Here is a 105,639-nt window from a genome sequence, read left to right on the forward strand (position 1 = left end):
ACACCAAGGTGAGATTAAATGTGCTCAAGGCAGAAATAAGTTGCTGCGTTATTAAGGTGCGGGGCTGTAGCTGGCGCCATAGAAGGACGCTGCGTGAAATGTGCGCTTCATATTTATTATTATTTATAGCACTGTCCGAAATACAGTTACCCGATATGTTAGAAAGAACGCCAAACCAATAAATTGTTATTATTACTACTATTTTTATTATTATTATTAATAGCGAGTCGTTGTATTCGTCACTATTAATAGCAGTCGTGGGAGGATATTATGCATCACCACTTCTGTCCTTTCTTGTAATACATTATTCATCTAATTTATCTAAACAGCATCATTTCTGGCATCTCTCTTCTGCAGAGTTTGCTACTCAACTCCTCAGACAACTCGGAGCTTGATCTAATAGCCTCCAGTATTGGCCTCCCCCGTGCTCCCGTACTCAAAGCTGGGTCAGAAAACTTTTTCGTAAGTGTCATCTGCCATTCCTCCTCGTTTGCTCATGCTGCGAATGAGAAACCGGAGTGATTTGCGTGATTTTCCTCTCCAGGAGGACTGTTTGCCACAGATGTCTGAGGGTCTTCAGCTGCACCGGGCCCTGATGAACGCCGTGTCCCCTTGGCTACAAAACAAAGACAAAGTGGCTCCTCTAACGGATGACATCCGAGATCTCACAGTCCAAATCACTAAGGTAAGACCATATGAAACATGTGACTCATTTCCCCTCCTGTCTGACCCTTGTCTACATTTATACAACCTTCACCTTTTCTTGCGTCTCGCAGATGCTGAAGATATTTCGGACAGAGTTGGTGCCGCCCAGCCCCACCCCTGTAGCGTTACACCTGAAAGGGGAGTACGAGGTTCAGGTGGCAGCACACCTGATTCTGGTGAACCTCCAGGACTTTGGGCAGGACATGATGCGCTGCTTCAGGAGTCTGGAGGCAGCCGATGATGAGGAGCTCGACAGCTGACGAATGCATGTCGTTCCTCGCTTATGACTTTTCCTAATGTCATGTTTTTTATATATAGCATAAATTATTACAATTTTTTGTTCTATTTATATAAATATCTATTTATATATTTATTTGTGATTTAGAATATTTATTTTTTTAAACATGCTTTGGTTTACAGCCATTTTGTTTGTCGTGGTCAGTATTACACTATTACAGTATCCACTGTAATTCTCCAGAATATTAAGTTAATTTTTTTTGGTATATTAAATTCTATATTTAAACTAAATATTTTTGTAAAAAAAATTCCTATTCATGTTTATATTTTCTAACATTCTAATAAAATACATTTACTAAAAAAAGTAATAGTCCTTTTGGTAAATGTCCATGCATCAGGCACTGAGGCAGCTCATCAAATGAGATTTAAAATACCAGTAAGGCCAATACTGTAACAGAGAAGTGGAACTAAAAGTGAAATAAGAGGCATTTGCGCCTTTCCTTCTGCTACCCTGCCAGACAGACTTCCTTAGGAAGTGTTGCAAGTGCTGGGTGAGTACTGCATGATCACAAGCTTCACGCAGAGGTTGGAGTCATGTGGTGGCCCTCCAGCATGTGATCATTGAGGTGCAGGGTTTAAGATGGTGACAGCTCATGCTTTTGCTCAGAAAAATGTGATACAGTCATCTGGTGAGTAACCACATTATGTGAGAAAATGCTAATCCTCTTACCGGCAAGGAGAAGCAGAGAATCACCTACCTCTGTTTTTATTTAAAAAAATCAGTTACACAATTCTTAAAGTGTGGAAAAAAAACATAGAAAACAATAGCAAAAGAGTGTTTAGAGAGACACATTTTCTAACAAAGACGATTCCTTTTAAATGCAGCCAGCATCACACTACTAAATGTGAGGTTGGCCAACAGGCTGTGAAGTTAATTTAACCCAGTTTATAATGCAGAGATGGCTTTGGCTGCTACTCTCCTCCCCAGAGGAAGAGACAGGTCAGTGATGGCCAGGATGACTTTAGGTTTGGCCAGTGCAGGCAGCTTCACCAGCTCAGAGACCTAATAATAAATAAAAACACAACCATTATTTATAAGCTCTAGTTACTGTAAACGCTAACTGGGCTCAAGACAATTAAATAAACAACATACATTTTGGGTTTTGAAAACCCAACAGACAACCCCAAAGGGGGATTTTTGAAAGTTGCATAAGGCCTTATCGCCAGCTGTCCAACCGCTCCATTCATAACTCACCATTGTAAAGGGTATGAACTGCAGAATGCTCCTGCGGCTTCCCTGTTCCAGACACTCAACGCACTCCTCCATAAAACTCTGTACAAATTGTGTGTGAGGTCCAGCCATTTTGGAGCCCAGGATGGAAGAAATGAGGAGGAACAGGTTGGCTGGGGAACAGACAACATGTAGTTTGCATTGTCAGTAAGGTATGGTGCGGAGCTAAGTCAAGGCACCAGGACATATGCTGTTACATAGATCGTACAGGCCAGCACAAGTTTACTAGGTGATTTATGATTAAAAGGGGAGAGCAAGCTACGCTCAGATTAGTTTAGCTTCCAGCATGTAACATCAAAACCAACGGGACCACGTGGTTCTTACCTAGGACTCTGTTGAGTGGGTCTCTCATGTTGACAGTGTGGAGCTGGGAGGCAGAGAGGGAGGTGCTCATAGATCGGTCTCCTAAGAGAGAACACGAGACACAAGGCACAGCGGAAGAATGAGCTTTTTCCTCTTATGTACAGTAAATTGTCATTTGGGGTGACAAAATCCACACAAAAAGTACTGAATGACCAACTGTCACTAAAACTGTATTGAAACTAACAGGGTTTCCTCCGCTGCCACCTTACATAATCCTGAACTGTTCTTAAAATAACCTTGTTAGAAACATTCTTTAAAAGATAAAAAACAGCAGACAGCTTCTAAAGAGCTGCAAATTAAAACATACAAACACCCTGCAACGTCAACAGCTCTTCATTTGTTTATTCTTAGTTTTAAGGATGTGTGGGTTTGAGTTTTCAGCAGAAAGGCACTGATCTTATTAGTCAGAGGGCTCACTGATTTTGGATAAGAAGTCACACATTTTCATTAAAATTGCAACAAACAGTAGACTCTCCATTTGCTCCCACGCCACCCTCTGGAAAGTCTAACGAAAGGTCACACTTCCACAACACTTGAATGACGTAAATGGGCATTTTGACGTAATTGATCAGAAGAGTCTCTTTAAATCACAACAATACCTTTAACACATAAAAACTTTTATATTGAATTGTCAAAAGTACACGTAAAAGTGGGAAACTGCTCAGTATTAAGACATGAAACTAAATTTTTTGAAGCTTTTTCATTTTAGATCGAATGCTTAAGAGATATAACTTTAAGGCAAAAGTCAGCTTGCCAAGTTCAGTCAGTCTGGTAATAATTTACTTTACAGCTCACACTAACGGACAAACAACTGAAACCACTCAAAGACCAACCTGGACTGGAAAGAGCTACAGGTTCATCCTCATTGGAGCTTAGCAGGCGCATGAGTTTAGATGGCTGAGTGTCATCCAAGGGAAAAAGGTTGTTGTAGTCCTGTGGCCCATAGGAAATAAATTGAATCAGAGGCTTCAAGTTCACACACAATATATGTAACACAATATAAAATGAAGTTGTGCATTTACCTCTATATCTTCTCGCTGCCGTTTGCGTTGCCGAGCTGAGAACGATCCTTTTGGATGAGCAGAGTAACAGCTGAGTGCACACCACACAGACAACCTGTGGAGACAGAAGACGCGACTTAACCCCTGACTCTGAGATACAATACGTCAGTATACAGAGCTTTTCTTACTTCGCCAGTGCTTTTCCAGGCGGGTCTGCCAAGCTGTGCCAGTGGGCTGAGTCTGTCAGCAGGTTTGGTAAGATGGTGCCCAGCAGGGTGAGGGTGATCTGCTGAGTGTCCAGACAGAAAATGCTGTAGAGTAGCTCCACCACCCGATTGGCCCACTCCTGACGAGTCTCCTTCAGCAGCTCCTGAGAAAAGCCAAATAATAATAATATTCCCCAGTGCTGGAAGCTGTAGCTGCTCTCCCAACGTCCACACATATGTGCTATGAGAGTAGTCGATTATGTAGCTCAGACCAACCTTGACTAAATTCTTAGTGAACCAGAAGACCCCTCCCATATTGAGAAGACTCTCAAAGAGATGCAAGGCCCGGCTGTCCACCCAGCCTTTGCGCAGCACCACCTGGAACTGCTTACTGAGGGCTGTTTGAATGGGTTCCTTGGCTGGCAGCAGATTACGATACGGTATTGGTTCCTGGACCTCACTTTTTTCCCGTAGAGCTGTGCCAGTCTGTTGAAAGACATCTGCACACATGTGCTCCATGATGGAACTCATGATGATTACACTGGGAATCAAGCAGTGAAAAGGAATGCACTTATTCATTCACTGATAAAAAACTCAAGACACTTAAATACTTCTAAGCTATTTCATTCATCTGTACCGTTCATTGTAGAACTGCAGAGTGTTCTCCCCATACAGTGGTGTCACAAGCTGTTTTATCATAGTCTGAGGCTTCTCCCTCTCATCTCTCCCCAGCATTTTGACATGAGCCACCAGCCAGGCCACCGCACATATGGCCATACTGCACACCTTGCCCTTGATGTTGTCTGTGATTTTCTACATTCATCAAAAGATGACAGCAGCAATAAAAAAAAGGAAGGAAGGATGCGGTTAGAAGGATGCAGGATTCTGACTAAAACTCTATCCTTCCTAACACTGCAAAAAGGGAAGTACTGCGTGTGTATGCATCAATAGAAGAGTAAAACGTCATTGCAGTTACAAGTACACTTACATTTTTACTCATCTGTTCTACAGAACACCTCACTTTCATCTGCGGTATGACTCAGGCTAAAATATGCAATGAGTGTAGGCCAGTTACTGGCAAGGCTCGAGCATATGGGCTGCTGATACACCAGAAAGCTCGCAAAAATATTTTCTTGTTAATGACAGATAAATTGAACAAACCTGGACCGCCTCCACAGATAGAACTCCGTGCTCCCACGCATTAAGAATCTCCAAAATAGCCGCAGGAATGCTGAGGCAGATTTCATGCCATTTCACCTGACTGTCACAACAGACAAGCGTCGCAGGAAATTCCAATTTTAGAAGTTTCCTTTACACAAAATCCTTTCAATTCTATTTTTGTCTGTTAAGCCAGAAAATAGTTTAAATATGATCAGTAAAATACAACTCACACTAGTTTCATCTCTGAGGAGTTGTTCAGCAAGGTGACCAGACTCTCCACTTTGCCAGGCTCAGGTCTGAAGCAGGGGTGGTCTGGGTTCAGAGTCTTGCCCTCCTCTGGCATGCACGTCTGCAGCCATGTTTCAAAGAAAGGTGTCTCCCCAGTGCTAGGGTCCGACAGGATTACCTACAGATGGGGGACAGACATGCACCCAGTTAAGGCCTGAACAAAAAAGAGGGAACATCTTTGTTGTTGTATTTTGGACAGGTTTAGTTTACCACAAACTAACCTCAGAACCATAGGTTTGCACAACATGACAGAGCATTAAGAAAGAGATGTCAAAGAGCAGGGCCCGCACTGATGCAGACTTGGCTGATAGAAAGAAATGAAAAAAATCCTCAGTATCAATAAGTCATTAATAAAATTCAGGTTTTTCAAGTTCAGTGAAGGGAGACATTTCCACATCGGGACATGTCAGTCTTTTTCAGTTGTTTGAACTTACATCCTTCTCCACTGATGTGTTTAGGAAATTCATTTAGCCTGAAACAAAAAAAAGATGAACCATCTTAGGAACCTGCTTCCTGATGAGTCATGATAGTATCACACTTATCTGACATTTACACACTTAATAAACTTTCGAGCAAAAGACTTGAGTTTCCCAGTGGCTGCCGCCGCAGCTAGAAGAAGATCCAGGCTCTTTCCAGACAACATGTGTCCCAGAACCCCTAGAAGACCCTCTGGGGATTTGGAGTGGTCTGCGTCCACTGTCTAAAGACACAAAGGAAGTTTATTTTAGAGGACTACCTCTATTCACCAGCACCCCACCAGAATTACAAACCTTATTGTAAGTGTACCTACTGTAGTAGTGGTGCAAATTTTTTTTACAATGATTTCATCAACACCGTTTTACACAAAATATATTTCTGGTTATTTTTTTCTACCTTCAGAATGTTTGTGACAGTGGGCTCAGCTCTCAGGATAAGACCTGGGTTAGGCTGGATGTTTGCATTTTCTGCTGTTTTAAGCCTTGGGGCGAACTCCCTGTCCTCAGTCCTGAATCAAATGTGCAAGGGGAAAGGGAAAGGGAAGAAGGGATAGGAGAAAAATACAGGGTAGAGGTGTTGGAGAGGTGGGGAAAATGTGTTAATATAGTGATCAAAATTTTATGTTAACCAAAAGAGCTAGATGTGAGCCCGTACCGTCTTGACGTGAGGCTAGCTGTATTCGGATCAGACAGCAGCCCAAGCTTGTTACATTCCTGCAGTAACATGCCGAGGCAGTCACAACTATGTGCAAAACCACAGAAAACACTTTTTTTAAAAAACCACGATGACACACATTTTTATGCCATTTGCTGTTTTATCTGATATTGCTATATGATTGCAACGAGATTATAAAGCACTTACTTGCATCTCTGATCGGCTTTGTCGAGAAGTGGTGTGAGCTTGAGTAAGTATTGAAATGCAATATTTACATCCTCCATGAAGTCCTGAAAATTACATTTCACATATTTAAGTGTCAGTGAAGGTTATCTATTACCGTTAAACCACAGCCCAATACAAGTTATATAACTATATTAGACTACAGCTGTTTAGCAAGACTAAATGTCCAAGACTGAATAAGTGCCCAGTGGTAAAAAAACACATCAGTGATTCAACTGTTTTACCTGTCCTTTTTCACCTTGAGGATACTTCTTTAGTTGCAATAGAACCTGTGGGATCTAAAATAAAAAACATGCAATTGCAAACATGCCGTAATGTACTCAAAATGCTCCACAGTTTAGAAAGGTTTTTCAGTAATAAATTTAAAAGTGAATAAAGTCAGAATTGTATGAATACGATCCTACTTTGAGGAATGTGAAGGCAGTCCATTTGAGCTCCTCTGTGCCCTCTGGTGACTCAATGAGTCCAGTAAAACAGGCTTTCCAAATTTCCATAACAAAAAGAGGAGCAGGGATTCGCTGTGAAGAAAAAGCTATTTGAGAAGTCTGCTGCTAATAAAATATTACAAATAAATACAGACTAAAGCTTGGATCCCTCAGGCCAGTCCAGCAAGAAGACATTGGCTGCTATAATGTTAAAAAACCTGGGATCTATTGTATTAAAATTAGACTAGGTCAAGAATGATTTTGTTGTATATTTCCTTAACGTTCCACTATTATTTTTTTACTTCTATTTTAAGTTTTCCCTTTTTTTCTGCAATGCACCTGCATTCTTTTGATCAACATCAGTTGCTCCACCAGTGGCTGTGTCTCTCCTGTTAGATTCATGGTCCCTTCCAGCATGATAAGAGCGTGAATTGATGGGAAGGAGGCATGGACTGGAGGATCACACTGTACAGACAGCATCAGAGGAATGCTGGGGAGAGAATTAAAAGTAAACCAAAAGATATTGATCACATAGTGATCTTTACTTAGAGTGGCATCATTAAGAATGAGGTGGGAATCTTTACCTTTTTACTAATGACAAAATCTCTTCCAATTTGGATCTCAGTGTTTGGTTAGATATGCAGTTTAAACCCTCTGTCAATTTCAGCACTGCTTGATCTACACTGCTCCAAGAACCTGTGAAGACAAAGCAGCAGAAACCAAACCTCTGGTTAAGTATTTGTGTACCTTGTGCAAGGCAGAACAACTGCTGCAGTACCAAAAGAAATATGGATTGAACAGGTCTACACAAAGAAACACAGTGCCAATACTGTACCTTGATCTTCCAGTCGAGCGATGTAGACCAGGGCTCTGTTCTTGGTACTGTCCATCAGAATATGCAGTTTCTCCTGACAGGCTTTCAAACTGGCCTCTGACAGGCCGCCTTCCCCAATTCTCTCACAGTACCAGGCACATGCCTGTAGCAGCCACACTACCACACCAAGCAGAGCCCGACAGAGCCCAATGCATTCCTCTGGTTTTCCATGACAGCTTTAAGGTCAGCAAATAAGAAATGGTCATACTTGTCAGATGGGTGTAATATAAAAACAAGAAATAACAATGAAAAACAGCTAAATGCTTTACAACTATAAAAACCTATATTTTGGAGTTCACAATTGGTTGCAGTCTTAGACCTGATAACATGATAAGGCTGGAGAAAATAAATGAACTCACCTGAGACGATGGCAGAACATGTCCATTATCTCCAGGAGGGATTTGACACACAGCTCACGAGAAAAATCTTCAAACTTAAAAAAAAAAAACATTCATTCATTAAATCATGTATACAAACAGAAGACCCATTCAAGAAATATGTCTTCAATTAATAGTAAACGTGCTGGTCTTTTTAAGGCTCTGGTCTTTTCACTTTTGCAAATAGGTCATGATGCTTAAAAAATGTAAACAAACAGAATATTACCTTGCTGACAGCTGCAAGGACACTGGAATAAGACACCATCTGACAAGAGAGAGCAAGAGAGTTGAGGTTGCACATACACCTCCTGTACTCTTTCTCATTTAAATATAGTTTATGTTGGTCTTACTTGGGAACTTATAGCATATTTGAGGTAAGACAAAATGAGTGGGTTAGGTGAGGGACCAATCAACGCCTGCTCCATCAGGGCTTCTGGAATATACAAGCAATGTGTGCAACCACAACATAAATACGATAGCACAATCGACGTGATCTCTGACAATGAGCACGTTGGAGACAGAACTTGGATGCGTTAAATCTAACCTGCCAGGTTCAGATAGTCCCATGTCGCTCCCTTTGGAAAGTTTTTCTTAATGTTGATGGCCCATTGGTAGTCGCTCCAGCGCTCCTTCCATGCCTGGAGAATGGCTTGCTTCAAATTGACCACCTTCATGCTGGTACTGATGACCGCACACACTGGACTAGTACAATTCACACATACAGTCATTAATAATTAAACCTATTTCGTTTGAAATAATATATCCTAATAGTGTTTTGTCTCGACATTAGCCGTTAGCTGCTTTAGTTCAATAATGAAGAGAAGACTTGTTTAATTAGATACAAAAATACATGAATGCACGTTAAATAAGACAAAATGTGTTCAGACATGTTTTATCTAATACTTGATGCTTACCTTATTTTTTTAATGTTTTAAAACAAGAAATATTGGTTTAGAGCTCCCTAGATTCACACTGCATGTACGCCATTTTTTTATTTCAAAGAGATCCGTGTTGATTGGTTGAGAATGTGACGTCACAGTACTCTCTCTGTAGATTGGCTGTGGCCTTGGCCCCATGATCGAACATTTAAACGACGTATTGACTTCACAATATCACAAGATGTCGCTCTTTGCTGAGTTATCAAACTGAATACAACAGTAAAGGCCAGAGATAATTGTAAGACTAAACATTTCCTACTTTAAACACTGTTGTTTAAATTATCAATGTAGTTGTAAGAGACATTCAGGTTTTTCAAGTTCAAGTGTAGAATCTGTCGAGTCAGACATTGGTCGAGTTAAAATGATGCCAGTTAAGCTAGGTGCAGCCTGCTAACTGCTAAAGTTAGATAGTAATAGCTGAGTAGCAGTGAGCTGCTTTGTTCACCCACTCTATTCCGTTTTATGATTCATTGCTTTACTTCTCGTATTATGTGTGTGCCAACAAGGTTTTTTGTTCATGTCACAATGAAGAAGTGGAAGCAACAGCAAAAACAATCACAATCAAACGGTAGATCTAATGGCCGATAAAAGGCTTGACCTTTTATTTAGTGGTTAACAGTGATCACAAACCACTTTAATATTGATAAAATTAACAGTGTTCATTTCTTTGTTTACTTTTGCAGTCTGCTCCATCATATTGAAAGTGACACACTTCTCAGTATCAAAATCACTCAACTCTTCCGTGGGTGAGGAGCAGCAACAAAGACCCACATTCATCTTGACACTGAAGACGTTGTCCTGGCCAGATCGATGTCTACATCCTGGGACAGAGTTATTCCAGCCAGTGGGAGATGATCCATCCACACGCTGGCACAGGTATGGATGGAAGCCTGGAGAGGCTTTGAGGGGTCTATGGGATGAGACGTATTGTTCTTGTTGCCTTCCACTGGCAATTACATGCATTAGAGGAAGGTGCTGACAGATATGTAGCCTGGAGATAATGGAGAGACTGTAATCACATCTCAGTTTCTTTTCTGATTACGCAACTTCTAGGATAGCTCTGTTTTGCTGACCAGGCACCATAAAATACGTCTGGGCACTATTGTACCTAAACAAATAAAATTGTAACATTGCAGGTTGTAGTTATTGCATTTTGGATGCACATTGTGCACATAGAAGCCAAAAAGGAATATCTTTACCTCTGTCAAATTAAAGAAGTAAATAGAAGTAATATTTTATGTCTTGCTCATTCAAGATGTTGTTAGATCTGTTAGATTACGATTCTGTTTTGTACTGGATGACTTCACAGTTTGCCTTTTTTTCTTAGCTATTCCTATAAAACACACTAAAGGCCTTTAGGCTTACAAAGGTAATTACCACAAGTTGTGAGCCAGGAAATGAGAGTGGCCCCTTCATGTCCCCTTAGGTTGTTCATTCATGTTACTTCATGAATCAAGATAGATTATGGTATTTTTGTCAGGGGAGAACAAGGTTATTGGTTAACCGATGAGTGCTAAAATTATACGGAATAACCAAAACTACAGGACATGGCAAATCCAATCCACAGTGACTAAATCGTTTTTACAAACAAATAAAGCCTGTAGGACTTGGTGGGGACTTGGTCAAAATGAAAACTGGTGCCTTAAGTCTATTTCATGTTGTTACTTGTGTTTGCATGAACACTGTATGAAATCAATGTTGTCTAAAACACCCACGTGGGTGCTTTAAGTGAGTTACCTGATTAGACTTCTTCCCGTGACTGTGTGGGTGTGAACAGACATGGCTGATTGACATCTGTCTCACACTTACCTGTGGTATTGAGTAGATTGTGTGCCCCGGTCTGATTAGTTCTGGGTTCTTAACAGGAATGCGTTATATATCTAGATAGCCATAAGCTCTATGGAGTTGATGTTTGCCTCAGTACTATGGAGCTAGTGCTTAGTTTTAGCTATTACAGTGTGATGTACTGAATCTTGTTAGCAGGTGCACTTACAGTTAAGATAAAGAGCTGTAGTCTTGTTCACAGCAGCCATCGTAATATGTGGTTCAAAAAATAGTAATGACATTGTCATTACTCATCATTTGGCGTCACCATTGATTTCCCTATTTTCTTCTATTTACTGTATATTATTATTGTTGCCTGTTAAGTCACATGCCAGCTTTTGTAAGTTATTCCGGTACAGCACATTAAACTGTCCGTCCTTTGAACTGGATAAAGAAAAAACTATTTAATTGATTAAGGAAAGTTGATGACATCAGCATCATCCACCATGTCCTTAAGAACCCAGTGTTGTTTGCAGTATTTTGATGTCTGCTTGGCCATCACTGACAGCTAATAGACAACACCAGTGGGCTCTTGGCTTATTAGACAAGACGTGGAGCGTGGGTAGCAGGACAGGACTGTGGTGTCTCCTCCATTTGCGCAACAGAATACAAAACATCTCAGTAATTGAAAAAAAATCCCATCACACTTGAAGACCACAGAAGGATCAGTTTGTACTTTCTGTTAACTCAGCAACACTTTTGTTTGTTTCCTTCGTTATCTAACTCATATCTGTTTACCGGCAGTACTTATTCAATTTATACCTCAGTGGGCATCCAGTACTATTTCGTAACACAATATTATGTGCCCCTGTGTGTGACTTTATGATCTTTCATGTCATATTGATTTATTACAAATATAGATTTTATAACACTCAACTTGCAGTGTTTAAGATACTATTTATTAATAGAGTAAAATATCATTGAATATAAATCTATGATTGACTGAGAGTATCACAGGGGACGTGGCAACATAGAGAACCTTTAGCAGTGTTGGCCACAGAGCCACATGCAGCTTGACACACAGGAGCTTTATATAGCTTCTTCAACACCTCATTTTAGTGTCATCAAGAGACCAGGCTACAGAGAGTTTGCTCCAGCATTAATTATAACTAGTCTATATGGGCCGCCTGGCACAGAGCCTGGCGAGGCCACTTCTTTGCGTTCTTGCAGATGTTTCAGCTGGCTCCAGAAGTCTTTAGTAGGTGCAATGCATTTTGTTTTATGTCATGTGAGCAAATATGTGAACCCAGGCCCCAGCTGGCTCAATCAACTGTTCTCTGGGAGTCACAGAAGGGACATTCCCAGGAGATCATAGTTGTCAACTTTGCAGTTGTGCAATTTAGACAAAATATCATCATGATGTAGTAAAATATTCTGAATCTTCCTTTTAATCTGTCTGTTTTTATATAAAGACTAAGTACAGTCTCTATTATTAGCATTGATGCTTCACTCTCTGATGAGGTTGTGTCTGGTTTGTTCTCCAGCTGCAGGCTCTTTTTTTTCCTCGACCAGCGGGTCTCGTGGCAACAGCCTCCATATGGTAATTAATAGGTTTAATTTGCAGGAGACGCGAGGGTTGAGGGAGAAGCAGGGCACCAGAGACACTCATAGCTTTGGGAGAAAGATGTCAGATAACACTTGTACCACTTTCCAGCCTTACTAAATGGTAGCAAATGCTCACGTGACTTATGTAAAAATGTCATATTTTTATGACATTTCTGTCTTACAGGTTGTGAGACAAAAAGTGTGTGTGTGTGTGTGTGTGTGTGTGTGTGTGTGTGTGTGTGTGTGTGTGTGTGTGCGTGCGTGCGTGCGTGCGTGCGTGCGTGCGTGCGTGCGTGCGTGCGTGCGTGCGTGCGTGTGTGTGTGTGTGGAGAAAGCCCTGTACACCCCATAATTAATTCTGCTACCTCTTTACTGGTCACATCATCAACGAGTCACACCAGTGCTGTTCAGCCTGGTGCACTGGCAGCCATACCTATGTCTATGCCACAACACCGCCTCCACCACGTTTAACACATGCTGTGCTTTAAATATGAGCTGTTCCTTTTTTGTCTCTATATTTTTTCTCCAATTATTCTGGTTTTGTTTATCTTCATTCCATCAGTCCCAAAAAGCCTTATTCCAGAAGTCGTCTGGCGTCACTGTCCTTCAGTGTTTCTGCAATGTAATGTTCCTCCTCTTTGATGCAGAGGTTCTCAGGCCACAGTCTGGTGAACTTGCTAAAAAGCTTTACAGACCATTTGTTTCTCTTGTGATTAAGGTTGGTTGTTCATATGACTGTTGAGGAACCAGCTTACTCATAAGCGCTGACAGTAAGTGGGCTGGAGTGACTGTTTGTGTGGATGTTGGTGTTACCAGCCTAGTATTGGGCTTATTTAGATTTGTGATTTTTGGTGAAGTGATGCAGGTACAGTACAATAGGTCTTTTCACAGCAAATAATTTGATTTGTTAAAAAACACATTTACAGTGACTTCATACACACCATTGTGACGGTGACCAATCATGAAACTAAAGCAGCTTAGTCTTTTACTTATGGTGATGTGTTAACTCAGCTGAGTCCACAGTACTTTTAACAAAAGAGATAAAACAGTTTGTTTTTCACAGTTAATTTTTAATTAAATATTTTAAATAACCTTGAATTCAAATCAGTGGCCCAGTAGACATTTTGCTGGACCAAGGAAGACATCTACAGAGGTCAAAGGTTTTCCATCATCCTTTGAAGAGAAATACCTTAGTATTGTTGAGCATATTTGCTAAAACAAAACACAACCTAAATACTTGAAAACTGAGACATACATTACTTTGTTGCCTCGTAGTAGTGATTTCATTGTAGTACAGATAAATATGGGTTGCTGTATTCTATCAAAAAGAACTTTGTATAAAAATAAGCAGGTTTGTTTAGCCTGACTGCAGCCTATTATAATTTTTATAATGTAACTGCTTTTTACATAAACCTTTCCGTTTCTTTTTTAAGGACTTAGGTGGGCAACATCAAAGCTAAAACAATCTCAGAAAATATATTCAGTATTTCAGTGATGCAACATAGAAGCTGTTGCTGCTTCATCTTTTTTTACCACTGACATTTCGTGTGTAGGTGCAGACGCTTCACACATCAGCGTATACAGCCTTCCCAGAAGGCAATGAGCATAATAAATGTTGGATGGGGTAAAGATTTCCTTAATTATTAGCCAAAAGGGCTCTCTATAGGTTACAATATCCTACAGTTTCTAAAAAAAGCAACATATAACTAAGACACATCATAGATTCAAACATACTGCTAAAGATAAATGAATATTAGTCATTGTGACCAACGTAATGACCATTTTATGGTTCTCTGCTTTGTTTTCATGTCAGCTGTTCACTCATCTTCTATACGTTGCCTTCTTAACACATTTAATAGTTTATGTGTGAAAGCTAATTAATGTTGTTTCACAGGGACATGACATCCACGCTTCAGTGAGGTAATAGATAAATTGTGAGTTATAGTATTTTGTAAGACAATGTAAACATGTTGAGGTTTAAATAATTACTTTATACAGCTAGGAATCAAAATTAGGAGAGACATTTTGAGGACTTCCAATCCTTTTAAAGAGACCCTTTTGATAATTGGAGATTCAAACACCTTTGTCAAATATTACCTTAGGAACAAGTACTGAGAGCACCCTATTGCTTTGGTATCAAATCAGAGTTTAACAAAGAAACCACATGCATACAACTACAACACAGGATCATTCTTTGCACATCATGCCTTTCCTGCCTCCTACACTCCTAATACACTGAACCTATGTAGGTTCAGTGTTGTAATACACTGAACCTATGTAGGTTCAGTGTTGTAATACACTGAACCTATGTAGGTTCTGTGCATTACAACATAAAGTTTGTCCGAAGGTGTGCTTTAGTGATTATTGCTACCATTCCATCACCGTGGTCTAGTGTCGTCTCTCTTTGTATTATTATATTGCTGAAGTTCATTTAGTTCTCTACAGTATGTGGTATGTGTTACTGTTGCTCATTTATGCTCCATCTCTGTCTTTTTGGTTTAGTGGCAAAATCAGATTTGCACTCATTGATTTTACTTGTTAAATGTTTTGCTGAATCACAAGTCTATGAAACAGACATGAACTCAGTTAGTAACAAGAGGGCCATTTAATTTACCCACCGCTTGATGCCATACACTGTAATAGATGTAGGGTTGGGTCATACATTTGGACGTTTCTAACCTTTTTATCCTAACACACGCTCTCATGATTTAACGGTTTACAGCCAAAATTCACATTTTAAGTCCAGACCTAAAAAGACATAAATCAAGAAATATTTCCTTATTGTATCGTCATCCAGCTTAATATTTAAAATTACTTTGATTCAACTCAAACGTTATTCTTTATGTTTTTAATGCTGTTTCCCCAAGAACATAGTTGGATTTCTGTCCCCTGATATAGTTAACATTGTGCATAGATTAGTTTAGTAAGAGAACTAAAACATATTAAACATATTTGTTAATTTCCTTATAAAACTGAACAAAACCTGTTAATGATTGCCGACAAATGTTTTAATTTAGATGTTTTGTCGTTGGTAAAGTAAAGGAACACTTCATGGTGCACTTCTTTGTGCTGCTCTTATTAATTCCTTAGCTACGTTACCTGTTTGGTTTAATTGAGTAGGTGATTATAAACAGAGTGGTTCCCTATACAGTTTAATTTATGTTCAGCACAATTTATTATATTCTTCATAGTGCAATTAATAAAAAGACAGTCTTGAATTGTGTTGTTCTCTGTTGCCCATGATCAGATTTTTTATCATGGCTCATTGCGTTTGAATGCTGCACTGCACGATTTTTTAATGTGTCACTGAACGCAGGTCCAGCAAACGACCGCGACGAGTTCGGAAAAGCTTAAATTTGGGAGAAGCCTTGTAACACTGGTGTTTGTGCCCGGGAGTGAATCGAAATAGTGACTGTTTTGGAAACTTATACTGCACACAAAACGTAACTAATCTAAGCAATGTATTTACACCTAAAATTAGATTTTATGGTCTAACTTTTCGATGCACTATTGTTGAACACTCTAAACTCAAAATGACCATGAGAAAAACGATTCAAGTTTCCATGAAGGAAGAAGGTCTCTCATTAGCCTTTTCCTTGATTGTAGACATTCCTTAGCACAGTTGTCAAAGCTGTGTACTCGTGCTTTTCCATATTCCCACTTGTTTAGTCCTTTTTACTCTTGTCCTGTTTTCCAGTCCAGTCTTTGCTTTTTGTCAGCTTTTCCTATGGCACTTTGAGTTCTGCATTTTTGTCCCTAAAGAAAATTGACACTAGTTCAATCAGTAGAGGTCATATTTCTGACTCTCTACGATATGACCTTTGATCCAGTGGCCTGGTGGCCTGTAATCGTTCAAACTCATGTCGACTGTTCCGGTCTGGACTGAGGTTGGCCAGTGCCCTGCTCCCCCCGCTTACTTCCTCCTCCTCATCGTCACGATTTAAGAAGGCCAGTTCATTTTCATAGCAGAAGGAGTTAGAACTGGGGACTAGGAACTTGTTTTCCACCATGTCCTTGGCACTGCAGCGAGGGGTGGACGGCACCTCATAGGTTTTGTGAAAGTGAGAGTAATCTACCTTGTACAAGTTCTTCTCCTCGAACAGCACCGGCTCGAACCGGTGACCCCAGAGGATCTCGGAGGCCAAGTAAGAGCTGCGGGCCTGCGTGGTCATTGCAGTCGCTTCAACCATCCCCTCCAAGATGACAACAATCTCAAAGTCTGCTGTCTCCAAGTCCTGTTTGCTGATGCCAAACAGTGGGCTCTCTTCATCTATCTCATGGAGAATAGTAATGGGTGAAACCAAGAAGATCCTATCCAAGCCTTTATCAAAACCCACGTTTATGTCTATCTGGTCTAGAGGAATATATTCCCCCTCATCAGTGATCCGTGGTTTGATTAGCTGTGCTCTGACATGTGCTTCTACAATGTGGCTCTTGCGAAGATTCCCCACCCTCCACATGAGGCACAGTTTTCCGTCCCGCATAGCGATGACAGCGTTGTGGCTGAACAGCAGCGTTTGTGCCCGTTTCTTAGGCCTCGCCATCTTGGCCATGATTGCACCGATCATGAAGCAGTCAATAATGCAGCCCACTATGGACTGAAATACCACCATGAAAACAGCCACCGGGCACTCTTCAGTCACACAGCGGAAGCCGTAGCCTATGGTAGACTGTGTTTCAATGGAGAAGAGGAAGGCGGCCACAAATCCGTTAACCTGGAGGACACATGGAGTGAAGTTGTCGTCTCCGGCTGGGTTCTCTAGATCTCCATGAAGCAAAGCAATAACCCAGAAGGCCAGGCCGAATGCCAGCCAGGACACAACGAACACAAGAGTGAAGACTACCAACATCCATCGCCAACGGATATCGACGCATGTGGTGAAGATGTCGGCCATGTAGCGCTGTGACTTGTCGTCCATGTTGGCGAACTGCACGTTGCACTGCCCATTCTTTTTGACGAAGCGGTTGCGGCACTTGCGACGTGTGTGAATTTTACCGTTGCCAAAGCCGTTCATGCCATGCATGGTAGTGAGCCTCAGGCCCTCTTCCTCAGACGACACAATGCTGTAGCGGTTGATCCTTCCCACGCTCATGCTCCTGGCACCTCCAGCTGCAGGGTCAGAGCAGAAGGGTGGACCTGGAGCCCCAGTGTGTGATTGTGGAGCTTCACAGCTTGATCACGGGCTAAGCTGCATTTTAGTGAGTCATAGACAGGGATCTGGGTGGAAGCCGTGCACTTTAATCCAATCCCTAAAGAGAGTGCCAGGAGAGAACAATGTGAGTTTCTAGCTATGACATAATGATCAAATCACATCACACTTGAGTATGAAACATCACCAAACATTTAACCATGAAACTCTCAAACTGAAAAGCAAAACAATGTTCTATAAGCAACTCACAGTTTTGGAATGAATTTCATAATGTCAGCTGGGATAGGCCCCCTTTACCATTAGTTTGTTATAAATTATGAAAACAAATGAAGATTATAAAATAGTATTAACATTGTCATGGTTTATACAGTACGAACACCTATTTTTTCTTTTATTCCCCATTACACGCTTTACAGGTAATATCATCACCATCTTGCTTTTCTTAAACACGATGGCTCAAAACGCAGTTGGCTCTCACTGAAGGGTCCTCATGGCCTCGCAGCAGATTCTAAAGACGGCTGCCAGTGGAAGCTGCTACCTAGCAGATGTTTATTATCTTTTGTTAAGTGATTTGCTCTGACATTGGACCTGTGAGGGAAGATTCTGATGTTAGTTTTGACCACGGCTTTGCGATCATTAGAATCTATCAGCAGCAGACGCCTATAAAGCAGATAGCTGTGGCTTTCTGGCTGTTTTTCATGACTTAAGTTTGTCATTGTTCTTTCAGTACAATACCTTTGTTCGGGGAGTAGAGAGGGTCATGTGTGTGTGCGTTTAAACTCCCTGGGGAACTTGCACGTGTGCCCCTGATTACATGCACATTCCAGATGCTGCAGACAGCAACAGAGAGAGAACAACTGCTTACTTGACCCCAATCTGTACAGTTTGCAGTATTATTAGTGGCTAATAATGTAACAATGATGCAATAAATGTATAGCACCGCTTCATGGTGCTTTCTACAAGTAGATTGTAGATTTTTCCCTGTCCAGTATGATGGTAATTACATACAGGAGCTTTGGTTCACAGAATTAGTTACATCTGCACAATCTGATGCGATTCAGTCCGGAAGCTCAGAGGCAAGTTGATTCAGACTATTTAAGTTGATTTGGCCGAACCCATTGAATAAATAGGTAAATGTGCATTATCGCAGTATGTCTGTAAACCCGGTCGCCGCGCCAGACATCTCGGCGTCCAGGAATTTCACCCTGGGGAGCTGGGCCGAAGCCCCTGTGGGTGCACACATCTTCAGTCGCCTGACCACGTCCGTTCAGTGTCGCCTGCATGATTTAGGCTCCGAAGACAAGGCGGCTCGCTCATGTGCGTTCCCAAATCCCACGTGCCCCCCCGCCTGCCACACATTAACGCCCTCCACACTCCACATTACCTCATGCACAATCGCAAATTTGTCTCTCATGGGTCAAACACATCAGCAGAACAAGAAAAACATACTGTAGCTAAATGTGCTATTTTTATACTTGAAATGGTTTTGTTTGCCTTTTGACAATATTCCACAATCCCTAAAGATAACAGCTGTTGATGCTATAAATAGTGACCCAACCTCTTCCACCTAGTGTGTAAATATGTAAACCAATCTAGCTCACAGTGTAGTAGTCATACGGGCACAGATGTCAGATAAGGCAAAGCCCCCTCCTGCTTGTAGATGCTAGGCAGCTCAGAGGGATGTGATTCAATAGTGAATTTATTTATTTTGTCAATTTGTTCTTGAAGTTCAAATATTTGAGTTGGGATCACATCTCTAACTAACATGCATGTTTGAATAATAAGCAGGAAACAAAAAGTGGTCTGAACTTCAGCTAGTGATGTATTACATAAGCTTCTTTGACCTAGTCTGCTGTGTCCGGAGCAACAAGGGGAGCTGATAAGCCTGCAGCTGATTAGGATGAATAGAATAAATAATTGGATGTGCAAAATAATGGGAGGGATTGGGAAGAACAATGCCTTTCAGGGGAAGAGAGGGCACTTCTTAAGACGAGCACGCATACCATACACATGAGCTCAACCACTACGATCCCGCCCATCTCCCGAGGCCATTGTGAAAGAGGAGCTGAGACTCAGGTGTCATTTATTTGGCTATAGCCCACCACGCGGAACTCGCCTCGTCTCAGGTGACCTCCAGGTGTTGTCCTCCTGTGCCGTATAAATGTCCCTATCGTTTTCAAATGCCCTGCGCTGAAACGCTGCAACTACAGGACAAGGCTTGTTTTACAACCACCAGCCGTGGATGCTGTTTGACACGGTATGTAGGCCAGCCCCTGTGCTGAGATGATCTCAGGTGCTTATTGGGAGCAACGCTAGGGACAAGAACTGAGTCACCCTCTCACAGAGGTAGAACAGCTGCAAGTAGAACAGAATCTGTAGGCTTTTTCAGGTCTGCACCTGTAGCTCTTCCACTGTTCAGACACCTGGTTTCCATTGAGCGATCATTTCCACATGTGAGCTTCTCACTCTGGGTTTTTGATCTTTATTGGTGCAGATTTTTAAATTACTTGTACCCTTTCATAAAGGGTGAATCACCCATAATAAATCCGAGCTCTGCAATTTACAACTTTCACTGACATCTGTTGGTTAGACATATATGATTAAATATATTACATATGGCTCAATATTAATATGAATGATGTTGTCCAAATATATCTACACGTTGTGGTCTATTTATATGTTTGCTATGATATTGTTTCTTTTGTGTAAAGGTGTGGTATTTTGTGTTTTCACACTTGTCTATCCCTTCTGGATAATAAAAGTGAATCAAAGAGAACTAAGCTAGATTAAAACCGAGATGAGGTCATTGACCCGTCAGGCAATATTGCATAATCTTCCTTCTCTTCATTCTCTATGTCTTTTGTCCCCTCACATCAGTGATTTGTATACACCAATAGAAATATGCAGTAGCTGAAGAATCCCATTTATTAGATAATGTCTGCCCGTGTCTGTTCTTCAGTGTTATTATGCCTCCTGTCACTTATCTGATGTAACACTCCCAGCACGTTAAGTTAATAGAAAATGCTCTTGTATTTATATATTACCGATGTATTGTGTTTCTACATTGTTTGCATTATTTTCACTATAATAGTTTATAAAATAATTGTATTTATATATGGGTCTTATTAGTTTGTCAGTTGTAACAAACAACAGGTGTAACACTGTCAATCTATTAATGCCTGAACTACTGTATGTAAACCTTAAACAGGTTTAAAAAGCCTAAAGACTTTTGCAGTAATAAATGATGTTATTACTGCAAAACCATGAATTTATATTCTGTCAATCCAGACTAACAATCTGTGATAGTACTTATTTTGATTTATATACTGTATATTTTTTCTTAGCTGTTAAGTTTAGGGCTATAATGTTAGATTTTGTGTTTTCTGTCCTCTGGCTACATTTCTGTTTTGTCGATATCCAGCCTGATATTGACAGGCTGTGATATTGATAAGCAAGGTCTTCCTGATTAAACCAAAATGTAGGCTGAACACAGAAGGCTTTTATTAGACAAAGCAGGATCACATTTTAATTACTACAGCCTCATTGTGCAGGAAGGCCGCTTCAGGACAGCTGTAGATCTTACTGTGTACATTAGCATATACACATCTGATCACTGACGTCACTGTGCTTTTAGCTTCTTGCTTCTACATATTTGTTTTGGGGAAAAAAAACTAATTGGTTGACATGATAGTTTTTTACTGATGATGCATACCTTTGCATCTGATAGACAGAACGTTAAATATAAGTAAAAATGAAAGACCGATTGCATATTCTTTAAAGTCAATGTACGTATTCTATATGATTTTATAGCCATAAACATCTGCTCCACATAGACATATGAGCATCCATCCATGCCAAAATGACAATACTGATGTAAGGCTGCAAGTTTGAAGCAAAGTTTTCTGTCCTTCTCTTACCTTTGATTTCCACCTGTCCTCCCCCAAGTAGCAGAAGTAAAGGGTGGAATCTGTTCTCACAGTATCGCCGTTAGCCAAACTGAGGCATTCTCTGCATCTACCGCCACGGCTGTTTCCTCTCTGTGTTACTGCAAACCTGTAGAAAACCGCTCCATCATCTTGGGCACAGGGCATCGTCCTCCTTTGGATTTCTTCATCCTTGCCTGATGTTTTTTCTCTTTCTTTTTTCAGCAACTGTTGCAAGTGCAGATGAAATGCAATTCAGACCGGACTAAACCACACCAGAACCAAGTGCTGCTGCCGCTCCGCCAGTGCAAAACAGGTGTGAGGCGTTTAACGAGGACTATCCTTTTAAAAATTCAGGTTGTTGTATCTCCATCTTCTTAGGCAATTTCTTCATGTGGCCTGTTGCTCGTTCCTCACCTTTTGTGCCATGAAGTCTGTCCTTCACTTTTCCTATAAAACTGTACAATACTCCCTCACTGCTTATTAACAGAACAGCTCTCTCTATCAATCTTTTGCAATCTGATCTGTGTTCTCTCTCTCTCTCTTTCTCACTCGCACTCTCCCTCTGACTATTTCTTGCTTACTCTCTCTCGCTCTCTCGCTCTCCCTCTCTCTCCCCCTCCCTCCCTCCCTCCGATGGTGTCACAGAAGCTGCCATTTGCAGCCTCACTCCATCCCTCCCTCTCTCCCTTCTCCTCCCGTCCTTTCTTTCTCGCTATCTCCCTCCCTCCTACATCATGGCACTACCAGTTGACAGAAACTTGATGTACAGACATCATTCAGAAAACAAGAGCACACAGTCCGCTGTTGTATCTGATCGCATGTGATTAAAAGTAAATACAGGGTGCATAATGAAGATAAAGAGCCTGCAAAAATAACTTCCCACATAAAATTAACAGCTCACACTTTTCTGAGCCTATCTGCGCTCCTTCACTCTGGGATAAGTTGTTAATCCAGCATTTAACCCCATTTAGGGGGGGGGCTCATACTGGAAGTGCTTCCTCAAGTAGTTCAAATTCACCAGGTCTGGGCAGCATCAGGTGTCATGTTGACTGTTGCCCCCCTAACATGACAAGGGTTAATGTGTCTCCCTGACCTGCGATAGCTCAGTCTCGTAATGATAGACTATGTGTGAGCATGTATCAATATCTCATGCTGCTGGGTGCAGTGTCTCAGTCTGGAGTGATGCCTTTCACGCCTGTCACCAACAGCTAATTAACAGCAATTGGTCCGAGGCTGTGCGCGTGTGTGTTTATCAATATGACACCCTCACCACACCAGGTCTCCTGTGTCAGAAACATTTTAATTGAAGTATGTCAATTGCTGCATTAGTCCTCGTTTGGTCATAGAAAGATTTTCTTACTTTTACAAGTACTTTTATTGGCTCCATAGGACGCATTGATGATGATGCTGTCGTTATCCTTTTATGCTCCTTTTATGCTTTATCCTATTTTGTGTCATCCCTTTGTTTCCTATTAGATTTATGTATTTTATTTTAGTTTTATCCTTTAGAGACATTTGTTTTCATGTTGTGTTTCGTTTTAGTGATTACTACCAACCCTGGTGTTCACACAGGAGTATTGTTTCTGTATCTATAAAAAACATTCAGTATTGCTGGCTTTTGCCTGTCGTTTTTAGAAGCAGCTTTGTCTCTGTCGCCGCCACTGTTGAGTACATTACTGTTAACCTTGACAGCTACACAGTGTGACATTATCCTCAGAGCTGAGCGCCTAGTCCCCTTTTCTCACATCTTTCTCAGAGAGCCAGTCATCAGTCAAACGCTAAAAGAGATGACAATTAGAGAGGGAGGAGTCTGGAAGAGTGAGAAGTTTCTAAATACAGCCATACTGGCTCAGCCCCAGCTTTATCACCAATGATTCATCAGTGCAGGAACCCTCTTTTTCTCTCTCTGTGCCTCTATTCTCTCTCCCTCGCAGCCTCTGATTTCAGACTTCTGAGAACGATTTGCAATAGCCTGTGTGTGATCATCACCGGACCATTGTGTTTGGCAGGGGACGTAGACTAATGGAGCACAAAGCGTCCCTTTAAAGCGCCTCTCGGTCTGTGTCGGCAACAGGTACCTTACCCGGGTCCGCATAATGTCAGGCTTCTGTGCTGTGGCGCTGCAAGCCTTGGGAACAGTAGATCACAAGGTTCACACATTCAGACTGTAAACTTTGTTATGTAACGGCACCATAATCACAGGTGGCAGCTCACATATCCTTTGCATGTGTCTAAATGGGAAGGTTTAGCATCCCAGGGAGATGGGTGAGTTCAATCTACTGCTGCTTCCATGGCTACAGGTATAACACATTTTCACTTTTACCAGACCAATATAAAGTGCTGGAAGTGAAACAAAGATAGATGCATCGAGAGGCAGAAAAAGAGAGGGAGGCTGTTGGTCAGCTAGAGGCTGGACTCTGCTAAGGACTTGTAAAAATGATTCAGAGGAAAAGAGCGCAATCAAAAAAATCTATATGCAGATTGTACACAGACAAAAAGTAAATATGTAAATGGAAATATGCAAAGGCGTAGTAACAACACGCTGAGGTAGAGCTGAGAAAGTGGTGAAATAGTGAGCTCTCGCTGCTGGTGTCAGTTGTAAGCAGCGAGGCATAATTTGCATTAATCATAATGAGCCTAAAAATAAACTTTTTGCGATCTTTCTAGTCATAGTGATCGTGGCGTTTCATTTGTTACGGCGACGCGTGCCCAAGGCAGGTGCTGCACAGGAGCTCCGCTGACTTATTGCTCCCGACAGCTCAATCTCCCTCCATCATAATCAGGAAAAAGCATTTGAAGGGTTTTGACACAAATTGGAGAACATGTGAAATAGGTGCTGTGTTATTAATGTCTGACACTGAAGTTTATTCAATCCGACTGATTTGAAATTACAGATTGAACTAAATGAAATAAGCAGGTAAAGAATAAATCAAAACATTTGAAAGTGTAGACTATTAGAGATTGGTTCTGACTTTTCATTAGCTACACGTTATTGAAGATGGGTAAATTCATCCATAATGAAAGATTTAGTGAATTTCTATTCTTGATGTTGCCACACAGTCGAAGGCTCTTTACCCGCCATCTTAACAAATGGTTTTGTCTTTGTATTGTGTGGAAGCCCACAGGAGCTGCTGTACTGTATGAAGTTCACCCTCCCTCCCTGCCTCCCTGCTCAGCATGTCACTAAGCACCACAATTACATTATTCTCCGAGACTCCTGTCTGATGCAGCTATTTCAGGCTTTCCTATTCATTTCATTTTTGCAACTTCATTTCGTGTCAGCAGGGATTAAGAATGTGATATGATTGCACTCGGACTGACGGAAATAGTTGTGAAAAGGCCGTCTTGTTCTTGGGCCCAGCTGCTTGTTGTTTGGCTGGAGGAGCATGTGCAGTATATCATCGCATTGACTATGACACCAGAAACCAGTGTTCCCATCGCGTTTGCTGTAGGCTGAGGCCTCGGTTAACATTAGAAACAGACTGGCTCATCTACTCATTTTTTTTTTACAAAATGACTCCTACAGCTGCACTTAACATGTCTCTTCTCTGCTTCACACTGGGCAGCTGGTGCCACAGACAGTGAGATTCCCACTGCCTTTAATAACCTCAGTCTTCTCTTTAGAAATAAGTAAGGACATACAGCACAGCAACCAGGAGTTTTTATGCTCATCCTTTATGCTTCAAAACTCCCTTTATGTGCAATGCAAATAAAGAATACTTTAATATTAGCTGTAGACCAGCACAAAACATATTTACAAAATCCTGCGTTGTGCATCTGTATGCTCAAATTATGTTCAAAATCCATGTGGGTGTTTGTTGTGATAAGTCAAATAATAAATATGCATGAGTTAGGTATGCATGTTTAGATGTAATTATCAGCTCTAATCACACAATCGTTTTTCTCAAACCTACTTGAATATTGAATATTCTGTATTGTTTAATGAGGCTAATTACACAGTAATGTCTCTTATTTGAGGGAAGTGATTTCTTGACGAGCCACAGATGTGTCTGTTGTTAGACACAGACTATAACATTTACTTACTTTCTGAGGGCAAAATAATTCAGCTGCTCACTGTTTGCATCCTTCGAGCTTCTTCCAGGGGCTTCATTATCTAATGTGCTGTGATGTGCTCTGCCGGCCAGGGGAGCGGCGGCTGGTGGGTGTCTACTGTTCGCCACGTCGTCGCTTTGACGAGACACAGAGAAAAGCTCCCGTGGGTCTTTCCACTGGCGCGCTGGGGGTGAGTAAACTAATCGGCTCAGGGTTCCGTCCCCTCACCGCCGCCTCTATCCCTCTGCTGCCCTTGACCCCTGCTCGTGCTGACACACCGCTGCTGTATGGATCAAACACTCTCATCCTGTTGTAGTTGCTTCTCAAGCCATAACCTCGAGTAGTAAAGGAGTTTGGAAGCTGTGACCACACACCTGTTGCCAAGTTTGGGCCTTGTCTTTCCTCTATTTGGGTACTGTGTAGTACCAGTTTCACTGTAGCAGATGTTGTCACTCATAGTGCAAATTAAACCTCTGCTGAACTGATTATGTCTTCAGGCACTCATGGACTCTCTACATTTCTGTAGTTTATATTTTTAGAGCTACTTTTACACAAAAACACACTCATTTATTTTCTGCAGGCACATGCACAGAGGACTGCTTTGTCACTCACCTGGTGAGGGACTAATGGAGTGTTTTGTCATTAAAAATAGATCATTGTATGACCAAAAGTAGGTGAGAGCCCATACAGTGACGGCAAGTCCTTGGTAAAGTGTTTTATATTCTTCAAAGTTTTAATCTCAACTTGTTACCCTAGCTTCACCATACAATGGCAGAACGGGGCCAAAGAGAGCTGTTGCACATGATTGCACATGGACTGATTTCATCAACGAGCAGCGAGCAATAGACAAAACCAAGTGAAACCAGGCTATGAACCAGACAAAACCAGTCCAGTAGAGAAGTGAGAACGGACATGGCTTCTTATAATCTGTGAGCACTTTACTTAAACCACAGGTTAATTAAAGACTGTGTGCTTTGTCTGAAAGCATTACATTGGATTATTCCATGTACTTGTTTTTATCTTTTTCTATGTGGGTGTGTGTACATCTGTGTTAGAACCTGTTGTGTTGCTTTGTACTTGTCTCCTGGTTGTATGTTTGTGCAGACAGGAGAGTGTGCACATAGAGCTATTTGTAGCAGGTCTGTCTCTCTAGGAACCCGTCCTCCATCTGTCCATTCCAAACAGCAAGTCCTAATTTTATCCTAAACGTACTAGAAGCTGACCCTTTTCCTCCCCATTATTTCCAAGCACCACTTTCTAATACCTGCTCTCTCGCTGACTGACTACCTCTTTCTCACTGTCATTCCCATAAAGACCTACCTTTACTTCATCTATTCTTTTGGATAAGACAGAATCACCGCACGCCTACACACACTCATCTATCATGTCACTAGGATGAACAACACAGAAACAGCAGGTTTAGACCAAAAAGCAATGATCTTTTGGAAGTCAAAGATGAATCACATGGTTTAAATGTCATGTAATACTGGAGGTTGGACAATGGTCCACAAGTGTGTTATGGTACGACTGGCCCGTGGCCTTGGAAGAATAATTAACCAGTGGGGCATATGGTGGTTTTGTGCAGGCATATGGTGAGATGCCACTTGCCCCTTTGTCTTGGGGCCTTTTTGGAGAGAGCAGAAAGATGCCAAATATTATATTATTAAGACTGAGCTAAGATAAGTTTGAGTAAATAGGACATGCCAACACTACGGATTTAAACCATTTACAGGCTCATACAAGGGGTTCAAGACCTTTAACTGGAACTGGGCCTGCCTGGCTTATTAATATTAAATAAAAGAGAACCACGAAGGGGTGTACAAATCATCATTGATGATTTTTTTACATTACTATACCTAACAGTATATATGTCTTTTGAACTGCCTGAAACCAAACTCAGGCTCTGCACGTCTCCATTAAATATACCCCTGTGTAGGCATAACGGTGTTATTTGTTGGCAGTACTGGACCTTTCCAGGTTGGGCCCAGTGCTGCGAGGCAGGAGCTGATAGCAAGGTCATAGCAGTGCTGTTGCGTCAGCTTTATTCTCCACTGAGGCTTTACACTAATTCAGTGCATCCGATCCTGCAGCAAGGCGCTCAATGGCCCCGCTCACCGGCTCCAAAGGCCAAACATTTGTGCCATTGTTCCCTCGAGAGGGGCCGGATTTACAGGGGTGGCCGGGAAAGAGAAGGATGTTCAGCATATTTTTTTGGACCACTACTGTTTTCATGGATGAACATGGCGAGAACTATTGTCAGTTGTTGGTGAAATTCTAATAGTGAAATGTGTGAAGCACACGTCTGTGTGTGTGTGTTTGGGTGTCACTGAACCTACGTAACCCAGTGGGATCCACTTTAGCTCTGTGCGCGATTCAGCCTGTTGAGTTACTGTCCCTCTTTAACAGCACTCACTGTGGGCGTGTGGATGAGAAGTGAGAAATAGACTGTGTGAAATTATTAAAAGTCAGCCCTCGTTTTAGTTCTGGGAATCACATCATGTTGGGAGACAGGAGAGGAGTGCAGTATGTACAGTAATATCCGTCAATCATCCTGAACAGCTACGCTGCTGATGCTGATTTAATTAGAACTACAGTAGTGCCTTCTAATTATAGAATATCTGGTCCCGCTGGTGATTAAAAGTCTGCATTATTAGCAGTAAAACCTTTTTTACAGCTGTCATTTATGATATGAAAGGATAAACAGACCCAGCAACATTCTCTCAGTCTTAACATTAAAGTGGCCAATTGATGTTTTGTGTTGCAATATAAAGTCTGATAAGCTACTTTCATTATATTGGTGGTTTCAGAAATGGACCCTCCTAACTTATAGAAAATTTAGTGGATCTAATCCTTTGGCATTAACGCCTAGAGCTAGCTAGACAGTGGGACGGGGTGCTTTCATTACAGCAATGTGCCTCCTGGGTGAGCCCTCATGTCACCATCAGGTCCAGAGCCTGAGCAACATGAAAGGCGAGGTGCAAAGCCACCGTCACCACTCTTCTCTATTACACTGATGGAAACAAGGCTTTTATTTGCCCAACAATACGCACGTCAGCAAGGTCGAGGTTTTTATCTCAGCCGTAACCCCATCTCACTTCATCTAAACTCATCTTTGTTGTTATTTGGAGGCCAGGAAGATCCCAAGTGCTAATGATTAATGGTTTTGGAGTTATTGTACATTGTGTGAAATAGATCCCTACCAGTGATGCTGTCTTGGTACATGATGTAAGGAATCAGTATTTTACATTTACAGAAATTCTTGAACTCAGTCATAAAGCCTATCTATAACTAGAAATCTCTCTCTCTCTCTCTCCTTGGGCAAGACCCTTCAAGCTACCGCCTACCTCATATCATGAGAGACAATAAACCACATGAGATACCGGCTCAGACGTCGCCCGGTCTAACAAGGTCTGCGTCAGGTGTTGGGGAACCAGAGCACCTTGGCGAGAAGTGGGCTACTGGAACAAGAAAGAAATGGCTGAGATGCGAGAACAAGGCTCTGTTGGAATGCTACTACTCAAGTAACCCTAGTCAGAGAGGCTACATGCAAAGAATGTGCGGTGAATGGGAACGGAGAAACCCACATTCAAGGCTGACGGCGAAGCAACTAGTAGCTTAGTGTTCCAACATCCACAAACGGCAACTGCTATCACAACTTGAGATTGACGAGATACAACACAAATGCTACGGCAAGGGGGAGCCAGGACGCCAGGTCAGAGGGGAGGTTTCACCATCTCCCCAACCGGAAATTGGGTACGAAGCCCCAATAAGCACAGATACGCTGAGCGAGGCAGCGACTGACCTGAAAGATAAGATCATGGCGAGATTGAACAGGCAACCCCGAACCCCACTACAACGGCTAAGTGAAGTTCCATCAGAAAGTGTCATGGAAGATGTGAATGCAGCATTGAGAGCGATCCCTACCACAACAATCACAGAAACCAATGAGCTGATATACGCTTCAGCATCAGTGATCCTAGAGGTGCTTGGCTATAAGAGCAACCATGGGAGCCATGAGAAACAATACCCACCATGGAAACGAAGGTTGGAGGCAAAAATCAAGGCAGCTCGGAGGGAAGTGAGCCAAATGACAGAGGCCCAGAGAGGTGCAATGAAAAGACAGATGCCCAAGAGGTACAGCCAGATGCCCATACCTGAAGCACTCGAAACTGCCAAGCAAAGGCTACAAGCCTTGGCCAGCCGCCTAAAGAGATACACCAGAGATAACGAAGCCAGACGAATAAACCAGCTGTTCGCAACACAACCTGCGAAAGTGTACTCTCAATGGCAGGGTAATAACAGCAGAGCAAACCCACCAAGGCTGGAAACTTAACAGTACTGGAAAGGGATATGGGAAAGGGAGGCATCACACAACAGTGATGCACAGTGGCTGGTGGATCTGAGGGAAGACCACAGCAACCTCCCTGAACAGAACCCAGTGACTATCACAGTGGCAGACATCCAACAAAGAGTCTCAGGTATGAAAAACTGGACAGCACCTGGCCCTGACATGATCCACGCCTACTGGCTAAAGAAGCTCACTGCAATCCATGAGCGCCTGGCAGCACAAATGAACCAGCTGCTAAGGGATGGGACTCACCCTGAATGGCTAACCGAAGGGCGAACGATTCTGATAATGAAGGATCCCTCAAAGGGTACAGTCCCATCCAACTACCGGCCAATAACCTGCCTCTCCACAACATGGAAGCTCATGTCAGGCATCATCGCAGCTAAGATAAGTGGGCACATGAGTCAATACATGAGCGAAGCACAGAAGGGCATTGGTAAGGATACCAGAGGAGCCAAACACCAACTCCTGGTAGACAGAACAGTCGCCCAAGACTGCAGAATGCGACACACCAACCTGTGCACAGCCTGGATCGACTACAAGAAAGCCTATGACTCAATGCCACACACATGGATCACTGAATGCTTGGAGCTGTACAACATCAACAGAACTCTAAGGGCCTTCATTGCAAACTTGATGAGGTTGTGGAGAACCACCCTTGAAGCCAATGGGAAGCCACTTGCCCAAGTATCCATCAAATGTGGCATATACCAAGTAGATGCACTGTCCCCACTGCTGTTCTGCATAGGTCTGAACCCCCTCAGCCAAATAATAAACAAGACTGGCTATGGATACCGACTCCGGAACGGGGCCACCATAAGTCACCTCCTCTACATGGATGACATCAAGCTGTACGCCAAGAGTGAGCGAGACATCGACTCGCTGATCCACACCACCAGGATCTACAGCTCGGACATCGGGATGTCATTCGGACTCGAGAAATGTGGGAGGATGGTGACAAAGAGAGGCAAGGTAATCCACACAGAAGGGGTCTCACTCCCAGAAGGAACAATAGCAGACATTGAGGACAATTACAAGTACCTTGGAATACCACAGGCAAACGGCAACCTTGAACAGGCAACAAGGAATGCGGCAACAGCCAAATACCTCCAACGAGTAAGGCAAGTCCTAAGAAGCCAGCTCAATGGCAAGAACAAATCCCGGGCAATAAACAGCTACGCTCTGCCAGTGATCAGATACCCTGCAGGAATAATAAGGTGGCCAAAGGAAGAGATACAGACCACAGATGTTAAGACACGAAAGCTCCTCACCATGCATGGAGGGTTCCACCCCAAATCCAGCACCCTGAGACTGTACGCTAGCCGCAAGGAAGGAGGCCGAGGACTAGTGAGCGTGAGAGCCACTATCCAGGATGAAACATCCAAGATCCATAAGTACATCAAGGAGAAGGCCCCGACAGATGACATGCTGAGTGAATGTCTCAGGCAGTGGAGAACAGAGGATGAGATGCTGGAAGAGGGACCATCATGGGAGGACAAGCCCTTGCATGGGATGTACCACCGGAACATAACTGAAGTGGCTGATCTCAACAAATCCTACCAATGGCTTGAAAGGGCTGGGCTGAAGGACAGCACAGAGGCACTCATCCTGGCTGCACAGGAGCAGGCCCTGAGCACCAGAGCCATAAAGGCCCAGATCTACCACACCAGACAAGACCCAAGGTGTAGACTGTGCAAAGAGGCCCCAGAGACGGTCCAGTACATAACTGCAGGGTGTAAGATGCTGGCAGGCAAAGCATACATGGAACGCCATAACCAAGTGGCTGGCATAGTATACAGGAACATCAGCGCGGAGTATGGACTGGAAACCCCAAGGTCAAAGTGGGAAACACCTCCCAAGGTGGTAGAGAACATGCGAGCCAAGATCCTGTGGGACTTCCAGATCCAGACTGACAGAATGGTAATGGCGAACCAACCAGACATTGTGGTGGTGGATAAAGAGCAGAGGAAAGCCGTAGTGGTGGATGTGGCAATACCAAGCGATGGCAACATCAGGAAAAAGGAACATGAGAAACTAGAGAAATACCAAGGGCTCAGAGAAGAACTGGAGAAGGCTTGGAAGGTGAAGGCCACAGTGGTGCCTGTGGTGATCGGAGCACTAGGGGCTGTGACCCCCAAACTGGAGGAGGGGCTACGACAGATCCCTGGAAAAACATCCGAAATCTCAGTCCAGAAAAGTGCAGTCCTAGGAACAGCAAGGATACTGCGCAGAACCCTCAAGCTCCCTGGCCTCTGGTAGAGGACCCGAGCTTGGAAAGTGGATGAGACCACCCGCGGAGGGTGAGAATAGACTGTGTATATAGTAGAAGTACTTACAAGCGCGTTTTGAGCTTGTAAATGTATCATGGCGTGCCAAGCTCCTTCTTTCAGCAACTGGAAATGATCCTGTAATAATTATAATTGTGCAGTGAGGTGGCATGGAGGAGCCACCATGCCTCATCACTGGCCTCTGATTGTCCTCTGAGCATCATCACCTCGCCTGTTTTACCACCTCTAACCACTCTATCCGCTTGGATTGTGTTTCACCAGCCGCTCTTCATGACCTCACAACCCCACACTGAGGGTTTCTGTATTTCTGTATAAGACTTGGTATAATAGTAATGTGTACTAATATCATATTAGGCATAGTAGTTTAGGAGAGACTTAATTTAATTAAATGCTCGAGCCATTTAAGTATCATAAACATTGTAGCTTTAGGTGCTGCTCCTCAACATTTTGTAATTTAAGAGCAGCTAACTTCTCATTGGTGATTGATTATGTCCATGCACACTGGGATTTAAAAGGAAAACAAGCTATCCATTAAGCAAGGCGTTAATCAGTCCAAACAGAATCAATCACTAAATCAATGAGGGAGCAGTGACAGTTGTAATGTATGGAGACCAACACAAAAGAGCCCTTATAGATGCACTAGAACAAATACAGAGGCATTTCTTTTTATTATCTTTCTTTATTGCCTATAACTTTATAGTTGCTCACTCTCACCTGTTGCTTTATTTGGACTCCTTCTATGAGCTTTTCCACTAAGACACGGAACTGTGAGTCTAAGGTAAAATTTGAGCCACAGTCACCGTTCTTAGCAAGTCAGCACAGCTTGGGAGGAAGGAGCCATAGTGTACGTGGCTGTCAGCCTGGCTTAATGTACAGGCTGTGCTGAGCTGGTGTCACAGTGGCTCTCTGAGGCATGGCTCCAGCAGAGCGCTGACACTCCCAGGGTATGCAACCTTTCCCAGCTGTCATCCTGGACTGCTGTCTCCACTGGACATATCAGGACTAATAATTTAGTGCTCCTTCTTTATGAAACTTAGGAACGACGCTGTATGTGGTCACTGGCTATTCAGGTAGCTTCTCCAATAATTATTTATATGGTTAATAATTCAACGTTCCCATTTCTCATCTGAGTCTACTTCATCTTTCATTTGTATATTTACTAGAAACCCTCTGAAACTGACTGCAATCTGCCAATCTTCCATGTCTACCGGAGGCGGGGAGTAATTAAACATAGTGGAGTGAGAGATTCCTCAGTGGAGAGAGAGTAGCAGCCCCTCTTCTAAACACACAATGTGTTTGTTTGCATTGCATCATGGTCCCGTGGAACCTCTGCCTGCAGATAGTTCATTCAGTTCACTTTGAGGAGCTGACCTTTATAGTCAATGTGTGTATGTGTGTGAGACCGGCTCATGAACATGACGTCTTGCTGTTTTTGTTTGGCTGGTAAAACAATATATCAATAATCCATAGACATTTGCTTTTTCTGTTCACAGCTTTGAATCATTGTAATATCTCAACAATGATTTGTTGGATGGATGCTCTGTACAGATACTCATGGTACAAACATGTAAACATCAGCACATCAGGATTGTGAGTGATGTACAGCTTCACCGTTCAGTTTGTTCGGGGTTTTTCAGTGTAGCAGAGATCAGTTTACTGTGTAAAGCTATTTTCAGTCATAATAATCAGAGATACTGTTTTCCTCTGTTTTCCTCGTGGCCTTTTCTACGGGGAACGTCTAATCAACTCCTGTGTAATTGGAGCTGTGTTAAGACGATCCACGGGAGGCGGGTGTCAGCTCTAATCACACACATGCACGCACGATGTGAGCTCCAGCGCTCTGGCAAATATTACTCCAACACTGGTACCTATGGTTCTAGTAGACTACAGCATCCATAGGGCGTCGTTCTTATTGGGCTTTATGGTCTCTATCAACACTGTTGAATTATATAAAACAAGCTCAATCTCTTCATGCCCCTCACTCTCTGGAGCAAGTTCCAGCTTCTTTCTTCTCCACCTTGAGATTTGAAACATGAAACCAGTGACAATGGGCTCAGCAGCTTGTTACAGGCTTCTGCCACTTGTTGAATAAGGTCTTTCATGAGCTTTTGGCTTCATTTAGCAGCTGTTAACAAGCCTGGCTTCTGCTGGGCAAGTTCTCTCAGCTGCCTAAGACGCGTGTTCGCTTCCTTTTTTTTAAACTCCAACATGAGGAGTCACTTTGTGTTTGTTCTCGCGTCGCCCCTGAGGATTGATAAAGTGCTCTGTGCTCCTACAAACCTCAGCACTGCTGAGCGAGCGTCTGTCCAGCAGAGAAAATACAGTACTGTCAGAGAAGTGAGAGTCCCAAAGTCCAACGGGACTTGACTGCTTTGCAGGGTTAGCGGGGGTCGCTTCTTCACCCCTGAAAAACAGTTCCACTTCGTTTTAGCGTGAGTAGTGGATGAGTACAGTGCACAGCTCAGGTAAACACTCATATATAAACATTCTTTATTCGACTGCAGATTGCCCACATTTGCCATCTGCTCCTTGACGCCTGCTGCCTTTTACGGAGGCTGTTTGTCTCAGTTAGCAGCTAAATGCAGTTTCAGCCAGACGTCTTATTGACATGCATGTCTAATAACCCTGATGAAGCATTCCTGTCTGGGTGATTTGTAGCCGTGTCATAATAATAATTTTAAATTCACTCTAATATTATATGATTGTTACCTTGCTGCTGATGCTCTTTCCAATCAGGCAGTGATTGGGTCAGTGACCTGTGTGGACTCCCTGGAGTCGTAATGCTATACTCCATCCTCAGTACTTATTTATGACATTGTAACTTTAAGATTCAGCACCACAAGTCCTTTCGTTTGAAACTTCAACCGTTTTTTAGGACTTTGCATAATACAGCATCCTTTTAAACTGCACAGCGACCTTCAGGCGGACATGAGCCGACAGCTAAGAGGCAGTTTTAAGAGTGAAGTGACAGAAAGGATGTCCACTGACCTGCCCACACTAACAACAAATCCCAAATTTTCCCCCCAGAGAAAATCTACAGTACCGGCGCATTGTGACTAAAAATGACACATCACACATACGGAATAAATGTAAGAAAGTTAATCTACACAATTCAACACAACTGTAATGAAGATGCTTCTGGTTCTAAATCAGATTTGGACCACTGAATGTTACTCTTCCTACTCACGGTGAGTGTTTTCTCAACCACGCTCTCTTTGTCTGCTCTCACAGCGTCCGTGCACTCACTCATGATGAATCACCTGCCACTCGGTGCATTGTTTCTGACCAGGTTACCTGCTGCACGGCCTCCAGTCCTACACTGACCTCCACTCTGTGCCATTTACAATGGACTCGTCCACCGCCGAAGAACAGAAATTGCATTTCCCATTCCTGACTGAAAAGATGCGGCACACAGGGATGAGCATGAAAAGCGTCTGTTTATGTAACACCCAAAAAGACAAAGCTAACAAGCCGTGGAGGTGAATGTGTTTCTGCACTGTGACTAATGAATGTCTAATGACCAAATTCAAAGTTTCATTGATGGATTAATTAAAATATAGATAATGTGTAATTATAAACCTAGGCGCCATTTATATTTAAATGCAATATTAGCAATGACTTAGCCTTATCTCTCGTAACAAGGCGCATTTAAAGGATGTGCAGCATCGCACAACATCACACTTCAAGACCCGCGACTGTTAATTTTCGCTTTCGGTCGCTCCTTGACACCTGGGAGGAAGAAGCGCGGCAGGCTCTGCCGTACGAGCGCGTCTAACGAGCGGCTCCGGATGCTCACGCCCGTCCTCGCGTCTGCATTCGCGCGCCTCTTGCTTTTCATTTCATGCCGTGGAAGCCGCCGCCTGGCCTCGTCGTTCAGCGAGGGAGCGCCGATCCCCTGAAACCCAGCACCTTCACTCGCCTACAACCAGCCGGCCTCTTTTGTCACTTTCACCACATGGCTGTGCACACGCTACTACATGCATAATAAGACGGCCTCTCACGTTGCCGGGAGCTGTTCCCACCTACTGTACTTTTCCACCAATTGCAAAGAGGAGGCTTGTGTGTCCTGTCGTGACTGCCAGTGGTCATCCCAGCATCCAGCGGTCTGGCAGGCCCTCTCTTTTTCCATTTTTGCCTGATGAGGCTGGTGCTGGCTGAGCCTTTCAGTAAGGCCGTCTCCTCACTTTCACTGCGTGGTGCTCAGACACTCTGCCCCACACCCACCCCCCCAAGGAGCCACAACTGTGCTCCATCCAGCAAACATGTAAACTAAGCTAGCGCCACCACCATCACACCCTCCTCCATTATTCATCTGCCCCCTTTAACGAGTTTTCCATCCATCTTTATGCACGTGTTAGAATTAGAGGAACTATTATTGTGCTTAATCACCTTAATTTCATTATCTCACACTCTCATACATTACATGCTTCCCTCTGTAAGGGAGAAAGAACGAGCAGAGTAAACGAGTAAATGATGGACTCAAATATCAGAATTAGGTTTATTCAGTTGCTTAATTCATAAACCAAAATAAGTATTAGATTGAGGGACCAAATTATGATTGGTATTTGAGTAGTAAATATTTGATAATTAGTCTCCCCATAGTTTGCTTCCACAGAGAGCAGGCTAAGCTTTCACCATCATGCCAGGACAACATATCATGTGACAGCCACACAGATAATATGTTTGTTTACATACCATGATCATGAAAAGGAGGGCGGCTAAATATTTGATGCCTTCTTCAAATTACCCAGGGAACAGTCACCCTGTGACCCAACACTAGAGTTGGACCTCAGCACTGAGTCATTGTTAAACACCTCTACAGAGCTGGCTCACATTTGTGGGCACGCTCTGGTTGGCAAATAACATAAAGCACTCTCAGGCTTTGTGCTCTCTGCGTGTATGGGATGCAACAATGACTCTCAGCAACTAGTGGCCCTTAGTGCACCAAGTGTAAACTCTCCTAGTTGAGCTACAGTGTGTGAGGTGAATAAACTTCACGATCCCAGAGGATGAATGTCTGAAAGCCTTTGACTAATGTCTCAGAAATGCCAAATAAGCCTCTTTTGTGCTCGTTGTGAGAGAGACTTCACCCCTGTCCTCTGTTTGACCCTCATCACACTTCCTGTGCCTTCCCAGTGGACAGGACTTAACCCAGGACGCATCAAAACTTGCGCGTGCTCGCCGTAGCCGCTACACTACTCGAGTCAGCCCACATCCTCCACAACAAATGCAGTTGTTATCCCACCACTATTTGTCCTTTATGTGTGTTTTGACTGCACTGCAAAGTGAAAACAAGCTTGATATTTATTTAATGATGGTTCAAGTGTTGTGAGACGAATGGTGGACAATACGATCTGCACCAACGCATTAGAGCAAGTTGACTAAGTAAGACAAGGAGCTGGGTTTCCCATTTACGAGTCTAATTATCATATTGTAGTTCCTTAAGTCCATTAATGTCTAACTCCTGCATTCTTTTTTAGCCAATCCGTTATTTCCTTTCGCCACTGTTTCTTTCGGCATGTTTCCCCCAGGGTCTCTCTGAAACCCCTAAATAATGCACAGCATGTGAAGGGCTTAAAGGGGCTGCATGATGGATAACTCTTCTTTTTCTGGAGCTGTTGTACTCCTCGTGTGCTGAAGGTTATTTATCATTTCCATAATGACACTGCTCTCAGGTGAATCTCCGAACATCTATATTTATGCCAGACAACCCTTACAGAAGAGCCACTTTTTTCCATGATCCAGTTTTTAGCTCATGACATCACAGCAAAAGTGGGACACACGCCTGCTTTAAGACTTTTATTTTGAAAGCTTGTTCACGGACAGTGAAATTTAGCCTGGTAAATCCATACTCTTTCTGGTGAATTCTGGTGAAATGTTTTTTTTTCTTCTTTACAGTCAACAACATAAGCAGCTGGGTTACAGTTCACAACCTGTTATATTTAATATTCAAATAAACAGCAGATTTTTTCACAATATTTAACAACCAGTCCTCCATCTGGGCTGTAAACAGACTTTCACCTCTTACCTCAGAAGTAGATCACAACGTGTGGAAAGTAACATACATCTGCTCACGTCTGTCACAGGAGGATCTCTGTCTAATGTCTACTTCATAGTAATCAGTGGTATACTGTAGTATAGTGGAATTGTTTAAATGAATGCATGAAACACTGTATAATCCATAAAGATTGACTTTGAAGACTGGGGCAGTCATTGTTAAACACAAATGCATAGAGTAAGTCAGTAGCCAACAATGATGGTAAAACACTCCTCTGCTGCCCCCCCCTCTTCCCATCAGTGGTCAATTATAGCGAGGACAGTCGTTTATCACTGAGGCAATGTTGTCTCCAGGGAGATAACTCAGAGAGGGCAGCAACAGCCAAGCGTATTTACTGTGCATCAAACAATTATTGAAATGGCAATGAATGTTATACAGTTCTCACAACACACAGCAGAGAATGCATTTGTTGCGAGGAGGTGGACATTTGTGATCTCCGCTGTGAGGTTTGGATCAGAAAGTCGCATGTGTAGGTCACTGGCTCCTGATACAGACCCAGAGCGTTGAGGTTGTTTTATGGGCAATGTCACCTGAAAGATTCCTGTGGTGCCTGTGTTCTGCTGACGCTGGTGAAGTTGGGTCATGGTTCTGTTGAGTGAACTCACTGAACTAATATGTGTAAGGGATGTGTACTAAGTTTGGGGTGACCCCTGCTGGCTAAACAGTGTAGACCTGTTTATATTCCCATGTTAAACCCACTCTAATGGCTCTCACATCACACACTGACGAGAGTTAAATACAACACTCTGTCCTGACGAGTGAGTAATGTACTGTATAGGACATAATAGACCCCACAAACAAGATGGCCCCTTCTGGTTTGGTTCAGCTTTGTCCATTGACCTCTGAGCCCGTGGGCTACAGTACAGTGGATACAGTACATCTACCTGTCTAAATAACCTAGATTTACTTCTTGTCATGTTGTTGCAGCCACACACTCTTTCCACCGTCTCCTTGTCTGACCACTTGTCATTCAGGAGATTACTTAGAGACTCTCGCCCTTGAGGATCCCTTTACCAACCTCATTTTCTTCACTGTTTCTCATTAGGTCAAGTGGCAGTGATCCATCAGGACACTTCTGAAGACACTAAACTCTGACGCCTGTGGCACGAGTCTGGCGCTTCAGGCACTCGACTGACATTGCCTCATAAAACATGCAGACTTTCTTCCACTCAGTGTTCACTGGACTCCATCATGTGGCTAAAGTGGAGCAAAGTACCTGAAAAGATGCCGGAACAGAGATGAGTGTGTTTTATCAAGGTGACAGAATCAAATATGATGTTAAAACAATTTGAACAACTAACAACTGAGATTGTCAGTAGTGATGCTGAGTTGCAGTTTTTATTTTTTAATAGCTATTGTTAAGTGGATTACAAAAGAATACAGCAGCTACAGTGGAATTTCAGGTACATTTGCATTGCAGCCATTTCCTATGTAGCAACATTACACAAAAACACAAAATACATTTGCAATTTTTGCATTAGATGAGACAGCTGTTCCTATTTTAGAGAAGTGGCTTCATTTATTGAAACAGTAGCTAATGGGACCTAACTTACATAGTGGTTAGTGGTTCTTCACACAAATTGGAAAAAGACACACGCCATTACAGCGTGTCCTAAAACTTAAAAAATAAATACAAAGGATGCAAAGTCATTGTAGATATTACAATATTTATTTTATATACAAATAAAAAAAATAACTTGAAGTATATATTACAGATTACAATAAGATCCTCAAAAGGAGAAAGCCGAACTCATGCTGTTCCCAAGAAAAAATAGATTTTCCTTAAACGACAGATGTTCTAGCATCAGAGCTTTTAACATTTCATCCTGTGGGATCAGCCAGTATAGTAACTGCACTCTGGTGGTTTCCTGCCCTTGGCAACCTAAACCCCTGGGGAGGATTGGAGAAACCGAGCATCAGGTCTCATCATGTGACTGTAAGTAAATTGGCTTGGCCTGCTTCCTCAGGCGCTGCTGCGCTCGCAGTTTCCTGCCCTTCTGAGTCGCCAGTCCCATTGGTGGTAGGTAGGTCTATGGGGATATTCAGACAACAAAGGAACTAAATGCATTTCTCAAAGACTTAGCTTTTTTTACACATACTATTTAGTAAGTGGGAACTTACTGCTCTTGGAAATGGGTTTCTGTAATGTAGACCTGGGAAGATAATAAAAAGGCGGCAGAGATCATCACCACAAACTCATTAAAAATCTTAAACTTCTTAAAGTGGCTTGAATAATATAATCTAATTGAATTGGTATATTGCTGGATTTCTTTTTTTATTGTCAAACTAATTCTTCTTAAAATGAAGGATATCTCTGAACTCAAAACATTAAATAATTTCCCTCTGAGATTAATTAAGTTTTTTGAATCTTTAAATTTAAAAACTGTATGTAATGTTCAAATCGTGTTTTGTTCATCTGTTAACTCATGGTGAGACATCAAAGACTTCCAGATAAACTTCCTCAGTTGCATGTGTTACATGATATTTTCTCACACAAGTTATTAATTCAGCATCTGATAGATTTTTAAGTTACCAAATGCAGAGTTTGATAACTTGAAATGTTAAACAACACAAGACCAAACATTTTATAATTTGATAAAATGAAAGAAAACAAATCATAAAATAAAATAATACTTTAAATTGTTGTCATGGTATTAATTTTGCAAAGAACAAAAAAAAGTAAAGTAAAGAAATCTACACTTACCTATTTCTATCCTTGCTTCACATTCCTCTATACACTTCTTTATTGATTCTTGATCAGTAATCTGGGAAGAAGCGCAAACAAGAGCATAATCAGCCAATTAAACACTAACACATTTGTGATTAGTATATTGCGTTGTGCTCCACACCTTCTGATTTTGTCTAAAGAGATTCCGGGCCTCCTGACGTATGTACTTTCTCTCAGTCTCTGTGTCACTTGTTACTCCACTCTGTGCCTGCCAGGTTCGAGCGACGCGGAACACCCGCGTGTACAGTGACAGCACTGTCCTGCGCGTGGAGGCCATCACCTGGGACTAAAGTGAGTCGTAGGGGCCTGCAGAAGGAATCAGGCTTAATTACAGATCAAGCCTCAGCGGTACTAGTGTATTTTTATTTATTCTGCTCAGCTCCTGCTAAGAGATACTCATGGTGTACGAAATCTTAAAAGATGAATGCAACAAACCCGAGATGCTCAGTTTCTTTGTCAAGTGATTTTTTCTAAACATTGAACATGCAATCTGCTACTAATCTGATTGGAGACTTCTGGACATTAAAGACCTCAGGAGGAGCAGGACATAAAGGATCCCTCTTTTGGACATATTTTAAGTAAGATAGATCTAACACGACTGATTAGCTAAACTTCATTCATATGATATGTAAATTAAATGGGTTGGACCCAGGATGCTGTTATTCAACACTAGATGTCACCAAACCAACACAAGGCTGTTGTCCTAAAATAACTGCCTGATTAACAGTAGGTTATAGAATAAAATGCATTTTAATGTGCTGATGTTGAAAGAGTTTTGTATGAATTGTACAATTAACGCAAACGGTTTCCAAATATAGTTTGGCTCTACTTCTACTTGACATGATGCTAACAGAGATATCCTTGAGCCTTGTGAGTCCCAGTCTGTGTCTGACGTTAAACGATGAACGGGATGGGACTCATGCATGTTCACCAGAGACTCACGTTAGTGTTATCGACACTGGGTTTTGCAACTGACCGTAAGAAACGCTCACCTACCGACTGGGAGTGAAGAGGAGGCAAGCTAGCTGCGAGGACAGCAGACACACGTGTCGCCGGATGATGACGTTGCATCGACTGGGTTTATGACATGGGAAGATTTAAAAAGAGGAAACTAAAAAGCACTATTATTGTCACTTCTTCTAATTGTACAGAAAGTTGGAGAAAATAGGTTCTACGGGTTTTAGATGAAATTTTACATTTAACTACATAACAAGTTTAATCCATCTCAGTTTTTACGAATTTCCTAGTATTTAATATAATTTTCTCGGGGATCCGTAAACTAGGTAACAGGTTATAACAACTTAGCTAAGGTTGTTGTATAGCTTTAATTCACATCCGTGAATTTAATTAAAAAAAGCGTATATTATATTAGTGTCGCCAAAAGGGAGATCAGCTGTTGGCTGCTTGTAGTCAGGGAGGAAGTGATGCAGGAAAATGCCCAATAATGTAGCTACACTCAATGACTAAAAGGGGAAGCACAAAGAAACTGGCTGATTTAGTCCGAGATGGTCTTTTAACTCATTCCAAACAGCGACTACAATTGAACGCGGATTAGGAGGAGCACACCCTCATCGCTACCCTTTTACTTGTGTTTCCTGGACGCCGTGTAAATGTAAATATTGATGAGGAAGTTTTTGTCATCTGCCAGCTAGTTAGCTAGCAATCTGAGTTAACGCGACGAGTTTGTCTCAGTTGGCTTATAGTCGTAAGCCCCGCGTTGCCAGCGTATTACCAACTTCGTTTGGACCGGTACCCCTGGAGGCATGTGCGTCCGATTCCGCACAGTACAACATTCCACATAGGTGAGTTTCCCGACGGGAACAACTAAAGTGTTTCTCGGTGTCTGACCGAAAGACCTAGCTTAGCTGGTAGCTGGCTAACTTTTAGTAAACCGTGCTGATGCTAGCTAGCAATGACGACGTCGTCGCCAGGGCCAGGCAGGTTTGATTTAAATGCTAATGATTTGGAGTGAAACGACAAGTATCACGTAAATTATTGAATATCTATAACTGTACCACGTAGCCAAGGGGTTACGAAAGCACTGCTGACATTTTGGAGTGTTGTACAAGAGCTGTTTGTGTCAGACTGTCTGTTTATTCTGATCACTTGTCAAAGAATACAACTTGAAAGTATAATTATAACGGTGCTGTTAGCAGAGCTTAGTTAGCGGCCAGCTTCATAACGATGTTGTACTTGCGTCAGTCTGTGCATTGACTACAGTATCGCAACACATCGCCCCTTGGTGTTGCAGCTCAGTTTGGTCAGATCAGATTAGGACTGACAAGGTGATCTGGTTGGACTAAGGGTTGGACATCGAAACCTTTTGTTAATACAGTCAGGCTAGCTTGCTACCGTGTTGTGGACAGTTATTACTAACGAATAAGTGCTTCTTTAGGTTTAGGTGAAGTCAGGAGTGGACTTGAGAGGGATTTGCCTCAACATGTCCCACAATCAGCCCTACAGTCCATTGGCTCAAATACCTAACATAAGATTTCTTCATTAATGTCAGACAAATGTTGTTTTCTTTCCCTGAAGAGGAAGAGGTTTCAGCAGTAATTGATTTTGCAACAGAGCACCGAAGCTGAGGGGTTCCTCTTTGGACATGCAACTTTAGAGATTTAAAGCCCCCCACACAGACGTGTATAAGCCCTGCTTAAGTCCACAGCACATTTTCAGTGGCCATATTATGAACCTTTGTTAATATCTCTGAGTAATTCAATAATCCTAGAATGAAGCAAACTGACAAAAATAGTTCTAGGGGTTGGGGCATGATGCGCTATCACTTTCTGCTTATGATGGCAAGATATTATGTCTTTTCAGCATTGCGGATGTCAAGGTCACAGTGATGGAGCAAAGTAGAAAGACACACCGACACCTCACCAGTGTCTGAGAGACAGTGAGTAGCATCCTGACACGACAGAGATGGTTATTGCACCAGTATGTAAACATGGAAACAGCTTATTTTAAATAACTTATTAAATAGATTAGGTCCAATTACTGTAAAACCTTAGTTTACATTCAGTAATATTCCTCTGCATTTATTTACTTGCTAATCTTAACTGCAAATGCTTTGTTTTGTAGCATTAGAAAGAATAAGTCTATATATTATCCAAGAGTGTTTGTGCACAAGCAATAATGTTAAAGCAGCTTTTTAGTAGGTGAGTCATTTTAGTAGTTGCGCCTTTACTGACATTAATGAAAATGTAAAATAGCAAAAATGTATTGTCTCTGTTTAGCACAAAGCCATCTAAACGTTTCCCTGTCTTTCGATGACATTTTTCTGTTTGTATATCAACTGTTGTTTTCCCTTTCCAAGGTTTCTGAGTCAGACAGTACACAACCTGAACTGTGGTGTATTTGACACAGGTAGGACCGACAGAAGTTTGGATCTATTGTTTTTGTGCATGATGGTCTCATTTTAAAGCTATGAATTATGATACATATATTTTTTCTCTTTCATCTTACATTAGGCTTGAGGGTATGTTGAGACGTCTTGCAAGGCCAAAGCAGAGGCGGCTAGGAGGTTCTGACGGGGACTGAAGGTGTGGAGGACAGACAGACAAGGGACCAGGGAGGAAGCATGGGCCAGTGTGTCACCAAGTGTAAGAATCCAACATCCTCACTCGGAAGCAAGAGTGGAGACAAGGAGAGCGGCTCCAAGTCCCACCACAAGAAAAGTGGCGGTGCTGGTGGGGGTCACAAGGAAGAGCACAGTCCTCCAAATAGCAAAGTCGCTAGTGATCTGTTGAATGGCACAAAGGCGTTGGAGGTTACAGTGGAAACATCAGTCATCCCTGCGCTGACTGGGGAATTGCACAAGGATGAGTTCTTGGATGGCGATGGGTTGTCAATGCTGCGCATTGAGGAGCTGTTCAGCTGCTACAAAGATGAGCAGGAAGATGCCATCTTGGAGGAAGGCATGGAGAAGTTTTGCAATGACCTCTGTGTGGACCCGGCAGAGTTTCGTGTGCTTGTTCTGGCGTGGAAGTTTCAAGCAGCCACCATGTGCAAGTTTACGAGGTAAGCTGATGCTTGGAGCGATGAGCATAGTTGTGGTATGAGAGATGAGCACATACTGAAGTAAAACATATGCCAAACATCCCTGTTATAATTTCATAACCTCTGATTGTTATTGATTCCCTAAAGCCTGATCCACGTCCAAAATCTTCCACAATGGCACTGTTGAACACTGCACGAATAGAAAGCCATTATTTCTAATTATTTCTAATGCAGGCTTGACTAATTTTGAGTCATGCCAGGCAGTGTCCTTGTAATAAAGTGTGACGCAGTCCAGTGCATGACCACTGCTGTGCACCAACGTCACTGCTCAAGTGCAATTTAGTAAGAATACTTCTCATTTTCTGACTAAACACTTCTGTTGGAGTGCTGACAATAACCCATAAAAAGCCTGCCATTTAAATATGTCCGGAAAGGTCTAGTTAAATGATGGATGCTTTTAGTAACGTGTACAATATAGGAAGAATCTATAAAGCTGGCAGGAAATAGTTTAGGAGGAAGTGTACTTTGACTGTATTAAATGTTTCAAATCGTGAAGCTGTAATTTTAGGTGCATAATAATTTTCACATTATTAGTGTTCCTGACGATAATAGTAATCACTGGCTTTTAGGCAGTTATCAAATATAACAAACAATATTGCTGTATTATGCGCTCCTTTTTTGCTGTGGTTCATCCATCCCATCACAGAAACACCGTTTCCCCTGCCAGGTAGGGGGGACACAGGAAATGGATCCTGCTTCGTGCACCCACTCGGCAGTTACCGCCTCCGTGATGAATAGAGCTGCCTGCTGGCTGGGTCACTTGTCACTGCTCCCCCTCTCTGATTTTTAACTCAGCACTTTTGTGTCCAGAGGCTCTGGACAATACTGCACTCTGGTTGCCAACATGATTCATTGTGAAGTGGTGCTTACGGAGGCCCTTTATATTACATTTGACTTTGAAAGCCTATATTGTTGGAGAGCTTAAATAACGTAGTATTTCTGTAGTTGAGCTCAAAAGTACTGATGTGTCAATCATGTTTATAAATGCTTTTATTTAATCACCATATTTTAAATTCATTTCCTCTCCTGTCAGTTATATTTTTACACAGGCTTATTGTGTGAATTATGTCATTGTAGTGTTTTTTTGGTTCTCCTGTCAGATTAACTGTTAAGTAGCTCTGCTCCTATAGTTTTGTTTTTCAGCCTCATAGCCTTTAAATAAATGGTCTGGGGTCATTCTGATGTCTGTTTCTTTCTTTATGTCTGTAGGAAAGAGTTTGTTGACGGTTGCAAAGCCATCAAGGCAGACAGCCTGGAAGGCATCTGCTCACGCTTCTCCTGCATGTTGCTGGAGGCCCAGGGGGAGGAGAACTTCAAGGACCTGTACCGCTTCACCTTCCAGTTCGGCCTGGATGCTGAGGAGGGCCAGCGCTCCCTGCAGCGGGACATTGCCATCGCTCTGTGGCGTCTGGTTTTTACCCAGGACACACCTGCGATTCTAGAGCGCTGGCTAGACTTCCTATCAGAGAACCCTTCCGGTATCCGCGGCATCTCAAGGGACACGTGGAACATGTTCCTCAACTTCACGCAGGCGATTGGGCCTGACCTGAGCAACTACAGTGAGGATGAAGCGTGGCCCAGCCTCTTTGACACCTTTGTGGAGTGGGAGTTGGAGCGCAGGAAAAAAGAGCAGGAAAAGGCACCGATGGCAAAAGAGGAGGAAGGGAGGTGTACGGAGACAGAGTGTTCTCCCACTACAGATAGACTTGAAACAGAGGGCAGCCGCGGCTCACAGACGTGGGGGGGCCACTGATCAGGAAACAAAAAAATATTTGTTTTACAGGAGGCAGGATATGACCTATGAGTGAATTGTACATCTGTGAATCATTGGATAAATATAGTATTACCATTACAGCTGTTCATTTTGCTCCCCTTTTCTGCCAGTGGGAATCCTGCTTTGCAACCTTTTTGGTTTTTGAAAGGGCTCTAAGAACTGCTATGTTTTAAGCACTTCTACTTAAGTTATTGTTTTATTTTTTTTCTCCTCCCATGTGTGATTTTAGTAATTGGACTGTAGTCCGTTTTAATCTAGAAACCAATCATGACCCAGCAGAGTGAGCAAAGACTTGGTTAAAAAGAAGGCCTCGGAAAGCCATATCCTTTTGTCACAAGCGTTGTTTATGGTCTTGTAAAACTGCTGGTATGTTTTGTAAAAGAAAATAGTTAATAGTAAACGAGAAGGGAAGTTTGGACAACATGTCGATAAATGATTTCCAACCATCAAAACATAAGATGTTACCTGAAGGTCTGCAATTGTCTTGATTGGACTAGATAGTGTATGCGTTTTCCCTTGCAGTGTGGTGAGAAGGAATAAGTTGCACTTGTATTGCCTTTACAGCTGTTGGCCTGCAATTATGTGGCAAACAGTGATGTATCACGATTCTATCACAAGGGCATTATTATTATTATTGGAAATAATACAAATAAGATTGACATTTTCTATCCATAATTTATTGATGCTTCAATATCAAATTAATATCCAAGTTGATTTCCATGGTAACAGACCCGCCCCCACTATCTGTATCTGAGTGTTACTAATGCAGTGAGCAGCTTAGTTTGTTTAAACAGCTGGCCATTCTCCTTTTTGACCTCTAGCATCTAAACGTTTTATTGTCCACATATTATCAAGACGCTAATGGTACACAACAGTGCTGGCTTTCCCAAAAACACCAGTTTGATTTAATTTTAGTAATGCTGAAATACAACAAATTGTCAAAAGCTACTTTTCTGAACAGAAGATGTCTAAACACGTTGTATTCAGGAAAATCCCACACAGATTATTTTGTTTACCTGTAAGAGTTTGAGTATCTTCACAGAGAACTGCTATACAAAAACGTGCACACTTCACAAATGTTGTTGACTGCTGCTGATCATGGTCGTAATGAATTGCACAAAAACCAATGGCATGCTAAGTCGCTGTACTGCAACGCTTTGCAGAGAGAGATTGATGTCAACCACATATTATTTCCAATTCAAACCTTTTTCCAAACTGTAGATTGAGCTTCATTTTAACTTAGGGTGTTGTGGAATGAGTGTGATAAGGTTGGCCATAATCTATTTGTTTGGTTTACATCCACAATGGTTTAATTTCAGATCCCCATTGACCTTTTTTTATATAAAATGTATTGATTTATAATAATAAAAACAGTGTTGACTTTTTGAACGAGAAAATGTGATGTCGTTCTTTTACTCCCCTTATCGCCGATCTCTTTGTGCAGATGCTTGTCTGCGGTGTTGCAGCCGTGTGGTCTTCCAGTTGCAAGGTTTAGTGCAGGTTTGTTGGAGCGGCGGTGAGGGGGCGTGGCCAACGCTGGGGGCGGATTCCTATTGGTGGTCCGCTATCCTGGTTACCAACCAACACAACACACTGGGCACATGAGAAAACACACAAAACTTAATTTTAGAACTGGTTATTTAACAGGGTGCCGCTTTACAGGGGCAGTGAGTATTTGAGAGATATTTACTATAACAGGGGTGAGTCCTATATAAAAGCTGAAGCTAGTTTTTAGGCAGTTTCATGTCATGTCATGTCATGTTGGACGCGATGTCGTTAGCATTTCAGTTTGTTGTTAGCGTCATTGCTTGCTTGATTTAGCTGTTGTCGTCCGTGCAGACGTTGCATGTCCCGCTGAACCCAACAGTTCGTTTGTGCAGTGAACGGGCTAACGCGTAATGTTAACAGAGCCCGGCGAGGCGCACGAGCCCGCTCTGCAATGCCCACATAAGCGGCAGTGGCTAGCGGGTTAGCTCCTAATGCTAAACGAATCAAGGCAGGATGCGGCGCCGCACATCTGTCACACGTCTTTACACGAACGCTGCGTGCTTTTAAAGAGTTGAATGCGTTAACTTCAGCTTGGCAACAGCGGGTGTTGTCTTCCATGTTCGCATCGCTAAGTCGTCCTGCGGGTGGGGCGATGTTATTAACTGAGTGCATTCAAGGGAAATGAGCTTTGGTGTTCAGGTAACCTTGGGGTTTGTATCTGTGTCTCCCTCTGCATAGATTCCAATGATATTTTGGACGATGACAGGTCCTCTCCAAAATCTGAGATAGGGTTACGTGAACGGCAGCATCTGCAGCCCTACGATGGATAACTTCAGTGAGGTAAGGAGAGATGCGTCCACGCACAGGGATCATCAGCTCTGTCAACAGTGTCAAGTGCATCATCTGCCATTTTACTTGACATCAGACATTATGAAGAAGCTGTCGTTCATTTGACAGCTTATAGCAACAGTGCATGCTCTCTCTCTTCCACAGTAGTGTGTCAGCTGTCTCCAAGTCCTTTTCTATTCTGCTACTAACAGATATTCTGTCTTTTTCCTTCACATTTCTCTGCTTCTCCTCTGCTCCTGACATTGACAGATGCTAGTTGACTTGTAGAAACTAAGTAAGAGCTCTGGGATGTCTTGTTTTTTTTGCATGATCACGTAGAAACGTGGAGTGGCATGAGCCATTGGTGACCATGATGTGCAACCAACTGATGCTCCATCCAAAAGACACTTATCAGTCTAATTTACTCACTCAGGGTCAAGGCTAGGCGTTTTATTTAAGCAGGTACCCATGTGAAATTAAACCAATGCATTCATTTTATTTAAGCAAGCGGTGTTGCAGAACACCCTCACTTTAGGATTTTAACTACTGTGACTGATGTGTTTCAAAAGAAAACCTTGCTTGACTTTTAAACAATTGACTATATTGTCAATGTCTGCATCATACAGAGCTTGGCCCTTGCTGGCTATGACCATGACCATGTATCTCTTAATCTATATATTTCTCAACAATGTCCTGCCCCTTAATTTTGTAAAGCTGACTCACTTGTATAAATGATCAGATCCTGTTTCTTGCTTGCTTTGTATAGTATAGGAAGCTTTTTTGAACACCGGAAATGAGTAGAACTGAGGCATTTGGATGCACTGCATGTTCTGTATTGACGTTAGATTTATTGAAACTGGAGGAGCGAGATGTTGTTGCAAATTGCATTTATTCATGTTCAGAATAAAGTGAGTATCCATGTACTGTATAGTAGTATGTGAATGTATACATCTGTGAAACAGTGACGTGTGTTGCGACTGTTTGTTTTCCTCAAACAACTGATAGTAGGCTTTTCTGATTCTCTTTTACGCGTGTGCTGTTTATGTGGTGTTGAAGGACAGCAAAGCGAGCCAAGAGGAGAAGCTTGCGTCCGCCGCGGATGACACTCTGGATGAATATTTAATTGCCCTCCAGCATAAAAACAGGTGAAGTGTGAGCACAGGCTGGTGAGGAGACCTAGATTGGATTTGACAGATGATACACACAATGATAACTGGAGCACTTATTGTTTCCTTCCAGGGTTCCGAGAAACTTGTATGACATTTAAGAGGAAGCATGTTAAACACAAACCCAGAATCCACAGTTTCATTAATTGTAGAGCGACTCACCACTTGGTTCTGTGTTTGTTTTTTAGGATCCTAAAACGCCTTCAAGTCAAGGACCCCAGGGAGATTGAGTTGGAGCGGCTTGAGCAAGGTTTTTCAATTTATCTTAACGGAGCCAACGCTGAGGCCAGTAAGAAACCGCTCAAGAGCTCCAGTCATAAGTCTGTCTCCTCCCCACCTTCCTGGAGGCCTGCACACACAGCTGGTAAATTGTTGGCGGATCAAAATAAAACCACAGACACTCACAGCTAAAAGCTTTTATGTAAGACCTCAGCCTTTAAAAAAATCTTCCTGTGTATTCAGTTATTTTTACACTGAATTCAGAAGTGGTCTATTATTGTTGCTTCTGTGATCTCCAGACCATATGGACACCCGCTAATAGTCACCACTCCCCAGCTTGTAGTTTGCATGGCATGAACCCGTGCCCAGTCTCAGTGAATAAATGATAGTGACAGTTGTAGCTGGCAGCCGGTTTTTGTTCTTACTCTGTGTGCTTTGAACCATCTGTGTATTCGACTGTGTTCCTTCTCCTCTGAGGCAATAGTCTGCTGCGCGCTGCTCATGTTCCTTTCTGTGCCGTGACTCATCGGCAGATGTCTGTAGAAGCGCCCACCAGCTAGCTGAAGATAGCTGTAATTTGGTGCAGGCCCACAGGAAGAGGAGCCACACTGCCCCGGGAAAGGTCCAGAGGAAAGAATGGGTGCAGGTTCAGAGTCCTTGTTTCCCAGTCACTTTATTGCATTCGGTGCATTTGTTCGCGAAGTTAACATGTTAAATCTTTTTTGCAGGATTCGGTCAAGATTCGAACAGAAGAAGGACTGAGTTTGCAGATATCCCCAGAAACCCGCTACTCTGAGGATTTTGATCCCTATGAGAGCGTAGCCATGGAGGTAGAATGAATACATAATAATGCCTACTAAGCCTGTGTGTGGGTGTTGTTTTTTTATTCAGGGAGGGGCTATGTGTCACATGCATCTGTGTGTACAATGAAGCATCTCTGTCTACTGTTGTATTATTATCCAATCACTGTGTTTTATGTAGCGCTCCGGTCCACGCTCACCTCGTAGTCCCCGCTCCCCAAGGGACAACTGCAAGGTGTCGCGCTCCTTCAGCTCTAGGCCTGAAATCCAAGGGGCACAAGGGAATCAGGAGCTCAGTGAGAAGGTGCTGCTCAATCTGGAGGAAGTAAAGGTGAACAGAAGCCTTGTTCAGTGATGTTTCAGTGGCAGTAACTCTAACTAATTAAGGCGATGCTTAGATTACCGGCATGCAAGTCTTTGCACTGACGGCTGTGTGCATGGATGCATACACAAAAACTAGGTTCTGCGTCAGAGCCTGGAGGTCAGCATGAGGCGGAGCAGCCGTGGATCGGCAGGAGAAGACTCAGACGAGGAGTGGGTGGAGGAGCAGATCGAGAGGGAGGAGAGCACGGAGAGTCTGGATGAGCTGGGGCTTCCGCTCACGTCCTCCAAGGCCTCCTCCAGCCCGCGGCCCAGCAGTTCCCATAGCCATTTTGACTCATCAAACCTCATTGTCCTGGATTTTGGACCCTCGCCTAAAGGTAGATTTCAGCATCTACAGTACTTGCACAACAGAAGTGATCGTTTAACGCCTTGAAGTCTAATATTGTAATGTTTACTGGATTTTTATGTTCTCTATTGTTTCAGGTCGTAAGATTGAGCGCTCTCTGTCTGCAAAAAGGAAAGACAACTTTGAGGCCTTTATACCCACAAAACCTACGCTGGTGAAGAGCAAGACTTTAGACAGGCCACCTTCAAAGGAGATCTGGGATGTTCAGAGTAAGTCAACAGAACAGCTTTCGCACACATATGGTTTGCAGTCGCTCATTTGGGGGTTTAAAACGTGGCCTTTTGCACATGTGCCGATCTCAAGGGCAGAGGAGCCGAGCGGAGAGGCCCCTGTCGGCGGCCAGAAAGGTTTCTGTGGAGGAGCGAGACCCGGAGGACGCGGCATGCAGGGTGCAGCAGGCCATCCAGAAGGAAAATGAGCCCGTGCAGAGTCCTGAGCTCTTCAACCGCAGCACGGTGTGTGCATGCCTCACCTGCACGTTAGAGCTATAACTACTACTGCAAGTCAGGACTTGATTAGTATTTCCACTGTGCCCACTTATAGCCACTGTGTGCACTCTTAGTTTTATAACTATGATACTGTGCTGGATTTGACTTGGATATAAACTATTCCCATAAAGTTACTCATGGCCTCTGTATTGTGTCTACTCCTCATCCAGGCCTGGGGACACCATAGGATGAATGGCCTAGGGCATCACAACACCCATGAGAAGGATGAGAAAAGCGTCACGTTGGCCATGCAGAGGATTAATCTTATGGCCCCCAGGTATATTATTAGTATGATGACTATAGTTCTCAGCCTTGGATCACATAATATGAAGGTTCAAATCAACAGAAGTATCAGAGCTGCTTGCGTCTTCCTCCTGTGCAGGCAACAACAGAAGCTCCTTAAAGCACTGGAGAAACTTGAATCTGGACCCGGCTATAATGTTGGTCAGAGTGCGAAAGCAGACAAGCAGCCGGTGAGTCCACAACGCAGTCCCGCAGGTCTGAATGGATAAATCTGGGCGTGTGAATAACAGCTGCACTCGTGCTGTCGTGTTGTCGTTGCAGAGGAGACAGTCCTCTTCAGAGGTCACGCCTGCGCTGTACGTTACCATGGAGATCCTGTCAAACTGGGATAACGCTTTGCAGGTCGGGCTGACGGAGTTGCAGTTCTTTTGCCTCAAAAACAAGAAGCTGTACGTGTCACCACACGATCTGGATATCAGGAACGCTGACTACCCTGGAAACCTTGGAGCTCTTGTGAACGGAAAGGTGAAGGTGAGTTTCCGCTGCTTCGTCCTCGTGGGTTTTCAACTTGTGGAAACGTACACCAGACTACGACCAGCAAACTGTTTTCCATGACATGCAAATATTTATATGTAAACATGGATGGAAAGGTTTTCTGAACATTTCTTCTCTACGAAATAGAGCTTGCTCGCTTGTTGCTGCTTTTCCTTCACACACTCTCTGGTCCAGGTTGAACCAAACGTCTCAGATTTGGAGTTTTCAAACAGACTTTTATTTCCATCTTTGTTGGCAGACCACCAAAGAGCATCATATGTGGACGTGTGCGTTCCACCCTCCCATTCAGCTTTACTTCATCATCAGGAACATGGAGCGCTCCCCAGACTTTGGAATATCTCGCATCAAAATCTGGAATTACAACAGAAGCCTTAATGTATGTGCTAGTATTTATATTCTGTTATTATGTTTCTACACAATGCAGTCTGTTCCACACATGTTTGCATGCATTGGCCACTCCAGCTCAAAGATTATAAATGTGCGTATTTGTAGCGAGCTCATTAATCCACTGTATTACAGGGGGGCTGTGTAAGTGTTGTTACTTTAGGGGAGTGGTTCTCTTTAAGCAGGCGCTGGCTGAGCTGCCAGTCGCTCTGTCCAAATCTGGAACAGTAAGAGATTAGCACCAGCGGATTAGTGTTAGGAGAATTGTGGGCTTCGGCTATTCAGCCACGCTGCTCTTCATAAAGGGGTACAAAGACCCCCGTGTGTCCGTGCTGCTACAGCGATCTAGAACATCTTGGTGACTGAGTTAAGGAGCGGTTGGTGGCAGGTCGGTTGCAGCCTGGATGGGTTCATAGTGGTTTGTCCAGAGGATCGAGCAGATTTGGCTTTCTTCATGGCAGTCGTGGCTGGTGCACATGAGGGAGGTAATTATTGCTACGGTAGCGTAGGTGTCTCCATACGTAAATATAATAAGTAATGCATAAATAATTTGTGTATGTTTCCCACAGCATGCTCTGCTTTTTGGGATTACAGCTAGGGATGTTTTACCTAATTACAAAGCACTGTTATTTTTTTTTATCTTTCAGGAGCTTGACATCGGTGCACGGCATATAAAACTGTACCTCAACAGCACATTGGTGTTTGAAGGTGAACTGGAAAAGGGTTGCGGCAACCAGGTCTTTGACTACAGCACCACGATTGACCTGCAAGATTTAGAGGTCTCAGACTCTCTGTTTTCCAGCCCTGTGTCGTCAGGACACAATCTGCGAGGTGTCAGCCCCCAACGCAATGAAGACAGGAAGGGTGGCGAGAGACACCACAGTTTGAATTCCCACTCGTCAGACACAGCCGCTCTGTCAGTGATGGAAATGCAGGAGAAAACGCACGCACCCCTGCCGCCCATCGCTGCAGCAGCCGTAGGGGTTTCATCCTCGGCCCGTCATTCCTCCACGCACACAAACTCTTTCGACCTGTCTGCCTCAGAGGAGCCGCTGTCCCTCAGGCAGCAGGTGGAACCGCCAGCGCCCATGGAGCAGACAGTAACCACCCAACCGTCGTCCTCGCGAGTCACCCCACAGTGGCTGCAGCCGCTCGCCAGGGGAGCTCCAGAGGGCTGTGAGTCCAGCAGGGAACGGCCCCTGTGGCTGGTGCCCCAGCAGGCGGCTGAGCCCAGGTCGCCCTCGGTCACATCCTCGTCGATGCTCCCGGAGTTGCCGTGCAACCCCGGCCGGGTGTGCAGGGGGATGGAGAGGACAGTCAATGGGGGTCAGTGGAAGGGCGACTCCTTGGACCTCAGCTGCGATCTCATGGACGAGCTCAAGGAGCAAAGGGCAGACAGGCCCTTCAGTGGGCGCAGAAGCTCATTTCGAAGCACACCACTTCCTGCCCGGCACCTAGAGGAGCAGCACCTCAGAGCCACTACGCTCTCGAACGCAGGTACGTCTGCCAGACGTAGTGATATCGTCAAACCAGTAGAATGCTGGTCAGCTGCCTCTGCTTGATCTCTCATTTCCCGCATTACTAATAATATGTAACGCCTGTGTATCATCCAGAGGAGCCGGTGTCATCGGTGAACAACGGCAGGAGGCAGTCGTCGCCTCGCGCTCAGCTGCACGGCCAGCAGGACGACCCGCTCATGGAGTCCTGGGACTCTCTCACCAAGTTCAACCAGTGCCAACGCGGCCGCATCTCCAACATGAGCTACGAAGGCGACATCTTGGACGAGTTCCTGCAGCGCCAGGGCCGCGGCCCCCCCGCGGTCCCGCTGGGCTCCTCCAGGAGCCCTCTGTCATCGCTGTCTGCCCAGGGGGCGCTCTGTGAGGGCCCCGACGACGACCCGTCCATGGAGCGGGAGGATGAGTTTGAGATCCCGGTGCTGCCTCAGGGCCAAAGGCTGGTCATCCACATCCTGTCCACGTGGGGCGACCGCCACTATGTGGGCCTCAACGGCCTGGAAGTCTTCAGCTCCAGTGGAGAGCCTCTGCGCCCCGCTCAGATCCACGCCGATCCCCCGGACATCAACATCCTTCCTGCGTACGGCAAAGATCCACGCGTGGTCACCAACTTGATCGACGGCGTCAATCGCACCCAGGACGACATGCATCTCTGGCTGGCGCCGTTCACCCCCGGCTGTAGTCACACCATCTACTTAGACTTCGGAGCGCTTTACCAAGTGGCCATGATCCGTGTGTGGAACTACAACAAATCACGCATCCACTCGTTCCGTGGAGTGAAAGAGGTGGAAATGCTGCTGGACGGCAGGTGCATCTTCAGGGGAGAGATCGCCAAGGCTTCAGGGACGCTCTCTGGAGGTGAGCAAGAACAAACCTGCATGTGTTTCAGGTGCTTTGTTGTTATTCGTGTCAGCCTGTGACTTTCCTTTCCCCCCGCTGCCACTGCAGGCCTGGATCAGTTTGGGGACACTATTCTGTTCACCACGGATGACGTGATCCTGGAGGCCATGTCTCGTTACGATGACACCTTCCTCAGTGAATACGAGGGTCCTGAAAGCCGGGTGTGTGAGGAGGAGCTGCAGAGGCCACGCACCGCCGATGGAGAGGGGGAAGAAAGACCGTTCACACAGGCCGGCTTTCGAGAAGAAGACCTGACAGTGAGTGCATTCCTCACCTGTAGTGGATTGAGATACATAACAGGACAGTGTGATGCAATAATGCTTATCTATGACCACGTGTTTTCTTAGTTCAAACTTAAACTCAACCAAACTGCAAACCAGCCTGAAGAGAACATGGAACACATTCCTGGGATGTACACTGGAAAGTGTGAGTACGAAGCGTGTTCTGTTGTCACATGCAGAGCTCTGTTTGTGCTCAGTGTTTAGCTTCGAGTAATTCCAAATATGCGTCTGTTGCTCCCAGCTCTTAGACTGGAGCTGGCATTGACTTGGGGCGACTCACACTACATGGGCCTGACTGGGCTGGAGGTGGTCGGGAAGGACGGGCAGAGTCTACCTTTAGATCTCAGTGTCCTGACGTCCTCGCCCAGAGACCTCAACGACCTGCCTGAGTACGAGCACGACCAGCGCACGCTCGATAAGTACGCGTGGAGCTCAGGCCAAAGCATTCAGTGTGAGAAAGAAGTTAGATGTAGATCAGATAAGTGTATGTGTGTTTGATTACCCAGGCTTATAGATGGTCACAACATTACAACTGATGACCAGCACATGTGGCTGATCCCATTCTCCTATGGAGAGTCCCACACTTTGAACATTACCTTTAACAAGGCTCAGACCATCGCTGGCCTCCGTATCTGGAACTACAACAAGTCCCCCGAGGACTCTTACAGAGGGGTGAGGGTCCGTGTGTGTGGTGTCTGTTAGGTATATGTGCTATGTCAAACCACAGTAATGTAACTCATATGTCTGATGCAGGTGAAGGTGATCCATGTGTTCATAGACCATGTTGCCATCTCTCCGAGGGATGGGTTCCTCATCAGGAAAGGCCCTGGCAACTGTCACTTTGACTTTGCTCAGGAAATCCTCTTTGTAGACTTCCTTCAGACGCCCAGCCACAACAAGAGCGCTGAGGACTTCCACAGGTAGGAGACTGGTTGAATAGAAATGAACAGTCTAGGACATGGGTTTACTAAATTGTAGTTTTGTTGTTTCTACATTAGAGAAAGTGCCAAGAAACAAGAGCAGGCCAGCATGGACTATGAAGCTCCCATCATGCCTTGTGGGTGTATCCTTTCACACCCTGAGCAACTACAGGGCTTTGTCCTGGAGAGCTGCATGTTCAGATATTGATATATACCATTTAATGTGACAAAGACCCATGAACCTTTTCAACAGTGTTTTTAACGGATGTATTCTTTTATATTTAAGAGACCTCAATCTGAATATATTTACCATGTTGTATATTCCGTGACTGTCAGTTTCCAGTCATCTTTCAGCTGCAGCTGCTAACAACCTGGGGAGACCCATACTACATCGGCCTCAACGGCATTGAGTTTTACGACCAGAACCACGAGAAGATCAGTCTCGGTGACAACAGTATCCTTTCCTACTGTTTCATTATTAATGTCAAAATGTCCCTTAGCAGCTAAATATTCATCCATATGATAATCCAGATGTTTTTTAAACTTAAGAATGATTATTAAGGAGCATATTAAGGAACAAACGTTCCTTAACATCATCTCCACCAGACATTGCAGCTTTTCCAGACAGTGTTAATGTGCTGGACAATGTTTGTGGGGATGTGAGGACTCCAGATAAATTAATAGATGGAGTCAACAATACCCATGATGGAAGACACATGTGGCTCACCCCAGTGCTTCCTGGTCTGGTGAGGAAGCGTGTGTGTGGGTGTGTGAGAGAGAGAGAGAGAGAGAGAGAGAGATATCAAAGTATGTAACTAAATTATGCGTGTTGCATGTTTCCTTGCAGGTGAACCGCGTCTATGTCATCTTTGATCAGCCGGTGACTGTGTCCATGATTAAGCTGTGGAACTACTCAAAGACTCCACAGAGAGGCGTGAAGGAGTTCGGGGTAAGCGACCCTGTCGGCTATGAGTCAGGCTTTCACATTTTCAACCCTGGGCCTGGAACCTGTGGGCTTTGTGTGTGCAGCTGCTGGTGGACGACCTGCTCGTGTACAACGGCATCCTGGACAGCGTGAGCCACGTGTCCAGGGGCATTCTGCCGACCTGCGATCCAGTGGTGCCCTACCACACCATCCTGTTCACAGACAACGCCTACATCGCACACCGTGAGAGGAACACCGTCATTAGGTACCCACGTAGCATAGTGTTGTCACCAATAATTTACTGTGATCCGTTTCAAGGCTATTCTGTGATCATTTAGTCTGATACAGAGGAACAGATAGATTGACAGAAGTTGAGTTGTACTTTTCTTTACTTCAGCCCTCGTGGCAGCAGACACCACAAACAGTGAGTAACAGTCTGTGAAAGCCCCGTGTCAGCACTTCCCTGTGGTCGCTCCCTGTGTTGAAGACTCCTCCAGTGTCTCCCAGCCATGTCACACTTCCCTTAATACACGCGTGATGTGATGCCCTTAGTCCCTCCTCTCTCCCGCTCTCTCTCCTCCCTGTAACCTATATAGCATCGTCTTTCAAGGCCTGGACCCGGTGGCTTTAAGTTCTGTTATCAGTCAACCCTCCATTTTATGTGTTGCTCCAGTTTACAGCAGCTTTTCTCACACGCGCCTGCCTTCTCGTTTTCTCCCTCCGTTGCAGTAATTACGTCGAAGATCAGGATGTGAAGTTGACCAACGAAAACCAAATAGTCCATCACAACAAGAAGAAGCAGGTTGCAGATCCAGGTGTGTCAGAGAAACGGTCAGGTCGGGTGCGTAGCGGTTATAATGTGGGCTTTGCTGTTAAAACGTTGCCCTTCCTCCAATGCAGCGCTCCGGCCTAAAACCTGTATGACCGACGGCAAACATGGAAAGAGGCGGTACTGACTGACCGATGAGAAAGCTGATGTCCATACAGAGTGAGCAGACCTGCAGTGGAGCCGCTGCTGGAGCCCACTGTCACATGGCTGGTGTAGATCACAGCTCCAGCCTGTCGCCACCACCTGGCCATAGTGTGTAATGGCAGACTGACTTCACAGCTGTTTTCACCCGTTTGTGGCTTTGGATACACACACACACACACACACACAGGTTTCCACTTTATGGTTGGATTGCTCCCTTTGCTGTGAAGACACTCCCACACACCTGAACACGTACTGTACTGTCGCCCTGGCTGCCCCTCCCACGGTGCCAGGATTAACTTGTGAGGCTGCATTTTATCAGCCCTTTTATCGTGCCTAGTACTAAACACTATTATCTGTGGCTGCTACTTGTGACTTTTTGTGCTGCATATTTAAATGCTGCTTGTGGTGTGTAAATACTTACGTAAAAAGAAAAACTCCAGGACCACAAAAATGCATCAGGATGTGGCTGATGTTGCATTTCTTACTGGATCCAGTCCTCTGATGAGCCTAGATGTTTAGCTCTTTGCCTAATGGGGTTGACCTGGATAACACTCTCACCAGTGCACCAACCAATCGTAATGCTATGCAGACACTAATTTATATCTGTTAATTATTTATATCTATTGCACAATGCCTAATAGTTTAGCTTGGGGAGAAAAGCTTCCAGAGAGGTTTTGCCCTTTGGAAAATTTATACTAAAGGGTTAAATGGTAGTTGAAACAGTACAGTAGTCAGATTTTTGTACATTTCAACTGAAAATGAAAACTTATTTGGCTCTATGAAATTAGTTGAGTGTATTTTTTCTGCTTAAGATCAGGTAGAAAACGCTTGAATCAAAGTGACCTTGATTGAAGTTGCTATACACTAGATTTTTGGGGAGGCGTTTCCTGAGCTGGAAAAGCCGGTTTAGTAATTTCTTTAAAAAAAAGAACACGGATAATCAAGTATGTACATTAACAGGCAACTTCCTTTATGCAAGTATTATAACCTTACCTCAAATTGAGAAGACTTATCTTTACAAAGGGAAAATACAGTTCTACCTTCACTATGATACTCAGTAGTTGGTGTTGTACTTTTCATTCAGTATTTATTGTACTAACTTGTTGCATGGAAGGATCCTTCACCATTAGCTGTTGTCATCTTCAAATGTGAGTCTTTGTTTGACACTGCTTACACCTGATGGTAGTTATTGTATATAAAATGCAGTTTTATGTATTTGAGTTGACATCCAACAGCAGCAGGAGCCTTTACTCTGCATCATTGCTGCTCTGCTGAGTGCTGGCTATTTACTGTATGTTTGGCGTTTAGTGTTTTGAAATTGGATTATTTTTCTATTCTTTAAATCTGTATATTTAATGTAGATCTATTTCAATGAATAAAGATATATCTATATATCTTACATTATGTTTCAGGAAAACTTGCAGTCATTGTTTGCTAGTTTACGCCTGTTGTTGTTCTTGGGCTGAACTGATCAGTGATGAGGAACTGGAGCAGAGCTGCTCACTGGGTAAAACCTCATTTGCGTGAAGGCATTACATCAACTATGTGCTACTGATTGGCTGGTCCAGCATCCATTAATACTCTTCGTGCCATGAACATTTTACCATATAAAGGAAAAACAATGGAGAGAACTGAGATCCATAAATATATCCTGAGATATTTTAATGCAGATTCTGCTGTACATTTCACTGTATTTGTAAGGAATGACCATTCAGATTCAGAGATCTCCCAGGAGAGACCATTAGTGGTGTAAGGTTGGTGATGAGGCCAAGTGGTTTTCCACCACGTATACAAACTTTAAGCTGAACCGATTACATTGTTGCAGTCCAACAGCTTGTGGGACGGCAGGCTTAGATTCTTCCCGCGAAGGTTCCGTCTGCTCTCTGCTCATCCCATTTCTCGACCTAAAAGGGAACCACAAACAGAAGTGGAACAACCATGGAAAGAAAAAAAAATCACAAGAATGCTGTTTACTACTTGTAATTACAGTATGACTAAATATGGTATAAATACACCCTGTGACTTTATTAGATGTGTGGTAGTGTCTGTTTATTACCACAACATGTTTTGGATTTTTTGTTGTTTTTATAAACATAAAATACTGTGCATTATGATGCATTTCAGCTGAATCCCCTGTGTCCCGCTGAGCTGATCGTTGCAGCGCTGTCGGGGACTCGCAGGAATGCGAGGAGTGATAAAGTTGTTTGACCTCTGCTTCGCTAACTCATCCCACTCAGAGAGCGCTACCAGCGTGTCTGCATTAACACAGAGGAGCTGAGGGGGGCATTTACCCAGGCTATGGGGCAGATGGACGTGTAGACCCTCCGGTACCAATCACAGGGGGCGATGTCTGCTCCTTTGGCCTCCAGCGCTTTCTGGCAGCGGTGGTAGTCTATTAATAGTGAAACAACAATGATTATAAAAATAGATCCGTGCTTGGGGTTATTTTTTCATACAAAGGGATCGCGTCAGGTGCCCCGACCGACTCTCAGGCTGGATTATTGGGGTCAGAGGTGAACTCCTCAGCTGTATCTGCATTACACGCAGGTATGTTTTAACTGACTTAAAGATTAAGTAGACGGTTGAAAAGCTAGAACGCTGCAGGCTGCCTTTTACACTGTCGATTGGTGAGAATCAAACAGGAACCGCTGTTGACTTTGTGTTTGACCTTGACGTGCACCTACCCACATAGTTGGACCAGCAGTTCCTGGTCTGGTTCTGGTTAGGGAACCTGGCGTCGAAGGGAGCAGTGCGGTACTTCTCGAGCTTGGCCTTCAGTTCATCTTCAGCCATCGTCGCCTCTGTGGAGACAATGGTAATAACAAACAATGTGGGATGACAGGCGAGAGGCTCTTCTTCCGGTCACCTGGGCCTGTTTACGCGCACCGTACGACTGGCGGTATGTCGGAGGAAGCCGGAGCAAATCCGCAGCCGGACGCTCTCGCAAAGTGACTTTGCGGCTTTTTTGAGGCCGCTTTAGTGAAGAAGGTGACGGATCTCCGCAGAGCTGCGGTGCTGCTGCATGCGGCACCTCAAGGTTGTTACTACGAATGTATACGGCGATCCAGGCTCCTTTGAATCAGACTCAGCGTTCGATTATGAAACAGCTGCTTAGTGATGTTGTAAGACATATGAACGGCTAAAATAAACAGGACTAATTCATAGAGACGACATTGACCGACTCTATTTATTCGCGTCGATACACCGGCCTTATTCTTCATTTCCTCCTGTGGCACAACCCAGTTTCTCTTTCTTTAACACACAAACGAACAAACGCTCACTTCATTTAAACTGGGATACTATATTTTTTTATTCTAACCTAAAGTATCTGAGCCTTGATTTAAGCAAGAAAAAAAATAAAAAATAAAAAATAAAAGCTCGACTCAAATTGCTAATAGCGTTACGTTTTCCTGACGCGGCACTCGAGCGTTTCTTCATCACTCATAAAAACAAACACACTTACACGACAACGCCTCGAGACCGAGTCCCGCGATTAAAAAATCGAATTAAAAGACGAATGAGGTCGCGCAGGTAAACGGTACCTTCAGTATCAGTCGCTGTTGGGAGCTCGCAGTGACTTGGAGCCGGACGGTCGAAGTGTGTCGTTCCTCTGCCGCGTGCGCCCCACGCCACGCGCGCGCCGCTCTGAAGCTATTGCAGCCGTGCAGCCGCGTCCTAACGGTATGGCGGACGCGGGTCACATTGAAACGACACACTCACGCGGTCCCGCAGCCCGCGGACCCCGCACGACGGTGTGCGGGGGGGCGACGCGGCACCTGGGATCACACCGGGGCCGCTCGTTTTGTTTAATGCGGCGTTTATTTCACGTTTCGCTCACATCTGGCGAGTTTGCCTCCCAATGCGGAAGTGTTGTTCCCGTCTGGTTTGTTAATCATTATCAGGTGTATCTCAGTCCGTCGGTTCACGCAGCGAGATATAATAGTGCGTCAGTCTCCTCTCACGCTGGACTTCATGCTGAGGAAACTGGGGGCGGCTTTGAGAGGCTCTCTAGGAATGACAGCTGTAATGATGCTGAGTCATATCATGCGCATTACAGGTGTATGAAAGCGTTTGGTTGTGTTGTGTCACGCTGCGCAAACCCCATCACCGCTGAGTGTAAATTCAATTTATTAGAAATCGCGGTTGGAAGTCATCGTTAAAAATCAATCCTCTTATTAAACGTGCGCAGACTGGATCAGCGCTGCCGGTGCGCCCTTGCGCCTCCCTTTGCGCTCCGACGCTCCACGCCCCTTAAACACCTCCTGCTCCCTCTCGGTTTTCCGGAAACTGACAGATAACGACGATGCACTACGCGTTTCACGATCCGCCTTTTTCTCGTCAAACGTGTCCGTCCCGCGCGTTATCACGCACGCCAGCGGCTGGTGCCACGCTGTGGAGCTGTCACGCATTCACACGTTGCCTGCGACGCCAGAGGGCAGCACACGGTTCGTTTCATGTTAATGTGTTTTTATCTAATTAATTTAATTATATTTCATTAAACTGTAAGTAAACGGTGATTCATTTATCCGTATCGCCTTTTAGAAGAACACCAAAGCGTGTTTTAAAAGAGTTTAATAATGCTTATTTTCACACATATCCCGCTACGTCCACATTTCAATATATCAAAAACAGAAAAAAAACATTAATTTATTTAAATCCTAAAATTATGAAGGAAATGAACAGCTTCAATAGGAGCTGTAAAACCACAGCAGAAACACAGTGTTGCTATGAACCTTTGAATGTTGCAAAGATTCGGTCTTAGTGCACACGACAGCATCACAAGTCACAGCATCTTGGATAAAATATGTAAGAGACACAGTTGAAAACACAGCATCAATGACTAAAAGACCGTGATCCCCTATGAATAAGATACGAGACATAAAATGTACCCATGTACGCCCTAGTGTTCCACCCATGTAGTCTTCCTTAAAACACAATGTGACATGCAGTTGCATAGATCTGAGTCATAATTCACCCTCTTCACTAAAAAACTGCATTGTATTCATGCGTGAAAGTGCTAGAAAATAATTCAGCGAGACTGGTCATCATCATCATCATCATCATCATGGATATTCAGCAGGACGACAGCAACGTGGGACTGATTGTCAGGGTACAGGAGCTCTTTCTAACCAGAGAATTTATAGCAAAGTCAAGTCAGAAGTCACAAAATGCCCACCTTAGGCCCAGAACCCTGTCAAATTAAGGCAACTCCAGCCTCTAAATGACTGAATTTTTTTTTTGTTGTTTCCAGCAGTTGGAAAGTCATAACAAATGTGCACACTTTGGCTTAATTCAAGTTAAACCACAGCCCAGTAAGATGAAAAATGATTTTAACGCAGGCAGACACTAAACGCATCACAGGCAGTGCTTTCACCAGTCACTGAACCGAAGTCGATTGAAGGCCTCTTTGATGTCCTCGTTGGTTTCTGAGCCTCCTCCAGTACCGATGCGGAATACTTTGCTGGAAGGCACTTCCTGCTTCAGCTTGAGCTTCCTGAGAACAACAGTGCCTTCAGCTTCCTGTGCCTCAGGCCCCGTGAGCAGGATCCAAGCGGCGTGGCGTCCACGCTCCATCAGTGTGGCTGAAGTCACAACACAGACACAATCACACAGTGAACTGACCCCTATGTTTACTGATCTCTACCAAGCACAGAGTCAGACTTCTTAACAAATCACCTTTAAATGTTACAATGTGGTCCAGGTCATTGGTGCATTCAAGGAGGAATTTAGGATAGAGAGGATGCAGCATGTAGGAACGCCGCTCACTTCCCAACGGGATCTGGAAACAAATGTTGGAGTCAAATCAGTTGTCGTTATCGTTATCAGAGAGTGAGAGAGTTCCACAGCCTACGTACAGAAACATTAGTCTCAGAAGGCATCATCCCCCAAAACACAAAGATGGAGAAGGAGTTGGTGGTGTGTATGGACGCAGGTCTTGGTGAATTAGGGCTGGCTAAAACCTCCACCTCCCACAGCACGCCACCAGACTTTCCATCCAGAATAACTTCCTGCATAGGAGATAGACAGCGGCACCGTAAGTGTATAATTCATATTAATTACTGTACTACAGAAGATGGGCAGTGATGTTTGAATGTTTATTCCTCACCCGTTTAGTGTTGTTGCCGATATCTTCTTCAACTACTACATCAATGGACCCATCTTTGTTGTAGTGACCAAAAGAGGGTTGACTAAACAAACAAGAACACACATAAGATATATTTTACTTCCTTTAATCAAATATGATCACGTCTATGCATTTACAATGTTTCAATTCTGGACTTGTTTATGGAGTCAGTGTATATTTTCTGACTTTTAAATTAAACTGTTCGATTTGTGGCTTACAACTAATTATTTAAACTGTACATGAACCAAACAGAAGTACAGTATTACCTGAGAACTGATGTCGATGTGGTGTTAAATCTCCACAGTGGCTTCAGAGTCTTTCCATCAATTAATGCCACCTCCTTCCCAGTTATAAGCAGCACGTTTGATCGATCATCTGTTTCGTCCGTTCTGACCACTTGTCTCAGCGAGTGAGACCTTTACGGACAAATAAGTGTCAACTTGCTAAAGCCACGACAAGCTGCTAAAATAAACCATGAAGTTAATATAGGCTGTGACTTACTGGTATACGGTTATGAGTTCAGATGTGGCAGTGGTGTTCTTCTCCCAGTACGCGTCCTTCTTAAGGCCGACCTCCAGCCCTGCTTTAGCTTTTGCTGCAATCCTCCACAGAGCCATTCCATACAGGCCAGTGTCTATGAATGAAAAATGTCTTGGTGTATTGTAATTTATTCAATTACATATTTTTTACAATTTCTGACAGTCCTAGCTCACAAAAAATAAAGTGAAATCACATTTCAAGTCACATTTTCATAGTCATTTTAAAAACAATAGTGCCCTTTGTGTGATAGTTAAAATATGTAACTACTTAGAATGTGGTCCTTCCAGTTTGGCCTGTTACATAATTGTAAAAAACTAATTAATCAACCCTGTCTTTGTTATTGCCTTCCTCCATCTGATTAAGATGACAACACTGACTTTTTCTAAAGGTTTTTCTCAGACTTAGCTGAACCTAATGCATCTGTGCACATTCATACCAAAATAGAGAAACTAACCTTTTTGGAGCAGTACATAGTAAGAATTTTCTGCAGTGCAATGGAGAAGGTGGTTGGTTGTCTTAGAGGAGTCAAGAATAACTGTAGTACCCATCTGCACCCCCGTCTTCCCTGAGAGGAATATTAGCTGAGTCTGCAAATATGATGGAAGACATTTAATTTGAAGACATCTATTCGGCATCTTCATCATATGTATACAAAGCTAAGGTGATAAACAGCTTCAATAAAATGCACCTGTGTATGGTCGGATGCAACCAGAGCCACATCTCTGATCTTGTCCCCATCCAGATCAGGGATATTAAGAACAGGCGCAGTGCTGTCCACACCAGAAGGCTGGGGCTGCTGCCACCTAACATCACCTGCAGGTAAACACGACAAGGTTCTAACTAAGAGCTTACAGTATCCACAATACAGGTAGAGTAATGAGTCACAAACCAGTGTGTTTGTCGATGGCAGTGAGCAGAGTAAAATGGGACACCAGACAGTCCCAGTTTCTGCCCGTGTTCTCCAGACCACACTGGGCCCAGTGGAAGTCGGGGGGCAGTGGACGCTCCCACAGGGTATCGCCATCCGTCCCATCCACCGCTGACACGAACAGACATGGAGAAGGCAGACCTGGAACACACACGCGGCTGAATAAGAGAAACCAGTTGGTGATGATGCTGATTCCGTGACAATAAAGTCCATCTTTATACCTGCGCCGGCGCACGTGTTGTTCTGACTGCCTTCTGGTGCTCTGCGGGTAAACAGGACATCCATCACCTTATCATCGCTTGCATCTTCGATAGCTAAGAAATCGTACGTCGCTGTGGCAAAGCAGAGAGGTCTATTATTAGTCACAGCGTTGGGACTGTACCAAGCTGTAAAAGGTCCAGCCTTTTACACACCTGCTGGATAAAAAGTCCTGTTCCACGAAGCCAGATACTGTGGTCTGACTGGGCAGGGGATGATGAAAGAGAAGGCAAACACTATGGTGAGGCAGACAAACAAGGAGAGGAAGAAGACTGCCGTTCTCCAGTGGGTCAGTTTGGAAAAACCCAAGACCTCTTTACACCTCTTCTTCTTGAGCTCAGTGGCCGGCGGTGCCGTTCCGGTCTCCGCCGGGTCCTCCTCCCTCTTCAGAGGGTCGCCCTCGGTGGCGTGGTCGGTGATCTCCATTGTCACCTCAACGCATTCCCAACGCACAGATCTCCTTAAAAGAGAAGGAAATGAGAGAACTATTTAAAAAAAACAAAAAACAACCCGGTTATTTACTACATAGTAAACACCCCCATAATAGCAACGCGTCTGCTTCTGTAGGCGTCCCAGTCAAAGTAACCTGCAGCAATAACGCATTTATCTGGCTGCCAATCACGGATGTAGTACATGAAGAAACACAAAGAGCAGCAGTGTCTGTGAGTCCAGCTATTTCTGCCGTATCACCCTTTGTAGAGCGGAGCCTATTCAGACCTGCCAACACTGACTCCAGAGATTTCTGAACACAAAGACAACGAACCCGTAATGAAGCACCATTATATTCCAGTTTAACACACCCTGTTCTGTAGCCACAGTCACGACACTGTACTTGACTGAAACCGGTGGGAGAACGCTTCAAGTAGACGAATGATAGAAGGCAGATCTGTTGTCAAATGTACTCAGAGATACTATGTTAGATAAGTGGTGAAGAATACTGTCTTCTTTCCAGGTTAGCATGTTTTAGTTCGGAAAGTTTACCCCTTGGTACTTTTCAGCTAACTTGTTGAACGAAGGCCAGCCCGGCATCAGCAGGAAGTGCGGGTCTGCTTAACGCCAAAGGCCCATCGGTGCAATTTAAAAGGAAGACTTAACACTGACTCAAGAAGACGTGTTTCTCTTACTTTACACTCCTCTGTCGTCTCCTGTGGTAATCCGTGTGGCTAACTACATGTAGCAGGCCTGACACACATCTACAAAGCTGCCTGTCAGGCTCTGCTGCGCAAATAACCCAAAGGCAAGCCCACTTTTTGGCCACGGTCCCGCCCCGAGTTTGTCTGTCAGGGATCTTCTGCTGCCTCCCTGTTTCTAGACTTAGGACATAAACATCGAATAGTACAACGACGCTAACATTAACAATCTCTAGTTTTTAATCAGATAAAGCTATAAAATACCTACTACAAACTAAATGATCGTGTGAGGCTAATACCTGACAGGCATTACTCGGGGCTAAAAACTGCCTCAATATTTTGGTTTAGGTCGTTCTGATTGGTTAATGTACTTGCTCTTAACTGCAATGATTGGTCAATTTTACGTCAAAGTCTATTCCTTTAGCTTTAGCTAGGCGGAACTTTTAAACAACAGGCCCTGACGTAATTTCCCTAACACAGAACGGAAACTGGAAGTCCACGAAACAGAGAAGAGCTGCGAGCGGTGATGCTTGGTAGAATAAATAGTAAAATAACCTAACAACGACACTACGGAACTGTTTTCATTTGTTTTTTTTATAACGGCATCGACGGAGGACGCACAACAATGTCTGCACAAGCTCAAATGAGAGCTTTGCTCGACCAGTTAATGGGGACAGCGAGGGATGGTGAGTTGCCGTAGCCTGCTAGCTAAACTAGCTAGCCAAGATGGAGCCACTGCTGAGGTTGGCTTGTGTTGGCGTGTGATGGACAGACCTGCATGAATGGATGTACAACAGAGGGCTGCGTAAAAGTACTGTAATGTTGGCCTTAGGAAGCCACCACGGATTAACGTTAGAATTTAATGTTTGTATCCACTGCGTGTTGTCGTGAATGAGAAACTTGAGTTTTTAACACGAAGGACATTCAAATACATGTCCAGCTAGTAGCATTAGCTAAGAAGCTAACCCTGCCGATTACGTTTATTGTGCGTCGCGAAACTGTTACACTACCTAGCGTCGTACCACGCATGGTTGAGCGCTGTGGTTATTTAGTAATTTCTACATGCCTGTCATAAATCTATGTAACATTTTGGTAGCGGGGAATTAACAATATTTTACGCCACACATGAAACGGATCCGTATTGCGATAATGTCAGTTCTGCTATAACATATGGTGCCTTCCCGGGAAAATCTGCTTAATAATTTTCATCACCACAGTTGTTATAAAATGTGTCCTTCACAACATGATTACCGCTGGTAATATTCAATTCTGTTTCTTGGTTAAATAATTACTGTTCTATCTAAAGTAAGTATAATGTTTGGTGTTTTTAAGATGTATTGATAAGGTTAATATCAGGCTTAAGGCTTAATATCAAGTAAATACATTGTTATTAGTACTACATAATCCTGTAAGTGGTACTGAGCCCTACTTGGAATACTGTTGTACTCTTTCTTATATTCACCATATTTATTCAGCTACCTTCAGATACATTAAGGAGTAAAACCTGTAGTATTTGACTCAGATGTTGTAGTATACACATTGGCATCGAATAAGAACGCTCCACTTGGTTAAGGCAAAATCAAATTACATAAACAGGATTTTTAGCAGTTATAGGTAAACCGGGCAACTGTTCCTTAGCTATTTCCTTCCTAGCTAAGTGAACCCAAGATGTACATGTACACCTCTCATACAGACAATTCTTAAATAGACCAACTACTGTTGCCTTTATGTTTGTTTTCATGATAATAGCTTCCAGCTGTGTGGATACAAACATTAATAGATAAATCAGGTGTCACATCTTATTGTAATTGGCAGAAAGTGACAGCGTATTATTGCCCTGTCATTTCATACATCATACGTAAGGATCAAACTGCCTTTAGCAGAGTTAAATTGCAGCACTGTGGATTATCTTAAATTAATAATTGAATCTGTATAGTACGAGTGAATTTGTGTTGTGAGTTTGTGGCTGTTTGTGTGATGAGATTAATATAAAAATTCTTCCCATACATTTGCATACAAACTGAACAATTGTGGCCCCTTTATTTTATTCATTAAGGTTCAGTGTATCTTTGCCAGCCTACATCAATCTGCAAAGGAGTTGCAGAAAAGCCTCATGTTCATCGAGCCGTGAGTCACACATAATTTTTAAAGCTGTTATGATGAATATCCAAAAGATTGTTTGCCTTCCGGAAGTTAAGATGGATTTTTTTTTTTACAACCACACAAATAGGCAGTAGAATTACAACTTGCAGTAGCATTTTGCAGCTTGAGCTAAGACGTCTGATCGCGGTGAATCCAAACGAGCAGTTCTCAATTTTCCACTAGACGTCTATTTTCAAAAGGCAATTGTAGCTATCATCGCAACACCTTTCACACATCATTTACAATCTGACTTGTGTATGACTCCCAACTTCTTACTGCAGGTATGGGCAAGAAAACTGTTTCCATTTATACTTTTCTACAGCGGGTTTAAAATTCTGCAGCTGAGGTCTTGAAGATTCAGAAGGGTACAGTATGTGGTGCAGATCGCAGTGTGTATAAACAATTTCTACCTTGGATTTCTTTTGTATTTTGTGTTTCATATTTGTAAAAGGTTTGGCTGGAACCTTTTGTTTGAAATGTTTACCTTTCTTGCCTCAGTCTTAAAGCAGGCTTTCCTGCATAGTGCAATGCCCAGTGTGTTGATATCTAAGCAACAAGCTGTGTAATCAAGGTTGTGCAATCCATTCTAGTTAGTTTTAAAATAATCATTTACCAGTATTGTGCCCTCACTCAACTAATCCTTTGATACTCTACTGTGGATTTTGGGACCCATAAGTTTAACAGACTTGAGGCTCAAATATTGCCATATTATTTGGAAAAGGTATGCACTACAAAAAAACAGGAAGCCAAGTGCATGCAAACACAAATAGATTAGAAAACATTATTGGCCCTGAAATGAGATAATTAACAATGTAGTACACAGGTGTCAAGCTCCATTCCTTGAGGGCCCCTGCTTTCCATCTCTCTCTGCTGATTACCATGACCAGGTGTGTCAGTTGGGTTTCCTGCTGTTCATTGACTGAACACACCTGGTCAAGGTAATCAGTAGTACAGTAGCTTGAGCAGAGAGAGTTGGAAAAGCAGCAGGACAGCAGCCCTCGAGGGCATCAGTTTGACACCCCTGATATAGTAGAAGCACAGCTACTGACAGAACTAAAACATGTTATACAGAAATTTTTTTTTTTCAATCGAAGTAACATTTATTTATTTTTAAAAAGATAAATGGGCACATTTTAAATACAGTTAATGTGACAACAAATTGTCTCGTTAATGTAGCATTAATATAGTATTATTTATAAAAGCACTGGATACGTCACCCCTGCTGTCATGTGTGTGAAGTCCTTCTGACTGGTTGTTCTTTTGGACTGTTTCAGGTGATGAGACGCGGCAGAGGGTCAAGTTCACTGATGAGCGAGTGTGCAAAAGTCATCTCCTCAACTGCTGTCCACATGACATCCTGTCTGGAACTGTAAGTAAGCCAGCATTTACGTCCAACGCCTTTAACAGCAAACAATGTCATAAAGAAAATACTTAATTACTATGTATGTGCAGTCTGCTTCATGTGTGCTTATGTTTTGGTAACAGCGTATGGACCTGGGAGAGTGCACGAAGATCCACGACTTGGCACTTCGAGCGGATTATGAAATTGCCTCTAAGGAGCGAGATCTATTCTTTGAACTTGATGTAAGTGATTTTTTTTCAATGACTGGTATAAGAAATATTTTGGCCTTATTATTGTCTTATCGGTGTCATTTGAAAACCAATCCACTCCAAACCAACCCAGTTACAATTTTTTTTAATTGTTGAACTTTAAAGGCTGTGGACCACCTGGAGTCATTCATTGCTGACTGTGACCGGAGGACAGAACTAGCCAAGAAGCGCCTGGCTGAGACCCAAGAAGAGATCAGTGCAGAGGTGGCTGCAAAGGTACGCACAGGGTGAAAACCACACCTCACCTTCAAAATCTGTGCACCGTCTAATGTCCTAGGATGTTATGAACTTGACCTATGAATTGTGCTTCTGTTGCATTGTAGGCAGAGAAAGTTCATGAGCTGAATGAGGAAATAGGAAAGCTCCTGGCCAAGGCAGAGCAGCTTGGAGCTGAAGGGAACGTTGATGAAGCCCAGAAAGTTCTACAGGAAGTGGAGAAGGTCCGCACTAGAAAGAAGGATGCAGAGGTGAGGAAATTTGATGCTGCTGCTGTTGCCGCCGCCTTCCTCATCTTCCATCCTTTTAATGCTCCCTTTTCTCTTTGTGTTACCCATGTAGGAAGAATACAGAAACTCGATGCCTGCCTCCAGCTTCCAGCAGCAGAAACTTCGGGTATGCGAGGTGTGTTCTGCTTACCTGGGTCTGCACGACAATGATCGTCGTCTGGCCGACCACTTCGGTGGGAAGCTTCACCTGGGTTTCATCCAGATCAGAGAGAAACTGGACCAACTAAAGGTGTGTGTGCAGTCTCTCGTACCATGTCCACAGCAGACACGTTGCTACACAAATATTCTTTGAAATGGGAAAATATTAATTGCATTCATTGCTAACGGGGTGTGGTTTTTGTTTTTTATAATCAGAAAACGGTGGTCGACAAACAGGAGAAAAGGAACCAGGAGCGTTTAAAGAGAAGGGAAGAGAGGGAGAAAGAAGAACGGATGAAGAAAAGGTGAGGAAGACTTTAGATCACGACTTTGATGGAACTGAATTGTCTATTCGTTTCCAAAGCAAACTCACCGGTTGGCCTTGGTTTGTTTTGTAGGACCAGATCACGCAGCAGAGAGCATAGAAGGTAAGAGTGTCATACTATTTTAAATCAGTTCTTCTTGTATTGATGGCAGACTTAAACGTTGTCTTTTCTTTCCTCTGAATCAGATCCCGTTCTCGTGACCGCAGGAGGCGGCGGTCGCGCTCGGCGTCACGGGAGCGGCGCCGCTCACGCACACGCTCCAGGGAGAGGAGACGACGACACCGCAGCCGCTCCACTTCCCGCAACCGAGGCCACCGTCACAGCCACGAGCAGGGCTCCAGACACAAGTAAAGAAACGACAGCGCTGGCATGATGTTGAGGTTTAGGTGTGAGGCATGTTAACGATGGGAACAGTTGTCAGCCACAGCTCAGATGCAGTACACTTGTCTTGACTGAAGGTTCTGGATGCTCTTTGGTTTGTGTCATTTCACTGAATGTTGCATATAATCCTGTAACGCAGGTCGTCCAGGGACCGGGAGCGCCAGTCCAGAGACCGGTCACGAGAGCGGGACAGGAGGGACGGGATGAACGGCCGGTCAGACTCCCGCCGGGCGGACGACAGGGACATGGGCGACCTCTGAAGACCAAACTCATCTACCACTGACACACACCCTCCTGTCTGTCTGTCTCTTACTCATCTGTCCCCAATGTTAACACTGTTCTAGCCTTTTCCTGCCTGCTTCCTTTCTTTGCTTTAACAGTTAATGCCGCCAACCCAGAGATAACATGATATATTGTATAAAGTCAATTTACCAGCATCCAAATATATCAGATTTGTATTTGGATGGAGATTAGTTATTGATCAGTAGTGGTGTTTATTGTAATACCCACATCTGTACTATGGTGACTGTCTGTATTCTACATGTCCCATGTCTCGTTCTAAACGTCCCTATGCTGATTACAACATGCAGCGCAAACGAACCAGTGGTCTAGACTGAGGCATAAAATAGAGCTGGGCTATGTTCTTTTATCTATGATGGTGTTTTCATACAGAATCTGTCTGTAAATAAGGATGGACTGGACCCAGTGATTGTTAAAATCTGGAAACGAAGAACTTGTATTTTTTTTTTTTATCTCCCTCTGCTTGATTGCAGTTCTTGAATGTCTGTCCACATTTGTCTCTAGTACTTTATTTGCTGTCAGTCAGTTTTAGGAGTTCAGTTTAAAAAAAAAAAGTTGCAAGTTGCTAGATATAGAATCAACTTTGTGTTCTACTTTAATTGATCAAATTTTTTATTCTACCAGCACTGATGGAAATCCTTCTGTCAGTAAATGCGTGTTCAGATTTGTATCGTTTGCAGTTATCTTTTTTTAAATTTCCTGCGTTTCTCTTATTTAAACTAGTTAAAATAAATGGTAACTTCAGAGGTTTAACTGTGAAAGGAATGAAACATTGGAAATTCCACGTTGCTGACATTCACAACTTTATTAGTCATTTGAAAAAGTGGAGTCCTGCCCCGATTTGGCCGAACCCCCCGTGATTAAATTTCCGTGCAAGCTGATTCGAATGGGTGCATTGCTTTTCCCGGGCGTGTGAATTCATGTTTATTTTCTGCTGGTAATGTTATGTTAGTGTCTCAATTAATAAACATCCCAACATTTTAACTTGTGTGCCTTTTCTTATCAGTGTCTGAACTAAACTACGGTTAAATTATAGCATACAAAGATAAATACAGTTTAAGTTATTGGAAGAAAACTATTCACATGAACGTACACTTTAGTGAATTTGACTAGCACCTGTATCAGTTTACATTTTCGTCTTCATCGATAAAAGATGAAGCAGTGTGGACATAAGCAGGAGAGTCTTTGAAAGTCGAGTCACTTCTCTGGTGAATATAACTTATGTTTGTACATCTGAATGAGTTGCGCCGTGTCTCTTCTCACAACGTGCCGCTCTCCAGTTTCAGGTCCACCTTCATCTTCTGTTTCTCCATGACTGTCTCCAACTCTGTGGCGTTCTTGGCATCCTGTAGGAAGAGATTTCCAAAAGGGTCAGGGCTCCAGCACCGATGACGACCCTGACGTTCGTCTGAGCGTTTACCTCCAGCAGTGACTTCTGCACCGTGAGCTGGCTGTACACTCTGGCTCCCTCGTCCGGAATCACGGTCTGCAGCTCCTTCTTGTTGAGCGAGAAGAGCTGCGCGCCCGTCAGCACTCCCAGACACGACACCGTCCTGAGGGACACAGCGCAAGCTGATGACTCACATCCTTGAGCCCGTGGGTCACTGTGGCTCGTCCAGACCAACTCACTGATCGCTGAAGCCTTTCGCTTGGAGCCACTGGGCCACTTCCTCCGGAGGAGAGTGATAGTCCAGAGGGACCGTGGTCTCTGCGGAGCGGTGGATCACCAGGGGTTTGTTCAGGTTGGTCTTCCCGTTCGTCAGCCTCTTGAGCAGCTCATCGTTCACCATCATGACTGAAAGGTTCCAAATAACACTCAACATACAGTAAAGCGGCGCCTATGTCTGCCCTCATCCTTGTTTTGTACACCAACACACCTTTGTCCGTGTCCTCCGCAGCCGGCACGTGCTGGCTGAACGCCGGCAGGTTGATTGGACGCTTCCCTGCGTGGGCGGGGCCTTTGGGCAGGACGGGGGGGCTGGGCGTGGCCGCGGCCCTGCCCACGGGGGGCGGGGCGGGCGCCTGCGGGAACGCAGAGCCAGGAATTTACTCTGGAACGTGGAGGTGTGAGCGTACCTGCGAGCTGCCACGCGCGCAGGCGCGTGCGTCTTACAAGGGGAGCTTTGTTGCTGACGGGGCTGTCGATGTGAGCCGCGGGCTCCAGGATGTTGAAGGGGACGAACCCGACCTCGTCGAAGCGGTTGCGACACTTCCACCAGCGCTTGGACGATTCGATGACCTGCCATGAAAATATTCTTTTTAGTCACAAAAACATTTCTGGAGCGATACCGTTGGAATGCATTTAGTCACCACCTCCAGTGTTTCCCCCTGCTGCACCGAAAGCTCGCTGCTGTTCCTCGCTATGAAGCTGTAGCTACAGCTGTAGAGTCTCTCCGGCTGGGCCGCGTGCGTGCCGACGTCACTAACGGGGGGGGAAACGAGCAGACTCCGTTAAATCGGGGCGTCAGGAGGCACCAGCCGAACCCTTCGAACCGAACACTTGACCTACGTTTCGGCGCTGACGCCGGCGTCTCGAGGTCCGAGCGGCTGAGGCTTCTGCTGAGCAAAGCAGATGAACGGTGACGATCAAGAGGTGCAGCAGGACACGCGCACGCACGCACGCACACAAACACACACATACACACACACACCTCCTCCTTCACTTGCAGAGCCTCGTGTTTGTGCTGTGATTCAACCGGATCCTCCCAAACCTGTCGGTCGGCCCTCAGCGCTTCCGGCTTCCAGCCGCTCAGGAACACGGGGCTGTAGGGAGCTACGGGCCCCGTAAGCTGAGAGCTGTGGGAGCGCAAGGCACGTAAACAAAGCGCCCCTTTGCACCGCGCACGGCGATGAAGACCCGAGCTACTGACCGAGGCAGCGTCCAGTTGGGCCCCAGAGACGCCCACAGCTGCCGCTCCGGCTCGCTCAGGGTCTCCTTCAGCAGGGACACGGCCGAGGAGGTCAGGGCGGGGCCGGACACCGAGGCCCCGAGGGCGGGTCCTCCGGTGGTTTTCACCATCTGCACACACGCACGTCAGTCCTTCCATACGCCACACATTTACCGCATATCAATTACACATCGTGTCAATTAAGATGAATGTTCTTTTTTGGATGTAGCTACAGATACAAAGAGCGACGTCCACAGTCCCCGAGATCCGACTCTCCATTCAGGTGTGCCAGCTAACGCAAATCAAACACACCCAGTCCACCCTTTGATTCCCTTTGTGCTCATTCATAGTTGGAAGCGTTCAGGCCTTTAATGCTTTATCAAACAGACGCGCCCGGCTCCTAATTTTGCATTGAAGCATTCCATGGATGGAGCCACGCTGCCGACGCTGGATTAAGAAGTAGTGACTCATCCGATTAAAAAGGACGAACGCTCTCATCCTCTGAATTAGAGCTTGTTTTATCAGCTGGAGAACCGCGGGGCAGCGGTCGGATGCCTCCGATCCAAACCAAATGTTTGACAAGCACAAAAGGAATGCTGCATAGAAAAAAAAAACCTGCGAACCAAGTCAAACAAACGCTGCCCAGAGCAGGCCTTCACGCAGCAGAGCTGCCCTCAGCAAACACCCCACGGGACCCGGACGGGCGGAGACACCGAGGTCGACGCCGTCACTCACCATGTCCAGGGGCTTAAATATGTGGTGAACCAGCTCCTCCGACGACGGATTTGAAATGTGGGGCCTGAGACGAGCCTGTAACGGAACCAGCGGGCGGATTTAAGCCAACGTGTGACAATCAGAGAGGAAGGTGGCCGAAGTGAGCACGCACCAGGAGGCTGAAGCAATATTTGAATTTCTGGAAGATATCAACGAATTCCTGCTCTGGTGGAGGCTGAGCTTTAGCGCCGAGTAAATCCTCTGTTATTCAGAAGGAGGGACACAAGGGCAAAAGATTAGCGCTATCATGATGCATAGCTGTGGTCTTTCAGTTTAAAAGCCCCCGAACGCATCGCTTCACCTTCGGCCTTCTGCTTCTTACTCTTCTTCTTGCTCTTCTTCCGCTGACTCAGCACCGTGGCGGCCTCCGCCGTCTGCTGCAGCCGCGCCATGAAGCTCTCCACGTCCTCGAAGCAGTGGTTGAGGATGTCCTGCGGACGCGAGCACCGTTTTTTTAATTATTATTATCGCGAATGCCGTTGCAGATGTGAAGCGCCCGAGGCGCCTGACGGAACGGACGTACGATCTCCCTCTGCGCTCGCAGGAGGGCGTCGCCGGGGCTGCCGTCGGCCGCGTTCAGCGCGTTGGTGGCGTTGGCTGCGCGGGAACAGAGGAGGGGAGTCAGTGATGCATCGCGTGGGCCCCCCCCCCCCCATACGGTGCACGCGAGGCCTCTCTTACCTCTCGGTCCAGGATACGGGGGAGGATTTGTCGCCGGGTGATTGGGAGCATGCGCGATCGGGGGCCGCGGGACGTCGTAGGGCTCCATGCCTCCGCCCGTGGACGGGAGCCTGATGGGGGAGAGAAGAGCATCGGTCCCCGTGTGGGTGAGCGGGACGACAAGGCACGGACCTCCGTCAACAGACGTCGAGCCATGGCTCTGTAATTCAAGCCTGGAGCCCTTATTTTTACCATCACACTGCAGTAAACACGCCTCGCTCGCTCATCGCCGCGTCCTGTGATCCACTCAACGCCGTTCGCCAATTCAACCACCCCCCGATTCTGCTTTCAAAAGAAACCGATCGACAGCCCAAACGGTTTGAAATGGACCAGAACACAGCCGTGGGGTCGACTCCTGACACGACTTTCCCACACAAGTCACCCATTATGTAAGTGTCCTTCAGGCTGTGTTAGACAGCGTGTCAGTGCAGAAGGAAAGCAGCGGAGTGTCTCTTACCACACGTGTCTGTCCATCACTTCCCTCAAAAACACAAGAATTTAAAGGCAGGTCTTCCGCTCGGGCCGGCGATACCTTCCCCTGCTCTGCCTCCACTTTCTGTCACAATGGGGCTTGTTGTGTCTGTCACACCTTCTTAAGCTATGTACGAACCGGTAAAACGAGTCTCTCTCTCTCGCTCGCTCGCCCGCCCGCTCGCCCTCTCTCCTCTGTTTACACTGTGTTTCTATGAGCCGGGGAGATGGTGACACCCGGCTGCTGGGCCTCAGCGGCCACTCAGTCATAATGAAAGTAACAGAGGAAAAAGGCAAACAGTTTAATGGGAAAAGGCTTGAAGGTCTGGTCTGTTATTGGTCGTTTAGAATGAGGCGGTACCTGAGAGCGTCCGACAGCCGCTGGCTCCTGTTCGACACCGCGCGCCGGACGTCGGCACAGACGTCCTCCGCCTGCGGGAGGAGGAATCCAGATGTGGCATCACTCGTATAAGCGGAGCCGGACCGGACCGGGACCGGCTGCTTCTCTCACCTTCACGGCCTCGCAGCTGAAGAAGAGGATCTCGGGCGTCTTCTCCTCCGCGCTCTGACAGACCAACACGAGGAGCGACGGGAAGAGCGCCTCCATGTTGGCGGCTTCGCAGCGGTAGATGGACTTGAGCGCGTAGCGCTCCAGCTCGTCCTGCGGGAGGACGCCACAGCCACTTAGAACCGGACGGGCGCGGGACGTCCCGGCCGGCGGCGCCGGCGGGCCGGGTCTCACCTGGCTCTGGACGTCGCGCAGGAGCACGGCCTCGGCGCCCACGTCCAGGTGCATCTGCTGGATCCACAGCTTCTTGCTCTGAGCCAGGAAGGAGAGTCGCGCCTTGGCCTCCTCCACGTTCACCGCCTCGCCGTCCCGCAGGGAGAACGTCAGCAGGTGCTGCGGACGCGGGGGGGGGGGCGGTTAGCGGAGATCAGCGGGGGAACAGGTCGCGCCACGTTTGGAGTGCGTGACACAGATAATACTCACATTAACCAGATACCGGGAGGTGTTAGTCATCCTGTGGCCTCGCTGTCACCTCCTGCGAAAAGGAAACGGTCATCTGTTCAGCCGCACAGAGGGGATAGACTGTATATGTACAGTAGGGTGCGGCCAGGTGACCTTTGACCCCGCTCACGGATCATCAGCTACTTGTGTAGCGGCCTACAGTACGTTCTCCCTGGCAGTGGGATCATCGGTGCCGCCCGACGCCAGCAGAGCCTCAGGTCCGAGCCACTCTGATCTGTACTGACCACAACAGTGCCCCCCCCCCCCTCACCAGCACCTCTCTAAGGCGGGTTTCACCAAAAACACTAAAACCAAACTGGTGGAACTGGGACTGAGCTTCACTATGGACCAATATAAGTCTGAGTCACAGAGGAGGTGGACACTAACACGGCCAGTTGTTTAAACCGACAGAACATTTAAAATGAATGACTGAGTTCTAGGAAATAATGTATCTGTATGTAAAAAGGACCACAGCAGTGTAAACACAGTTTCTATAAAATGTAAGGTAAAGATAGGTAATGGTACTAATTGAATTCATACCTGTCTATAAACCATATAAATGCTAATTTAAACATTAAAATTGGCTACACGTAATTTCCTCACTAGCTTGACAACTTACAAACATCTACCTGTGACATGTACCTCCACGGGCAGCTGAAACCGATCCAGGTCAGACTTACCACGGTCGCTAGGCTTCCTGGGCTTTAATTCTGCTGCCGACTGATGCGTGTGCGCATTTACCCCGAGCGTGAACTGCGCCCGCGTCTCGGTGAAACTGCAGGTCTCTCACGCGCCTGTCGTTGGAATTAAAAGCTTTTACGCAGCAGAGGTGTGTCACCTGCTGCGGCCCCGCCCACTTCCCCGCACACTGACTCTCAAACAGCGGCCACTTAAAATAGAAATCAGTTCAAATAAGTTAATATATTTGACAGTAAATATATGCAAATATAGAGAGAATATTTAAAGTGTGAAATCATAAATATAGAGTTTATATCTTCACAGTAGTGTGCGGCTGCAGACATATTACAGGCCACTTCATTAATTGCATCTTCAACATAAACTAACCATCTTTGCATAAACACACATGGTCCATTTAAATTCAAGGCATCATAAATGGACTAGTTGGTGTCACGTTTCATAACAGTTTAATTGGAGTCTTTTTCGCGTTGCAGCGGAGGGAGGAGGAGTCGGGTGAATAAAATAGCGGACGTCTAAACTGCGCTTTCAGGGTCCCCGGATTATTTTGTCGAGAGCGACTACAATTTCAATAAGACAAGGTATTTCTTGCTTCTTCATATATTCGAGCCGCTATTTGCGGTCTTTGTTTTATTTATTTAGCGGCAGCGGACGTCTTTCGCACTGACTTGCCTGCAGCGCAGGTATACGTGGCACAGCGTGCATGTGTAAATATGTGAACGTTAAACTAGCTTCACGAATGTTATTCGGGTCATTTTTTGATTAATAAGCTTGTTAAAGTTATTCATTATTCCACTTCAGCTACAAACACGTTCGATGTCAGAGTCAGACTATTACATCACATTTACTTTTTTTTAACTCTTTTTTTGTAAAACGTGGCTATTGTAAATAAAAAATATGCCACGTGTTCAAACCAAGTGGTTATTTACCACGCGTTACTGGTTTATGTAAACGTGAATGAAGTCAGATGAACCTTATGCCAGGATAAGGTCAGTGTGTTAAGACCCTCACGACCCCCACCGGAACCGCGCACGCGGTAACTACTGGGTTCCTTTTAAATGCATGGAGCGAGCCAAACTCTGTTGCGTTCAATGCTAATTGTACAACGCCGAAGCGGCATCGGTCGTAAAGTCTTTAATTTGACGATTTTCGTTTATTGCAGAGTTGTCGAAATACTTTACCGTATTCAAGAATAGTGGCGTTAAAACAGTGCGATCATAATATTATGGTTCTATGAAACCGGTGGAACAGTTAGTCAATTGCTCACGTTAATGAGCAGTTGACCTGTAAATGTGCTGCTTTCTGAAACAGCCGTCTATGTGCTGAGTTTACAAAAAGCCGATGACATGGAACGCATCACTCGTGTTGCGTCAGACGGAAGAGACCGGCCCTTGGTTTGCCCAATGAGCGGTTGTGGATTAAGCGCGACCTGCCGATGTCTTTAGTTCGTTTTTGCTCCTGTTGGACCTTTTATTACCAGAATATATGTACCGGCAGTGTCGAATTGAATCCGAGGAAGCCATTCTGAAGACATTTCAGCTTGGTTGACTACGTGGTAACGTTAACTGTTCACAGAGCAGACGCACGTGCTAGCGCTCTGTTCGGACGCGGAACATCGTCAGAACTTCGCTTAAGTCTTGCCTTTCCTTCATTTTCCCTCATCTTCTGTCTATTTGTCGAGGACCGTCGCTGGATCCCAGGTCTGTTGGGTTTATCAGAACTTTGAGTGCTGTAGACTGGGCGCTTTGTGTCTGTCGTGGTTAGCTTTAAGCTAGCGGTGGTTCCAGTGCAGAAAGGTGCGGGGATTTATTTCCGTAATTTACGCAAATGTCGTTCAACAAGTCTCACCTGCATTTATATGTAGGCGTGCATAACATTAGAAAAAATATTATAATGCATTCTAATACAGCAACATAACTACAGCCTCCATATCAACATGAACCTGAGGCAATGACATTTTATTTATGAAGCACCTTTTGAATATGTTACAGACACTAAAAGAACTTTATAAAAGATGGTAAAGATTCATGGTAAAGAAAAACACAGACTAGTGAAATATTTTAAAAATATTTAAAAGTTTAATCAGGGAAAGATAATAAGACTAACCATCTGAATCATAAACCAGTACAGATGCTGGGTAGTTTGGTTGCTTGGGTTGATGTTAGTTTGACTTCCTTTGGCTTCTTCTCTTTTTCTCGTCTTAGATGGAGAAACAGCCTCTGCCAACCGACGATGACAAGACGGAAACCACGGAGTCCGAGGTGCTTTGCCTCGCTGGCGAGGAGCGACAGGAGGCCCCGTGTGAACCCGCCGCTCGAGCAGGATGGAACAGCAAAGTCGAGTATTTCCTGGCTCAGGTGGGATTCAGCGTCGGGCTCGGCAACGTCTGGAGGTTCCCCTATTTGTGCCATCAAAATGGAGGAGGTGAGCGGCGATGATTGGCATTTAGTGATGTCTGATTCAGGGGATCAATGAGTTTGACCTCAGAGGTTAAAAGGAGCACACCCACAGCTGAAGGCCGTAAAATAAATGGGGTGTGCGCAGAACTGACCTTTTAGCAGGACTGGAGGGAGAATATTTAGTTTCTAAGTCACTGGACAGTCATGAGTGAAGAGTCATCATTATAGCTTTGCTTAAACTAGCATGTGCGTGCTCTAAGGAGTGTGCATGTCTCCAAATCGGATGATAATGCTGTTTGGTAAATTGTGTATGATGTGTGCAGAATAATAAACAGTGCTGCTCTGAGGTTGGATGCTACTACATCTGGTTTCCATCGCTTGCCAGAGAGAATTACTTTCAGGAAAAGTACACTCAGTCCCTAACTTTTTTTTTGTCTGATTGCTTGGAGTCAACACTAGTGTTCTGTTTTATTTGAAGCACATGCAGCAACAATTACGGGGCTGTTGAGGCAAAATGACAACTGTCTTAAACTATCTGACAGTGTGTAAAAGCTTTTATGTGTAATATTAAGTGATTGCTTGTTCACTAACTTTCGTCACCTTTCTCCTCAGGAGCGTTTCTCCTCTTGTATGTGCTGCTGATGCTCGTTGTGGGCATCCCCTTGTTCTTCCTGGAGCTGGCGGCCGGTCAGGCCATCCGACAGGGAAGCATCGGCGTGTGGAAGTACATCTCCCCCAAGCTTGCTGGGATTGGCTACTCCAGCTGCGTGGTAATTTAGCGATAATTAAATTAACGGCATCGTAATAGGTTTTCTAACCGTCCGTATGTAATCGAGCTGATGCAACCGAAAATGACAGTTTTTCTGTGGCGCACGTCTTTGCCAAGACTCATTTTGTGAGCAGCAGGAGATTATGGCATTAATGACATGTTTGGACACAGGGCTGACGTGCGATGGAGTGTTCAAGTTGTTCAAATCAACAAGTTGACTTAATTAAATTAGACGTAGATTCAACTTTATTCTTGTTGTGCAGCAGCAAAAAAAAAAAAATCACTGTTGGTACGAATGTCTGATGCATCTCTTGAAATTTGTTTGCAGGATTGTGTGACTGAAACCACACACAAATATACTTGTAGTTAACTTGTAATATAGAGTATTTAGTTATCTGGCCAAAGGTATTTTCCTACGAACCCGGTGAATCTTTTTGTCTTATGTCTTCAGGTCTGCTTCTTTGTGGCTCTCTACTACAACGTGATCCTTGCATGGAGTCTTTTCTACCTTGGGAATTCATTCCAGCATCCTTTACCCTGGGAAAAGTGTCCAGAACAGAGAAATGTAACAGGTAATGGCTTTGCAGACAATGCTGTATTTCACAGGTAAAAGCTGTAACTGATCATCCCTTGTTTTGTGTTTACACCAGTAAAAGAATGTGAAATGAGCTCCCCCACGTCATATTTCTGGTACCGCAAAGCGTTGGATGTCACTGACTCTATTGACGAGACGGGCTCCTTCAACCCTAACATTGTCGGATGTCTGCTGTTGGCCTGGATACTTGTCTGCATGGGAATGTTCAAGGGCATCAAGTCCTCTGTTAAGGTAATTGTTTGTGATTTTATAGCTTTGTCTTTCAGAATGTTACATTTCGTGACTTTTACAGCTAAGGAGGCCTGGAAACAAGTGAGAGCAATGTGGGGGAATCAGATGCTAGTCATATGCTGGAATTAAAATTCAGGGTTACTGTGGGCGGTGGAGTCTGTGGAATGCTTGGCTTAGGTACTGACCCACTTGAAATCTCTAAATCCCTGTTATGTGATGAAGTATAACAGACTCACACACTAAAATCAACACCACAGCATCTCATTATGGCTGATGTTAGTTTTAGTTTTAGTCAGACGTCTCCTGTCACAGATGATGTGTTGGCCTTTATTTGGTGTAAAAGCACCAAGGGAGGTTTAATCCCACTCACGCTGACGTCAGGTGTTATGCTCGATTACAGACTTAAGAACCTGCCCTTTCAATTACAAGAGCCATATGTTCAGTGTGTCACAAACAGCCGGTTGTACACGTTGACCGTCTCTGTGGAGGACATGGGTTGGACAGATTTAGCAATTAAATGAAAGGCTTCTTACATGCATGTATGTGCAAAATGTAACAAGTAGATAAACTGAAATGTCTCTAAACCCTCTTGGTTAAAGTGGGTCTTCATTTTATTTCCTGGAACAACTTGAAACCTAAGTGTACATCACATAACTGACTTTTTTGTTTGTTTCTTTCTGTAGGTGATGTACTTCTCCTCCATTTTTCCATACGTGGTGCTCATCAGCTTCCTAATACGAGGGCTCATGCTGGATGGGGCATTAGAAGGAATCGCTCACATGTTCTATCCAAAGGTATAAGCAGATAAAATTTGAAGTTGTTTTCAGGGAATGAAGACAGATGTGAGCTTTTATCTGACTTTACTCGGACTGTGTTTCCAGCTGGAGATCTGGGCTGACATTCAGGTGTGGCGACAGGCAGCCACGCAGGTCTTCTTTGCCCTGGGACTCGGCTTCGGGTCCATTATCGCGTATTCCTCCTATAATCCCAAGAACAACAACTGCCACCGCGATGCATTCACTGTCTCCTCCATCAACTTCATGACGTCTGTTCTGGCCACTCTGGTGGTGTTTGCTGTGCTCGGCTTCCGCGCCAAAGACAGAGTCAAGGAATGTGTAGCCAGGTAGGTCCATATCCATGAGTATCTGTAAATATAGAACACATGTTGATCTAACTAGAAATAAACATGCTTAGATTGACCAAATGTAAGAGGTGGTGATGTTAATGAATGTTTCTGACTAACGTTTCTTGTTCTTGTCCTGTTTCCAGTAATCTGAATTTGCTCTCAACGCACATTAGTTCTATGGACCAAAACCTGATTCCAAAATTCGACTACTCTGATCCCAGTTCTGTGGCTGTGGAGGATTACAGAGGCTGGCTTAAACAACTGGGAAATGGGACTAACATCCTGGGCAATTTGACAGACTGTGACTTGGAAGAAGAGATGAAGAAGGTCGACATTTTAGAGTGATGTCAGTTTAATTAGGAAACCTGTGTTGTAGGTGGAAACTAAAGCCTGTGGCCTTGTTTGTGTTCAGGGTGTGGAGGGCACAGGCCTCGCCTTCATCGCCTTCACAGAGGCCATCTCTCTCCTGCCTGGCAGCCCTTTCTGGTCAGCGCTCTTCTTCCTCATGCTGCTGAACTTGGGCCTCAGCACCATGTTTGGCACCATGGAGGGCATCCTCGCCCCCCTCACCGACTGCTTTAAGCCCCTGGCCAGGAACAAGACCAAGTTCACAAGTAAACACCTGCTTGTTTTTTTTACCTCACTGCTGCTGTCACCAACAACATTAGTCAATAGAGCAGCGTCCTGTCACATGTCATCGTGCTGACACTAAATAGGATTTACGTCCCAACAACAGATCAGCTGCTATCATGGACACTGAAAAGCAGAATGTGGGCGAACCTTTGAGGAGTTTCTGTCAAAACCACCAACCTCTGTACCCCAGTGGTTGAGTTTATATAAACAGGAGTTGTTGTTTGTTCTGCTCAGTTTTCAGCTGCTTCGTTGGGTTCCTGATCGGCCTGCTCTTCACCCAGCGCTGCGGGAACTACTTTGTGACGATGTTCGACGACTACTCCGCCACGCTGCCCCTCATCATTGTGGTGGTCTTTGAGACCTTCAGCGTGTCGTGGCTCTATGGAGCCGACAGGTGAGGTCCATTCTCTGACTTGTCTCTCATCTTTGTCTTGTTTTCATCAAGCTGAACGTCCTCCATTCTGTGTCTGCAGGTTCCTTGATGACATCGAGGCGATGCTGGGCTGGCGTCCCAGCGTGGTCTACAAGTACCTGTGGAAATATATTTGCCTGCTCGCGATGCTGGGGCTGCTGGGAGCAACCACCATCCGCATGTTCATCTCAACCCCAACATACAATGCATGGAACCAAGAGCAGGTACGGGCAAATATTACGAATGTACAAACATTTCTTCTTTGTTGCAGTGAATCCAACCTGAAGGATTTTAAGTCGACCTCAAGAGAAGTTTTATCTTGAGGCCAAGTCCTGTTGTTTTTTTTGTTTTTTTTTTTTCCTGCAATAGAAACTTATATAATAATCCAAGTCTCCAGGTTGTTGAAGTAATTATTGCATTGTTTGTTCTAGGCCTCTGAGGTGAAGCTGCCGTACCCTGCCTGGGCTCTGGCGGTTCTTGGCTTACTGATCATATTTGCCATGATGCCCGTCCCCCTGGGCCTGATCCACGCTGTTCTGCAGAGCAGAACCAAGCAGACATCCAGGAACACAGAGGCTGGTCAGTACAGGATCGTTAGCACGGATGACAAGTGTGAAACTCCAATGACTGACATTTCAGAACGGGACCAAAGGAACGGGACCTTCTAAGTGTTACACTGTACCAAGTAACCTACGGTAGCATGCAAAACTTTAATGGGCTCTTTTGAAACAGAATTTGATTGTTTCTCTGTAATGCAAACAGAAAACATTTCACTGAGAGATCCAGCAACAAAAAGTATAAAGACCTAATTTATACTTTAAACCAAGACAAGATTATCTGGAGGATAAAGTACAACTTTTAATACACAGGTATTTTATATGGACATTGGAAAAAAGTATTTATTGCCCTAAAAGGGTTGAATTACAAACACCTGCTGCTCTTCCTTTTGAAGAGATCTTTCCTAAACGAGCAAAGCTGCGTTTCTTGGTTTCAGCATAAACAAACTCTTTTTGTTTGGTTCTTTTTATTGAAAAAGGTGCACTTGAGATGCTGCTCTTCATTTCATCAAGCCAAACCACATCTGGGGAATAAATCTGTTGTAGTCTTAAGTCTGTTACATCAGTAACTTTACCAAACTGAACTTAAGCATTGAGGTACTGTAGAAATGCTGATCACTACACAGAAGCCACGTTTACAGCTCAAAAACCCCAACACTGTTCCCATTCACTACATCATCCTGTCAAAGCAACAAAGCCATCTACTAAGTTGTTCTAATGATTTTCCTCTTGGTCAGCGTGGACCCAAATGTGTCATGTAAATATGTGTATAATGTTTAGAAGGCAACAATGTTTTGTAAGTTTCTTTCTTGTAAATTAAACCTCCAGGATGCTTTAGCCTTTGTTTAGTTTAGGAGGCGTCTTATGGTCCAAATATTGGAGGCAGCCGCAACTAGAAAAAGCTAATTTATATGGGCTGTAACCACAACTACATATTATGAGAAGGTATTGGTAACGAAACGATTTCACCATAATTTGTACCAAACAGTGTATCAGCAAGTGCCTTTAAGCGTGTTTAGGTCAGCTGAACAAAATATGAGAAGCATTCCTGCATATTATGTATAGAGCATTTGTTTTTGTCAGTTCACCTGTCAGTGGTGTACATAGTGTAAAAAGCTGGTATTTGGAAAAAGTGTAATATAATATCAGTGTCATTCTTTTAATAAAACCTTTCTGCATTGTCCTTCCAGAGTCTAAAATGTAATTAATGCGGTGAAGGTTTGTTTTCAGAAGTGCTCACGTCTTCACATCAAGAGGAGACAGACAAAGCAGCAGTAGAACGTTTGTTTCTTCCCTGTACATGAAGGTGGATTTTAGCTTGTCTTCATATTTTTGTCTCCTGCACGTGGCTCGACGAAAGCTGACTATCAAATAGTGACACTGGTGCAGACTGAATGATGCATCTGGCTTTAACTTGTTTATTCAGTTTTCTTGAGGATTAAACAAATTGTGACTCATTCTTTATACGTAAATGTCCCTCTAGAGCTCCTGTATTCATGCTTCAGCTTAAAACACACCAGCTGTTCGTTTCACATGCAGGCAGTACACGTCTGTGTCAGCAGGGAGCCCTCTTGCATTTGTCCTGAAGGTTTTTTCTGATAGTCCTCTCACACGCTGTACAACACACAATGTTCTGTGAATATATTAGATTGTTTTTCTCTTAAGCAAGCAAATTTACTACTAAGACCAACAACAATCAACCACTATGCTCTCATTGTTTTATGATTGTTCAACCTGCACGTTTAGGGTCAGGGTTATTTTTATTTGAAAAGCTCGTGTCCGTTGCATTGTCTTCCCCTCAAAGCCGCCTCAGTCGGCCTAAACGCGTCGCTCTGCATGTGTACGCTTGCGCTCACAGCTGCTCACAGGTGTCCCCTTGGGAGCGCGAGGGGTTTGGGGAGTTCAGTTGTCTTGGATGCAGGCGCACTTCAGTGAGGCAGAGGAGCCAACACCCAGCGAAGAGAAAGGACCTCAGGTAAACGCACGCAACAATAGAGAATTATGTTTATAAGTTTAGTTAATTATAAGTTTGGTGATGGCGGTGAGGTCATGGGTTTATTTGTGATGGTTTATTATTGCCTAAGACCAGGAAATGACAACTAAACAGCGGCAGTGTTTTTAAAATAACTTGACTACTTTTTTTCAAGCTCTGTACCTGAGCTTTCATGTACCTTCCCTATGAACTGCAGCACGCGTATCGGTGCAGGATCTACATGGCGACTTTGGCAGCTCTGTGTCTGCTGCTGGTGTTTCCACTGAGCAGCTCCCAGAGCACCCTGCAGTCTGGGCAGGAGATCAATGTCCATCAGGTCCCGGCAGCAGCACCACCACCTCCTCCGCCCCCTCGTGTGCGGGACCTGCTCGGTAAAGAGGAAGCAACTCACTTAAACGCACAGCTGGGACGTAAGGAGAGAGAAACAGCCAAGATGCTGTGAATGCGTGAATGCATTTATGAGCTTTAAGACTTTGCGTCTGGATCCCCACAGACGCCTACATGGACAAAGATAATGCCAAAGTGGGCCTGTTCATCGCCGCAGCCCTGGGAACCTTCGCGCTGATGGCCGCCGTCTACTGCATCTACAACAAGTTCTACACCAAGCAGCAGTACCTGCACACGCAGCTGAACGACGACTCAGGTAGAGAAACGAGCTTCTCTAACGCCAGGCAGCACTGAAACGACACGAAGAAGCTCGAAGCGGAAACTGTGTAATGTTTATAACTGGTCACTCCTATAAATAGATATGAAATGTGATGTTGATAACTTTTGCACATACAAGCGTCTGCTTCATTGTGTGAGCTCCGTTTCTTATGCACGGTGTCTGCAGATTTAACCACAGGCGCCTCGGAGCCTCCCCCCGTCTTCTTCAGCGCCTCGGGCGACTCCAGCGCGGTGAACGTGCAGAAAGGCGGCTACGGCTCGCTCTCAGACACCCCGTCCATCATCTCCCTCCCCCCCAGCCTGTCGCCCCCGCCCTGCGCCATGCCCTTCCCTCCCCGCTTCCTCTCCTCCCACTCTCTGAGAACTATATCGGCCCAGGACCTGGAGAAGGGCTGCATCTGACGCTGTGCCAGCAGTTTGACACCTCGCAGAAATAGAAGAAAGGAAGTAGTTATTTAATTAATTTCTTATTTAATGTAAACACTCAAGACAACGGTTTCACAATGTTTTTAGTGTAAAGACAGTACCAGATGTGTAGATTAGTCTATTTATGATGCAGAAGGGAAGTGATGTAATTGTAGAAGCCTCTTATGACCCCGACTGCTCATAACCGCCACAACCTGTGTAAAATGTGTCTGTGCGTGGTCGTTTGTGTCTACATCTACAGCAAACTAGACTGTTAGTCCACCGTTCTCCTAATCATCATAACACCATCGGTGCTTTTTTTAGTGGTCTTCAGGTAATAAAGGCTCAGCTGATCGCACATACGTCGCCTTGCTCATTTCTAATCTGCCCAATAATCAAAGAGTGATGCCGTAGTGAGTGGAAGCGTGACATTCACACAGCAAATCCCTGAATCATTCATCCGCCCGGAGGCCACGTGATAAAATCCCATCTATCCGAATAAAGACCCGTGCACCTCTTGCCACGCAGGCAAAGTGTAGCCACGCATACAATATGTTTCCTGACACGTCCCACGAGTACACGGGACATTTCTGCCTTGTAAAGCCAGAAGCTCCATTAATAGAATCCTTATTCCAAGTAGCCTTCACCACAGCAGGAACCCCTTCATAGTTTATATATTTACTTTGCCCCTTGGATCTCCACTAAAACGGTGTTATCTGAGGACAAACCACAAGAACATCAATATATTTACTGTACTTTAAGATAATTACTTTAAATGAACTTTCCAGATGAACCAGCTCTTGTTTGCTACGTGAGTCTATTGCCATAAGGTAGAGATGTTCCAGTAAATTGCTGTGGTGAATTCAGGGAAGGCTGTTGCTATTAGCATACTGATGGAGTTGTGATGCGTTATTGCAGATCTGCTGCCGTGGGCTGAGGCTGGGGTGCAGGGCTCCACAAAACCAAGAAGCTGATTTCAAATTTTTATTCATATTAATATTAATTAATAATTAAGATTCACTGCTTTTTAAACTAACCCCTTCTCGCCTGACACCACGTAGTGCGATCCGGCCCAGCCGGCCCCTCCCTATATACAAATACCTGGGAATTCTGCTAATATGCTTCGATCGGACAGTGTTTGCTCTAACTCTCTGCCTCCTGGGCTTGTGCGCTCCGAGAATAGCCGCTGCCTGAACGGCCAGGGCTTAAAACGCCGGGCAGGACGTGGCATGCTACCTTCCACTCACTACACTCACTTGGAGAGATTAGCGCGCAGGCATTGATAAGCTGGTTTCAGGACCATGGTCAGAGACACCGCTTGACCATGAGTCCCGCCGGAAGTTGCTCCCGGCGCGCGGCGCACCTTCACGGTCTCCACGCGCTCTAAAGGGGTTCATTTGGACGTTAAGGACTTTAAAAGTGTCTTTCTGCTCACGTTCGGATGAAGTTGAGATGAACTGAGTCTCTGGACAGACAGGGTCGCTGAGTGCAGATTTGGCCGCGGCGGAGTCTGATGAGCAGGTGAAATCAAGGCGTTTGCGTGTGACCGAGAAACGGGAGAAGCCGAGGAGAAGACGGACTGTGCGCTCGTGCCGGAGCGCGCAAGGACTGCACGTCGGTCCGGACCCTGGAGCCGTGACGATGGAGATCCGGCCGGACAGGTTTAAGGCCGTGGCAGCCAAGACTCTGGGGAAAATATACGGGTAAGTAAACCGGATCTGAGGCAGTTACGGTTAGAAACGCGTTGAAATAATAAGTCTTCCCGAATGAAGGAGAAACTCTTTTTCAGTAACTCATTCTATAGCATTTAGTTCCCGTATGTAGAAGGAAACCGCTCATTTAAATACTGAGATGCTCGGGATTAGTGCGTGGAGTTAAATGACCTGGCACAACATCTGTTCTCTTTGGAGCATTGAACGTGTCATCAAAAAACCCACGCGTAATTTGGCACTTTTATTGCACTTTATTAATAGCCGATGAAAGGGTTTTCGGGGATTTTCACTGTGAAACTTGCGCTGGTAGGTAAATGAGTGTCTTCTGGAAATAAGCAGAATTAGGTTTCATTTTCGGCAGAAACTGTTCTGCCTTTGTAAATTGATGCCACAGATCGACGGAGAGCTTCGTTTCGTTCCGGCTTTTCTGCAGCGCTGTCGCAAAGTCAAATTACCTGTTTAAATGTGGACGTTTGTTTCCGTTTTACCGAACGTCCGGAGGCGTTTGTTTAGTCCAAACCGCTACTGTGTGTTCGGGCTGCTGTCACGGGGCCCCTGGGAACCGTCAAGGACCCACCAAAGAAACGTGCGTGGGCGCAAACACCACTGACCAAGGTCGGAGCATCCTGGAAACCTGACATTTTTTTTACATTTAAAGAGAACTTCCACTGGAGTCGCGTCGTGGACGAGCTGCAAACGACCGCCGCACGCGCCTTCCTCAGCTGAAAGAAGACGCGTGCGAGTTGCTCAGGGGTCTGACGCGTAATGGATATCTTAAAGTAATAAAGTATTGATGGATTCCCATTCCTTTCTCTTGGGATTTGATGTAGCGTCTAAACACTTAAATCCTCTCCATAAATAGCCTCTCCTCGTCCAAGCTGTCGGCCCACGTAAATCCCCACAGCTCGCGCACCTCTCCCTATCTCTCACCTCTCCCCCTCACTCTCTTCCTCCCATAAGTAGCCCGGTAGCTCGCCACCGTGTTCCTCCCCCATTCGGGACGTCTCACATGCAGGCTTAGGCCACTCAGTCTAGCCCATAAGCTTTCACTTCCGTGGAGCGCGCGTGCTCACAGGTGCTCCCTTGGCACCGTGCGTGAGGCGCACCGGAACCTTCCCCGGTCCCGGTCTCCGCACGCAACAGCCTTCCTCCCCGGCGACTTATTGTTTCCTGTTATCGTTATATCTCGTTCAATGGAATAAGATCATGGATTTTGCGCGTGGTTGTCGATTAATTATTGGCACGTGCTACTGCGTAATGCGTCTTTGCTCTAGTTCTCAAATTCCTGCATTGATGTTCCTGCTGAAACACTATCCATCAGTCAGCATCCGTTATTTGTTGTATACAATGACACCAGGCTGCTGCTGCTCAGATTTGTCCTTGACGCATGAATGAGGAGCTCAACTGGAGGTCACTGAGTCCATTGAGTAAGGTGAAGTCAGTGTTCCCACAAAATCCAGTCTATGGTGTGAAATGTAAGGCTGAGCATCTTCCTTTCTGAGCTAAACTGGTTCACAGGAGCAACGGGGCTTTTCATGGTGTGACAAGGGAACAAGAAATAAGATCAGCCTGGCTTGTCGGGATTACAACAGATTTCCTCTAACTCCAGGGCAGTCGAGAAAAGTCAGTGCAGTAGATGCGGCGGCCAAACAAATGGAGACTCTAGCAGTGAGTCAGGGGAGTTGACAGGACGAAGAGGAGGCCGGAAGAATGAAGAAGGCTGCTCGGACAGAAATAGTCCAAGAGAGCAGCGGTATTAATAATTCAAGATGAAGAGGCATTAATACTTGAACAGTGTTAGCTGTTAGGACCTGTGCTTACAGTAACTAATAGAGCAGACGGGCCCCATCGCTGCCGGTCCTACGGCCGTTTAGCCCATCGGTTCGGGGGCAGGAAGTCCCCGTCAGCCCGTAGGATCCTCATGTCACTGGATATGTTGTCATCCAATGCCTCCACAGGAAGCGCGTCGGGGAGCTGCCGCGTGAGGACGCTTGCTGCAGTCTTTTCCTGGTACGTCAGGAGTGTAGTCAGCTCTAGATCGCGGAACCACAAATGGCGCAAATGCGGATTTCACGCCATGATACGGCGGCGGGGTTTCACACCAGCCCGCTGTGAAAGCAAGAAGTGGTTCCTGTGGGTTTTTATGCTTAGAATGAATGTGATGACATGGAGATTCAGTGTTGGGTGCTGAGTCAGTTGATGGACCTCGCTCACTAAAGCTATTAGCTGGCAGTTAACCACTCACATTAATAATCTGAAGCTTTCCACCTGATGCCTCTGCACAGTTGTGGGGGTCTCATGAGACAGAAGACCCTCTGTGTTTAATAGATGACCTGTGTTGAGGTATACTGTATTTGATGGGTGTTGGGTGGAGTCATAGGCAGAGCGTTCTCAGGCTTGGTTCTAGGATAGAGGCAGGAGCCCGTCCGGACGTCCTGGATTGCATTTCCAACTCCTACTCTTTGTATCCGTTCACCCCCCTTTTCTTTGCAGAGCTCTCGAGAAGAAGCAGGAAAATGGCGAGACCATCGAGCTGTCGGCGGAGGGCCGGCCGGAGCTGGTGGAGGAGAAGGAGATGCCCGTGGTGGACTGCACATGCTTCGGCCTGCCCCGCCGCTACATCATCGCCATCCTCTCCGGCATCGGATTCTGCATCTCCTTCGGCATCCGCTGCAACCTGGGCGTGGCCGTCGTCAGCATGGTCAACAGCCACACCGTCCACAGGGACAACAAGGAGGTCATAGTGGTGAGTGGCGGTGGGAGCGAGGCCCGCTGTGCTTTTGGAGGTCAAACACCCTCAACTGGTGATCGACCGCCTCCCTGTTCCGACAGAAAGCCCAGTTTGACTGGGACCCGGAAACCGTGGGAATGATCCACGGCTCGTTCTTCTGGGGGTACATCGTCACCCAAATCCCAGGAGGGTTCATCTGCCAGAAGTTCGCAGCAAACAGGTGGCGACCCCCCCGTGCAGCACAGACGCCAGACGGGGTCGTCGGCACTGTCTCACCTTTTGCCTGTCTCCCCCTCAGGGTGTTCGGCTTCGCCGTCGTGGCCACGTCCTGCCTCAACATGCTGATCCCCACGGCGGCACGCATCCACTTCGGCTGCGTGATCGTCGTCCGGGTGTTCCAAGGCCTCGTGGAGGTGCTCGCCGCTCCAACCCGCGAGCCACGACCCGCGGGGGGAGAGCGTCCGGCTAACTCTGATCTCTTTGTCCCAAAGGGGGTGTCGTATCCAGCCTGTCACGGCATTTGGGCGAAATGGGCGCCGCCTCTGGAGAGGAGTCGCCTGGCCACGACGGCCTTCTGTGGTGAGTGCAGGTGGAATGACTCACGCGGTGGGTGCACATCGGAGAGCTGCTTCCTGAATCCGTTTGTGTCGAAGGCTCCTACGCGGGGGCGGTGATCGCCATGCCGCTGGCCGGGATCCTGGTGCAGTACTCGGGATGGTCGTCCGTCTTCTACGTCTACGGTAAGGGACCGGAAATCTCCAGCCAGAGGCCGATCGGACCCTAAAAACTGCAAATACCCAAGCGCCGAGGCAAGTTCAGGGCAGAAAAGTTGCTGATCAGACATAACAACAGAGCGTTATGCGTCAACACGTCTATAAATACATCAGAGTTCTCAAGTTACAGCATGCACAGCAGCAGTGGTGAAACTGAGAGGCCAACTCCATCCAGTCAATGCGACAAGTCCCCATGAATAATAGTAACATTTACTGTAATCGGTACCAAAATGACCTGCTTTTCGTCTCACTTCCTGCTGGCAGGAAGCTTCGGGGTCATGTGGTACTGCTTCTGGATCCTGGTGTCCTACGAGAGCCCAGCGGCGCATCCCACCATCACGGAGGAGGAGAGAAAATACATCGAGGAAAGCATCGGCGTGACGGCCCAGCATTCGGTCTCGGTTGGTGTCTTTGCAGCATCTGATGCATCGGGCGCATGAAAATAAAGGAGTGCCTATGCATTTAGAAACTGCTTATCGGGGGGGGGGGGAACGCCCGTTTGTGTCTGCATTCATGCATTCAAGTAAAGTGATTCATATCATTAGTTCAAATCATAAACATGTTCCAGAAATTCAACACTCCGTGGAGGTCCTTCTTCACGTCCATGCCGGTCTATGCCATCATCGTGGCCAACTTCTGCCGGAGCTGGACTTTCTACTTGCTTCTCATCAGCCAGCCGGCGTATTTTGAGGAAGTGTTTGGGTTCGAAATAAGCAAGGTAACAGAAACTAGCTGGACGGTCGGAGGACAGCGTCCGCTGCAGCGGTAACGGCCCTCCCTCCTCCCCCCTCTGCCCTCCAGGTGGGCATCCTCTCCGCCCTCCCCCATCTGGTCATGACCATCATCGTCCCCATCGGAGGGCAGCTGGCCGACTACCTGCGCTCCAACCACATCATGACCACCACCAACGTCAGGAAGCTCATGAACTGCGGAGGTGAGAACAGGCCGAGGTGCTGTGAATCAGTGGCTAATGACGGGTCCGTGCAGAAAAGAGGCAGACGGAGACGGCCCCAAACGGTGAATCCAAATACAGAAGTAGGTTTGGAGGAAGCTGTGTCAGCGCGGAAGTGATTTTATGTTGCAGCTCAGCTAAATAAAGGGTGAAATAAAAGCAGAAATACAAACCGGGTTGCGTCGGGTTGAATGTACATTTCACCGTTGTGATGGTGAGATCTTTCATGTGATCTTGTGACCTTTGACCCCGTCTCCCCCAGGGTTCGGCATGGAGGCCACGCTGCTGCTGGTGGTGGGCTTCTCCCACACGAAGGGCGTCGCCATCACCTTCCTGGTCCTGGCGGTGGGATTTTCTGGCTTCGCCATTTCAGGTCAGAATTCTAACAATGTGATGCTCATAATGGTTATTTGTCATTGCTAATCGTAGGAATACTTGTGCTTTGTCATCAGGCTTCAACGTCAACCACCTGGACATCGCACCGCGGTATGCCAGCATCCTCATGGGCATCTCCAACGGGGTGGGCACCTTGTCTGGCATGGTGTGTCCACTCATTGTCGGTACCATGACAAAGCACAAAGTGAGTACTGTGATGCTTCAGCCCATCCCGTACTTTAAACAGTAGTGATCAGCTCGTGGTTACCTCCGGCCTTCCTTGGACAGACGCGGGAGGAGTGGCAGGGCGTGTTCCTCATCGCGTCGCTGGTTCATTACGGAGGCGTCATCTTTTACGGTGCGTGAAACCCGAACCTCCGGTCGAGGCTTCTGCCGCCGCTGGACAAAGTGGGTCCGTCTCTTTTTCCCCTCCAGGCATGTTCGCGTCCGGTGAGAAGCAGGCCTGGGCCGAGCCCGAGCAGCGGAGCGACGAGAAGTGCGGCATCCTGGACGAGGACGAGCTGGCGAACGAGACCGAGGAGCTGTACCGCACGGGCGGCGGCGGCGGCTACGGGGCCACGAGCCAGGGGGCGGACCCCAACGGGGGCGGGGACGTGGGGGGGGGGGGGGGGCTGGGTGTCCGACTGGGACAGGACCGAGGAGTACGTCCAGCCGGCGGGGACCAACAGTTACCTCTATGGAGGAGAGCGGGAGGGGACATAAAAGCCGTAGCCTTTAGTCCCGCGGTGCATGAAGAACTCAACCAAATGCAGCGAAGGACCGTTTTAACCGTAAGCGGACTGAAGTAAAACATGTGTTTGTGCGAGTGTGCTAGGACCCCGTCAGCCTCCCATCAAGAAAGGATTCCTTTGCTGTTTATTCATTATGAAACACGTCTATTAGGATAAATGGGGAAATAAACGAGTCGACTTTTCACTGAATGACTTCCCCTTTTAAACAATGTTTTGTCTGATGTGGAGAGAAAAGTTCTTTGTGCCAATGCAACAAAACGTTTTGCTCTGTAGTATTGGTTGACTGAAAGCCTGGGCGTTTGAATGTGAACGGTCCTGAGTAACATCTTAAGATGCAGCGTTTTTATTTTCCCGTGTGACGTTTTATACATTAGCTCCGACCCAGTTTGTCGGCCCACAATCTGGAGAATAAAAAAAATGCCTTGTTGTAGCGGGTAATGACAAGAAATTCCTTTCTTAGCTCAGGTCTCCTAAAGACAGTTTCTCCTAATATTTAAATGGTAAGCGTTTGTTGAAGGTGTGAACACTTGAAGGTTTGCTTTATTCTTAGTAGTGGATGTTGTCACGTATGTAGCTCGTACCAAAGATTAACGAGGGGCATCAAATAAATGGTGTTTCACTAAGTGGTGTTAACTTGTAGATTGAATAGCAGACGTTAGCTTTTTACAGTTTTTGTCACTTTTATTATTTATTCTCACGTTTTGTTCTGGACTGTACACTACTGTATTACTGTGTCTGTACACATGACATGTTGTATAATAAAATCTAGAGGTGATCAGTCCTGTGCAGTTAGAAAGTCATTTAAACATTCAGACCTTTTTATGTTTTGTCCTACGCAAATCCGATTTTCTGTTGTGATGACTTATGAAAAACTAATCATGATCCCTGGGTGACGTATAGTGGAATATAAGGAAGAAATAAATGAGCCGAAAACAAATGAGGTGCAAAAAGTTTTAATCAGTCTTAGGTAAAATGTAAATAGAGCTCACTACAACGACCTGCAAGCTGCACAGCAAACTATAACGTGAAAGCAGATATCGAGTATGTGCCATTGAAAACACTGTCCATCCATCCATCCATGCATCCATCCATCCATCCATGCATCCATCCTTGCATCCATCCATCCATCCATGCATCCATCCTTGCATCCATCCATCCATCCATCCATGCATGCATGCATGCATGCATGCATGCATGCATCCATCCATCCATCCATCCTTGCATCCATCCATCCATCCATGCATCCATCCTTGCATCCATCCATCCATCCATGCATCCATCCTTGCATCCATCCATCCATCCATGCATCCATCCATCCATCCATCCATCCATCCATCCATCCATCCATCCATCCATCCTTGCATCCATCCTTGCATCCATCCATCCATCCTTGCATCCTTGCATCCATCCATCCATCCATGCATCCATCCTTGCATCCATCCATCCATCCATCCATCCTTGCATCCATCCATCCATCCATGCATCCATCCATCCATCCATCCATCCATCCATCCATCCTTGCATCCATCCATCCATCCATGCATCCACCCATCCATCCATCCATCCATCCATCCTTGCATCCATCCATCCATCCATCCATCCAAATGAAGCTCAGCTAACATATTTTTCAACCTGCTCAAAGCTATTGTGTCTTTTTATGCTGCAGTTATGATGCGGTAAATATCAATGCTGGTGTGAATCCGTACTGCTCTGTAAACCAGTATCCTCTCATGATTTTTCTACTCTGCCTTCTTTTCATCCACTATTTCATATTCTTTGTCTTTGTTATCCTTCCCTGCTGCTCCTTGTCCTCCTGCTGCACCCTCTCCTCCTAAAGTGTGGTACACCCCCTCTTTCTCTCCCCCCTTTTTCAGTGCCTGGTATCCTCCCTCTCCTCCTGTTGCACCCTCTGCTCCTAAGGTGTGGTACACCCCCTCTTTCTCCCCCCCCTTTTTCAGTGCCTGGTATCCTCCCTCTCCTCCTGTTGCACCCTCTGCTCCTAAGGTGTGGTACACCCCCTCTTTCTCCCCCCCCTTTTTCAGTGCCTGATATCCTCCCTCTCCTCCTGTTGCACCCTCTGCTCCTAAGGTGTGGTACACCCCCTCTTTCTCCCCCCCCTTTTTCAGTGCCTGGTAGCCTCCCTCTCCTCCTGCTGCACGCTCCATCCCCAGAGTCTGATACTCCCCCTCCTTTGTTTCTTCTTTCTTCAGTGGTTCATATTGACCCTCCTTCTCACCCCTCTTTCTGTTTGGTGCTTCTGGGTCAAGGGTGTCGTACTCGTTGTCTCCTTTTTCGCCCGACTTGTCATGTGACCTCAGAGCCACATCTTCGTAAATGGCTCCTTGAATGAGAAGAGTTGATACAGAAAGTGAAGCAGTGGCCTTTATTATTATTACAGAATCACCCGAAGCAGCTCCAGAACTGACCTGTCGCACTTCTCCTTTTACGCCATATGAAAATCCCCACCGCTGCTACCAATGCTATTAAAAGTAGAAGAATCAGCAAAGGAACGGTAACTGGGATGCTGGGCGGTGGAGATTGATCTGAAACAGAAGCAGCGCATCTGATTAGCATTAGCAGTCATTTCCCATCACTAACAGTGACTGGATTATTTTCAGCTGCTTAAATGAATATGAACCCACAGTGCACCGCGTTGCTCAGAGCAGATCTCCCAGTGCCCCACGCCCTCCTGCAGGCGTACGTCCCGCTGCTGTCTGGCGTCATGTCGCTGGAGGTGGAGGACTCCACCTCCACCCACGACTCCCCGCTCTTCTTGTACCAGTGGCTGTGGGCGTCATCCTGACAGCGTTCACAGGAGCAGTGGATGTCTTCAGAGAGCACGGCCTGCATGGGTTGCTCTGGGAACAAACAGGGCGTCAGTGCTGCACGTCGTGAATGACGGAGCCTCAGGGCATCGTTTACTCACCTTGGACCCGAAGGTCCTGAGGGTCTGAGTCCAGTTCATACGGGGGTCCGGTAGGATTTTTTATGTAAGTGAAGCTGGCGTGACACCTGTAACTTCCTACGTCCGTTGCTGCCACTTTGGGGATGTTGTAGATGCCTTTGGACTCGCCCAGAAAGGTTGTGTTGTCTTTGTAGAACCTGGCGTGGCTGATTAGATCCGTGCCCCACGTGAGGCACCGCAGGGTCAGGCTCTGCCCAGCTACAGGCAGCAGGGGGTACATCTCCAGAGATACTTGCTTATCTGAAGGACCAAAGATGATCAATTCAATAAATAGAAATGTTTAGGTTTTTGTTTTAAACTTAACCATAACCCCACCTGAGGTCCTCACTGTGATCTGGTTACTTCGCAGTTTTTTCCCTGAGTGATGACACCAGAACGTCGTCTCTGGCACCTCCAGTCTTCTGGGTTGGAAGTCCAGACTCGTTTCACTTGTATTTCTCAGCTTGATTCTCTTAACCTCGTCTCCCCTTTGGACATAGCACTGCCATCCTTGGATGCCGTCCTGATGCTGAAGGCTGAGTGTAACAGACGCTCCAGTCTGCATCACCGGCTGACCTGTCTTGATGGTGAGTGAGGCACTGGGCTCGAAATCTAGATAGAAAAGAAGTCAGTAGTGTTGTTGGATGTAAGGATGAGGCATCTGCTTTTCGGCTCAAAGCTTTGTTGTTTTTTATTCACCTAGGACCGTAACCTGATACTTGTCACTCTTCTCCCCATTGATTTCACACTCGTATTGGCCTGAGTGACTCTGCTGAGCGACCGCTATCTTGTAGTGTGTGGTCATCAGGATCCGAGCGTCGTTCTGGTACCAGGTCGCTGGTGTCACGCTCTTACTGTCATTGCATTTCAAATAGAACAAGTCCCCCGAAAAGACCTGCTCCACGTTGGGAGACATCATCACTGAGGAGGCAGAGGGACAGGGCGTTGCCAGGGTTTAGCATGCACACAGTGGGTCACAGTGAGGCTGACAATATGTGGACTTTACCTTGTGGCTTTTGCTGACATCTTTCCAGGAGCAGGAGCACTGTCACAAAACGACCTCACAGTTATTTTATTAATTCATTTTCATTTTATTAATTACAAAATGACTTTAATCCAACCTCTACACTATCCTCAACTAACGGGAAACAGAAGGTTTAGTCACACGGCTTAGAAATAGCACTGAACTTGTTACTATGATAGTGTATTATAATTATATTTTGTTTGTGTGCAATGAATCTGGGAGCTGCGTATTTTCCTAGCACTTAATTCTTTTTCTTTTCTTAGCATTTTCATTTTCCTATGTATTTTCAGCTGTGCTTGCGGGCACATTAAAAACAAACAGCCTTAAATTAAAATGTATAAAATATATGAATAAGTACATGTGAGCGCATCTGATGGAAGAGTCAAGTTTATTCTACAATATAAACAAAATCAGAAACGTTTCTGCTCCGTCTCCAGAAGGCACAGACATGATACTAATCCACCCAACATTAATTCATTTAGGCACATTTACTCTGTTTTAATTTTACTTAAACCTTTTTATATTTTTTATAATATGATGATCTTGGTTATTTTCTGTATCGCTGTGTTGTACAAACATATGATTTAACAAGGCTGCTCTCAATCCACATATTCTGCCCATCTGGATGACAAGGTAGAATTTTATTGTATTATATTTATATTTATCTAAAATGCCAAATTGGTCATTTACTGTACAGCAGTTATAACATAGTTAAGATAAACATTTGTATTACCTCACATGCAAATTGTAATTTTTTTTCAAGTTTAGAAATTACGATGAATATTTGCTGGTGTATTTATATATATTTTTATATATTACAAAGGGGAGCAGGGAGGCAGCATTTTATTACGGAACAGCATTACAGCTATTTTTAAAGCATAACTAACTCATTAAAGTACAACACTAAGAATGAAAGCAGCCCCTGTGGGAACTTCCTGCGTGCGCGTCCTACCTGCCAGGAGCAGCAGCTGTTTCCCTCCGCTCATCGTTCTGCAGGGAACACGCAGACGCCGTGCGAGAGGCGACTCTGCAGCCGAGAAGTGACCAGTGACTAAATGACTTCTTCAAGTATTCAGTCACGTTGAGGAAGTTGGTGAAGGAAGCTGCTTGGTGGTGGGGTGGGGGGGGGGGTGCGTGTGGCTCTCCCGTGGTGGAATCTCCAAAGTGATTGATTTAAACGGAAATGGCTGATGCAAGACTTTGATGTTGCACAATAAGAGTTTATTAGAAAAACCGCTGGTCGCTCTTCGATATTCGTGTCATTGACACAGACCTGTCGAGTGTTGTTATTTTTTAGAGTTTTTAAAGGTGTGATTAGGGAAAAGGCCGCAGAGGCAGCGAAGGAGCATCAGCTGCAGCAGTTAGTCGGGTGGTGGTTAACCAGGCCGAATGTGAAACTGACTGAAAGTTTCCATGGGCAGCTGACTGAACGACTAAAACCAAACCGCACCAGAAAATCTAGGTCGAAAAATGCTTGAAAATAATAATGCGATAGTACAGTAATTAACAATAACCTCAATAAGCATAAATGATGGGCGTTCACGGTCATATTCCCACTGTGGGGTTAATCAGTGACGATGGAACCTTCTCCAACTCCATCTCCTCCATCGCCAGCAACACCAGCACACAAACACAAATATGGTTCTAGCACCTTATAATATATAATATACAAGTGTGCGGGTCATTTCAGGACGCTGTGGTTGTTATGCTTTGAATCGCGTTAATTTCTAAACGCCGTTTGCAGCTTCTGCTTTTTTTTTATTTCTGTTTTTTTTTTTTTGTTTTTGCAGTGGTGCCTAAAAGAAGAACTGCTTGGTGAAATTATAATGGCTCGAGCTGATCTGGTGAAAATGAGACCATACGTGACGAGACAGAACGGGTTGTTTCGTGTTGTGTTTTGCTTCCGAGAATTTGGGCAGCGGACAGTTTCAGTCTGAGCCGTGGATGAAACTATTGCAACACTGAGCTACAGTACAGTATGCTACATACTATATGGTGTAAAAAGAACCATGCCTGAACATACAAATGTACAAATACTTCAGCAGTGAGGTGGGATGGGGGAGCATGAGGAGTCAGGCTCGTCTGCTGCTCCCAGAGGTCAGAGGTCAGAGGTCGGAGCTCAAGCCAGCAGGTGGGCTGAGGGGACAGAGTCCAGTGAGAAGGTCTGCATCTCACCCACAGCTACAGGCAGCGCTTGTTTGAAGCCACCAACGCGGTTCATCCAGTTATTGGCCCCTTTTTTTCCCAACGTCTCATTGGTTGTTTAGTGGGCGTGTTCAGTAACGTCCTGAAGCGTCATCAGTGCTGCGGTTCATGAGCTTTTTTAAATTTGCCTTTGGTCAAGATAAGATTATGTTGCATGAATCTTACACAAATTACATCAAAAGAGGAAACAGCGAATAGAACAAAATGTGAGTCAGAAAAGCAACTGTGTTGGAATCCTTCGGTTACATACAATGGCCACCAGAGGGCAGCACCACACTGCTTTTCACTGCCTGTGAAACACTGAGTAAACGTTCGATCTAAATACGGTTCCGTTTAATGATGGAGACGTTCTGAGATATAAACGAGTAAATTGTTTTATTCGTTAGTTTGAGTGCAGAAGTTGTTAAAATGCGATTTATTGTTTGAGTCTCATTTGATCATACGTCGGTGTTAATAAATCAATAATCTCTTTCCCCTGTTTGTTTGTGTTTGTGTCCTGACTCTAATCGGCCCAAAGCAAAAGTAACCAACCTGGAAAACACCAGAACAAATCCTAGCGAGCGCTCTCTTACGTTGACCCTGACCCACTTCCCCCCTCTTTGCCTTCGGCACCCGCGTGGCCGCCGCACACAGCCGCGGGGAAGCCGCCTCGTCAGGGGACGGGCGCCGGGCCGTGAAGGCAGCACCGAGAGCGCGCGTGGAGAGGCGCATTATTGCAGGAGAGCACCCTCTAGAGCGCCCGTCGGGGGTTACAATGCAGGCGCCGCGTTGCCCTTAAGAGGCTGCAAATGGCAGGATTCGTCCACGGCTCCACTTAAAAGAGCGAGCTGCTGCGTGCGTTAATGCATTTGGGGCGAGTTCGCCTCGCTGCGTCCTCCCTCCGTCTCTTTGATGGGCTCTAAAAGCAACGGAGCAGGCGTGAGGACGGCGTTTCACTCAGACACTCCAGCAGCAGAGACGCATCAATTAGAGATTCTATAAACTTGCTACGTATCATCACACAGATCCAACACTGTACAGCAAATAGTTTGTGTACAGTCAGTTTAGGGCTCACTGTTACTTGCTCTTATTCAAATATGTGTTAGTTGACTTTTCTTTACTCAGGGCCCCAGCGACCACTGATCACCTTCACCAGGTGTGTTCAGTCAATCAGACACACCTGATTCAGGTGATCAGTGAAACCACTATAACCGGCTCCTAATTTGACTCCCTCCGGTCTGACTCTCTACCCCTTTCAGCCTCACAGTTTAAAGCGGCCGGTGAATGCATTGCACCGTAGATGTGCGATAAGCACGAGCAGACTGAACATCATCACAATAATTCGGGTAATAATGGTATTAAATGATAATGTGAACTCACCCAAGTCCAGCACTTGATCAGATGCACAGGCCTCCTCTCCTGCTGATGCTGTCGCTCTGTCTTTCGCCTGCTGCCGTGTTCTTCCCCATGTTGCAGACAGGGCGTAGCTGTATTTGTGGGAATATGCAAAGGATAATTCTCAACAATAGACAAGTAGACTGTGGGTGTATGGTGCAGCTACAGTGCATTTTTCTCCATTGTGGCCCAAGGCCAGGTTTGCGATTGGATAAAGAAAATTGTGCACAGACACAATAAGGTTATACAAAAACGTGAGTACAGTAAATAACTGTAAATCTGAGAGCAACCAAACAAGTCGGAACAGGAGCAGAGCGCAGCTCAACGGGAGCAGACAGAATCACGGAGTGTGAATGGACGATGCAGGAGTGGACCTGTAGGAAATGGACCCGACCAGTGGGAACGGAACAGCAGAGGACACGAGGCTGCTGCACTCACAGGGGCCGAACGGATGGTTTTAACTTTTAAATTCACGCGGTCGAACATCGGTGAGGTCTCCCCTCGACAAAGCCCAGGTCATGTGTGAGTTCTGCTGCGGCGGCGTTGGCCCACATTCACCCGGGCCGAGGCGCATTGTGGGACGGCTTTGAGGATGCCTGATTGATGGAGTCACAGAAATAGTGAGGTGGTGGCAGAGGGGGGGGTGGGGGGGCAGTGCACGA

The 105,639-nt window shown here is 45.1% G+C and overlaps 13 protein-coding genes and 1 pseudogene across 30 annotated transcripts; 7 read left to right on the top strand and 7 right to left on the bottom strand.

The window, feature by feature from the left end:
- Positions 1–1,692: 1,692 nt before the first annotated feature.
- Positions 1,693–9,368, bottom strand: med24 (mediator complex subunit 24). 2 transcript variants are annotated; one of them, XM_029134050.3, is made up of 26 exons: positions 9,217–9,368; positions 8,847–9,004; positions 8,653–8,735; positions 8,529–8,567; positions 8,285–8,358; positions 7,887–8,101; positions 7,636–7,747; positions 7,391–7,541; positions 7,031–7,144; positions 6,851–6,904; positions 6,591–6,673; positions 6,384–6,470; positions 6,126–6,225; positions 5,810–5,952; positions 5,687–5,724; positions 5,474–5,556; positions 5,195–5,370; positions 4,965–5,064; positions 4,441–4,616; positions 4,080–4,344; positions 3,786–3,967; positions 3,619–3,712; positions 3,430–3,529; positions 2,558–2,638; positions 2,198–2,346; positions 1,693–2,005 (listed from the first exon to the last, which is right to left on the bottom strand). In XM_029134050.3, exons 2-26 carry the CDS (start codon positions 8,974–8,976, stop codon positions 1,889–1,891), a joined length of 2,946 nt encoding a protein of 981 aa, XP_028989883.1. In that variant the 5' UTR covers positions 8,977–9,004; positions 9,217–9,368; the 3' UTR covers positions 1,693–1,888. The 2 variants fall into 2 exon arrangements, with proteins under 2 accessions (XP_028989883.1, XP_028989882.1); XM_029134049.3 differs by having other exon boundaries at positions 6,126–6,237.
- A 4,290-nt stretch (positions 9,369–13,658) lies between these two features.
- On the bottom strand, positions 13,659–22,406 carry kcnj12a (potassium inwardly rectifying channel subfamily J member 12a). Of its 3 annotated transcripts, XR_008693298.1 has the most exons (4): positions 21,677–22,406; positions 18,495–18,589; positions 14,883–17,859; positions 13,659–14,850 (listed from the first exon to the last, which is right to left on the bottom strand). XR_008693298.1 is itself a non-coding variant. In XM_029134091.3 (2 exons), exon 2 carries the CDS (start codon positions 17,700–17,702, stop codon positions 16,401–16,403), a length of 1,302 nt encoding a protein of 433 aa, XP_028989924.1. In that variant the 5' UTR covers positions 17,703–17,859; positions 21,677–22,406; the 3' UTR covers positions 13,659–16,400. The 3 variants fall into 3 exon arrangements, 1 of the variants encoding a protein (XP_028989924.1); XR_008693297.1 differs by lacking the exon at positions 18,495–18,589; XM_029134091.3 differs by lacking the exon at positions 18,495–18,589 and having other exon boundaries at positions 13,659–17,859.
- Positions 22,407–31,530: 9,124 nt separating this feature from the next.
- Positions 31,531–37,588, top strand: LOC129603441 (uncharacterized). 2 transcript variants are annotated; one of them, XM_055504652.1, is made up of 2 exons: positions 31,531–35,562; positions 35,664–37,588. In XM_055504652.1, the coding sequence occupies exon 1, from the start codon at positions 31,554–31,556 to the stop codon at positions 32,343–32,345; it is 792 nt and encodes a 263-aa protein (XP_055360627.1). In that variant the 5' UTR covers positions 31,531–31,553; the 3' UTR covers positions 32,346–35,562; positions 35,664–37,588. The 2 variants fall into 2 exon arrangements, with proteins under 2 accessions (XP_055360627.1, XP_055360628.1); XM_055504653.1 differs by having other exon boundaries at positions 31,531–35,463; positions 35,606–37,588.
- Positions 37,589–39,756: 2,168 nt separating this feature from the next.
- lyrm1 (LYR motif containing 1) lies at positions 39,757–42,299 on the bottom strand. 2 transcript variants are annotated; one of them, XM_029134131.3, is made up of 5 exons: positions 42,157–42,299; positions 41,282–41,466; positions 41,137–41,197; positions 40,554–40,585; positions 39,757–40,462 (listed from the first exon to the last, which is right to left on the bottom strand). In XM_029134131.3, the coding sequence occupies exons 2-5, from the start codon at positions 41,435–41,437 to the stop codon at positions 40,349–40,351; spliced, it is 363 nt and encodes a 120-aa protein (XP_028989964.1). In that variant the 5' UTR covers positions 41,438–41,466; positions 42,157–42,299; the 3' UTR covers positions 39,757–40,348. The 2 variants fall into 2 exon arrangements, with proteins under 2 accessions (XP_028989964.1, XP_028989965.1); XM_029134132.3 differs by having other exon boundaries at positions 42,153–42,282.
- A 152-nt stretch (positions 42,300–42,451) lies between these two features.
- dcun1d3 (defective in cullin neddylation 1 domain containing 3) lies at positions 42,452–48,382 on the top strand. The gene is made up of 5 exons (XM_029134108.3): positions 42,452–42,962; positions 43,981–44,056; positions 44,477–44,526; positions 44,631–45,180; positions 46,429–48,382. The coding sequence occupies exons 4-5, from the start codon at positions 44,741–44,743 to the stop codon at positions 46,970–46,972; spliced, it is 984 nt and encodes a 327-aa protein (XP_028989941.1). The 5' UTR covers positions 42,452–42,962; positions 43,981–44,056; positions 44,477–44,526; positions 44,631–44,740; the 3' UTR covers positions 46,973–48,382.
- A 154-nt stretch (positions 48,383–48,536) lies between these two features.
- Positions 48,537–60,806, top strand: katnip (katanin interacting protein). 4 transcript variants are annotated; one of them, XM_029134031.2, is made up of 29 exons: positions 48,537–48,693; positions 49,220–49,321; positions 50,366–50,454; positions 50,664–50,839; positions 51,228–51,340; positions 51,423–51,524; positions 51,676–51,825; positions 51,955–52,195; positions 52,302–52,433; positions 52,528–52,679; positions 52,883–52,989; positions 53,095–53,185; positions 53,277–53,486; positions 53,749–53,886; positions 54,542–55,391; positions 55,508–56,266; positions 56,357–56,565; positions 56,656–56,734; positions 56,831–57,008; positions 57,096–57,261; positions 57,343–57,509; positions 57,588–57,652; positions 57,853–57,963; positions 58,116–58,255; positions 58,357–58,458; positions 58,539–58,699; positions 58,832–58,858; positions 59,164–59,249; positions 59,335–60,806. In XM_029134031.2, exons 2-29 carry the CDS (start codon positions 49,304–49,306, stop codon positions 59,388–59,390), a joined length of 4,875 nt encoding a protein of 1,624 aa, XP_028989864.1. In that variant the 5' UTR covers positions 48,537–48,693; positions 49,220–49,303; the 3' UTR covers positions 59,391–60,806. The 4 variants fall into 4 exon arrangements, with proteins under 4 accessions (XP_028989864.1, XP_028989867.1, XP_028989866.1 ...); XM_029134033.3 differs by having other exon boundaries at positions 48,541–48,660; XM_029134032.3 differs by lacking the exon at positions 48,537–48,693 and adding an exon at positions 48,748–49,125.
- Positions 60,807–61,044: 238 nt separating this feature from the next.
- Positions 61,045–63,369, bottom strand: LOC114845747 (cytochrome c oxidase subunit 6B1). 3 transcript variants are annotated; one of them, XM_029134136.2, is made up of 4 exons: positions 63,246–63,369; positions 62,092–62,208; positions 61,699–61,799; positions 61,045–61,311 (listed from the first exon to the last, which is right to left on the bottom strand). In XM_029134136.2, the coding sequence occupies exons 2-4, from the start codon at positions 62,198–62,200 to the stop codon at positions 61,258–61,260; spliced, it is 264 nt and encodes an 87-aa protein (XP_028989969.1). In that variant the 5' UTR covers positions 62,201–62,208; positions 63,246–63,369; the 3' UTR covers positions 61,045–61,257. The 3 variants fall into 3 exon arrangements, with proteins under 3 accessions (XP_028989969.1, XP_028989967.1, XP_028989966.1); XM_029134134.3 differs by lacking the exon at positions 63,246–63,369 and adding an exon at positions 62,871–63,217; XM_029134133.3 differs by lacking the exon at positions 63,246–63,369 and adding an exon at positions 62,950–63,212.
- A 595-nt stretch (positions 63,370–63,964) lies between these two features.
- Positions 63,965–68,539, bottom strand: fam234a (family with sequence similarity 234 member A). Its single transcript, XM_029134078.3, has 12 exons — positions 68,382–68,539; positions 67,413–67,717; positions 67,221–67,331; positions 66,961–67,140; positions 66,760–66,884; positions 66,526–66,658; positions 66,033–66,165; positions 65,798–65,947; positions 65,514–65,595; positions 65,263–65,415; positions 65,084–65,186; positions 63,965–64,989 (listed from the first exon to the last, which is right to left on the bottom strand). The coding sequence occupies exons 2-12, from the start codon at positions 67,681–67,683 to the stop codon at positions 64,778–64,780; spliced, it is 1,653 nt and encodes a 550-aa protein (XP_028989911.1). The 5' UTR covers positions 67,684–67,717; positions 68,382–68,539; the 3' UTR covers positions 63,965–64,777.
- A 314-nt stretch (positions 68,540–68,853) lies between these two features.
- On the top strand, positions 68,854–74,775 carry luc7l (LUC7-like (S. cerevisiae)). Of its 6 annotated transcripts, none has more exons than XM_029134104.3 (11): positions 68,859–69,073; positions 70,444–70,514; positions 70,811–71,898; positions 72,015–72,113; positions 72,246–72,356; positions 72,464–72,607; positions 72,699–72,875; positions 73,001–73,089; positions 73,183–73,212; positions 73,296–73,457; positions 73,631–74,775. In XM_029134104.3, the coding sequence occupies exons 4-11, from the start codon at positions 72,018–72,020 to the stop codon at positions 73,749–73,751; spliced, it is 930 nt and encodes a 309-aa protein (XP_028989937.1). In that variant the 5' UTR covers positions 68,859–69,073; positions 70,444–70,514; positions 70,811–71,898; positions 72,015–72,017; the 3' UTR covers positions 73,752–74,775. The 6 variants fall into 6 exon arrangements, with proteins under 6 accessions (XP_028989935.1, XP_028989937.1, XP_055360626.1 ...); XM_055504651.1 differs by having other exon boundaries at positions 70,852–71,898; XM_029134102.3 differs by lacking the exon at positions 70,444–70,514 and having other exon boundaries at positions 68,854–69,073; positions 71,804–71,898.
- On the bottom strand, positions 74,582–80,478 carry LOC114845709 (epidermal growth factor receptor kinase substrate 8-like protein 1). 3 transcript variants are annotated; one of them, XM_029134071.3, is made up of 19 exons: positions 80,334–80,478; positions 79,636–79,687; positions 79,387–79,545; positions 79,156–79,305; positions 79,006–79,076; positions 78,135–78,244; positions 77,977–78,050; positions 77,755–77,884; positions 77,566–77,654; positions 77,415–77,489; positions 76,662–76,810; positions 76,443–76,587; positions 76,301–76,347; positions 76,105–76,213; positions 75,905–76,030; positions 75,669–75,813; positions 75,421–75,586; positions 75,212–75,344; positions 74,582–75,137 (listed from the first exon to the last, which is right to left on the bottom strand). In XM_029134071.3, exons 2-19 carry the CDS (start codon positions 79,663–79,665, stop codon positions 75,051–75,053), a joined length of 1,995 nt encoding a protein of 664 aa, XP_028989904.1. In that variant the 5' UTR covers positions 79,666–79,687; positions 80,334–80,478; the 3' UTR covers positions 74,582–75,050. The 3 variants fall into 3 exon arrangements, with proteins under 3 accessions (XP_028989904.1, XP_028989903.1, XP_028989905.1); XM_029134070.3 differs by having other exon boundaries at positions 76,301–76,350; XM_029134072.3 differs by lacking the exons at positions 79,006–79,076; positions 79,156–79,305; positions 79,387–79,545; positions 79,636–79,687; positions 80,334–80,478 and adding an exon at positions 78,631–78,941 and having other exon boundaries at positions 76,301–76,350.
- Positions 80,479–81,039: 561 nt separating this feature from the next.
- On the top strand, positions 81,040–88,254 carry LOC114845710 (sodium-dependent neutral amino acid transporter B(0)AT2-like). Its single transcript, XM_029134073.3, has 12 exons — positions 81,040–82,049; positions 82,554–82,773; positions 83,361–83,518; positions 83,969–84,089; positions 84,168–84,343; positions 85,027–85,137; positions 85,225–85,466; positions 85,613–85,796; positions 85,882–86,083; positions 86,337–86,496; positions 86,576–86,738; positions 86,946–88,254. Exons 2-12 carry the CDS (start codon positions 82,554–82,556, stop codon positions 87,180–87,182), a joined length of 1,974 nt encoding a protein of 657 aa, XP_028989906.1. The 5' UTR covers positions 81,040–82,049; the 3' UTR covers positions 87,183–88,254.
- A 563-nt stretch (positions 88,255–88,817) lies between these two features.
- LOC129603419 (uncharacterized) lies at positions 88,818–90,493 on the top strand. Its single transcript, XM_055504564.1, has 3 exons — positions 88,818–89,474; positions 89,558–89,707; positions 89,897–90,493. The coding sequence occupies exons 1-3, from the start codon at positions 89,237–89,239 to the stop codon at positions 90,130–90,132; spliced, it is 624 nt and encodes a 207-aa protein (XP_055360539.1). The 5' UTR covers positions 88,818–89,236; the 3' UTR covers positions 90,133–90,493.
- A 744-nt stretch (positions 90,494–91,237) lies between these two features.
- LOC114845714 (vesicular glutamate transporter 1-like) lies at positions 91,238–98,211 on the top strand (annotated as a pseudogene).
- A 156-nt stretch (positions 98,212–98,367) lies between these two features.
- LOC114846266 (uncharacterized) lies at positions 98,368–105,077 on the bottom strand. Its single transcript, XM_055504598.1, has 9 exons — positions 104,963–105,077; positions 102,351–102,425; positions 101,381–101,419; positions 101,074–101,295; positions 100,711–100,986; positions 100,357–100,635; positions 100,073–100,288; positions 99,857–99,973; positions 98,368–99,771 (listed from the first exon to the last, which is right to left on the bottom strand). Exons 2-9 carry the CDS (start codon positions 102,382–102,384, stop codon positions 99,170–99,172), a joined length of 1,785 nt encoding a protein of 594 aa, XP_055360573.1. The 5' UTR covers positions 102,385–102,425; positions 104,963–105,077; the 3' UTR covers positions 98,368–99,169.
- Positions 105,078–105,639: the final 562 nt, after the last annotated feature.

Source organism: Betta splendens, chromosome 19, assembly GCF_900634795.4.
Source record: "Betta splendens chromosome 19, fBetSpl5.4, whole genome shotgun sequence".
Classification (NCBI taxonomy): domain Eukaryota; kingdom Metazoa; phylum Chordata; class Actinopteri; order Anabantiformes; family Osphronemidae; genus Betta; species Betta splendens.

Excerpts from the sequence above, each read along its gene's own strand:
- LOC114845710 (XM_029134073.3), top strand. The coding sequence starts at position 82,554 with ATGGAGAAACAGCCTCTGCCAACCGACGATGACAAGACGGAAACCACG. Across the intron at positions 83,519-83,968 it reads TTGGCTACTCCAGCTGCGTG|GTCTGCTTCTTTGTGGCTCT; the intron begins GTAATTTAGCGA and ends TTATGTCTTCAG. Across the intron at positions 84,344-85,026 it reads GCATCAAGTCCTCTGTTAAG|GTGATGTACTTCTCCTCCAT; the intron begins GTAATTGTTTGT and ends TTCTTTCTGTAG.
- LOC129603441 (XM_055504652.1), top strand. The coding sequence starts at position 31,554 with ATGCTGGAAGAGGGACCATCATGGGAGGACAAGCCCTTGCATGGGATG.
- LOC114846266 (XM_055504598.1), bottom strand. The coding sequence starts at position 102,384 with ATGAGCGGAGGGAAACAGCTGCTGCTCCTGGCAG. Across the intron at positions 101,420-102,350 it reads ACAGCTGCTGCTCCTGGCAG|TGCTCCTGCTCCTGGAAAGA; the intron begins GTAGGACGCGCA and ends GTTTTGTGACAG. Across the intron at positions 101,296-101,380 it reads ATGTCAGCAAAAGCCACAAG|TGATGATGTCTCCCAACGTG; the intron begins GTAAAGTCCACA and ends CTGCCTCCTCAG.
- LOC114845709 (XM_029134070.3), bottom strand. The coding sequence starts at position 79,665 with ATGACTAACACCTCCCGGTATCTGGTTAAT. Across the intron at positions 76,214-76,300 it reads GCCGGCGTCAGCGCCGAAAC|TGACGTCGGCACGCACGCGG; the intron begins GTAGGTCAAGTG and ends CCCCCCCGTTAG. Across the intron at positions 75,587-75,668 it reads TGCGGAGGACACGGACAAAG|TCATGATGGTGAACGATGAG; the intron begins GTGTGTTGGTGT and ends GGAACCTTTCAG.
- LOC129603419 (XM_055504564.1), top strand. The coding sequence starts at position 89,237 with ATGTACCTTCCCTATGAACTGCAGCACGCGTATCGGTGCAGGATCTAC. Across the intron at positions 89,475-89,557 it reads CTTAAACGCACAGCTGGGAC|ACGCCTACATGGACAAAGAT; the intron begins GTAAGGAGAGAG and ends GGATCCCCACAG. Across the intron at positions 89,708-89,896 it reads GCAGCTGAACGACGACTCAG|ATTTAACCACAGGCGCCTCG; the intron begins GTAGAGAAACGA and ends CGGTGTCTGCAG.
- dcun1d3 (XM_029134108.3), top strand. The coding sequence starts at position 44,741 with ATGGGCCAGTGTGTCACCAAGTGTAAGAATCCAACATCCTCACTCGGA. Across the intron at positions 45,181-46,428 it reads ACCATGTGCAAGTTTACGAG|GAAAGAGTTTGTTGACGGTT; the intron begins GTAAGCTGATGC and ends TTATGTCTGTAG.
- fam234a (XM_029134078.3), bottom strand. The coding sequence starts at position 67,683 with ATGGAGATCACCGACCACGCCACCGAGGGCGACCCTCTGAAGAGGGAG. Across the intron at positions 66,166-66,525 it reads CTATGTACTGCTCCAAAAAG|ACACTGGCCTGTATGGAATG; the intron begins GTTAGTTTCTCT and ends TTTCATTCATAG. Across the intron at positions 65,187-65,262 it reads CTTCTGAGACTAATGTTTCT|ATCCCGTTGGGAAGTGAGCG; the intron begins GTACGTAGGCTG and ends ATTTGTTTCCAG.
- kcnj12a (XM_029134091.3), bottom strand. The coding sequence starts at position 17,702 with ATGAGCGTGGGAAGGATCAACCGCTACAGCATTGTGTCGTCTGAGGAA.
- luc7l (XM_029134102.3), top strand. The coding sequence starts at position 69,013 with ATGTCTGCACAAGCTCAAATGAGAGCTTTGCTCGACCAGTTAATGGGG. Across the intron at positions 69,074-71,803 it reads AATGGGGACAGCGAGGGATG|GTGATGAGACGCGGCAGAGG; the intron begins GTGAGTTGCCGT and ends GGACTGTTTCAG. Across the intron at positions 73,213-73,295 it reads CGCAGCAGAGAGCATAGAAG|ATCCCGTTCTCGTGACCGCA; the intron begins GTAAGAGTGTCA and ends CCTCTGAATCAG.
- katnip (XM_029134031.2), top strand. Across the intron at positions 51,525-51,675 it reads ATGAGAGCGTAGCCATGGAG|CGCTCCGGTCCACGCTCACC; the intron begins GTAGAATGAATA and ends TGTTTTATGTAG. Across the intron at positions 52,434-52,527 it reads GGAGATCTGGGATGTTCAGA|GGCAGAGGAGCCGAGCGGAG; the intron begins GTAAGTCAACAG and ends GCCGATCTCAAG.
- LOC114845747 (XM_029134136.2), bottom strand. The coding sequence starts at position 62,200 with ATGGCTGAAGATGAACTGAAGGCCAAGCTCGAGAAGTACCGCACTGCT. Across the intron at positions 61,800-62,091 it reads CTGCTGGTCCAACTATGTGG|ACTACCACCGCTGCCAGAAA; the intron begins GTAGGTGCACGT and ends CACTATTAATAG. Across the intron at positions 61,312-61,698 it reads CCATCTGCCCCATAGCCTGG|GTCGAGAAATGGGATGAGCA; the intron begins GTAAATGCCCCC and ends GTTCCCTTTTAG.
- lyrm1 (XM_029134131.3), bottom strand. The coding sequence starts at position 41,437 with ATGGCCTCCACGCGCAGGACAGTGCTGTCACTGTACACGCGGGTGTTC. Across the intron at positions 41,198-41,281 it reads TCTTTAGACAAAATCAGAAG|ATTACTGATCAAGAATCAAT; the intron begins GTGTGGAGCACA and ends GCTTCTTCCCAG. Across the intron at positions 40,463-40,553 it reads GAAACCCATTTCCAAGAGCA|ACCTACCTACCACCAATGGG; the intron begins GTAAGTTCCCAC and ends ATATCCCCATAG.
- med24 (XM_029134049.3), bottom strand. The coding sequence starts at position 8,976 with ATGAAGGTGGTCAATTTGAAGCAAGCCATTCTCCAGGCATGGAAGGAG. Across the intron at positions 6,471-6,590 it reads AAAGCCGATCAGAGATGCAA|TTGTGACTGCCTCGGCATGT; the intron begins GTAAGTGCTTTA and ends TTTTGCACATAG. Across the intron at positions 3,530-3,618 it reads GGCAGCGAGAAGATATAGAG|GACTACAACAACCTTTTTCC; the intron begins GTAAATGCACAA and ends TATGGGCCACAG.